The sequence below is a fragment of the Hordeum vulgare genome, chromosome 2H (genome assembly GCF_904849725.1).
Source record: "Hordeum vulgare subsp. vulgare chromosome 2H, MorexV3_pseudomolecules_assembly, whole genome shotgun sequence".
Lineage (NCBI taxonomy): Eukaryota > Viridiplantae > Streptophyta > Magnoliopsida > Poales > Poaceae > Hordeum > Hordeum vulgare.
This window is the reverse complement of record NC_058519.1, coordinates 391127529-391271707: the sequence shown is the minus strand read 5'-3', so window position 1 is coordinate 391271707 and position 144179 is coordinate 391127529. Positions and strand designations below refer to the sequence as shown.

General features: G+C 42.7%; 1 protein-coding gene across 9 annotated transcripts in view; it reads left to right on the top strand.

Annotated features, from left to right (window-relative positions):
* The first annotated feature begins 143906 nt into the window (after window positions 1-143906).
* Window positions 143907-144179, top strand: part of LOC123426391 (putative pentatricopeptide repeat-containing protein At1g74580) — a 4120-nt gene continuing 3847 nt past the window's right edge. For all 9 annotated transcript variants that reach the window (XM_045110221.1, XM_045110220.1, XM_045110217.1 and 6 more), the window contains exon 1: window positions 143907-144179. This exon is cut by the window's right edge and continues 2163 nt beyond it. In XM_045110221.1, the coding sequence (XP_044966156.1) occupies window positions 143966-144179 (214 nt within the window). In that variant the 5' untranslated portion in view covers window positions 143907-143965.

The window sequence follows — 144179 nt, the reverse complement described above, 5'->3', positions numbered from 1 at the left end:
CTTCCTACACCCTAGGTTGCTCCTCAAATCTGCTCCCGGGGTTTGAATTGCCATATGCCCACGAAGCCAGGTAGGTTCTAGACCACACTTTTCTGCAAACTTTTGTGTAACAAAGGAATGTGAGGCACCACAATCAAACAATACTATTGCTGGGGTAGAGTTGACAAGGAACGTACCCATAATGCAGTCCGGGTCTTCCTGTGCCTCTTCTGTGGAAATATGATTAATCCGCCCCTTGTTGTGATACTGCTGATTGCGAGGAGCCTGGTTCCTTCCTGGTTCTCCTTGGCCTGGATTTGGCGCATTGGGGCACGGAGCATCGGGTTTATTATTGGGGCACTGCCTGGAATAGTGCCCTGGTTGTCCACACCCGAAACAGGTAACTTGCGCTGGAAGGTTGGTCTTGCCCCCATCGTTGTTTGGCGGAGTGCTTGCTGGCTGGACGCTGACTTGCTGAGGTTGGTAATTCTGGCGAAACATTCAATGCCTGTACTACTGGTGCTGATAGTTGGGTCTTGCTGGGGCTGACTTCCACGGTCGTGGTTTTGGGCTAATCGGTCCACCACTACCCATTAGCTTGCACTTACGGGTGTCGTCCATTGCACGACGCTTGTCTTCCAACATAAGAGCCTTATTAACCAGGTCACTGAAGGTCCGACATTCACAAACAACCAACTGATATTGGAGTGACTGCTGCAGTCCTTCCATAAAGCGGTCCACTTTGGCAGCCTCAGTGCTAACGTCTTCAGGTGCATATCTTGATAGAAGGTTGAACTTCTGCAAATAATCCTTGACTGATCCACTACCTTGCCTTAAGGCTTGGACTTCCCGCTTATTAATGGTCATCATTCCCGGAGAAATGTGAGCGGCGCGGAATCCATCCTTTAACACGTCCCAAGTGATGACTTGCCCGGCTCAGATGATCTGAAATCCATCCCACCAGGCTCTGGCTGTGCCTCCGAGACAGTGGGTTGAATAGAAGACTTTCTCGTTGTCGTCAGTGCACTTGACCAGTGTGAGAAGGTCTTCAATAGTGCGGATCCAGTCAACGGCATCTAAGGGCTCAGTCGTCTCCGTGAATACGGGCGACGTAGTCCGCATAAACTCAGAGAGAGTTGAGCGACCGGTGCCATTCCCATTCTACGGTGGGTGGTTTACCAAAGTTTGAGCCAGCTGCCGGATAGCGGCATTGTTGGCTTGACGCTCCTCCCGAAGAGCTTGAAGGAACTGAGCCATGGTCAAGCTTTCAGGGGGAGGAGGCAGCGGTGGAACATCGTCTTGCTGCACATGGTGATCTCCAGCTTGAGCTTCCCCTCCGGCTCCCTGCTGCTGTCCTTAAGAGGCAGAGCCGGGGTTGCCGAAGGTGCTGTTCGAGTTGCATTCACCATCCTGCCAGGGGAGTAGACAGGTCAATTTTTTTTGCCACTGGTTGCATTCGAAAGGGATGATGTTCTAGTAAAGAGGGGGTCTGGTGTTGTGGTAGTGTGCAAGGTTTTTATGACAAAGGTTTTTAAAAGAACCACTGCATTAATTTAAAACAAGTGATGTAGTCGCTCACAAGCTGCTTAATGCAGAATGCGACTTGCATCCAATAGGTTCACGCAACATCCGGGTCATAAAATCGTGATACAAGAACTCCTACGTTCGGTACATCCTACGCTGCTAAGCGATCAACTGTTCGGTCTCATAAGCTGGCTCGGTGGGATCTTCGTCTTCATCTTCCTCTCTGTCTTCATCTTCATTAGTGCTTCCCTTCCTTGAGGGAGTAGGGGAAGGAAGCAGACCATCACGACGTCTCTTGGTTGGCGAGGTAGCGAAGAGCTCGGTGTACTCTTCTGTGGTTAAACGACGACTCTAAAGAGGAACAGCCTAAAGAGGGGGTATTCCTCCTCGGAAAGAAAAGCAGGTGATATTATGGGTGCTCCTTCTTTCGTCACCTTGCGGTTCTTCATCTTCTCCATACGAAGTAGGTCCTTAACTTGGTGCAACTCTTGGCGGATCCTAGTCGACTCCTTGATCAAAAGATGCGTCAAGGTGTGTGAGGAGAGGCTGAAGTAGGTCTGAAACCTTAATGGCATCCCGTCCTTAGATGAGGGGTTGACTGTCCAACTCCCGACTACCTTATCCTTAACAAAATGTAGGTGACGAGTAGCGGGCTCGTCCGCCATCTCAGGAAGGATGTCACGGAGTCGCACGAGTGCCACTCGTGCTGCAGTCTCCACGGCCAACATCAGATCCTCCATTTGTGGCCCTTCAAAGAACCAGCTAGTTGGGGAGTCATTAGCCTTCAGTATCACCTCCACGTGATACTCCTTGGTGTCGGCGTTGACCCAGTGTTCGTGGTCGAGACAGACGGGCGTGCGACGCACTTGACACTTCTCGAGGCTATCACTCAAAAGCAGAGGAAAGCCCGTTTCCACAAGCGTCTCGGGTACGGCGGCCATCTACAAGGTGTAGAGGAGAGGGTTAGAAATATATAGTGGGTGCGGTTCTCAGGTCATTCTTTGTGCATTAATTGTTTCGGCTATCGCCCATGCTACCTAAGGCTTCCTATAGTCAGGATGGCTTTGATACCAGCTCTGTGGGGACCCCGACTTACTAGTCGAGAATCGCCATGCTCAGTGATCCCAGAGATCAATTCTCACCAAACACAGATACTGAATAAAGAGCCTTACATCCAAGTACCGATTATTACATCACGTGACCGAAGGGTCAAGTTCACAAGACAAGGCCTAAGGCCAAATCACACGAGTACACTAATAGCAGAAAACAAAGGGGCTAAGTGGGTGCCCATGCCATCAAGCCTACACTGACAGGCATTCTGACTCGGAAGCGTCCTAGTTCGTAGGGGTGTCTCAGAAGACGTACTCATCTCCAAACTTCGGTTCTTCCATGTCTGGTCAATAACATAACCAGTGGCAAGACAATTAGTACTTTGAATGTACTCTCAAATAGCCCATGACATAATCAACGAAAGTGAAGGATAACAATACCATGCATCTCTATTGTAACTCCACTGGGTGGAATGATCATGAATATGCATCAAGTTAAAGAATTACTCTTGAAGAACAGGTTACAGATATCGATATATCTGTCGAGGGCTGAACCATCCGGGTTCACGCTATATGCCAAGTCACCAAACTTGGTCATATCATTGCTATCATAGCAACACCTTCTCATCACCATACACACACACACTCACGCACACTTGGTTTATGCGGAAATATCAGGACGTAGTTTAAGCAGGATTACCCAACTGTCCTTGACCGTGGACACGGCTATTCGAATAGTTTACACTCTGTAGAGGTAGTACGCTGGACCCACGAGATCCGGGAAACTTCCGTGTCATCCACGACTCGCGGTATATCACATACCTGAGGTAAGTACCCGATCAATGCCTTTCCCCTGACGATACTAGACAAAGAGGTCCACTCGATTGGTACCCAACCCACATGTTGTACGTCTTACGAGCACCAACTCTGGACAGTACCAAACATGTGGGGACCAACGGTGTGACTAGAACTCATAAAAATTGCATAGTCGTCCTACCCGGCACGACCTCATCACGAGAGTGACCACACATCACTCCCGCCACTAGTAATGTGGCTCTTTGCTAGCACCGACCAGAGTAATTAACATAGCCCCGTCCCATAAGGGGTAACGTGGTTGTACTGGTAAGGTTGGGACGGTCGACACATCATAAATCTAATCCCATTTCCGAAACCTTACTCACACAAATACCGGGTGCATCACTTCACCAAAAGTGACCACGTAACTCATCATCACCCTCGGGCATTAGTGGCACCCGACGGGGTTTACATAAACTCTTGCTTTATGACAACATCATTGTCATGATAATACTACTGCTATCTTTACTTATCAACATGGTATTAGCATGACCCTAAGGGGTAGAGTCAAGCTCAATGCATGTGCTCCGAGGGAGCCTTCGGTGAAATCATATCAAATGATTACCGGCACTTGTGATCATATGCAACGGGAATACTTGCTATTTAACATGCAAAGTAACATATGCTCAGTCATGGTCAAAGGGTTGCTTGCCTTGGTCAGCTAAGTATCCGGGGTCTTCGAGGTCTTCTGCTCCGATTCCCTCGTCACACATATTTTCTATCATCGATAAAACAATAAATAAGAAGTAGCTCACACATAAATAGTCCACAAAGTTATTTTAAAAATATTCCCTATCTTTGATTAATCTAAGATATCATTTTAAAAATATTTGCCTTAGTTTTCTTTGAAGAAATATTTTTGAAAACAACCAAGCAGAAGCAAAACTATTTCATTTTAGCCCTTTTTATTATTATAAAATAGAATAGTTGATGGAAAAATTCATCTAAGCATATGATTAAATACTACACATTTTTAGACAAATAACAGTGGAAGAATTATATTTTGACACTTGTTAAATGTTTTTATAAAAATCTTAGAAATCCAGGTTTAAAATAAAAAAAAATAGGCTAGCTCCGGCCTGGCTCGGCCCAGAGTTGGGCTGGCCCATGGCCAGCCGACGGCCTACCCAGGCGCACGCGCCGTCAGGTTTGAACCTGACGCACGGGGCCCTACGGTCAGTGGCCGAGGCCATCACGGGGGAGGAGGTTGGGCCACCGACAAGTGGGGCACACGTGTCGGGGTCATCTCCTACCTCCGGTCGGATAGGAAGAGGAGGACGCCGACGAGGTTGCCGACGCGCTCATGCCCCAATGATCACGGGAATGGGTTTTCCTGACCCGTCGCCTACCTGCTGGTGGTCGAAACAACGACGGGGAGGCAGGGGTTCGCTGGCGACGAGGAGGCCGTGGCGGAGGAGTTTCGGGAAGTGGTCGAGGGGGTGGCTAGATACACGGAAATGCTCGGACGAGTTGGGGGAAAGCTTCCTGGGATCAAGGGGGCAGTTTGGTGGCTCGAGGGGCGCAGGAGCCGTCGTGTAGCCGGAGATCGACCGGAGCTCCGAGGCGGAGGGGCCTCTGTCGATCTCGAGCACCGGGGCTCTGCGGGTTTGCTGGGGTGGCTAGGGAGGTACTAGTGATCGTGGCGAAGCTATCTGAGGGGTGCTGGAGCGAGGGGGGGCTATTTATAGGCCCGCGACGGTGAGCAGATTTGGGAGCGCCGGTGACTCACCGTGGCGCGCATGGGGGTGTAGAGAGAGGTTGGGGTTGAAATCATGGTCTCAGAACGTGGTATTGGACCGCCCGAACCATCTGCTGCAGAGAGAGAGAGAGAGAGGAGAGTCGTGCATACGTGGCCGCGCAACCTTGGCCGGTTTTGGAGCGCGCGGGCACGCGTCGTGCGAGCTCTAGCGCGAGAGAGGAGGGGTCCTGAGGCTTGCCCGATGCAGAGGGGTTGTCTGGGAAGAGGTTGGACATTTCGGGGGATGCTGGAACTGGCTGAGGGCATCGCGCCCACCTCGGTGACTCCCTGTAGCGCGCCCAGAGCACAGTTTTGGCATGCCACGGCATGCTGGTGCGCTCGGAGGTACTCTGGACGTGTCTAGCATGTCCTAGAACTTGCTGGGGGTGTGGCTAGCCGTTTGATTTTAGTGGGAGCTTCGGCTGGTCAAAGGAGGCAAGAATTACTGGTGCTGTCAGTCATGAACTGAGGTCTGAATTGGGGTTCTTGGCCTTTCCACTTTGAACCAGTGAGGGGCCAGTTGACTGGGGTTAGATACAGGTACTTGCCACTTAATCTAAGAGTTTGAAGCAAAGGAGTTTGGTTTAGCTATGGCTAAGGTGGCTTTTTCCTATCTGTGAGAAGGTGTTCGACAGTGGGTTTAGGGGGTTGCACCCCACCACTGGTGCTGAGACTTTACAGGTTTGGTTTTGGTGGTAAACCATGGAGTTCCACCAAATTTGAGCTCCAAAGGACAAGTTTAGCTTTCTAAACTTGAAATCACTCCAATATGACCAGATATGTTCCTTCCAAAGGGAGTGTGGGCAAACTAAGTCCCACAAATCCCTTTTTTGGTGTAGAACCCTCATTTGAGGTATTAGGCACTCTTGCAAAGTTTTAGCCTCATTGGAGAAACTTTGCTATGTAGAGTTGCTCTAACTTGATTCTGGACAGACATGGTTTTTGGGTTATTTGGGGTCCTTATCCACCTTTGTTCAAGGTGAAACTTTATGTGGACACCAAACAAGGCTTAGGGATACCACTGGAATTTTCTAGGAATTTATTGAGAATATTTCCTTTGGAAATATTTCAAAATTCCAAAACAGACAGAAATAGCTTTTATAGTTTTAATCAATAAATATAATATAAAATGGGGTTTAAAATCCTATGTATGGAAATATATGTATCATCTCTAAATTTAATCAGATTTTTCAAAGGCAGAAAAGTATTTTCCCATGTTGGAATACCAATTCTAACCTCAGAAATGGACAGGTTATTTAATTAGAAAAATAATCACAAAAATAATTATTTTTGTAGTTTTGAAATATAAAGATAGGTAAAAATCAGATTACCTAATATGAGTAGAAGCACTGCTTGCTATCAAGGACATGTAGTGCAACTCAAAGTGGTTTTACTATGGTCAGCAAAGGTTTTTGGAAATCAGTATAATACCAAAGGAATTTAGGGTTTTAAAACCTCACATGATCAAGCATACAAGCATTCAATGTCAATCATGGCACTCACAACATTTGTTTTGAAAAAGTTTTAACAAGCTCAAAATTTTACAACACAAACAGGTGATAGCAAAAACAGGGTGTGACATAATCCTTATGCGGGAGATGGAACACTACATCCTGATTTGCACCTAATCTATGTGGGTGAAGTTTGTGGATTATTTAAGCTTATAGATCTGCCCGAGGATTATGTCAAGAAGAAGGTCTTTCCTTTATCTTTGAAGGAAAAGGCGTTGACATGGTATAGGCTATGTGATGATATTGGATCATGGAACTACAACCAATTGAAATTGTAATTTCATCAGAAGTATTATCCTATGCATCTGGTTCATCGTGATCGGAATTATATTTATCATTTGTGGCCTCGCGAAGGAGAATGAATCGCTCAAGCTTGGGGGAGGCTTAAGTCAATGTTATATTCATGCCCCAATCATGAGCTTCCAAGAGAAATAATTATTCGAAATTTTTATGCTCGGCGCTTTGGTAATGATCAATCCATGCTCGACACTTCTTATGCTGGTTCCTTTATGAAGAAAGATATTGAATTCAAATGGGACTTATTGGAAAGAATTAAACGCAACTCTGAAGATTGGGAACTCGATGAAGGTAATGAGTCAGGTCTAAGCCTTAAGTTTAATTGTGTTAAATCCTTTATAGACAGTGATACTTTTCGTGATTTTAGCACTAAATATGGACTTGACTCTGAAGTAGTAGCTTCATTTTGCTACTCATGTTGATCCATTCAAGGAGAAGTGGTTTAAGTATCACCCTCCCATAATGTCGGTCCTGTTATTCCTACGGCTTATATTGAGAAACCACCCTTTCCTATTAGGATAAGGGAACATGCTAGAGCTTCAACTGTGGTTCGTAAGTGTTGTGCTAGAAAACCTATACCTCCTGAACAAATTAAACTAGAACCTAATATTGCTATGGTTAAAGATATCTTGGTTGATAAAATTGATGGGCATGTCATTCACTTCTGTGATGAAGCCGCTAGAATTGCTAGACCTGGTACTAAGGGTAAACATAGACCTATCGTTGGCGTGCGTGTAGTTTCTATTAAGATAGGAGATTTTGTCATCGTGGTTTATGTGATGTGGGTGATAGTGTGACTGAAATTCCCTTTCCCTTATACCAAGAAGTTATGAATGATAGTGCATGAGACGAATTAGAGGAAATTGATGTTACCATCCAGGTTGCTAATAGAGATACTATTTCACCAATTGGGGTTGTTAGAGATGTTGATGTCTTGTGTGGAAAAATAAAGTATCCTACTGATTTTCTTGTTCTTGGTTCCCCACAAGATGATTTTTGTCCCATTATATTCGGTAGACCCTTCTTGAATATTGTTAATGCTAATATTGATTGTGAAAAAGAAACGGTTACTGTAAGTTTTGGGGATGCATCTCATGAGTTCATTTTCTCTAAATTTCGCACACAACCTCATGACAAAGAACTTCCTAGTAAAGATGAAATTATTGGTCTCGCTTCTATTGTTGTGCCTCCTACCGATCCCTTAGAACAATGTTTTCTAGACCATGAAAATGATATGTAAATGAAATAGATAATATTTTCTTTGATTAGCAGCCTATTCTGAAACACAACCTACGTGTTGAAATACTCGGGGATCCTCCTCTACCTAAGGGTGATCCCGTGTTTGAGCTTAAACAATTATGTGATACTCTGATGTGTGCTTATCTTGATGAAAAGGAGATATATCCTGTTATTATTAGTGCTAACCTTTCAGAGCATGAAGAAAATAGATTATTGAAAACTCTGAGGAAGCATCGTGCCGCTATTGGATATACTCTTGATGATCTTAAGGGCATTAGTCCCACTCTATGTCAGCACAAAATCAAATATGGAGCCTGATGCTAAACCACTTGTAGATCACCAACAACGATTAAATCCTAAAATGAAGGAAGTGGTAAGAAATGAAAGACTAAAGCTTTTGGAGGCAGGTATAATTTATCCTATTGCTGATAGTAGATGGGTTACTCCTGTTCATTGTGTCCCTAAAATGAGACGCATTACCGTTGTTCCTAATGATAAAGATGAATTAATCCCGCATAGAATTATTACAGGATATAGAATGGTAATTGATTTCACGAAATTAAATAAGGCTACTAGGAAATAACATTATCCGCTACCTTTTATAGATCAAATTCTACAAAGACTATCCAAACATACACATTTTTGCTTTCTAGATGGTTACTCTTGTTTCTCTCAAATACCAGTATCAAAATAGGATCAAGAGAAGACCACTTTTACTTGCCCTTTCGGTACCTTAGCTTATAGACGTATGCCTTTTGGTTTATGCAATGCACCTTCTACCTTTCAATGATGTATGATGGCTATATTCTCTGACTTATGTGAAAAGATTGTTGAGGTTTTCATGGATGACTTTTCTGTTTATGGAACTTCTTTTGATGATTTCTTGAGCAACCTTGATCGAGTTTTGCAGAGATGTGAAGAAACTAATCATGTCTTGAATTGGGAGAAGTGCCACTTTATGGTTAATGAAGGCATCGTCTTGGGACACAAATATCAAAGGTATAAGAAGTTTCCTTGGTCATGCTAGTTTCTGTAGGAGATTTATTAAAGACTTCTCTAAAATTCTAAGCCTCTCACTAAGCTTTTGCAAAAGTATATTCCATTCGTTTTCGACGATTATTGTGTAGAAGCATTTGAAATTCTTAAGAAAGCCTTAATCACTGCACCTGTTGTTCAACCACCTGATTGGAACCTGCCCTTTAAAATATTTTATGATGCTAGTGATTATGTTGTTGGTGATATTTTAGAACAAAGAGACGGTAAGAAATTAAATGTCATCCATTACGCTAGTAAAACTCTAGGCAGTGCTCAAAGAAACTATGCTACCACTGAAAACGAATTTTTAGCGGTTCTATTTGCTTGTGATAAGTTTGGACCTTATATTGTTGATTCCAAAGTAACTGCTCACACTGATCATGCTTCTATTAAGTACCTTATGAAAAATAAAGATGTTAAGCCTAGACTTATTAGATGGGTCCTTCTGCTACAAGAATTTGATTTCCATATTATTGATAGAAAGGGCGCTGATTACCCTATAGCAGATAACTTGTCTAGACTAGAAAATGTTCTTGATGCCGCACTACCTATTGATGATAGCTTCCCTGATGAACAATTAGCCACCATAAATGCTTCACGCAATGCTCCTTAGTATGCTGCTTATGCTAACTACATTGTTGCTAAATTTATACCGCCTAGTTTCGCATACCAACAAAAGAAAAAGTTCTTCTTGATTTAAGACATTACTTTTGTGACGATCCACACCTTTATAAAGAAGGAGTAGATGGTATTATTAGACGTTGTGTACCTAAGCATGAATAGGGACATGTCCTATACAAGCGTCACTCCGAGGCCTACGGAGGACACCACGCAGGAGATAGAACTGCACACAAGGTATTACAATCTGGTTTTTATTGGCCTACTCTCTTCAAGGATTCTCATAAGTTTGTCTTGTCTTGTGATGAATGTCAAAGAATTGGAATATTAGTAGACATCACGAAATGACTATGAATTACTGTCTTGTTATAGAACCATTTGATGTTTGGGGTTTTTATTATATGGGACCTTTTCAAAAATCCAACGGGTATACTCATATTCTAGTTGTTGTTGATTATGTTACTAAGTGGGTAGAAGCTATTCCATCTAGTAGTGCTGATCATAACACTTCTATTAAAATTCTGAAAGAAGTTATTTTCCCTAGATTTGGAGTCCCTAGATATTTTATGACTGATGGTGGTTCACACTTTATTCATGGTGCTTTCCATAAATTGCTTGCTAGGGATGATGTTAGTCATAGAATCGCATCTTCTTATCATCCTCAGTCTAGTGGGCAAGTAGAATTGAGCAATAGAAAAATAAAATTTATCTTGTAAAAGACCATTAATAGATCTAGAAATAATTGGTCTAAGAAACTTGATGATGCTTTATGGGCTTATAGAACCGCTTACAAAAACCCTATGCGTATGTCTCCTTATAAAATGGTTTATGGTAAAGCATGTCACTTACCTCTAGAGTTAGAACATAAATCTTATTGGGCAATTAAAGAGATTAACTATGATTTCAAACTTGCCGGTGAGAAGAGGTTAATTGACATTAGCTAACTTGATGAATGGAGAACCCAGGCCTATGAGAATGCCAAGTTGTTTAAAGAAAAAGTTAAGTGATGGCATGATAGAAGGATACAAAAGCGTGAATTCAATGTAGGTGACCATGTCCTCCTATACAACTCTCGTTTAAGTTTTTTTGCAGGAAAACTTCTCTCTAAATGGGAAGGGCCTTACATTATCGAGGAAGTGTATCGTTCCGGTGCCATCAAGATCAACAACGCCGAAGGCACGAATCCAAAGGTGGTAAATGGGCAAAGAATCAAACATTCTATCTCAAGTACTCCCATAAATGTTGAAACTAATATTATCAATACCATAACTTCGGAACAGTACATTAGGGAGACCTATCAGAATGTCCCGGACTCCAAAAAGGAATAGGTATGTGCTACGGTAAGAAAACCGACTCCAAAACATTTTCAATGGCAATTTTTACCAGTTTTGGAATGTTTACATAATTAGGAAAATGAAAAGAAGTATGAAGCGTGCACGAGGAGGTGACAAGCCAGGGGCGCGGCCTACCTCCCCCCTGGTCGTGCCCTGCGGGCTTGTGGCCATCTCGTGCACCCTCCGTACTCCGTTTTCTTGCTGAATATCCCTTCAGGTGGGAAAAAATCATTATATAATCTTTCGAAGGTTTTGACTTCCGTATCTTGACAATATCTCTTGTTTGTGTTTCGAGGTTTTATGTAACAGATTTAGATCAACATGGCGTCTTCAAGTTCTATGAAGGACAAGTTCCTTGAGAGGGTCATCAACCCCTATCTTTTGGAGGTGCTGCAAAACCCTCAAAGCATTAAGATACATGAGGGGTGCTGCACCTCCGCGATGTTAAGGGGCCAAAGAACACCGGAAGCGTGGAGACAAGGCTCGAAGTAATGGAGCAACAAGTCTTCAAGTGCCATGGGATGGTGGAACGAGGACTGATACGTCTCCATCGTATCTACTTTTCCGAACTCTTTTGCCCTTATTTTGGACTCTAATTTGCATCATTTGAATGGAACTAACCCGGACTAACGCTGTTTTCAGCAGAATTGCCATGGTGTTGTTTTTGCGCAGAAATAAAAGTTCTCGGAATGACCTAAAAATTTACGGAGAATTTTTCTGGAATTTATGAAAAATACTGGCGCAAGAATGAGTGGAGGATGTGGAGCCTGGAGCCCACAAGCCCACCAGGCGCCCCCCTGGCCGCGCCTGGCAGGCTTGTGGAGCCCATGATACCCCACCGCCTCCAAATCCAGCTCTATTTAGTCCGTCTCGCCCAGAAAAAAATCAAGGAGAAGAGTTCATCGCATTTTATGATATGGAAGCGCCGCCACCTCATGTTCTTCATCTGGAGGGCAGATCTGGAGTCTGTTCTGGGCTCCGAAGAGGGGAGATCGTCGCCATCGTCATCATCAACCTTCCTTCATCACCAATTCCATGATGCTCTTCACCGTTAGTGAGTAATCTCATTGTAGGCTTGTTGGACGGTGATGGGTTGGATGAGATATATCATGTAATCTAGTTAGTTTTGACGGGGATTGATCCCTAGTATCCACTATGTTCTGAGATTGATGTTGCTACTACTTTGCCATGCTTAATGCTTGTTACTAGGGCCCGAGTGCCATGGTTTCAGATCTGAACCTATTATGTTGTCGCCAATATATGTGTGTTTTAGATCCTATCTTGCAAGTTGTAGTCACCTACTATGTGTTATGACCCGGCAACCCTGGAGTGACAATAGCTGGAACCACTCCCGGAGATGACATAGCATGAGGAGTTCATGTATTCACCACGTGTTAATGCGTTTGTCCGGTTCTTTATTAAAAGGAGAACCTTAATATCCCCTAGTTTCCATTAGGACCCCGCTGCCACGGGAGGGATGGACAATAGATGTCATGCAAGTTCTTTTCCCTAAGCACGTATGACTACATACGGAATACATGCCTACATTAGATTGGCGAACTGGAGCTAGTTACTTATCTCTCCGTGTTATAACTGTTGCATGATGAATAGCATCCGGCATAATCATCCATCACCGATCCAATGCCTACGAGTCTTTTCCTACTGGTCCTTGCTACGTTACTTTGCCGCTACTACAGTCGCTACTGCTGTTACTTTGCTGCTACTGGTTACTGTTGCTACTGCTGCTATCATACTACTTTGTTAGTGATACTTTGCTGCAGATACTAAATCTTTCAGGTGTGGTTGAATTGACAACTCAACTGCTAATACTTGAGAATATTCTTTCGCTTCCCCTTGAGTCGAATCAATAAATTTGGGTTGAATACTCTACCCTCAAAAACTATTGCGATCCCCTATACTTGTGGGTTATCAAGGACTTAATACCAATCACTTGGTGATCATGGAGTTTATCCATAAGCACAAGCTAGACGCCAAGGACCTTTGGGATCACATCTTCATGATTTACGATAAAATCGAGCACCTCCAAGCCCAGATCTATGACCTTCAAAATCAAATCTGTGAGTATGAATACATATTTAAGAAAATGAGTCTGGCTGCAGGATTGAGGATCCCAGAGACTAGTTCATCTTTTCATGATGGTGCACCCAAGCCTTGGAAGACGGAGGACAATCCTTGAACCTTGCCAACAACTCAAACATCACCACCTACGAAGGAAGACGACTGAACACATGGGTATGGGCACTCCCCTTGGCTTGTGCCAGGCTTGGGGGGGTGCCCCGGTATCGTATCACAATCACGCCTTTTTAAGTTTTCTTTTGTTTTTCTTTGTTTGATACTTTGGGTTATATATTGATCTAGTAGAATAAAGTTTTAGTGTAATCTAGTTTTAAGTTTTTATTTTTGTTCCTCCTATGTAAGAAAGTCCGAGATTTATATAATGAAGAGTAGTTTTGAGTTGAGGGCTTTGCTTGCTTGCTATGATCTAGAGAAAAAGAAATAGAAAGAAGTATAGAATAAAAGCAAAGAGCATACATAATGATCTTATGGGAGTGATGACTTCACATATAAGAAGTATGTTGATTGAAATTTGTTGTGAGTTGACAAACAAAGCTAGTGGTCATTGTTGCAATTAAAAGGAAGTAATAAAGAAAGAGAGGTTCACATATAAGTATATTATCTTAGACATCTTTTATGATTGTGAGCGCTCATTAAAATATTATATGCTAAAAAGTTGATGTTGGACAAGGAAGATAACATAATGAGTTATGTTTGCTTATTTCCGAATAGAAGTTATATGGTCGTAGATCCTTCGACATGTGTCGCTTGCTTCCACCTCAAATTAGCCAAAAGAAACCCATGTACCAAGTAGAGATACTACTTGTACATCGAAAAACTTTAACCCAGTTTTCCCTTGAGAGTCCACCATACCTACTTATGGATTGAGTAAGATCCTTCAAGTAAATTGTCATCTGTGCAAGCAATAAAAATTGCTCCTTAAATATGGGTGGTTTATTAGTGCGAGGAAAATAAACTTTATACGAAGTTGTGATATAAATGAAATAAAAGCTATGGACTGCATAATAAAGTTCTTTATCGAAAGGGACAATATAAAGTGACGTTCTTTAGCATTAAGAGATTGTGCATTCAACTATAAAAGCGCATGGCAACCTCTGCTTACCTCTGAAAGGGCCTATCTATTACTTTTACTTCCTATTACTTACCTTTATGTAAGAGTCGTAGTGATCATCACCACTTCATTTATTTCTCCTTTATCTTTTGGCAAGCGTCATGTGTTGGGGAATGATCTAGACAAATATATCCACTTGGATGTGGGTGATCATGATTTATTATTGTTGACATTACCCTTGAGGTAAATAGTTGGTTCGCAGTTATGAAAGACTATAAGATGATTGAGTATGTGGATTTGCTTTACAAGCTCTTATATTGACTGTTTCCTACGTTGCGATAAATTGGAATTGCCTGAGTGACTGAAATCATAGTTTGTTAGTTCTCAATAGAGTTCTTGATTCATATTTTACCTTGTGAGTAAATTTTTACTCCAGTATAAGATATTATATGTCAATATCCGTTGTTGTTCTAAAGATAATCATGATGCCTGCATGTCCGTATTTTATTTTATCGACACCTCTATCTCTAAACATGTGGGCATATTTATCAATTTCCGCTTTCGCTTGAGGACAAGCGAGGTCTAAGCTTGGGGGAGTTGATAGGTCCATTTTGCATCATGCTTTTATATCAATATTTATTGCATTATGGGATGTTATTACACATTATGGTACAAAACTTATACCTTTTCTCTCTTATTATATAAGATTTACATGAAGAGGGAGAATGCCGGCAGCTGGAATTCTGGATTGGAAAAGGAGCAAATCTGAGAGACCTATTCTGCACAGCTCCGAAAGTGCAGAAAAGTTACGGATAATTATTATGGAATATATAAAAAAATAATGGGTGAAAGAAGTCCTGAAAGTCCTGAAAAGTTACAAGGGGACCCACCAGGAAGCTATAGACCAGGGGGCGCGCCCTACCCCCCTAGCCGCGCCCTGGAGGCTTGTGGGCCCCCTTGCAGGCCTCCGGTGCCCATCTTCTGCTATATCAAGGGTTTTGACCTAGAAAAAATCATATCAAGGGTCTCGAGGCAGAACTTCGACAGAACCAATCTAGAGCTTCGGCGGAGCTATTCTGTCGGGGAAACTTCCCTCCCGAAGGGGGAAATCGAAGCCATCATCATCACCAACGATCCTCTCATCGGGATGGGGTCAATCTCCATCAACATCTTCATCAGCATCATATCCTGTCCAAACCCTAGTTCATCTCTTGTATCCTATCTTTGTCTCAAAAACTCAGATTGGTACCTGTGGGTTGCTAGTAGTGTTGCTTACTCCTTGTAGTTGATGCTAGTTGGTTTACTTGGTGGAAGATCATATGTTGAGATCCTTAATGATTATTAATACTCCTCTGATTATGAATATGAATATGCTTTGTGAGTAGTTACGTTTGTTCCTGAGGACATGGGATAAGTCTTCTTATAAGTAATCACGTGAATTTGATATTCGTTCAATATTTTGATAAATTATATGTTGTCTCTCCTCTAGTGGTGTCATGTGAACGTCGACTACATCACACTTCATCATTATTTGGGCTTAGAGGAAGGCATTGGGAAGTTATAAGTAGATGATGGGTTGCTAAAGTGACAGAAGCTTAAACCCTAGTTTATGCGTTGCTTCATAAGGGGCTGATTTGGATCCATAAGTTTAATGTTATGGTTAGATTTATCTTAATCCCTATTTCGTAGTTGCGGATCCTTGCGAGAGAGGTTAATCATAAGTGGGAGGTTTATCCATGTAAGGGCAGCACCCAAGTACCGGTCCACCCACATATCAAATTATCAAAGTAACGAACGTGAATCATATGAACATGATGAAAACTAGCTTGACATAAATTCCCATGTGTCCTCGGGAGCGCTTTTCTTTATATAAGAGTTTGTCCAGGCCTGTACTTTGCTACAAAAAGGATTGGGCCACCTTGCTGCACCTTTTTTACAATTGTTACTTGTCACTCGTTACAAATTACCTTATCACAAAACTATGTGTTTCCGATAATTTCAGTGCTTGCAGAGAATACCTTACTGAAAATCGCTTGTCATTTCCTTCTACTGATATATCTCCAATGTATCTATAATTTTTTATTTTTCCATGTTATTACATTATCTTTTTTGGATGTTTTATATGCATTTATACGTTGTTTTATATAATTTTTGGGACTAAACTATTAATCCAGAGCCTAGTGCCAGTTTCTGGTTTTCCACGTTTTTGAATATTGCAGATAAGGAATATTAAACGGAGTCCAAACAGAATGAAATCTCCGGAAAGATTTTTCTTGGACCAGAAGATATGCAACTGGCTTGGAGTAGGGATCAAGGAAGTTGCCGGGAGGCCACAAGCCTGCGAGGCGTGCCGTGGGGGTGGCCGCGCCATTAGCTTGTGGGCCCCCTACATGTCTCCTAACCCTAATTCTTGGCCTATAAATTCCCAAATATTGTCGTAATGCTAAAAAGAGCCACGAAAATACTTTTATGTCGCTAGGAGCCTCTGTTCCCGAGAGATCCAATCTGGGAGCCTTTTCCGGTAATCTGCCGAAGAGGGAATTGATCATGGAGGGCATCTACATCAACTCCATTTCCCCTCCGATGATGTGTGACTAGTTCACCAGAGACCTACGGATCCATAGCTAGTAGCTAGATGGCTTCTTCTCTCTCTTTGATCTTCAATACCATGTTCTTCATGAACTTCATGGAGATCTATCCGATGTAATACTCTTTTGCGGTGTGTTTGTCAAGATCTGATGAATTGTGAGTTTATGTTCAGATTATCCATGAATGTTATTTGAGTCTCTTCTGAATTCTTGTATGCATGATTGCATATCTTTGCAAGTCTCTTCGAATTATTTGTTTGGTTTGGCCAACTAGATTGGTAATTCTTGCAACGGGAGAAGTGGTTAGTTTTGGGTTCAATCTTGCGGTGACCTCACCCAGTTACATAGTAGGGGTAGCATGGCATGTATTGTATTCTTTCCATCGAGGATAAAAATATGGGGTTTTCATCATATTGCTTGAGTTTATCCCTCTACATCATATCATCTTACTTAATGTGTTACTCTGTTCTTTATGAACTTAATACTCTAGATGCAGGCAGGAGTCGGTCGATGTGTGGAGTAATAGTAGTAGATGCAGAATTTTTTCGGTCTACTTGATATAGACGTGATGCATATATGCATAAACATTGCCTTGGATATCTTCATAATTATTCGCTTTTCTATCAATTGCTCGACAGTAATTTGTTCGCCCACCGTATTATTTTCCTTTATGAGAGAAGCGTCTAGTGAAACCTATGGCCCCCGGGTCTATTTTCCATAATATATTTTCAGATCTATAAACGAAAAATACCAAAAATACCTTGCTGCAATTTATTTACTTTTGTTTTTCTTTCAGGTCTATCACTACTTTATACCTATCTCTATCAGATCTCATCCTTGCAAATAACTCTAAAGGGATTGACGACCCCTTTATAGCGTTGGGTGCAAGTGTTTGATTATTTCTGTAGGTACTACTATTGGAGCCTTTCTTGTTACTCCTACTGGATTGATACCTTGGTTCTCAACAAACAAAGGGAATTATTTATCTACTTCGCTGCATCACCCTTTCCTCTTCAAGGGAAAACCAATGCAAGCTCAAGAGGTAGCAAGAAGGATTTCTGGCGCCGTTGCCGGGGAGGATACATAGCAAGATCACGCTTACCAAGTACACATCACAAACTCATGTATTGCATTTACTTTATTTTCCATTTGCCTCTCGTTTTCCTCTACCCCACTTATAAAATGATTTTCGGAAAATACCAAAAAGATTTGCGTTTTTATTCGCCCTTTTTCCGTTCGTCTTTTTGTTTGCTTGCTTGTGTGCTAGATTGCTTGCGTTGTCACGATGACTCAAGAGGATACCAAGTTATGTGATTTTTCCACTACTAATAATAATGATTTTATTAGTACTCCGATTGCTCCTGCCACTAGTGTGGAATCTTGTGAAATTAATGCCGCTTTGCTCAATCTTGTTATGAAAGAACAATTTTCTGGCCTTCCTAGTGAAGATGTCGCATCCCACTAAATACTTCCGTTGAGCTGTGTGATATGCAAAAGAAGAAAGATGTGGATAATGAAATTGTTAAATTAAAGCTATTTCCTTTCTCATTACGAGATCGTGCCAAAACTTCATTTTCATCTTTACCTAAAAATAGTATTGATTCATGAAATAAGTGTAAAGATGCTTTTATTTCCAAGTACTTTCCGCCCGCTAAGATCATCTCCCTTAGAAACGACATAATGAATTCTAAGCAACTTGATCATGAACATGTTGCACAATCTTGGGAGAGGATGAAACTAATGATTAGGAATTGCACATCGCATGGTTTGAGCTTATGGATGATTATACAATTTTTTTATGTGGGGTTGAATTTTTCTTCTAGAAATCTTTTAGATTCAGCCGCGGGTGGTACCTTTATGGTTATCACATTAGGAGAAGCTACTAAACTCCTAGATAATATTATGGAAAATTACTCTCAATGGCATACAGAAAGATCTCCTACTAGTAAAAAAGTGAATGCTCTGGAAGAAATAAATACTTTGAGTGGAAAGATGGATGAATCAATGAAATTGTTTACTAGTAATAGTGCTCCTATTGATCCCAATGATATGCCTCTGACTTCTTTGATTGGAAATAATAATGAATCTATTGATGTGAATTTTGTTCGTAGGAACAATTTTGGCAATAACGCGTATAGAGGTAATTTCAATCCTAGGCCGTTTCCTAGTAATTCCTCTAATAATTATGGTAATTCCTACAACAATTCATTTGGAAATTATAATAATATGCCCTCTGGTCTTGAGAATAATATTAAAGATTTAATTAGCTCTCAAAAAGGTTTCAATGCTATGATTGAAGAAAAATTGCTCAAGATTGATGATTTGGTTAGGAACGTTGATAGAATTTCTCTTGAGATTGATTTTTTGAAAATTAGATATATTACACCCAAGCATGATATTAATGAGTCTTCAAAATCTATGAGAATTTATATTGATGAGTGCAAGGAAAGCCTTTACTAAACATAGTGTGGATGCCATGATGAAATATTTTGAAGAGAAACTTGAGTTGGAAGTCTCTATACCTAGAAAACTTCATGATGAGTGGGAACCTTCCATTAAGATTAAAATTAAAAATTATGAGTGCCATGCTTTCTGTGATTTGTGTGCTAGCGTTTCCACAATTCCAAAAACTTTATGTGATGTATTATGATTCCGTGAATTTGATTATTGTTCTTTAAATCTGCATCTAGCGGATTCTACAATTAAGAAACCTACGAGGAGGATTAATGATGGTCTTATTGTTGCTAATAGGAATTAGGTGCCCTTTTATTTCGTTGTTCTTGATATACAATGCAATCCTACATGTCCTATTATTCTTGGTAGACCCTTCCTTAGAATGAATGGTGCAATTATTGACATGAAAGAAGGTAATATTAGATTCCAATTTCCATTAAGGAAAGGTATGGAGCACTTTCCTAGAAACAAAATAAGATTACCTTATGAATCTATGATGATAGCTACCTATGGATTGCATACCAAAGATGATAATACCTAGATCTATTGCATTATGCCTAGCAAGGGGCGTTAAACAATAGCGCTTGTTGGGAGGCAACCCAATTTTATTTGTTTTGATTTTGTTTTTGTTTCTGATTTTGAGTGTTGCATGTATTATTAACTCTGTAATAATTTTGTTTTCTTGTTTTAGTTAGTGTTTGAGCCAAGTAAGACCTTTGAGATAGTCTATGGTGTTTGCAAGTTGATTTTGCTGAAAACCAGAAACTTTGGCTCTCAGTACAAGAATTTTATAAATTCACTGGAACGAGGTTTTGATCTGAATTTCTTACACAAGGTTGGTTTACAAATTTCCCAGATTTTCCTAATGTTTTAGAATTTTTGGAGTTACACAAGTATTCGAAGTAAACAGGTTGATACAGATTGTTCTGTTTTTGACAGATTTTGTTTTATTTGTGTTGTTTGCTTATTTTGATGAACCTATGGGTTGTATCGAGGGGTATGAACCATGGGTAAGTTTGAATATAGTAACTATTACATAAATATAAATAAATAATGAGTTCGCAATAGTACCTAAAGTGGTGATTAATTTTTCTTATACTAACGGATCTCATGAGTTTTCTGTTGAGTTTTGAGTTGTGAAGTTTTCAAGTTATGGGTAAAGATTTGATGGAATATGGAATAAAGAGTGGCAAAAGACTAATCTTGGGGATTACCAAGGCACCCCAAGTCATATTCAAGGATACCAAGGAGCCTAAGCTTAGGGATGCCCCGGAAGGCATCCCCTGTTTCCTCTTCAATCCATCGGTAAATTTACTTGAGGCTATATTTTTATTCACCACGTGATATGTGTTTGGCTTGGAGCGTCTTGTATGATATGCGTATTTAATTTTTAGTTTGCCACAATCATCCTTGCTATACACATATTCTAAGAGAGAGAAACACACTAAATCGTGAATTTATTAGAATACTCTTTATGCTTCACTTATATCTTTTGAGCTAGGCAATCTTGCTCTAGTGCTTCACTTATATCTTTTAGAGCACGGTGGTGTTGTGTTTTATAGAAAGTATTAAACTATCGTACTTGACTTATATTATTTTGAGATTTCTTTAAACAACATGATAATTGGTTTAGGTTATGAGTTTAGTCCTAATATAATAAGCATCCAAGAGGGATATAATAAAAACTTTCATATTAAGTGCACTGAATATGATGAGAAGTTTGATTCCTTGCATATGGTTTTGAGATGTTAAGATGGTAATATGAGAGTCATTCTAGTAAGTAATTATGAATTATAAAAAATAGTTGTGTTGAAGCTTGTGATTCTCGTGGCATGCACGTACGGTGAACCGTTATGTGATGAAGTCGGAGCATGACTTGTTTAATGATTGTCAACCTTTCTGTGGAGGTCGGATCACGCGATGCTTAACTCCTACCAACCCTTCCCCTAGGAGCATGCGTCTAATACTTTGCTTCGATAACTAATAGGCTTTTGCAACAAGTATGTGAGTTATTTATGACTAATGTTGAGTTCATGGATTATACGCTCTCTCACCCTTCCACCTTTGCTAGCCTCTCTAGTACCGTGCATCTTCCGCAGGAATATTAAACCCACCTTCCTCCAAACAGCCACCATATATTTTCCTCAAAACAGCCACCATACCTACCTATTATGGCATTTTCATAGCCATTCCGAGATATATTGCCATGCAACACCACCGTCCCGTTTTTGTGACACGCACCAACACTTCCATATTGCTTATAGAGTCATATTTTGCTCTAGCTATCGAGTTGTAATCTTTGAGTTGTAAGTAAATAAAAGTGTGATGATTTGCATTATTATAGTATTGTCCCATGTGAGAAAAGGATGATGGAAGCTATGATTCCCTCACAAGTTGGGATGAGTATCCGGACTTTACAAAAAAATAAAAGAGGCCAGCTAAGACCATAAAAAATAAAAGAGGCCAAAGAAGCCCACCAAAAAAGAAATGAAGAAGAACAAAAAAAGAAAGAAAAATGAGGGAAAGATAGAAGGGACAATGCTACTATATTTTTCCACACGTGTGCTTCAAAGTAACACCATGTTCTTCATAGAGAGTCTCCTATTTTGTCACTTTCATATAACTAGTGGAATTACATCTTTTGCAAGACAAATTAGTTATCTTTTTGAGCTTTCATACACTTATAGCTCTAGTGCATTTCTTGCATGGCAATCCCTACTCACTCACATTAATATGTATTGATGGGCATCTCCATAGCCCGCTGATATGCCTAGTTGATGTGAGGCTATCTTCTCCTATTTCTTTTGCAACCTCCACCACATTATATTTCACCTATAGTGATATATCCATGGCTCACGCTCATGTATTGCGCAAGAGTTGAAAAGGTTTGAGAACATAAAAAGTGTGAAACAATTGCTTGATTTTCATGGGGGTTGTGCATGATTTAGATACTTTGTGTGGTGAAGATAGAGCATAGCCAGACAAAATGATTTTGTAGCAAAGGACAAGCCTGGACAAACTCTTATATAAAGAAAAGCGCTCCTGAGGACACATGGGAATTAATGTCAAGCTAGTTTTCATCATGTTCATATGATTCACATTCGTTAGTTTGATAATTTGATATGTGAGTGGACTGGTGCTTGGGAGCTGCCCTTACTTGGACAAACCTCCCACTTATGATTAACCACTGTCACAAGCATCTGCAACTAATAAATAGGAATTAAGATAAATCTAACCATAGCATTAAACATATGGATCCAAATCAGCCCCTTACGAAGCAACGCATAAACTAGGGTTTAAGCTTTTGTCGCTCTAGCAACCCATCATCTACTTATTACTTACCAATGCCTTCCTCTATGGCCAAATAATGGCGAAGTGTCATGTAGTCGACGTTCACATCACACCACTAGAGGAGAGACAACATATAACATATCAAAATATCGAAATAATATCAAATTCACATGATTACTTATAACAAGACTTATCCCATGTCCTCGGGAACAAACATAACTACTCACAAAGCATATTCATATTCATAATCAGAGGAGTACTAATACTCATTAAGAATCTGAACATATGATCTTCCACCAAATAAACCACAGGTACCAAGTAAGGGCAACACTACTAGCAACCCACATGTACCAATCTGAGTTTTTGGGACAAAGATCGGATACAAGAGATGAACTAGGGTTTGGAGAGGAGATCATGCTGATAAATAGGTTGATGGAGATTGACTCCCTCTCGATGGGAGGATCGTAGGTAATGACGATGGCTTCGATTTCCCCCTCCGGAAGGGAAGTTTTCCCGGCGGAATAGCTCAACCGGAGCTCTAGATTGGTTATGTCGAAGTTCCGCCTCAAGACGGTGGCGGAGCGTCCCGAAAGCTCTGATGTGATTTTTCCAGGTCGAAACCCTTGATATAGCAGAAGATGGGCACCGGAGGCCTGCCCGGGGGCCCACAAGCCTGCAGGGCACGGCCAAGGGGGTAGGTCGCGCCCCCTGGCTTGTGGCTTTCTAGTGGGTCCCCTTCGAGACTTCTTTCGCCCATTATTTTTTATATATTCCATAATAATTTTCCGTAACTTTTGAGGACTTTTGGAGCTGTGCAGAATAGGTCTATTAGATTTGGTCCTTTTCCTGTCCAGAATTCCAGCTACCGGCATTCTCCTTCTTCATGTAAATCTTGTAAAATAAAATAGAAAAGGCATAAGTATTGTACCATAATGTGTAGTAACATCCCATGATGCAAAATGGACGTATCAACTCCCCAAGCTTAGGCCTCGCTTGTCCTCAAGCGAAAGCCGAGATCGATAAATATGCCCACATGTTTAGAGATAGAGGTGTCGATAAAATAAAATACGGACATGAGGCATCATGATTATCTTTAGAATGGCAACACATATTGACATAGAATATCTTATACTAGAGTAGCAATTCATTCACAAGGTAAAATTTGAATCAAGAACTCTATTGAGAACTAACAAACTATGATTTCAGTCATTCAGGCAATTCCAATTTATCGCAACGTAGGAAAGAGTCAATAGAAGAGCTGGTAAAGCAAATCCACATACTCAATCATCTTATAGTCTTTCATAATTGCTAACACTCATGCGGTACCTATGAGGTCAAAGCTTCAATCGGACACAAAGACATATAGGGGCTTATAGTTTTTCCTCCCAACTATTTACCTCAAGGGTAATGTAAACAATAATAACTCATGATCACCCACATCCTAGTGGATATATTTGTCTAGATCATTCCCCAACACGTGATGCTTGCAAAAAGAAAAAGACAAAATAAACGAAGTGGTGATGATCACCACGACTCTTACATAAAGATAAGTACTAGAAATTAAAAGTAACAGATAGGCCCTTCGTAGAGGGAAGCAGAGGTTTTCACACGCTTTTATTTCCCCTTGTGATAAAGAACTTTATTATGCAGTCTGTCGCTTTTATTTCTTCTATATCACAAGTTCGTATAAAGTTTATTTTCCTCGCACTAATAAACCACACATATCTAAGGAGAAATTTTTATTGCTTGAGCCAATGACAACTTACTTGAAGGATCTTACTCAACCCATAGGTAGGTATGGTGGACTCTCAAGGCAAAACTGGGTTAAAGGTTTTTTGATGCACAAGTAGTATCTCTACTTGGTGCAGGGGTTTCTTTTGGATAATATGAGGTGGAAGCAAGCGACACATGTTGAAGGATCGACGACCATATAACTTCTATTCGGAAATAAGAAAACATAATTCATTATGTTATCTTCCCTGTCCAACATCAACTTTTCAGCATATAATATTTTAGTGAGTGCTCACAATCATAAAAGATGTCTAAGATAATATATTTATACGTGAACCTCTCTTTATTTATTACGTCCTTTTAATTGCAACAATGACCACTAGCTTTGTTCGTCAACTCACAACAAATTTCAATCAACATACTTCTTATATGTGAAGTCATCACTCCCACAAGATCATTATGTATGCTCTTTGCTTTTATTCTATACTTTGTTCTATTTCTTTTTCTCTAGATCATAGCAAGCAAGCAAAGCCCTCAACTCAAAACTAGTCTTTATTATATAACTCTCGGACTTTCTTACATAAGAGGAACAAAAAGAAAAATTTAAAACTAGATCACACTAAAACTTTATTCTACTACATCAAGATATAGCCAAAAGGATCGAACAAAGAAAAACGAAAGAAAAAGTAAAAAGGTGTCATGTTGATACGATACCGGGGAACCTCACCCAAATTTGGCACAAGCCAAAGGGAGTGCCCATACCCATGTGATCAGTCATCTTCCTTTGGAGGTGGTTGATAACCAACAAGTATAGGGGATCGCAACAGTTTTCGAGGGTAGAGTATTCAACCCAAATTTATTGATTCGACTCAAGGGGAAGCGAAAGAATATTCTCAAGTATTAGCAGTTGAGTTGTCAATTCAACCACACCTGAAAGATGTAGCGACCCGACTCAAGACGAGTCAAGCCTCTAGTGTTTCCGTACCATCCCAAGATCATGCTGGTACACACTCAGTACATAATGTATATATTCAAGAGTTCAATCACACAGCTTTATTAATCGAAATCTCATAAAGAGTACTTTATTACAATAAAGGATTACAATAAAGTGGCTGAAGGCCATCTCATGAGATATCTAACGAAGACTAGCGGAAGCATCAGGTAGACGAGTCCATCCGACTCCAAGGGCATGTCGCTGAGCGTAGATCGTAGCCTCACTCCTGGTCGGAAAAGTACTCTGCAACATGATACGTTGCAGCCGTGTAGGTCAGCATATGGAATATGCCGGCAAGTCATCAAGAGAGGAGTAAAATAATAATCAACTATCTCTACATGCATATTTGGCCAGTGGGGCTATGAGTTTTGCATAAAGCCAGTTTTATCCTACAACAAGAGGTGTTGGAAGCAAAATATTACTACATTGTTTGTTGTTAACGAGATGGTTCCGCCAACCAATTCTCGTACCCGAATAGTTGTTAACACCCACATCATTATTAAGTTGTGTCGAGAGTTCAGGGGAACTTCAATGCCTTCGGCTCAAGTTGTCCATGACCGTGGACACGGCTAATCGATTAGGTTGGGCACTCTACAGAGTTTTGCACACGTTCCCCACAAGATTTGATCGCCTCCGTGTTTGTCCTCGCACTTCAGGGTGTTTGAAGACCGGATGATCAAAACATGGTCTTTCAACGGGTCCCTCTGAATCCCTGTCGGTGCCCATCCATTCCTGCCGTTCTTCTACATCTGCTAGCACCGCCTGTCCAGAGTCGCCGCGTTGTCCAACCAAGCCAGAGCCCATAATGACTTGTGGCTGTGCAGGTAAGCCTTGAGTCTTGAAGTCTCCGTCCGTCTCTTCGAGCGTGGGTGAAGCTTTCCGCAGGATGTCATGGCCGTCCCCAGCATCCCGGGTCATCCACTGGGTTCTCCAGGGAGCCGATCAACCGTCCTTCACCCAGAGTTGCATTGCGTCCGAGGTCTTGAAAATCTTGTCTTAACCGGTCTTGATTATTTTGTCAACCTCGCATCACTCGTGTTATGCACTCAACCGAAATCCCGTCTACTCAAGCATAGCAATATGAAATTTGTCGTCCCGGGGCCAAGTATCGGGGTTGTTGTGTGCCTACCACATGATACTACAACTTATACTAAAGTTTCCAAGTACCTAGGCAGCATGCAATTTGGGCAAAGAAAGGTGAACTACCATGCATCGAAAACATAGGAAAATAACATGATCAAAATGACTTGCCTTGATGATGGTTGTCTTGATCGAGCGCTTCTAAGTAACACGCTTCGCACTCCGGATGATCTACCGATACAAACACAAAACACACCATAAGCACTAAAATCAAGCCACAAGTGAAAATAACATCACAAGTAAGGATTTGCTAAAGCCTAAGTAAAAGAATTCAACACGCGTCACTATGGCAGAAACTTGTTTCTGTTAAAAACACCAGTAAAAATACTTTAAAAAAATTTAAACTTCTACCACAGTAAGATATAATCACTAGGAAGCAGTAGCAAAAAGAATCAACTCACAATCATTTTTTAAACTCCTGGAATAGGCAAAACAAGGTTTAAACTAAATCTGATCTAACTTATATTTTCAAATTTCAAACATAGACAAATTATATGTTTTTAAAAACTACAGAAAAATTGGAGTCTACTGGAACAAGAATCAATATCATTGGACTTCGGGATCAAAAGTTATGGCCAAAACAAAACAGAAACTTTTCTGTTTTTTCAACTAGACAAAAAAAGAAACTAACTAGCTAACTAACAGGGGGTATACGTGGCGCGCTGTGATAGGCTAAGGGGTGTTTGCTGCGAGGTTTATAAACAAACGGCCGAAACCTAACTAAAAGCTCCGGCTAACTGTTTAAGTGAACTAAAAACCGATGGTTTTCTGAGCTAAACGAACAGGTATTCTAAGAACTAATCTAACCCGTACATATTAGATCTAACGGTGCATAGGGGAGATGGTGGGGTTCTCACCGGCGGGACAACTCCGGCGAGCCCTTGGCAGTGGCCGAAGGTGGTGGAGGCGGCTGCAGGGGTCCTCCGGCGACGGCGATGGGACGGGGAGGCGGTGGCGAGGTCGGGGAACGTGCTGGTGGCGACGGCAAGGCGAGGGAGGCACTGGGGTGTGTTCCCCCAGGTGCGGCCGAAGTGGTGCAGCTCGGGCTCGCCGGCGAGGCTGCGGCAGGGGCTCGGGGCGGCGGCGGCTTGGCGAGGCGGTGGGAGGAACGGGGCTGCGGAGGCCGGGGCTGTTTATATAGGCCGGGAGGGGGCTTGGGAAAGGAAAGGAGAGGGGGTGCGGCAGGGGATCTCGGCGGTCTCGGGCTCGGGGTCGTGCAGGGATTAGGAAAGGGGAGAGGTAGGGGTGACCGGTGGGAGGGGCAGGTCGGGCGGGGGCCCCGCGTGGCTGTGAGAGGGGGCGGGGAAGGAAGGGTTAGGGCGGCCGAAAATTAGGGATTTCGGATCCCGGGCTGTGGGGTGGCGGCCCACTGCCTATCAAGCGCCCAGGCGGCGGCTCCAAAAAAAATACTTTCCTAACTAAATCTTTTCCGAAACAGAAAAACAAAAGTGAAATAAAAGGAAATAAATCCAATATTTAATATTGAGTATTATATACCAAAAAAATCAGAAAAATATCCTCTACCCGAATAACATTTTTCCAAAGCAAAAATAAAAACTTAAAAAAAATGTTTTTTTCAGAAATTCCTCAAAATGCTTTATTATCTTTTTGCAAATGATCTTTGGATTTCTTGGCTCCAATATTTCAGAAATTGCCCGCACTTTGGAGGGTCATTTTCCTCCGCTCTCTCTCTTGCGTGCACGAGAGTATTTCCCCGGGCATTTCTCGTGCGAGGAAAAAAAATGGAAATGCAAATCAAAAGACGAAAGAATTCAAGTGCCAATTTTATTTCAATCAATATGCATAGATGCTTAGCTACAATGTAAAACATTCCCAATTAGGAAAATTGGGATGTTACAAACCTACCCACCTTAAGATGAATCTCGCCCTCGAGATTCGGGTTGGTTAGAAAATAGGTGCGGGTGGTCTCGACGAAGATCCTCTTCTCGTTCCCAGGTGGCTTCTTCCTCGGTGTGGTGGCTCCACAACACCTTGCAGAACTTGATGATCTTGCTGCGGGTAACTCTGTTGGCAGTCTCGAGAATCCTGACGGGTTTCTCCTCATACGTCAGATCACTGTCCAGCTGTATGGCCTCTAGGGGCACTGTATCTCTCAACGGAACATCGGTCATCTCAGCGTGGCATTTCTTCAAGTGGGAAACATGGAAGACATCATGAACTCCGGACAATCCTTTCGGCAGTTCCAGTTTGTATGCAACTTCGCCTCTACCTTCAAGAATTTTGTAGGGGCCAATGAAAGGAGGTGCTAATTTTCCTTTCACACTGAATCTCTTGATTCCTCGAAGTGGAGACACCCGAAGATATGCTCGGTCTCCCACTTCATACGTTACTTCCTTGTGTTTGCTGTCACCATAACTCTTCTGCCTGGACTGAGCTATCTTGAGTCGGTCACGAATAAGCTTGACCTTCTCTTCAGAATCTCGGATAAGGTCGGGACCAAAAAGTTGTCGGTCTCCAACTCCATCCCACATCAACGGTGTTCTGCACCTCCTTCCGTATAGAGCTTCGAAAGGGGCCATCTTCAGACTGGTCTGGTAGCTGTTGTTGTATGAGAACTCGGCATAAGGTAAATTGTCATCCCAACTAAACCCATAGTCTAGTGCGCAAGCTCTCAACATGTCCTCCAAAATCTGATTGACTCTCTCGATCTGTCCATCTGTCTGCGGGTGAAAAGCTGTACTGAACTCCAATCTCATTCCCAAGGTTTCATGCAGTTGGTGCCAAAATTTGGATGTGAACTGAGTCCCTCTATTTGACACAATGCTCTTCGGTACTCCGTGCAGACTTACGATTCTGGTCATATATATCTTGGACAGCTTGGCACTCGTGTAAGTAGTCTTCACAGGAATAAAGTGAGCTACCTTGGTCAAACGATGGACCACAACCCAAATAGAATCATAGCCAGAATGGGTCCTGGGTAATCTGGTGATGAAATCCATACCAAGCTTTTCCCATTTCCACTCGGGTATCGGTAGAGGTTGGAGCAAACCTGCTGGCTTCTGATGCTCGGCTTTTACTCGCTGACAAACATCGCATATAGCTACGAACTCGGCAATGTCTTTCTTCAATCCTGTCCACCAGAAACTTTCTTTCAGATCCAGATACATCTTGGTGTTGCCGGGGTGTATCGAGTACGGGGAATCATGGCCCTCCTGAAGTATCAACTTCCTGAGTTCGGGATCATTGGGCACATAGATGCGATCCTCAAACCATAAAGTTCCGTGTTCATCCTCACGAAAACCTTTAGCGTTCCCGTCTTCCATTTTCTGCTTAATCTCAGCTATCTCCTTGTCTGATTTATGTGCTTCGCGGATCTTTTCTGTCAAAGTAGACTGAATTTCCAGAGTGGCAACAAATCCTCTTGGAACTATTTCCAATTTGAGCTCTCGGAGGTCATCGACTAACTCCTGGGGTAATCCTCCAGCTGTGAGTGTGTTCACATAACTCTTACGGCTCAACGCATCGGCTACAACATTTGCCTTGCCTGGGTGATAATGCAATCTCATGTCATAGTCCTTGATCAACTCTAGCCATCGCCTCTGTCTGAGGTTCAACTCCTTCTGCTTGAAGATATACTTCAGGCTCTTGTGATCAGTGTAAACATCACAACTATTTCCGATCAGGAAATGTCTCCAGGTCTTGAGAGCGTGCACTACGGCTGCTAGTTCCAAGTCATGTGTGGCATAATTCAACTCATGAGGTCTGAGTTGTCTGGATGCATAGGCTACAACTTTGCCTTCTTGCATGAGCACTCCTCCGAGTCCTTGACGAGAAGCGTCACAGTAAACCTGGAAATCCTTCCGAATGTTCGGCAATATCAGCACTAGAGCAGTAACAAGACATTTCTTCAGCTCTTGAAAACTGGTTTCACATTCCTCAGTCCAAATATACTTGGATTTCTTCTTCAACAACTCTGTCATGGGCTTGGCAATCTTTGAGAAATTCTCAATGAACCTCCGGTAATATCCGGCAAGTCCGAGGAAACTGCGGATCTCCTTGACTGAAGTGGGTGCTACCCATTCGGTGACTGCTGCGACCTTGGCAGGGTCCACTGCTATTCCTTCTCCTGAGATGACGTGGCCGTGGAATCCGACTTCCTTCAACCAAAACTCACATTTGCTATACTTTGCATATAGCTTATGCTCTCGAAGCTTCTCCAGAACTAGACGCAGGTGTTCCTTGTGTTCCTCTTCGTTCTTGGAGAATATCAGTATGTCATCGATGAACACCACGACAAACTTGTCCAAGTATTCCATAAATACCTTGTTCATCAGATTCATAAAATATGCCGGAGCATTAGTCAGTCCAAATGACATGATCGTGTACTCATACAAGCCGTACCGAGTGGTGAAGGCTGTCTTGGGTATATCCTGTTCACGAATCTTCAACTGATGATACCCGGATTGAAGATCGATCTTTGAGAATACGCGAGCTCCAACTAACTGATCAAACAGATCATTGATCATCGGCAAGGGGTACTTGTTCTTGATGGTCACATCGTTCAATGCACAATAATCGACAACCATTCTGAAGGACTTGTCCTTCTTTTCAACCAAGAGCACTGGGGCTCCCCAAGGTGAAGAACTTGGGCGAATATACCCTTTGTCCAACAACTCCTTAATTTTCTTCTTGATTTCTATCAAGTCATTTGCGGGCATCCGATAGGGTCTCTTGGATATCGGGGCTATTCCGGGTAATAGCTCAATCAAGAACTCAATCTCTCTATCAGGTGGCATGCCTGGCAATTCCTCCGGAAATACATCTGGGTACTCCTGTACAATCGGTACTTCCTCCTGGACTACTCCCGTGAGAGAGTTTACTCGCTTACTCCGGGTCGGGCGCTGAGACACGTACTTAATCCGCTTCTGCTCGGGGGTGGTGAGCAAAATAGACTTAAGGGCACAATCAATATTCCCTTCATACTTGGCCAACCAATCCATGCCTAGGATTACATCCAATCCCTGGGACTCTAATACGATGAGGTCGGTGGGAAAATTATGGTTCCGGATGTTGAGACTCAAAGCATGGCATCCTATCCCGGCTGTCATCATGCCTCCTGGGGAACTGACCTTAATAGGCTGGCTGAGGGTTCTAGTTGGCAAACTATACTTTTCCACAACTACCCTTGATATGAATGAATGTGGTGCACCAGAATCAAAAAGTACCAATACTGGACATGAATTTAGCAAAAACTTACCAACCACAGTATCGGGGTGATCATAGACCTCTTCAACATCAATGTGGTTCACTTGAGCTCGAGGAAAAGGATTGGGCTTCTTTGCTACAGAGTTGCCGTTGCCATTTCCATTTCCGTGCTTGTTCTGGGGACATTCAGTGGCATAGTGTCCCGTCTTCTGACACTTGAAGCAGGTGATGTGATTCAGATCCTTCTGAGCTGGAGCTAAATGTTGCTGAGTGCCAGTACCGCCATTCTTGAAGTTACTGTTGTTGCGGTGGTTCCCATTTCCTCCATGGTTGTGGCCTCCATGGTTGTGCACTGGGTGGTTATGCTGAACGTGTCCTCCAAACTTACCGGCTCCAGTCCCGGTATTCCTTGAATAGGGGGTGTAGCGAGGCTTCTGCTGAGTGTCGGAGTTGAACTTTCCAACCCCATACTTTCGCTTGCGGTTCTCCATCTGCTGGTGTTTCCCCTCCAAGATGAGGGCATTATCAACCAGCTCCTGGTAGTTGTTGAAGGTGGCTACAGTCAACTGAATGCTCAGCTCATCATTGAGTCCTTCCAAGAACTTTTCCTGCTTGGCCGCATCATCGGCCACATCTCCAGGTGCATAACGGGCGAGCATGCTGAATTCATCGACATACTGGGCCACAGAGCGATTCCCCTGGCATAAGTTGTGAAACTCACGCTTCTTCAGACTCATTGCACCAGCTGAGACATGTGCGGTGCGGAAGGCTTTCTTGAATTCCTCCCAAGTGACTCCAGCAATGGGATAAGTGGTGGTGTAGTTCTCCCACCAAGCAGCTACAGGGCCTTCAAGTTGATGTGCGGCAAAACGCACCTTCTCAGCTTCAGAACAACCAGCAGTGATAAGTTCACGCTCCATCTTGCGGAGCCAATCATCTGCCACAATGGGCTCAATGCTGCTGGAGAAAGTTGGAGGGTTCAACCTCAGGAAACGGGTGAGATTGTCGGCCTGGGGTGGATGACGGTTGTTGTTATTGTTCTAGGTCTGGATGATCAGTTGCATCAGGGTGTTTTGTTGCTGGATCAACTGGGTGAGTTCCGGCGGAAAGTTGGACTTAGGGGCGCGTCTCAGAGGCATCTGATGCATGTGGAGGGGTGAGATTAGCATAGAACAATGGTCTAAGAGTAATTACACTACCCATATGAAATGCAACAAACAAGTATCACACCACACATTTATTCAATACCATCACAAAGGTTCACACGAGGATACAAAATTCGATAATCCTAAACATCGGCCTAAAACGTATAACGATAAAGTAAATTTTGGTGGTCTAGTCTAAGTGTCCTCCTCAGAAAAGCATGGTGATGGGTCCTTCGGTGGAGCTTTCTTCATAGTCCTCGCCGTTGCTGATCAAGGGGGCTACGTCTCCTTCGGGATGAAGGTTCTCGCCCATGTCCAGTTCCTCCTCCAGGTATGCAACTCGAGTCTTCATCTTCTCGATCCGCTCCACAAAGTCCTTCACCTCCAGTTCATGTTCATAGTGGGCTTCCCGGGCCGCTTCTTCAAGTTCAAGCTCGTGGAGTGACAGTTTCTTGATCTTCGTGGCGTCCTTGATCACACGATGCTCCAGAGTCCCGCTGTGCTTCTCCAAGGTCTGAGCATAAGACAAGAGAGCGTCCTTGGTCTTGCTTGAGATAATTTCTCCGTCTTCGTTTCTCCGGGATACGGTGAATAGGTCTGGAGAAATAGGGCAGCCCTTGTACTCTTCCTTGATACGTCCGACTGCACAATGGATCGCCATGTCCCTTCCGAGAATCCAGTTGGGTGTGATGAACTTGAAATCCACCGGCTCAGTGCGCGGCTGGAATGTCCTTCCGGGAACGTGCACCTCGATCCTGTAGCGTGAATCCTCCGGGTAAGACGAAGTTGGCTTCCCTGTGATAGTCGGCAGAGCAATCCTCAAGTCCTTGGTGATCTGCACCAGCTCCTTTCCGAAAGGCATAGTGGCATCGGGCTGGCATAACTCCGTGAACTTAACAGGGATGAAGGTGGCCATCTAAAACATTGGAAAATCGGAGAGAAGTCAGAAATGATCAGAAGAGAAAATAGAGGGTTTATAGACATAAGAGAAAATAGTTTTCTTCCTAAGGCTTTTCCATTCCTAGAGGTTACGTCCTAAGGTCAGCGTGTGCTCTGAATACCATTTCTGTAGCGACCCGACTCAAGACAAGTCAAGCCTCTGGTGTTTCCGTACCATCCCAAGATCATGCTGGTACACACTCAGTACTTATATATTCAAGAGTTCAATCACACAACTTTATTAATCGAAATCTCATAAAGAGTACTTTATTACAATAAAGGATTACAATAAAGTGGCTGAAGGCCATCTCATGAGATATCTAACGAAGACTAGCGGAAGCATCAGGTAGACGAGTCCATCCGACTCCAAGGGCATGTCGCTGAGCGTAGATCGTAGCCTCACTCCAGGTCGGAAAAGTACTCTGCAACATGATACGTTGCAGCCGTGTAGGTCAGCATATGGAATATGCCGGCAAGTCATCAAGAGAGGAGTAAAGTAATAATCAACTATCTCTACATGCATATTTGGCCGGTGGGGCTATGAGTTTTGCATAAAGCCAGTTTTATCCTACAACAAGAGGTGTTGGAAGCAAAATATTACTACATTGTTTGTTGTTAACGAGATGGTTCCGCCAACCAATTCTCGTACCCGAATAGTTGTTAACACCCACATCATTATTAAGTTGTGTCAAGAGTTCAGGGGAATTTCAATGCCTTCGGCTCAAGTTGTCCATGACCGTGGACACGGCTAATCGATTAGGTTGGGCACTCTACAGAGTTTTGCACACGTTCCCCACAAGATTTGATCGCCTCCGTGTTTGTCCTCGCACTTCAGGGTGTTTGAAGACCGGATGATCAAAACATGGTCTTTCAACGGGTCCCTCTGAATCCCTGTCGGTGCCCATCCATTCCTGCCGTTCTTCTACATCTGCTAGCACCGCCTGTCCAGAGTCGCCGCGTTGTCCAACCAAGCCAGAGCCCATAATGACTTGTGGCTGTGCAGGTAAGCCTTGAGTCTTGAAGTCTCCGTCCGTCTCTTCGAGCGTGGGTGAAGCTTTCCGCAGGATGTCATGGCCGTCCCCAGCATCCCGGGTCATCCACTGGGTTCTCCAGGGAGCCGATCAACCGTCCTTCACCCAGAGTTGCATTGCGTCCGAGGTCTTGAAAATCTTGTCTTAACCGGTCTTGATTATTTTGTCAACCTCGCATCACTCGTGTTATGCACTCAACCGAAATCCCGTCTACTCAAGCATAGCAATATGAAATTTGTCGTCCCGGGGCCAAGTATCGGGGTTGTTGTGTGCCTACCACATGATACTACAACTTATACTAAAGTTTCCAAGTACCTAGGCAGCATGCAATTTGGGCAAAGAAAGGTGAACTACCATGCATCGAAAACATAGGAAAATAACATGATCAAAATGACTTGCCTTGATGATGGTTGTCTTGATCGAGCGCTTCTAAGTAACACGCTTCGCACTCCGGATGATCTACCGATACAAACACAAAACACACCATAAGCACTAAAATCAAGCCACAAGTGAAAATAACATCACAAGTAAGGATTTGCTAAAGCCTAAGTAAAAGAATTCAACACGCGTCACTATGGCAGAAACTTGTTTCTGTTAAAAACACCAGTAAAAATACTTTAAAAAATTTTAAACTTCTACCACAGTAAGATATAATCACTAGGAAGCAGTAGCAAAAAGAATCAACTCACAATCATTTTTTAAACTCCTGGAATAGGCAAAACAAGGTTTAAACTAAATCTGATCTAACTTATATTTTCAAATTTCAAACATAGACAAATTATATGTTTTTAAAAACTACAGAAAAATTGGAGTCTACTGGAACAAGAATCAATATCATTGGACTTCGGGATCAAAAGTTATGGCCAAAACAAAACAGAAACTTTTCTGTTTTTTCAACTAGACAAAAAAAGAAACTAACTAGCTAACTAACAGGGGGTATACGTGGCGTGCTGTGATAGGCTAAGGGGTGTTTGCTGCGAGGTTTATAAACAAACGGCCGAAACCTAACTAAAAGCTCCGGCTAACTGTTTAAGTGAACTAAAAACCGACGGTTTTCTGAGCTAAACCGAACAGGTATTCTAAGAACTAATCTAACCCGTACATATTAGATCTAACGATGCATAGGGGAGATGGTGGGGTTCTCACCGGCGGGACAACTCCGGCGAGCCCTTCGCAGTGGCCGAAGGTGGTGGAGGCGGCTGCAGGGGTCCTCCGGCGACGGCGACGGGACGGGGAGGCGGTGGCGAGGTCGGGGAACGTGCTGGTGGCGACGGCGAGGCGAGGGAGGCACTGGGGTGCGTTCCCCCAGGTGCGGCCGAAGTGGTGGAGCTCGGGCTCGCCGGCGAGGATGCGGCAGGGGCTCGGGGCGGCGGCGGCTTGGCGAGGCGGTGGGAGGAACGTGGCTGCGGAGGCCGGGGCTGTTTATATAGGCCGGGAGGGGGCTTGGGGAAGGAAAGGAGAGGGGGTGCGGCAGGGGATCTCGGCGGTCTCGGGCTCGGGGTCGGGCAGGGATTAGGAAAGGGGAGAGGTAGGGGTGACCGGTGGGAGGGGCAGGTCGGGCGGGGGCCCCGCGTGGCTGTGAGAGGGGGCGGGGAAGGAAGGGTTAGGGCGGCCGAAAATTAGGGATTTCGGATCCCGGGCTGTGGGGTGGCGGCCCACTGCCTATCAAGCGCCCAGGCGGCGGCTCCAAAAAAAATACTTTCCTAACTAAATCTTTTCCGAAACAGAAAAACAAAAGTGAAATAAAAGGAAATAAATCAAATATTTAATATTGAGTATTATATACCAAAAAAATCAGAAAAATATCCTCTACCCGAATAACATTTTTCCAAAGCAAAAATAAAAACTTAAAAAAAATGTTTTTTTCAGAAATTCCTCAAAATGCTTTATTATCTTTTTGCAAATGATCTTTGGATTTCTGGGCTCCAATATTTCAGAAATTGCCCGCACTTTGGAGGGTCATTTTCCTCCGCTCTCTCTCTCTTGCGTGCACGAGAGTATTTCCCCGGGCATTTCTCGTGCGAGGAAAAAAATGGAAATGCAAATCAAAAGACGAAAGAATTCAAGTGCCAATTTTATTTCAATCAATATGAATAGATGCTTAGCTACAATGTAAAACATTCCCAATTAGGAAAATTGGGATGTTACAAAAGATTTAGTATCTGCAGCAAAGTATCAGTAGCAAAGTAGGGTGATAGCAGCAGTAGCAACAGTAACCAGTAGCAGCAAAGTGACAGCAGTTGCAACAGAGTAACAGTAGCACAAGTGACAGAAGTAGCGGCAAAGTAACGTAGCAAGGATCAGTAGTAAAAGACTCGTAGGCATTGGATCGGTGATGGATGATTATGTCGGATGTGATTCATCATACAACAGTTATAACACGGAGAGATAAGTAACTAGCTCCAGTTCGTCAATCTAATGTAGGCATGTATTCCGTATGTAGCCATACGTGCTTAGAGAAAAGAACTTGCATGCCATCTATTGTCCATACCTCCCGTGGCAGCGGGGTCCTAATGGAAACTATGGGATATTAAGGTTCTCCTTTTAATAAAGAAATGGACCAACGCATTAACACTTGGTGAATACAATAACTCCTCATACTATGGTCATCTCCGGGAGTGGTTCCGGCTACTGTCACTCCGGGGTTGCCGGGTCATAACATATAGTAGGTGACTACAACTTGCAAGATAGGATCTAAAACACACATATATTGGCGACAACATAATAGGTTCAGATCTGAAATCATGGCACTCGGGCCCTAGTGACAAGCATTAAGCATGGCAAAGTAGTAGCAACATCAATCTCAGAACATAGTGGATACTAGGGATCAATCCCCGTCAAAACTAACTCGATTACATGATAGATCTCATCCAACCCATCACCGTCCAGCAAGCCTACGATGAGATTACTCACGAACGGTGGAGAGCATCATGGAATTGGCGATCTAGGAAGGTTGATGATGACGATGGCGACGATCTCCCCTCTCCGGAGCCCAGAACGGACTCCAGATCTGCCCTCCAAATGAAGAACAGGAGGTGGCGGCGCCTCCGTATCCTAAAACGCGATGAACTCTTCTCCTTGATTTTTTCCGGGCGAGACGGACTAAATAGAGCTGGATTTGGAGGCGGTGGAGCGTCGTGGGCTCCACAAGCCTACCAGGCGCTACCAAGGGGGGCCCGCGCGTGGTGGGCTTGTGGGCTCCATGCTCCACATCCTCTGCTAATTCTTGCGCCAATATTTTTCATCAATTCTAGAAAAATTCTACGTAAATTTTCATGTCATTCCGAGAACTTTTATTTCTGCGCAAAAACAACACCATGGTAATTCTGCTGAAAACAGCGTTAGTCCGAGTTAGTTCCATTCAAATCATGCAAATTAGAGTCCAAAACAAGGGCAAAGGAGTTCGGAAAAGTAGATACGACGGAGACGTATCTACTCTCGCAAGATTAAGGCCTTGCTTGTCCTCAAGCAATTCAGTTGACAAACTGAAAGAGACAAAAGAAAAAATTTGACGAACTCTGTTTGATCTTGTTGTTGCAACTATGTCTAACTCATAACCAGAATTTCAGCAAGATCACAAGCAAACCACATAAGCAAATGACATCTAGGTCTCACGGTAAACTCATAACAATGGCATAATCAACTAGCGACCAAATAATAATAAGTCTCAAACGTCAACACTTCAATCAAAACAATCATGAAGCGGTACGAACAGATGGTATCTCTCTAGCTCTTTGTGAGACCGCAAAACATAAATGCAGAGCACCTTCAAAGACCAAGGGCTGACTAAACATTGTAATTCATGGCAAATAAGATCCAGTCACAGTCATACTCAACACAGTTAAAAGCAAAGCATAAAAATGACAGAGGTGCTCTCTAATTGGTGCTTTTATAAGAAGAGGATGACTCAACAGGAACATAAATAGACAGGCCCTTCGCAGAGGGAAGCATTGATTTGCTGAGGTGCCAGAGCTCGAGCTTTGAAAACAGAGATAATAATTTTGGGTGGCATGCTTTCATTGTCAATGCAATGACTAAGAGTTCTCATCATCTTCCACGCTACACATGCTATAGGCAGTTCCCAAACAGAAAAGTAAATTTTTGACTCCCCCACCGCCAATCAATCACACTCCATGACTAGCCGAATACTCGGGTGCCGTCCATACCAACATCAATCCTGGGGGAGTTTTGTTTGCAATTATCTTTTTGATTTGAGGATGGAACTGGGAATTCCAATTACCAGTCCCTTTCTCGTGAATGATAGTGAATAAACACATATCGAGGATAACACGCCTAGCATGGAAGATACTGATAGCCCCCTGTCACCACATGAGCGGTTCAGGCAGGCAAAACAGATTATTTCTTGAAGGTTTAGAGAGTGGCACATGCAAATTTACTTGGAACGGCAGGTAGATACCGCATATAGGTAGGTATGGTGGACTCATATGGAACAACTTTGGGTTTATGGAAGTGGATGCACAAGCAGTATTCCCGCTTAGTACAAGTGAAGGCTAGCAAAAGACTCGGAAGCGACCAACTAGAGAGCGACAACAGTCATCAAATTTCATTGAGAATAACTAACATTGAGTGCAAGCATGAGTACGACATAAATCACCATGAACATGAATATCATAGAGGCTATGTTGATTTTGTTTCAACTACATGCGTGAACATGCGCTAAGTCAAGCCACTTGAATCATTCAGAGGAGGATACCATCCTATCATACTACAACATAGTTATCTCAAAATTCATGTTGGCATCCAAGGCAAACCATTATAAGCTCCTAGCTAATTAAGCATGGCATCAGAAACTATGATCTCTAAGTTGTCATTGTAAACATGTTTCTCTCACAACAAAGCTGAATCAGGAACGATGAGCTAGTCATATTTACAAAACAAAGTAGATCGAGTTCATACCAGCTTTTCCAGGCTCAGTCACTTCATCATATATCGTCATTATTGCCTTTCACTTGCACGACCGAATGATGTGAACAATAATAAGTGTGCTCGTGCATTGGACTAAAGCTGGAATCTGCAGGCAAACACAAAGGAGAAGAAAAGTAATATGGCTCTTTCACAGCTAAACAGGTATGCATGCGACAGCCACTAAACATTGTAACCATTATCTTCTACCTTGACCCAAAGAAAAAGAAAACTATTTACATAGGAAAGCTCCCAACAAGCAAAAGAAGAAAAAGAAAATATTTTTGGGATTTCTCTAACTAGACAGACACACGAAAAAGAACACGAGAAAAAGAAAATAAACTAGCATGGATGAAACAGTGGCAAAGTGTGAACACCGACGAACAAAGTGAAAGCATAAGCAAGAATGTAAAGTCGGTGACAAACACGTACTCCCCCAAGCTTAGGCTTTTTGCCTAAGTTGGTCTACTCCCAAGGAGGGAAATAACCAGCTCCAGGGTACTCCGGAGTGGACTGAGGATGCCACTACTGCGTGAGCTTCTCTGGCTCCCACTGATAAACTGGCGTCTGGTACTCGACTAGTGGCTCAGGCACGGACACCTGTGGTTGGGCTAAGCCCCAATATACGTAGATGTCCGAGGGCATAATAATGTACGTGCCTGGATGAAGATTGAACAAAGAAGGAGCACGCAAAGTAATAGCCTCACGAGTACCCTGACTAAATACCAGGTTATAAATCATTCTTCTATTTATATATCTATCAAAAAAGTCATGGCGAACCATGCTATCATAATCTAGATATCTATCGGGAAGAAGAATTTCTTCTTCCTCGTCCAGTCTAATAGGTATCTCAAAGTGTTTAGCAAGACGAGTAGCATAGATACCTCCATAGACAATACCTTTAGAACGGTTTGTGTTCAACCGTTGAGCTACTATAGCGCCCAAGCTATAAGTTTTATCATTATAAAGGGCTTCGCGCAAGACCGCAAGATCTGGGGAACTAAGTGACCCAGCTTTCCCACGGCCAATCAAACATTTTCCCACAAATAATGAGAAGTACCGAAGCACGGGAAAATGAATGCTAGCAGCTCTAGCGCAAGACATGCCTCTCTCCTCTCCTACATCAATAGTGTCCATGAAAGCTTCCAAGTCCTGTGGACGAGGTTCATGAATATCCCCAACGTAAGGTAATTTGCAAACATTGCCGAAATCCTGGAGTGTCATGCGCTGGGGGATATCATAAAGTTTGAACGCAACCATAGGAGGATTCTTCCTCGGATAGAAGTTAAAGCTTTGTATGAAGATATTAGTGAGGAGGAGGTATTGCGGACACTTATCTTCAACGAAGGCGGTAAGGCCTGCGTTCTCCACCAAGTAGTAAAAGTCCTCATAAAGTCCAGCGACGCGTAAGAACACATCGCTTGGCCACTCGCACGCTCGAACTTCTGCGACTCGAGGGACCGGATACTTGGGCTTCTTCTCACTTCCATCATCCTTGGGGTCAGGTCTTGAAGAACCTCTTAAGAACCTCCTCATCTTTTCCCTTTTCTATCTCTGAAAATTTCTGAAATTTTTATTGACTCTAAGGAAAAGTGAATAAGGCTCAACGAAACTCGTAGCAACTACTCCAACAAGTGCCTAGAGGACATATTAGGCATCAAAGCTACTTGGGACCAGCGAAATTAGCATGTAAAGCTCAAGAACATGGTCACCAAGGCAAAAAAAATACGCGAAGTATAAGGCACTAGAGAAAAAACTAATTGGACCAATGAAGGAGTCACTTACCAAGGAGTAAGTTCCCCAAAACAGTTCGGAGAATGGTGCTTTGAGCAAAGAGATCAAAAATCCCTGCTAGAGGAGCAAGAACACGGGTTTGAGCTGCGAAACGATTTTTTTCTGGAGATAGGAGAAGCAGATGGGAGCTAGAATGAGTGCAGGGGGTGCACGTGGGTCCCACAAGCCAGGTAGGCGCGGCCAGGGGGGTGCCCGCGCCTCCAGGGCTTGTGGCCCACTAGTGTAGACCCCATACTAGCTCTTCTTCTCAGTATTTTTCAAAAAATCCAGAACAAAGCATTCTTGATTTTCACGGCATTCGGAGAACTTTTATTTCGGGGTACTTTTCTACGGGACGCTAAGAGAGAAAACAGGGAAAACTAAACTAAACCTATCATTTTTCTTCTAAGCAACCGAAGGTGAAAGCTTGGAATAGAGGTTTGTGACTCCTCGATTCATCCATCTCATGGTCATCGAAAGAAATCCGTCAATGAGGTTGATCAAGTCTCCTCGACAAACCTTTTCGAATCGCAAAAGAGAACGAAGAATTTTTGAATAGTCACTAGGTCACCTCAATGGGGATGCGTATCTCCCCAACAAGCAAATCATACTTCATCTTAACACGAGGTATAGGGCATTCAAAGCTCCCAATAAGAATCGATGAAGTTTTTTCGATAGCATTGACGCAATGTACTCGATATTGTTTCTTCAAAAAGTGCACCGTATGCTCATTACCGTTGACATGGAAAGTGATATTGCCTTTGTTGCAATCTATAACAGCCCCTGCAGTGTTTAAAAAGGGTCTTCCGAGGATGACAGCCATGGCATCGTCCTCAGTAATATCCAGAATAACAAAGTCTGTTATTGGCAACCACAACAGGCACATCATCGCAAATGCCGATAGGGAAAGCAGTTGATTTGTCGGCCATTTGCAGAGAGATTTTAGTGGGTGTCAACTTTTCCAGGTCAAGTCTACGATAAAGAGAGAGAGACATAACACTAATACCGGCTCCAAGGTCACATAAAGCAGTTCTAACGTAGTTTCCTTTAATGGAGCAAGGTATAGTGGGCACTCCGGGATCACCTAGTTTCTTAGGAGTTCCACCCTCAAAGGTATAGTTAGCGAGCATGGTGGAAATCTCAACCTCAGGTATCCTCCTCTTATTAGTCACAATATCCTTCATGTACTTAGCGTACGGAGACATTTTGAGCATATCTGTCAAACGCATTTGCAGAAAGACAGGTCTGATCATTTCAATGAATTGCTCAAAATCCTCATCAACCTTTTTCTTGGATGGTTTGGGAGGAAAGGGCATGGGTTTCTGAGCCCATGGTTCCTTTCTTTACCATGCTTCCTAGAAGTGAAGTCATTCTTATCGTATCTTCTATTCTTAGGCTCATGTTCATCACTAGATTGTGTTTCAGCATTAGAGACAGAGGCATCGTTTGGACTCGCAGGTGTGGCAGCAAAAGGGTTGCTAGTGTGCAAGTTCCTACCATCTTCCTTCTTCTTCCTAGGATGACTAGGTGCATCAGTGCTAACTCCTTGAGAATCTTGTTAAATTCTCTTTGGATGACCCTCAGGATACAAAGGTTCCTAAGTCATTCTACCGCCTCTAGTAACGACTCTGACAGAATTGTTGTTCAACTCATTGAGCAAGTCATTTTGAGCCTTAAGTACTTGTTCTACCTGAGTAATAACCATAGAGGCATGTTTACTCAGAAGCTTAAGATCATTGACATTTTTGTCCACACGAGCACTTAAATGACTAAGCATACGAGCATTCTGTTCCAATTGTATGTTAACATAATCATTGAAGCTCTGTTGTTTGGCAACAACGTTCTCAAATTCATCCACGCATAAGCTAGCAGGTCTATCAAAAGGAATATCACTCTCATCAAACCTACGCAGAGAATTTACTTCTACTACCTGTATCGGGTTATCAAGACCGTGGATCTCTTTGATAGGTGGTAGATTTTTCACATCTTCAGATTTAATGCCTTTCTCTCGCATAGATTTCTTAGCTTCTTGCATATCTTCGGGACTGAGGAATAGAATACCTCTTTTCTTCGGAGTTGGCTTAGGAGGTGGTTCGGAAATAGTCCAAGCATTCTCATTGCACAAGATGTTATTCAATAGAATCTCAGCTTGTTCTACGGTTCGTTCCCTAAAAACACAACTAGCACAACTATCTAGGTGGTCTTTAGAAGCATCGGTAAGTCCATTATACAAGATATCAAGTATTTCATTCTTCTCAAGAGGGTGATCAGGCAAAGCATTCAGTAGCTGGACGAGCCTCCCCCAAGCTTGTGGGAGACTCGCTTCTTCAGCTTGAGCAAAGTTGTGTATTTCTTGCAAGGCAGCTTGCTTCTTATGGGCAGGGAAATGTTTTTCAGATAAATAGTAGACCATATCCTGGGGGCTACGCACACAACCAGGAGCAAGAGAAGTGAACCAAGTCTTAGCATCATCCTTTAGCGAGAAAGGAAACAGCTTGAGGATATAGTAGTGGCGGATCTTTTCCTCACTCATGAATAGGGTGGTTATATCGTGCAGTTTGGTAAGATGGGCTACGATCGTTTCAGACTCATAACCGTTAACGGATCATATTCGACCAGAGTGATTAACTTAGGGTCGACAGAGAATTCATAATCCTTATCGGTCACAAAGATAGGCGAATTAGCAAACTTCGGGTCGTATTTCATCCTAGCGTTCAAAGATTTTTCTTTCCACTTAAGCAGTAATTTCCCAACATCATAGCTATCCTTACACGCAAGAAAATCCTCAGCTATCTCTCCCTCCATAACATAATGCTCAAGCATATCAGGCAATTCAGGCATAATAGCAGGTTCTACTTCAATAGTATCAGCAGTTTCAGAAGTATCATCACATCTAGCAGCAACTCTAGCAATTTGTGCATCAAGGAATGCACCTAGTGGCAAAGCAGTATCAAGCATAGCATCATCAGGCAAAGTAGTATCAAGCATAGCATCATCAAGCACAGGCGACATATCAAGATTTCTAGCAGGAGGTGGTGTCGCAAACTTACTCATAACTGAAGGTGAATCAAGTGCAGAGCTAGATGGCAGTTCCTTACCTATCCTCGTAGTTGAGGGCAATACTTTAGTTCTTGGATCTATTGGATTCCTCATAGTGACCAGCAGACGTAAATCCCAAGTGACTTAGAGAATATAGTTGTGCTTCCCCGGCAACGGGCCAGAAAATAGTCTTGATAACCCACAAGTATAGGGGATCGCAACAGTTTTCGAGGGTAGAGTATTCAACCCAAATTTATTGATTCGACTCAAGGGGAAGCGAAAGAATATTCTCAAGTATTAGCAGTTGAGTTGTCAATTCAACCACACCTGAAAGATTTAGTATCTGCAGCAAAGTATCAGTAGCAAAGTAGGGTGATAGCAGCAGTAGCAACAGTAACCAGTAGCAGCAAAGTGACAGTAGTAGCAACAGAGTAACAGTAGCAGGAGTGATAGCAGTAGCGGCAAAGTAACGTAGCAAGGACCAGTAGTAGAAGACTCGTAGGTATTGGATCGATGATGGATGATTATGCCAGACGTGATTCATCATGCAACAGTTATAACATGGAGAGATAAGTAACTAGCTCCAGTTTGTCAATCTAATGTAGGCATGTATTCCGTATGTAGCCATACGTGCTTAGGGAAAAGAACTTGCATGACATCTATTGTCCATCCCTCCCGTGGCAGCGGGGTCCTAATGGAAACTACGGGATATTAAGGTTCTCCTTTTAATAAAGAACCGGACCAACGCATTAACACTTGGTGAATACAATAACTCCTCATACTATGGTCATCTCCGGGAGTGGTTCCGGCTACTGTCACTCCGGGGTTGCCGGGTCATAACATATAGTAGGTGACTACAACTTGCAAGATAGGATCTAAAACACACATATATTGGCGACAACATAATAGGTTCAGATCTGAAATCATGGCACTCGGGCCCTAGTGACAAGCATTAAGCATGGCAAAGTAGTAGCAACATCAATCTCAGAACATAGTGGATACTAGGGATCAATCCCCGTCAAAACTAACTCGATTACATGATAGATCTCATCCAACCCATCACCGTCCAACAAGCCTACGATGAGATTACTCACGAACGGTGAAGAGCATCATGGAATTGGCGATGAAGGAAGGTTGATGATGACGATGGCGACAATCTCCCCTCTCCGGAGCCCAGAACGGACTCCAGATCTGCCCTCCAGATGAAGAACAGGAGGTGGCGGCGCCTCCGTATCGTAAAACGCGATGAACTCTTCTCCTTGATCTTTTTTCTGGGCGAGGTGGACTAAATAGAGCTGGATTTGGAGGTAGTGGAGCGTCGTGGGCTCCACAAGCCTGCCAGGCGCGGCTAGAGGTAGCCTGCGCCTGGTGGGCTTGTGGGCTCCACGCTCCACATCCTCCGCTGATTCTTGCGCCAATATTTTTCATAAATTCCAGAAAAATTCTTCGTAAATTTTCAGGTCATTCCGGGAACTTTTCTTTCTGCGCAAAAACAACACCATGGCAATTCTGCTGAAAACAGCGTTAGTCCGGGTTAGTTCCATTCAAATCATGCAAATTAGAGTCCAAAACAAGGGCAAAAGAGTTCGGAAAAGTAGATAGAACGGAGGCGTATCAGTGGTGATGTTTGAGTTGTTGTTGAGGTTGAAGGTTTTTCCTCCATCTTCCAAGGCATGGGTGCACCATCATGAAAAGATGAACTAGTCTCCGGGATCCTCAAGCCTAAAGCCAAACTCATTTTCTTAAATATGTATTCATACTCACGGTTTTGGTTTTGCAGGTCATAGATCTTGGCTTGGAGGTTCTCGATTTTATCGTAAATCTTGAAGATATGATCTAGAGGTCCTTGGCGTCTAGCTTGTGCTTATGTGTAAACTCTATGATCATCATCTGATTGGCATTAAGTCCTCGTTCCACCATCCCTTGGCACTTGAAGACTTGTTGCTCCATTGCTTCGAGTCTTGTCTCCACGCTTGCGGTCTTCTTTGGCCCCTTAACATCGCGGATGTGCAGCACCCCCTCATGCATCTCAATGGTTTGTGGGTGTTGAAGCACCTCCGAAAGATAGGGGTTGATGACCCTCTCAAAGAACTTGTCCGTCGGAGAACTTGAAGACGCCATGTTAATCTAAATCTGTTACAGAAACAGATTAAAACGAAAATAGGAGATATTGTCAAGATACAAAAGTCAAAACCTTCGGAAGATTATATAATGATTTTTTGCCGACCCGAAGGAGTATTCAGCAAGAAAGCGGAGTCCAGAGGGTGCACAAGGTGGCACAAGCCTGCAGGGTGCGGCCAGGGGGTAGGTCGCGCCCCCTGGCTTGTCGCCTCCTCACGCACGCTTCAGACTGCTTTTAATTTTCCTAAATTTTTAAATATTCCAAAACTGGTAAAAATTGCCATTGAAAACGTTTTGGAGTCGGTTTGCTTACCGTAGCACATACCTATTCCTTTTTGGAGTATGGGACATTCTAATAAATCTCCCTAATGTACTCTTCCGGAGTTATGGTATTTATAATATTAGTTTCAACATTTATGGGAGTACCTGAGATATAATGTTTTATTATTTTCCCATTTACCACCTTCTGATTCTTGCCTTTGGCGTTGTTGATCTTGATGGCACCGGAATAATACACTTCCTCGATAATGTAAGGCACTTCCCATTTAGAGAGAGTTGTATAGCAGGACATGGTCACCTACATTGAATTCACGCTTTTATATCCTTCTATCATGCCATATCTTAACTTTTTCTTTAAACAATTTGGCATTCTCATAGGCCTGGGTTCTTCATTCATCAAGTGAGCTAATGTCAAATAACCTCTTCTCACCAGCAAGTTTGAAATCATAGTTAAGCTCTTTAATTGCCCAATAAGCTTAATGTTCTAGCTCTAGAGGTAAGTGACATGCTTTAGCATAAACCATTTTATAAGGAGACATACCCATAGGGTTTTTGTAAGCAGTTCTATAAGCCCATAATGTCTTATCAAGTTTTTTTAGACCAATTCTTTCTAGATCTATTAACGGTCTTTTGAAAGATCAATTTTATTTCTCTATTACTCAATTCTACTTGCCCACTAGACTGAGGATGATAAGGAGATGCGATTCTGTGATTAAAATCATACCTAGGAAGCAATTTACGGAAAGCACCATGAATTAAGTGTGATCCACCATCAGTCATTAAATATCTAGGGACTCCAAATCTAGGGAAATAACTTCTTTCAGCATTTTAATAGAAGTGTTATGATCAGCACTACTAGTTGGAATAGCTTCTACCCACTTAGTAACATAATCAACAGCAACGAGAATGTGAGTATACCCGTTGGATTTTGGAAAAGGTCATATATAATCAAAACCCCAAACATCAAATGGTTCTATAACAAGAGAGTAATTCAGAGGAATTTCCTGACGTCTACTAATATTACTAATTCTTTGACATTTGTCACAAGACAAGACAAACTTACGAGCATCCTTGAAGAGAGTAGGCCAATGCAAAACTAGATTGTAATACCTTGTGTGCAGTTCTATCTCCCGCGTGGTGTCCTCCGTACGCCTCGGAGTGACACTTGTATAGGACATGTCCCTATTCATGCTCAGGTACACAACGTCTAATAACACCATCTAGTCCTTCTTTATAAAGGTGTGGATCATCCCAAAAGTAATGTCTTAAATCATAGAAGAACTTTTTCTTTTGTTGGTATGTGAAACTAGGCGGTATAAATTAAGCATCAATGTAGTTAGCATAATGAGCATACGAAGGAGCATTGCGTGAAGCATTTATGACAGCTAATTGTTCATCAGGGAAGCTATCATCAATAGGTAGTGGGTCATCAAGAACATTTTCTAGTCTAGACAAGTTATCTGCTACGGGGTTATCAGCGCCCTTTCTATTAATAATATGCAAATCAAATTCTTGTAGCACAAGGACCCATCTAATAAGTCTAGGTTTAGCATCTTTCTTTTTCCATAAGGTACTTAATAGCAGTATGATCAGTGTGAACACTTACTTTGGAATTAACAATCTACGGTCTAAACTTATCGAAAGGAAACAGAAATGCTAAAAATTCCTTTTCAGTGGTAGCATAGTTTCTTTGAGCACTGCCTAGAGTTTTACTAGCGTAATGGATGGCCTTTAATTTCTTGTCATCTCTTTGTCCTAAAACAGCACCAACAGCATAATCACTAGCATCACACATAATTTCAGAGGGTAGGTTCCAATCAGGTGGTTGAACACCACGTGCAGTGATCAAGGCTTTCTTAAGAATTTCAAATGCTTCTACATAATCATCATCGAAAACGAATGGAATGTCCTTTTTCAAAAGATTAGTGAGAGGCTTAGAAATTTTAGAGAAGTCTTTAATGAATATCCTACAGAAACCAGCATGACCAAGGAAACTTCTTATACCTTTGATATCTGTTGGACACGACATTTTTTCAATAGCATCAACTTTAGCTTTATCAACTACAATACCTCTTTTGGATATTTTGTGTCCCAAGACGATGCCTTCATTAACCATAAAGTGGAACTTATCCCAATTCAAGACAAGATTAGTTTCTTCACATATCTGCAAAACTCGAATAAGGTTGCTCAATCAATCATCAAAAGAAGTTCCGTAAATGGAAAAGTCATCCATAAAAACCTCAACAATATTTTCATAAAAGTCATAGAATATAGCCATCATACATCTTTAAAAGATAGCAGGTGCATTGCATCAACCAAAAGGCATACGTCTATAAGCAAAGCTACCGAAAGGGCAAATAAAAGTGGTATTCTCTTGATCCTCTTTTGATACAGGTATTTGAGAGAAAGCAGAGTAACCATCTAGAAAGCAAAAATTGTGTATGTTTGGATTGTCTTTCCAGCATTTGATCTGTGGATAATGATCTTTCCTAGTAGCCTTATTTAATTTCCTGAAATCAATTACCATTCTATAACCTGTAACAATTCTTTGCGGGATTAATTCATCTTTATCATTACGAACAACGGTAATACCTCCCTTTTTAGGGACACAATAAACAGGACTAACCCATCTACTATCAGCAATAGGATAAATTATACCTGCCTCCAGAAGCTTTAGTATTTCATTTCTTACCACTTCCTTCATTTTAGGATTTAATAGTCGTTGGTGATCTACAAGTGGTTTAGCATCAGGAACCATATTGATTTTGTGCTCACATAGAGTGGGACTAATGCCCTTAAGATCATCAAGAGTATATCCAATAGCGGCACGGTGCTTCCTCGGAGTTTTCAATAATCTCTATTCTTCATGCTCTGAAAGGTTAGCACTAATAATAACAGGATATATCTCTTTTTCATCAAGATAAGCATACTTCAGAGTAACAAGTAATTGTTTAAGCTCAAACACGGTATCACCCTTAGGTGGAGGAGGATCCCCAAGTATTTCAATAGGTAGGTTGTGTTTCAGAATAGGCTGCTGATCAAAGAAAATCTTACCTATTTCGTTCCTTTCATTGATATACATATCATTTTCATGGTCTAGCAAATATTGTTCTAAGGGATCGGTAGGAGGCACAACAACAGAAGCAAGACCAATAATTTCATCTTTACTAGGCAATTCTTTATCATGGGGTTGTCTACGAAATTTAGAGAAATTGAACTCATGAGATGTTGATACGTCCCAAACGTATCTTTAATTTATGTTTGTTCCATGCTCTTCTGGGTTACATTGTTATATGTTTTGCTACACTTTCATACCATTTTACACATATTTGGACTAACTTACTAACTGAGTGCACCCAGTGCCAGTTTCCGTCTGCTGATGTCTTTTTTGCACGGACTTTTACCCCAATTTACACAGCCCCAAAAATCACAAGAAAATATATAAAAATCAGCATGACGAAAGCTTCTCGAGGCATCAATTGGGCCAGAGGGGAGCCACGGCTCGCCCAGGCGGCCACCCTGCGCCGGCCACCTCCTGGCCGCGCCACCAGGCCACCTGGGTGGGGCCCACCTCCTCTGGTGCCCTCCTTTGGCCTATATTTACCTCTCCGACCGAAAACCCTATCGTCATATCGAGAGTCACAAATTTCTCCATCATTCCGCCGCCGCGGCTCTTCCGAGATCGGGAGCGTCAGAAGACCTCTTCCCGGCACCCTGCCGGAGGGAGGCTTTACCTCCGGGAGCTTCTCCACCACCATGGACACTTCCTAGACGTGTCGTGAGTAGTCCTCCTTGGACCATGAGTCCATGACCAGTAGCTATGTGATGTCTTCTCTCCAATCTTGTGATTTAATACTTAGCCCTTGTGAGCTGCCCTACATGATCAAGACATCTAGGTAATTTTCCTGTTGTTGCTATGCTTGGTTTGCTGGGATCCGATGGACTATGAGATTACGTTTAGATTGTGATGAGTTATATATTTGGTTCTCCTTCTATATTATGTTCTTGAGTAATTCATGCATGTTCTCCGTAGCTTTTTATTGCTTTAGCCGAGTAGTAGATTGTAACTCCAAGAGGGAGCGTTATGCATGATTCTGGGTTCACGTCCCCTGATGTCTAGCTTGAGTGATAGAAACATGAGACTAGGGGATGTGTTGTTGCCACTCAGGAGAAAACAACGGTGCTTGTGACCACGGTTGCAAGGATTGTTTACCTTACGCAAAGTTCGTTAATGCAGTTGTCCGTTGCTTTGAGTTTACACTTTGGGTGGGGTTCACAACTTAATACCAGTGAGATGTTCTGGATAGATATCTCAAGGTGGATGATTAGAGAGTACATGCTGATGGATAAAAGGTCTACTTGTCTTGGCTGACTGCCCATTACTTTTGAGCCTCTAACTTTCTTGTAGCATGATTATCATTGCGGTGCGTTTATAATTCTGTCAATTGCACAGCTGTAATTTGTTTACCCATCATAGTTGTTTATCGTCTTTTGGGAGAGAGACATCACTAGTGAACATCATGGGACTCTGGTCAATATTACCACCATTATTTACACCTCCACCATTTGCTGCTTTTATTTACTTTCCCGTTGCAATCACTATCACTATTCCCGCTTGTGTTTTGATCCTTTGCAAACTACAAGGCCGGAGAGATTGACAACCTCTCTGAACTTGTTGGGAGAAATGTTATTTGCTGTGTGTGCAGGTCCATGTCTTCTGCTAGCGCCGGAGGAACGGACACCTACTTGTTGATCCTCGGAGTCCTCCTCGTTCGATAAACCTTACAGTCTCCGAAAACATGGACTTCATGAAGAGGATAAAACTTGGAGTAAAAGAGAGATATAAGATCTCGCCAATTTAGCAAATGAGAGTTATCAAGAAGCCTATACCAATCCAAAGCCTTATCTTTTAATGATAGAAAAATTAGCTTTCTCGTAACAAAATCCATCTATATACCTGCAGGCTTAAATAAGGAGCATAGTTGTGAAAGATATAGCAAGTGTTCGCCTGGATGTCTATCTCCTACATATCGATTAGCCAAGACACAATCAATAATACCAGTTGGTATTTTAAAGGGCACAATTTCCGCAGGTGGGGAGGCTTCTCCACAACAATAGCGGTGGAGCGCTTCCCCACAAGCAACAAACCAAGAGGAGAGTTGTCCATAAGACTAACTAGCTCATGGCAAATTAACAAGACTAAAAGCAAAGGTAAAAGATAGCGTGCAACTCCCCTATCTTGAAGACTGGAGTCCCCGGCAACGGCGCTAGAAAACTTTGCTTGATGACGAGATGATGTATATACTTCTCGCACGTTGTTGGTAACCCCAAGTGGAAGGTTGAGATGTAGTCAGCAGGAAGTTTTCCCTCACACGAAGATTGTAAGGTTTATTGAACCAGGAGGACTCCTAGGATCAACAAGTAGGTGTCTCCTGTCCTAGTCAGCAGAAGACGTGGACCTGCACACAAAACAAATAACTTTGCTCCCAACGAGTACAGAGAGGTTGTCAATCTCTCTGGCCTTGTAGTTTGCAAAGGATCAAAACACAAGCGGGAAAGTAATAGTGATTGCAACGGAAAAGTAAATGAAGCAGTAAATAGTGGAGGTGTAAACAATGAGGGTGATATGAACCGGAGTCACATGATGTTCACTAGTGATGTCTCTCCCCCAAAAGACGATAAACAACTATGCTTGGGAAACAAATTATAGTTGGGCAATTGACAGAATTATGAACGCACTGCAATGATAATTATGCTACTTGATAGTTAGAGGTTCAATAGTAATGGGCAGTACGCCAAGACAAGTAGATCATTTATTTATCAGCATCTACTTACTAATCATCCACCTTGAGATATCTATCCAAAACATCTCGCCGGTATTAAGTTGCGAGCCCCACCCAAAGTGTAAATTCAAATCAACGGACAACTGCATTAACGAACTATGCATAAGGTAAACAATCCTTGCAACCGTGGTCACAAGCACTGTTGTTTTCTCCCTGGTGGTAACAACACATCCCCTAGTCTCATGTTTCTATCACTCAAGCTAGACATCGAGGGGCATGAACCCACAATCATGCATAATGCTACCTCTTGGAGTTACAATTTACTACTCGGCCAAAGCAAAAAATAGCAACGGAGAGCATGCATGAATCACTAAGGAACATAATATAAAAGGATAATCAAATATATAACTCATAACAATTTGAACATAATCTCATAATCCATCAGATCCCAACAAACCTAGCCTAGCAATAGCAAGAGAATTACATAGATGCCTTGATCATGTAGGGCAGCTCACAAGGACTAACCATTGAAGCACAAGATTGGAGAGAAGACATCACATAGCTACTGGTCATGGACCCATGGTCCAAGGAGGATGATACGTCTCAAACGTATCTATAATTTTTGATGGTTTCACGTTGTTATCTTTGGTTGTTTCATGTACCTTCCATATCTTTTTTGCGACTAACTTATAAATTCAGTGCCAACTGCCAGTTCCTGTTTTTCCGTGTTTTTGACTCTTTTCAGATCTGATTTTGGAACGGAGTCCAAACGGAAGAAAAACCCCGAAATGATTTTTTCCTGAACGGAAGAAGATCAGGGGGCCTTTGGGCCAAGCCAGGTGGGCTCCAGGGAGCCCACAAGCCTCCACTCGTCCACCAGGGGGAGGCGGCGGGGGGCAGGCTTGTGGCCTCCCTGGTCGCCCCCTGACCTAGATCTTTGTCCTATAAATTCCCAAATATTCCGCAAAAAATCAGGGGAGCCTTGAAAATACTTTTTCGCCGCCGCAAGCTTCCGTTTCTGCGAGATCTCATCTGGAGACCCTTCCCGGCGCCCTGCCGGAGGGGACTTTGGAGTTGGAGGGCTTCTTCATCATCATCATCGCCCCTCCAATGACTCATGAGTAGTTCACTTCATACCTACGGGTCCGTAGTTAGTAGCTAGATGGCTTCTTCTCTCTCTTGGATCTTCAATACAAAGTTCTCCATGATCTTCATCGAGATCTATCCGGTGTAATCTTCTTTGGCGGTGTGTTTGTCGAGATCCGATGAATTGTGGATTTGTGATCAGATTATCTATGATATATATTTGAGTCTTTGGTGATTTCTTATATGCATGATTTGATATCCTTGTAAGTCTCTCCGAGTCTTGGGTTTTGTTTGGCCAACTAGATCTATGATTCTTGCAATGGGAGATGTGCTTGGTTTTGGGTTCTTCCATGTGGTGACCTTTCCCAGTGACAGTAGGGGCAGCAAGGCACACATCAAGTAGTTGGCATCAAGGGTAAAAAGATGGGGGGGTTTATCATTGGTTTGAGATTATCCCTCTACATCATGTCATCTTGCTTAAGGCGTTACTCTGTTCTTATGGACTTAATACACTAGATGCATGATGGATAGCGGTCGACGTGTGGAGTAATAGTAGTAGATGCAGACAGTATCGGTCTACTTGTTTTGGACGTGATGCCTATAGAAATAATCATTGCATAGATATCTTCACGACTTTGCGTGGTTCTATCAATTGCTCGACAGTAATTTGTTCACCCACCGTCTACTTGCTTTCATGAGAGAAGCCACTAGTAAACACTACGGCCCCCGGGTCTATTCACATCCATCGTTTACATCTCCGCTTTTACTTTGCTTTGTTACTTTGTTTCTTTCAGATCTCACTTGCCAAACAATCTATAAGGGATTGACAACCCCTTCATAGCGTTGGGAGCAAGTTTTTGTGTTTGTACAGGATCTTGAGATACTCCTCCACTGGATTGATACCTTGGTTCTCAAACTGAGGGAAATACTTACCACCGCTACACTACATCACCCTTTCCGCTTCGAGGGAACATTAACGCAAGGCTCCAAGGCCACAGGGGAAATCGTTTGCATACTTTCCTAGGAAGTCCCTTAAGGCGTAGCCGCAACAGAAAGATCAAGCCAAGTATTCTCCCGTTGACGTGCCTATTTCTGGCACCGTTGGAAGGTCTTTTGTTGCAGTTGCAGAAGTATTCCTCGCGCCGTTGCCGGGGATGCACAACAGACATCAGAAGTATTTCTGGCGCCGTTGCCAGGGAGGAGAAATCAAGATCTATCCAAGTAGGTCTCATAAACTCTTCTCTTGCATTTACTTTTGTTGCCAGTTGCCTCTCGTTTTCCTCTTCCCCACTTCACATTTGCCGTTTTCATTCGCCTTTCGCCTTCGCCGTTTTCTTTTGCCTTTGCCGGTTTTCTTGCTTGCTTGTGTGCTTGTTTGTTTGTTGAAGTCATCATGGCTGAAAACAGCAAACTTTTCGACTTCTCGAGCACTAATAATAATGATTTTATTAGTACTCTGATTGCTCCCGCCACTAGTGCGGAATCGTATGAAATCAACGCAGCTTTGCTGAATCTTGTTATGGAAGAGCAATTCTCTGGCTTTCCTAGTGAAGATGTCGCATCCCATCTCAATACGTTCATTGAGCTTTGTGAAATGCAAAAGAAAAGATATGTGGATAATGACGTGATTAAGTTGGAACTTTTTCCTTTCTCGTTGCGAGATCTCGCAAAAACTTGGTTTTCTTCTTTGCCTAAAAATAGTACCGATTCTTGGAATAAGTGCAAAGATGCTTACATATGCAAGTATTTTCCGCCGGCTAAGATCATCTCCTTACGTAACGATATCATGAATTTCAAGCAACTTGATCATGAACACATTGCACAATCTTGGGAGAGGATGAAGCTTATGATTAGAAATTGTTCCGCTCATGGCTTGAGTTTGTGGATGATTATACAAATCATTTATGCTGGCTTGAATTTCGCTTCTCGCAATATCTTGGACTCCGCCTCAGGTGGAACGTTCATGGAAATCACATTAGGAGACGCTACAAAATTCCTAGACAATATCATGACCAACTACTCTCAGTGGCACACTGAAAGGTCGCCAGCTAGCAAAAAGGTGCACGCTATAGAAGAGATTAACTCGCTTAGTGCTAAGATGGACGAGTTGATGAATTTGGTTGCGAGTATAAATGCTACCGTAGATCCTAATGACATGCCACTATCTTCTTTGATTGAGAGTAGCAACGCTAGTTTGGACGTGAATTTTGTTGGTAGGAACAATTTTGGCAACAATAATGCTTTTAGAGGAAACTATGTTCCTAGGCCTTTTCCTAGTAACTCCTCTAACAATTATGGCAATTCCTACAACAACACTTATGGAAATCACAACAAATTACCCTCTGATTTAGAGAGTAATATCAAAGAGTTCATCAACTCTCAAAAGATTTTCAATGCGTCCATAGAGGAAAAACTACTCAAAATAGACGATTTGGCTAAGAGCGTTGATAGGATGTCTTGTGGTATTGATGCTTTGAAAGTTAGATGCGCTCCTCCCAAGGTCAACTTGGATGAAACTTTGAAAGCTATGTGTATCTCCATAAATGAGAGCAAAGAAAGAACCGCCCAAATTCGCGCTAGACATGAATGGTTTAAAAGGGTGCGTTCTAGTGATGCAAATCACGAAGATCTTAAAGTGATTGGTGTGTCTCCTTTTGAGTCTTTGTTTTCGCGTGTCAAACCTACTTATGGAGGGGTCGGATATGAATCCACTTTGGTTGAAAAACGGCCCAATGATTCGGAGTCCACCTATCTTGATGATAAAGGTGTGGAGAGTGGAGTAGAAGAAGTCAAAAATTTGGGTAGTAATGAAACTCCCACTTTGGATTTCAAGGAATTCAATTATGATAATTGCTCCTTGTTTGAATGCATTTCTTTGATGCAATCCATTGCAAACTCTCCACATGCTTATAGCCAAAGCAAAGCCTTTACCGCACATATCGTAGATGCTATGACGAAATCTCTTGAAGAGAAGCTCGAACTAGAAGTCTTTATACCTAGAAAACTTCATGATGAGTGGGAACCTACTATCAAAATCAAGATCAAAAACTATGAGTGCAATGCTTTCTGTGATTTGGGTGCTAGTGTTTCCGCGATTCCAAAGTCTTTATGTGATTTTCTTGGTTTTCATGAGAATGAAGAGTGTTCTCTTAATTTGCATCTTGTGGATTCTACTGTCAAGAAACCCATGGGGAGGATCGATGATGTTCTTATTGTTGCAAATAAGAACTATGTACCCGTGGATTTCATTGTACTTGACATAGATTGCAATCCTTCATGTCCCATTATTCTTGGTAGAACTTTCCTAAGGACTATTGGTGCTATCATCGATATGAAGGAAGGGAATATTAGATTTCAATTTCCTTTAAAGAAGGGCATGGACCACTTTCCTAGAAATAAAATAAGATTGCCTTATGAATCTATGATGAGGGCTACCTATGGTTTGAGCACCAAAGATGACTATATGTGATTCCATCACTTTCGCCTAGCTAAGGGCGTTAAACAAAAGCGCGTATTGGGAGGCAACCCAACGAATCTATCTTTTTTCTTTCTATTTTGTGTTTTCCACACTTTCATAATTCTGTTATGATTGTGTTTTTGTGTTTCTTTTTGCGTTTGTGCCAAGCAAAACCGTTATGATTAGTCTTGGGGATGATCGTTTGGTCATGCTAGAAAAGACAGAAACTTTCTGCTCACAAAAAGAATTTTCATTTTTTTCTGTAAGAGCTTTTGAGTTGATTTTTTTTCTGCTGATTTCTACACAAATTCTTTAGACTGTCGAAATTTTTCAGAATTTTTGAAGTAACAGAGGTATACGAAATATACAAATTGCTACAGACTGGTCTGCTGTTAACAGATTCTGTTTTTGTTGTGTTGGTTGCTTATTTTGATGAAACTATGGATAGTATCAGGGGTATTTGCCATGGAAGATTGAAAGTACAGTAACCCAACATCAGAACAAGTAGAATTTAAGTTTGCTACGGTACCTAAGGAAGTGGTGGTTTGCTTTCTTGTACTAATGTTATCATGAGTTTCTGTTTAAGTTCTGTGTTGTGAAGTTTTCAAGTTTTGGGTGAAGTTCTTATGGACAAAGAGATAAAGAGTGGCAAGAGCTCAAGCTTGGGGATTCCCAAGGCACCCCAAGAGATTCAAGGATGCCGTAAAAGCCTAAGCTTGGGGATGCTCCGGGAAGGCATCCCCTCTCTCGTCTTCAATCCATCGGTAACGTTACTTGGGGCTATATTGTTATTCACCACATGTTATGTGTTTTTGCTTGGAGCGTCTTGTATCGTAGGAGTATTTTTTTTGTCACAATCATCCTTTCTGCACACCTAGAGAGAGAGACATGCACACACCGTGATTTTGTCGAGCTTCACTTATATCTTTTGGTAGACAATTCAGCTCACATGTGCTTCACTTATATCTTTTGAGCTAGATACTTTTGCTCTATGTGCTTCACTTATATCTGTTAGAGCACAGCGGTGCGTGGCTTGGTAGTTGACCTATTCTTTGAAAGTAGTCTCAAAAGGGGTAGTTATCCAAAGGGATACAAAAACTTCCACCTTCACGTGCATTGAATAGTTAGAGAAGTTTGACTTCTCTCAATTAGTTTTGAGTTGTGGTTATGGTAATATTAAAGTCATGCTAGTATGGTGTTGTGGATCTAGAAATACTTGTGTTGAAGTTAGTGATTCCCGTAGCATGCACGTATGGATAACCGCTATGTGATGAAATCTGAGCATGATTAGTCTATTGATTGTCATCATTTGCGTGGCGGTCGGGATCGCGCGATGGTTTATACCTACCAACCCTTCCCCTAGGAGTGTGCGTTAAATGCTTTGTTTCGATTACTAATAAAACTTTTGCAACAAGTATATGAGTTCTTCATGACTAATGTTGAGTCCATGGTTTAGATGCACTTTCACCTTCCATCATCACTATCTTCTTAGTGTCGTGCAACTTTCGCCGGTGCACAAAATCCACCATTAGCCTCCCTCAAAACACCCACCATATCTACCTACTATGGCTTTTTCAAAGTCATTCCGATATATATTGCCATGCAACTACCACCATGACATGTGCCACCACGTCTACATTGTCATTGCATGATCGTAAGATGGCTAGCATGATGTTTCCATTGATGTCTATGCCATGCTAGATCATTGCCACGGTACACTACCGAAGGCATTCCATATAGAGCCATCGTTACTCTAAGTTTTGAGTTGAAAGTGTGATGATCATCATTAATGGAGCATTGTTCCATGTGAGGAAATAAAAGAGGCCAAAGAAGCCCGCCAAAAAAAAGAGGCCAAAGAGCCCACCAAAATAAAAATAATGAGAGAAAAAGAGAGAAGGGACAATGCTACCACTTTTTTCCACACTTGTGCATATTAAGCACCATGATCTTCATGATTGAGAGTCTCTCGTTTTGTCACCACCATATAGCTAGTGGGAAATTTTCATTATATAACTTGGCTTGTATATTCCCATGATAGGCTTCCTCAAAATTTCCTTAGGTCTTCGTGAGCAAGCAAGTTGGATGCACACCCACTAGTTTTCTTTAAGAGCTTTCACATACTCATAGCTCTAGGGCATCAATTGTATGGCAATCCCTACTCATTCACATTGATATCTATTGATGAGCATCTCCACAGCTCATTGATATGCCTAGTTAATGTGACTATCTTCTCCTTTTTGTCTTGAAACCTCCACTACAGTCCACACCATCTATAGTGCTATAACCATGGCTCACGCTCATGTATTGCATGAGAGTTAAAAAGGTTTGAGAAAGTAAAGGTGTGAAACAATTACTTGGCCAATACCGGGGTTGTGCATGATTTAAATTCATTGTGCAATGATGATAGAGCATAGCCAGACTATATGCTTTTGTAGGGATAACTTTCTTTTGGCCTTGTTAATTTGCAAGTTCATGATTACTTTGCTAGTTTGCTTGAATTATTATTGTTTCCACGTCAAATAGCAAACTATTGTTTTGAATCTAATGGATATGAACATTCACGTCACATAAGAGGAATTACAATGGACACCTATGCTAGGTAGCATGAAAGCATCAAAAATTCATTCTTGTCACTTCCCTACTCGAGGACGAGGAGGAGTTAAGCTTGGGGATGCTTGATACGTCTCAAACGTATCTATAATTTTTGATGATTTCACGTTGTTACCTTGTCTTCTTTGGTTGTTGTATGTACCTTTTATATCTTTTTGGGACTAACTTATTAATTCAGTGCCAAGTGTCGGTTCCTGTTTTTTCCGTGATTTTTACTCTTTTCAGATCTGATTTTGGAACGGAGTCCAAACGGAAGAAAAACCCCGAAATGATTTTTTCCCGAACGGAAGAAGATCAGCGGGCCTTTGGGCCAAGCCAGGTGGGCTCCAGGGAGCCCACAAGCCGCCACTCCGCCACCAGGGGGAGGCGGCGGTGGGCAGGCTTGTGGCCTCCCTGGCCGCCCCCTGACCTAGATCTTTGGCCAATAAATTCCCAAATATTCCCAAAAAATGAGGGGAGCCTCGAAAATACTTTTTCGTCGCCGCAAGCTTCCGTTTCTGCGAGATCTCATCTGGAGACCCATCCCGACGCCCTGCCGGAGGGGAGTTTGGAGTTGGAGGGCTTCTTCATCATCATCATCGCCCCTCCAATGACTCGTGAGTAGTTCACTTCAGACCTACGGGTCTGTAGTTAGTAGCTGGATGACTTCTTCTCTCTCTTGGATCTTCAATACAAAGTTCTCCATGATCTTCATGGAGATCTATCCGATGTAATCTTCTTTGGCGGTGTGTTTGTCGAGATCCGATGAATTGTGGATTTGTGATCAGATTATCTATGATATATATTTGAGTCTTTGCTGATTTCTTATATGCATGATTTGATATCCTTGCAAGTCTCTCCGAGTCTTGGGTTTTGTTTGGCCAACTAGATCTATGATTCTTTCAATGGGAGAAGTGCTTGGCTTTGGGTTCTGCCATCTGGTGACCTTTCCCAGTGACAGTAGGGGCAGCAAGGCACACATCAAGTAGTTGCCATCAAGGGTAAAAAGATGGGGTTTTTATCATTGGTTTGAGATTATCCCTCTACATCATGTCATCTTGCTTAAGGCGTTACTCTGTTCTTATGGACTTAATACACTAGATGCATGCTGGATAGCGGTCGACGTGTGGAGTAATAGTAGTAGATGCAGACAGTATCGGTCTACTTGTTTTGGAAGTGATGCCTATAGAAGTAATCATTGCATAGATATCGTCACGACTTTGCGCGGTTCTATCAATTGCTCGACAGTAATTTGTTCACCCACCGTCTACTTGCTTTCATGAGAGAAGCCACTAGTAAACACTACGGCCCCCGGGTCTATTCACATCCATCTTTTACATCTCCGCTTTTACTTTGCTTTGTTACTTTGTTGCTTTCAGTTCTCACTTGGCAAACAATCTATAAGGGTTTGACAACCCCTTCAAAGCGTTGGGAGCAAGTTTTTGTGTTTGTGCAGGATCTTGAGATACTCCTCCACTGGATTGGTACCTTGGTTCTCAAACTGAGGGAAATACTTACCACCCTTTCCGCTTCGAGGGAACACCAACGCAAGGCTCCAAGGCCACGGGGGAAATCCTTTGCATACTTGCCTAGGAAGTCCCTTAAGGCGTAGCCGTAGCAGAAAGATCAAGCCAAGTATTCTCTATTCGACGTGCCTATTTCTGGCGCCGTTGGAAGGTCTTTTGTTGTAGTAGCCGAAGTATTCCTGACGCCGTTGCCGGGGATACACAGCAGACATCAGAGGATACTCACGGCAGGTCCGGGAAGCGTCTGTGGTACTGGAGAAGCTCCCGGAGGTCAATCCTTCCTCCGGCAGTGTGCCGGGAAGAGGTCTCCTGACGCTCCGGATCTCGGAAGCACTGTGGCGGTGGAATGATGGACAAATTCGTGATTCTGGATGTGATGGAAGGTATTTCTCATGGACGAGTAAATATAGGCCAAAGGAAGACATCAATGTAAAAATCCCGAGAAAAATATATGAAAATTAGTGTGACGGAAGCTTCTCGAAGTATCAAGTGGGGCCAGAGGGCACCAGGGCTCCCCCAGGTGGCCACCCTGCGCGGGCCACCTCCTCTCCCTGCCACCAGTCTGCCTGGGTGGGGCCCACCTCCTCTCGTGCCCTCCTTCGGCCTATATTTACCTCTCCGACCGAAAACCCTATCATCATATCCAGAATCGTGAATTTCTCCACCGTTCCGCCGCCGCAACGCTTCCGAGATCGGGAGCGTCGGAAGACCTCATCCCGGCACCTTGCCGGAGGGAGGATTGACCTCCGAGAGCTTCTCCACCACCATGGACGCTTCCCGGACGTGCCGTGAGTAGTCCTCCTTGGACCATGAGTCCATGACCAGTAGCTATGTGATGTCTTCTATCCAATCTTATGCTTCAATGCTTAGCCCTTGTGAGCTGCCCTACATGATCAAGGAATCTATGTAATTTTCCTGATGTTGCTATGCTTGGTTTGCTGGGATCCGATGGATTATGAGATTATGTTCAGATTGTGATGAGTTATATATTTGGTTCTCCTTTTATATTATGTTCTTAAGTAATTCATGCATGTTCTCCGTTGCTTTTTATTGCTTTGGCCGAGTAGTAGATTGTAACTCCAAGAGGGAGCGTTATGCATGATTGTGGATTCATGCCCCTGATGTCTAGCTTGAGTGACAGAAACATGAGACTAGGGGATGTGATGTTGCCACCAGGGAGAAAACAACGGTGCTTGTGACCATGGTTGCAAGGATTGTTTACCTTACGCAAAGTTCGTTAATGCAGTTGTCTGTTGCTTTGAGTTTACATTTTGGGTGGAGCTCGCAACTTAATACCAGCGAGATGTTCTCGATAGATATCTCAAGGTGGACGATTAGAGAGTAGATACTGATGGATAAATGGTCTACTTGTCTTGGCGTACTGCCCATTACTTTTGAAGCTCTAACTTTCTTGTAGCGTAATTAGCATTGCGGTACGTTTATAATTCTCTCAATTGCCCAGCTATAATTTGTTTACCCAGCATAGTTGTTTATCATCTTTTGGGAGAGAGACATCACTAGTGAACATCATGGGACTCTGGTCCATATTACCACCATTGTTTACGACTCCAACATTTACTTCTTTTATTTACTTTTCTGTTGCAATCACTATCACTATTCCCGCTTGTGTTTTGATCCTTTGCAAACTACAAGGCCGGAGAGATTGCCAACCTCTCTGAACTCGTTGGGAGCAATTGTTTTGTGTGCAGGTCCACGTCTTGTGCTAGCGCTAGAGCAGCGGACACCTACTTGTTGATCTTCGGAGTCCTCCTGGTTCGATAAACTTTACAGTCCCCGAGTAAGGGAAATCTGCTGCTGACTACATCTCCACCTTCCACTTGGGGTAACCAACGAGGGGCGAGAAGTATATCCATCAACTCTTCATCAGATGCATCCCCAAAACTTACAGTAACCATTTCTTTTTCACAATCAGTCTTAGCATTAACAGTATTCAAGAAGGGTCTACCGAATATAATGGGACAAAAATCATCTTGTGGGGAACCAAGAACAAGAAAATCAGTAGGATACTTTATTTTTTCACACAAGACTTCAACATCTCTAACAATCCCAATTGGTGAAATAGTATCTCTATTAGCAAGCTTGATGGTAACATAAATTTCATCTAATTCGGGTGGTGCAATATCATTCATATTTTCTTGGTATAAGTTAAAGGGAATTGCACTCAAACTAGCACCCTCATCACATAAGCCATGATAACAATGATCTCCTATCTTAACATTCACAACTCGCAAGCCAACGATAGGTATATTTTTACCCTTAGTATCAGGTCAAGCAATTCTAGCAGCTTCATCACAGAAGTGAATGACATGCCCATCAATATTATCAAGCAAGAGATCTTTAACCCATAGCAATATTAGGTTCAACTTTAATTTGTTCAGGAGGTATGGCTGTTCTAGGACAACTCTTACGAACCATAGCTTAAGCTTTAGCATGTTCCTTTATCCTAACAAGAAAGGTTGGTTTCTCAATATAAGCAGTAGGAATAACAGGATCGGCATTATAAATAAAAGTTTCTTCTTCAACTTTAATAGGTTCTACCACTTTAACTTCAATGGGAGGATGATATTTAAACCACTTCTCCTTGGGGAGATCAACATGAGTAGCAAAAGATTCACAAAATGAATCTACTAATTCAGAGTCAAGTCCATATTTAGTGCTAAAATCACGAAAAGTATCGGTGTCTATAAAGGATTTAACACAATCAAACTAAAGTCTTATACCTGACTCATTACCTTCGTCGAGTTCCCAATCTTCAGAGTTGCATTTAATTCTTTCCAATAAGTCCCATTTGAATCCAATATCTTTCTTCATAAAGGAACCGGCAAAAGAAGTGTCGAGCATGGATTGGTCATTACGAGAGAGCCGAGCATAAAAATTATGAATAATAATTTCTCTCGGAAGCTCATGATTTGGGCATGAATATAACATTGACTTAAGCATCCCCCAAGCTTGAGAGATTATTTATCCTTCACGAGGCCAAAAATTATAAATATAATTCCGATCACGATGAACCAGATGCATAGGATAAAACTTGTGATGAAATTCCAATTTCAGTCGGTTGTAGTTCCATGATCTAATATCATCACATAGCCTATACCATGTCAACGCCTTTTCCTTCAAAGTTAAAGGAAAGACCTTCTTCTTGACATCATCCTCGGGCAGACCTGCAAGCTTAAATAATCCACAAACTACGTCCACATAGATTAGGTCCAAATCAGGATGTAGTGTTCCATCTCCTACATAAGGATTAGCTAGCAGTTTTTCTATCATACCCGGAGTAATTTCATAATAAATATTTTCAATAAGTGCAGAAGGTTGAGGATCATCTCTTTGTGCTTCCGGTCGGGGTGAAGATACCCCGAACAAGCTCCTCAAAGGGTTATTTTCCATAGTGACAAGTGGCAGTAAATTTCAGCACATTATATAAATGTTTCCTTACCGAGTTCCACTTACCAGAGGTGCTTCACTCCCCGACAACGACGCCAGAAAAGATTATTCATGACCCACAAGTATAGGGGGTCTATCATAGTCCTTTCGATAAGTAAGAGTGTCGAACCCAACGAGGAGCAGAAGGAAATGATAAGCGGTTTTCAGTAAGGTATTCTCTGCAAGCACTGAAATTATCGGTAACAGATAGTTTTGTGATAAGGTAATTTGTAACGACTAACAAGTAACAATTTTAAGAAAGATGCAGCAAGGTGGCTCGATACTTTTTGTAGCAAAGGGCAAGCCTGGACAAACTCTTATATAAAGAAAAGTGCTCCCTGGGACACATGGGAATTTATGTCAAGCTAGTTTTCATCATGTTCATCTGATTCGCGTTCATTACTTTGATAATTTGATATGTGGGTGGACCGGTGCTTGGGTGTTGCCCTTACTTGGAAAAACCTCCCACTTATGATCAACCCCTCTCAAAAGCATCCGAACTACGAAATAGGAATTAAGATAAATCTAACCATAGAATTAAACATATGGATCCAAATCAGTCCCTTACGAAGCAACGCATAAATTGGGTTTAAGCTTATGTCACTCTTGAAACACATCATCTACTTATTACTTTCCAATGCCTTCCTCTAGGCCCAAATAATGGTGAAGTGTCATGTAGTCGACATTCACATGACACCATTACAGGAGAGACAACATATAACATATCAAAATATCAAACGAATTTCAAATTCACATGATTACTTATAACAAGACTTATCCCATGTCCTCAGGAACAAATGTAACTACCCACAAAGCATATTCATATTCATAATCAGAGGAGTATTAATAATCATTAAGGATCTGAATATATGATCTTCCACCAAATAAACCAACTAGCATCAACTACAAGGAGTAATCAACACTACTAGCAACCCACACGTACCAATCTGAGTTTTTGGGACAAAGATCGGATACAAGAGATGAACTAGGGTTTGGGGGGAGATGGTGCTGATGAAGATGTTGATGGAGATTGACCCCCTCTCAATGAGAGGATCGTTGGTGATGACGATGGCTTCAATTTCCCCTTCCGGGAGGGAAGTTTCCCCGGCAGAATAGCTCCCCGAGAGCTCTAGATTGGTTTTGTCGAAGTTCCACCTCGAGACGGCGGCGCCCACGTCAGAACCCTTGATATAGCAGAAGATGGGTACCGGAGGCCTGCCAGGGGGCCCACAATCCTGCAGGGCGCCGCCAACGGGGTAGGTCGCGCCCCCTGGCTTGTGGCTTCCAGGTGGGTTCCCTCCGAATTTTTTTTCGCCCATTATTTTTTGTATATTCCATAATAATACTCTGTAAGTTTTCAGGACTTTTGGAGTTGTGCGGAATAGGTCTCTCAGATTTTCTCCTTTTCTAGTCCAGAATTCTAGCTGTCGGCATTCTCCCTCTTCATATAAATCTTGTAAAATAGGAGAGAAAAGGCAGAAGTATTGTACCATAATTGTAATAACAGCCCATAATGCAATAAATATTGATATAAAAGCATGTTGCAAAATGGACGTATTAACGTAGCATGTCATCCCTTGCGATCCAATTATCATTCTAAATACTTGTAGTAAGCCCGTTGCCAATTCTTCGAATAAGACCCTGCTTTAAAACAGAGGTGTGCCCTCGCATACCGCCCTTCAAATCTGAGATGAATGACTTCCAACCTCTGCTTCAAGCAAATTAGAGTGAGGGAAATACACCGCCTTTAGTATTCTTACGCTGAGAGACTCTAGGTCTTGCAACAATCTCCATGATTGTTTAGCTAACATTGCAAGATTAAAAACATGAGTGTCCCGAAAACCCAAACCTCCCAAATACTTAGGCATGGTTAGGGTCTCCCACAACACCAAAGCAATCTTCCTCTCTCTGTTCCTGCTGCCCCCAAGAAAATTCCATAGCATCATGTCAATGTGTTGGCACAAACCTCTGAGAAGCAAGAAGCAGGACATAGAGAAATACGGTATAGCTTGCGCCACTGATTTTATGAGCACTTATCTTCCAATAGACGCCATGCACTTCTCAATCCACCCTTGTACCTTGGCCAAAACTCTATCTTTGAGGTACTTAAAAACTCCATTCTTAGATTTCCCAACATCAGACGGTAATCCAAGATACCATTCAGCTAGGGACTCATTTGGGACGTCTGGAATGGTTTTTATACTCATCCTCGTACTGTTTGGACATCCTTTTCATAAGAAAATGCTAGACTTTAACAAGTTCACCTTCTGGCCCCAAGCATCACAATAGGTGCTAATGGCATCTCTGATAATTATTGCCCCTTCCTCATTAGCCTTGAACATCAACAAACAATCATCAGCAAATAATAGGTGGTTCACAGGGGGGTTGTAGGGGCCACCACCACCCCTTTGACATTCACATTTTCACCTCTGGCTCTCACCAAGCAAGACAACCCTTCCGCTACCAATAGAAATAAGTATGGAGGTATTGGGTCTCCTTGTCGAATGCCTCTAGATGGTGTGAATTCATCCATCTTCACACCATTAATGAGTACTAAAAAAGTGATAGTGGACATATAAGACATAACTTTGTTTACCCAGTTAGCACGAAAACCGAGCTTCAACATTACAGCCTCCAGATAGCTCCATTCAACATGGTCATACGCTTTCATCATGTCCAATTTCAAAGCACAATGAGAGTTAGTTTTGCTTCTGGACCTTTTCATAAAATGCAGGCACTCATAAGCAGCTATGATGTTATCCTTGATCAATCTACCAGGTACAAATGCGGATTGCTCATGTGAAATAATCTCCGGTAAAACTCTTTTCAGCCGGTTGGCATGTACTTTGGAGATAATCTTAAAGATTACATTGCACAAGCTTATTGGTCGAAATTAAGAGAGAGAGAGAGAGGTCAGATTTGATACCTTAGGAATCAAAATGATGAACGTACTATTGACAACCCCCGGAGAGTCTTCCCCATTTAAAACACGCAAGACCACCTTAGTAACTTCCTCTCCACACATGTCCCAATTCTTCTAAAAGAAATGTGCGGGAAAACCATCAGGACCTGGAGACTTTGTGGAAAACATACGAAATAGTGCCTATTTGACTTCCTTCTCCGTATATATTGCCAGAAGCAACTTATTCATTTCAGGAGTAACCCTACAAGGTATGTGTGAGAGCACCTCTTCCATCCCAACAATAGGCTCAGAGGCATACAATTTTTTATAGAACTCTATGGCCATGGAACCGATCTCCTCCTCATCTGTATAGGTTGTACCATCATCTCTAATGAGTTGTGAGATATGATTCCGTATTCACCTAATTGTAGCTTTTTGATGGAAGAACTTAGTATTACCATCACCCTCGGCAAGCCACTTTATGCGAGAGCGTTGCCGCCACATGACTTCCTCTCTATAATTCAGCTCAACAATGCGGCTTTCAATCTTTTTCTCTTCAAAGTTCGGCCCTACACGTCCAATAAATGTCCTTAACTCTTTTAATATAGCTTTGAGCATTCTTAATTCATTCTGAACATGGCCAAATTCCCACGATCCCCAATCAGCAAGGGACTCAGCCAGTTGCTTCAACTTCACATGCATGTCTGAAACTGAAGTGCACTTTCCATCAGCTTTCCAAAGCCTCTCAAACAAGGGAAAAAATATCATGCTTCTCCCACATTTTCTAATATCGGAAGATCTTCCCAAGGCCCAAACGACGGTTCCCACTATCGGCATCATTCATTAGCATGATTGGGTTGTCATTTGATTTAGCAGCTACAAGGTGTCTCACCAAAGCGAAAGGAAACATTGCGCTCCACTTCGTGGTAGCAAGAGCTCTATCAAGACTCACCCTGCAATACTGATCATTAGCAATCTTCTTGTTGATAGTCCAGTCAAGCCCAATATAACTCAGATCGCTTAGTCCACAAAGGTCTGCAGCTTCATGAAAACTCGCCATCTGTGCAACATCTCTTTCATTAGGACCCATCTGCTCCTCTCCCCGCAAAACTTCATTGAAGTCACCGATACAAACCCAAGGGAGTGTTGATTCCCCTCTGAGCCTTGTCATTGTGTCCCAGGTATTCTATCTCAAGATTCTGTTTGCCTCACCATACACACACGTCAGCCGCCAGTCCTCCTTACCTGGCTCCGCCACCCACGTATCATTGTGGTAACGTGAGAAGTTTTTTACCCGCACGTCCAGACCATCCTTCAAGAAAATTCCTAATCCTCCACTTCTACCAGAGCTAGCTACAGCAAACCGTCCTTCAGAGGCTAACGTTGATGTCACACCCTCCACCCTCTGTTTCGATAATTGTGACTCCACAATAGAGACCATCGATGACGCACGCCCCCGAATGAGCTCATGGAGCTCTCTAACCGTCGGGAGATCGCCGATTCCACGACAGTTCCAGCACAAAGTTCTCATTGGGTCGGGCGGTCCTCCTCAAAGGAGGTCGCCCCACTCATTGGATCATCAAATGAACTTGCATCTTCTTCCCTCTGTCTTCTTCTTTTCACGATCGGCACCTTGCCCGGAGTTGATAGGACATTGCCATCTGTCGGTAGTAAGGCACCCTCTCTTTGTAACACTTTACCAGCAACAATCCCTTGCCCAGGTTCCCTCGGACTTCCATTGACAGTGTCATTCTGGCTTACTAATATCTTCCTGACTCCCAACAGTGCCAGCTCCCTCTCCGAGCTAACATCCTGTGTGGCGTACTCCATATCAACATGTTCAGCCACCACACATTCGGAATTACCTCGCCCCACTCCTCGGCCCAACCTCCTGTACCTCTAGGATCACGCCCTCCTCTCTCCCCAAAGCCAGCACCTCGTCCTCCTCCTCAACCTATGGTTTGTCGTGGTATTGAGTTGTCAAAATTCCACAACAGCCAGTCGGCCCATTCACAGTCTGCTGGATCGTGCACTCCATCCCCGCACACCTCAACATCGTGTCCCATTAGGCCACATAAATAACAGAAATCTGGCAGTTTCTCATAGTACAACGATACTTTTTCCTCTCTTTCAGAGTAATTGGCACAAACTTGACCAAAGGCACTTGAACATCCACGAACACTCTTGACCGAAGGTACTTTGATGTGTTTATAAAACCCTAGTTCACCACCACCGTTATCGGCGGTTCCCCAACCTTGCAGGCAACCTTTTTTGCTAGCTCATTTTTCCTCATCAAACCATCTGGCACACCTTCTATTCTTTCCCACACTGGAATTTTGTCCAGCTTGTACTCATTAATATTGCTAAAGAAATCATATTCCTGAATTACCACCGCCGTGTTACGGAAGAGCCACGGTTCCCCATCCATGACTCTTCCAATCACCAAGGGAGCTGAACTGAGCAATGAACAAGTTGGCACCCTTTGGCTTGAAGAAGACTTTTTGAGCAAGGGACCATGTCGTGTGCATCGAGTTGAACAGCACGGAGTGACTAAATTGACGAGTTGTATGCACCATGAAAATTACAAGCCACCTGACCTCATTAACCAGATCATCAAGTTCCTCACTAAAGTCCAGATCGGCCTCCTCTTCCACGTGGAGATGTAGCCCTTCAAATCTATCCCCAAGGTTTGGAATCGGTCCCCAAACATTCGGTTCACCAGTATCTTCATGGCTCCCCCACCACTACCTCCTTCCTCCATATTCCTAGCTTCTCCTGAGCTCTCCACTTCTTCACCGACCTGGGCCCCCGGCGCCGCCATCTTCCATGCATCTACCTTCTCTCCCCAGGCGCCGCCCCCGCCTGGGGTGGTTCCGCCATGTCAGCACTTCTCGTAGATCCGCAGAAAACTCTGGACTCTCGATCCGCCGACGAAGCATCGGCCGAAAGTGAGGATTGGTAGGACTCCGGCAGCAGGTCGCCTGAGTATTTGGGGCCTCTGCTCGGTAGAAGAGCAAAGCAATTTCAATGTATAATTACTAGTTTAATGCTCGTGCGTTGCTACAGATGAACATAAGACATAGCAAAGCACGATTGTTTCAATTACTATAATAAAAATTTAATTAATTTCTTCTTCTTCTTTCTTCATAGACATGGTTGTATTTCTTTAACCACTCCCTCCTCACATTATATCTTTCTCTTTACCCTTCCTTTCCCGTTACATTTTTCTCACAATCGTGTTTGAACCCTCATATATATGTACGTATTATGTTTTTATCGATTCAAAATATTATTTTAATCTCTTTTTTTGCGACCAATTAGTTGAAATAAAACTTAAGCAGTGCCTCTCACAACAAACTGAAAGGAAATGTGAACTATGGTGAGTACGGAAATGGAAGAACAAAATCTTATTTTCTGAAATATAGACCCTCTGAAACAACAATTAATACTCCCAATCATAAAGGAAAAAAAACAGAAGAGATATGGTTACTACCAAACACATCTGACCTGCAGGTTATTTTTCATAAACTCCTATTGCTATATCTTCAAATGACTCGGGGGGAGCATCGTGCGTTCAAGCACTTCTCTGCGAAGAAGCAACTTGACTTCAAGGTTGTCCTCTTGGTACTGAGGAGGAGCCCTTTAACATCCTTCAGAACAAAAAAAAGCTTAACAAATCAAGCATGTGCGTTGTGCCTTCATCATGGACAAATAAAAACTGAAAATTGAGAGCCAAGATGAATACAATAGATAGTCTAAGCTCTTACAATCCAAAAAACATAAATTTTGTCTGAAAGGTTCTTATGTTATGCACGAGTTCGACGTCTTCCTCTCCCATGCGCTTCCGGTTCCTTTTCTCCTACCCACGTGCCTCCTTGCCAATATGTCAAAAAAAGTAGCAGCTTAGTGACGTGCCAAGAGCGGACATCAACCTTGAGTATGTACTCATCAAGCTCAATAGTGACTGATGCCCACCTGGATTGATGACGCAAGCTGTGAGAACATGTGACACACCCCGGCTCATCAAATGTTGTTTCACCGCGGAAGTAGTTTCGCACACATCAAGACTTCAAAGACAAGAATGAATGTCATCAAAAATCTAAGAAGAGCGTACGCATATAAAAGTGTAAAAAGGCATAAGTGGGGAAAGAATTGTGCAATAGCTCTACTGCTTTGATGAGTACTTATGGCAGTACACTATCAAAATAAAATACTATATGTGCAATTTGTTTGTCAGAGAAGTTTATGTGCGCATAATGTACCCTTCAAAAGAACTGGAAATTGAGAGCTTACATTATTAAGGAATTAAACTATCACCCATATAGATACATAGGCCTCACAGCGCAGATAGCATAATTAAATCCCCCAAAAAATAAAATTATTGTCGCCATAGGCAACATACAAAATGTCTAGAAAGAACATAGCAATGGTCATTTTGATAGAAATCAAAATATGACACATTATTCAGAAACAATTATAAGCTCAATGCGGAGGCGAGATGATACTAATTTATACATGCCCTTGATATGCGCACAGCAACCTCCATTTGAAAATAAAGTACCCATTTTTACAATCAAGTTTCATCTACCAGATGGCAGAAAGCATCTGTGTTTGACACTCTACTAATGATTTGCAATTTTTTAATGATACCTTCGGGGCCTTGTAATAAAAAAGAGATGTTGAACGATTGGCATAGGTTCAACCAGGCAAGAGCTTATCTAATTAGCATTGTGATTCTACAACAAAATGATCGAATTTTTCATACCGCCTCAATAAGTATTGCTTCGTCCCCAGAAAGAACCTCACATTTACAAAAAGCATATCCCTATGCGGAACTCTCTAGTGAAGCTTTGTCTGCTGTCGTGCAAATTATGTTGTCTCACCAGATTGTAGTCCTTCTGAATATGCAAATTCTTTCTCAGACTGTAGATTTACTTCAACCACATGCTTCAGAGTTCCGTAGGAAAAAACCCTCCAGAATTCATAAGTTTGCATCATAGAAGTGTAAAGATATACGAAGCATCATTGTAGTTTATACTCACTTCGAGAAAATTAACATCCATCGTAATTCTCTCATGTTTCTCTAATGATATTCATCCACGTAGTTCTCTTAGAATATACATAGTACGTCAGCAGTCCGACAGTTAGTATTAAGGTTCTATATATCATCTAAGAAAATGCAAGTATGTTTTTTTTCCTGTTGGTACTTGGTAGCGTGTTCAATTGACTGTTCAAAATATATATCTGATGATGTTTGATTATATTTAGATAATAATGCATCATCCCAGATTGAGATTAATCATGTTGTTACATTGGCAAATACAGTGTGTGCATTGGGATTTTTTTCTAATAATAGCGACATTAAAAGATATTGTCGTGCAGCAATAGCTAAAGGATGAAGATTACCTTAATGGATAAACAAATCCAATTGATCTCCTTGGCATCCTCATATGAGTTGACGTTGTTCATAACCTGCTTTACCCCGATGATACTCACCTCATGGGAGTCTACCTATCTTCCTAAGCCTTCTTGAGGACTGGATTCAGCGCCCAACACCTCTTTGCCGATGTACAGGTTGCCTTATATGCCAATTGAGCACCATACGGATGAAAATCCTGTAATAGCAAATACTTAATCCACATATGATGGATCCCTCATGATAACTACCAATATGGAATTGTATAAACACAATTAAGGTAGAAGAGAAGACCAAACCTAAGGCTATAGCCTGTAGCGCACGTCTAGAGACTCCTCGCACACTCCACTGTTGGTCAATGATTGGTCGGTAAGGTGCCCGAGCGATGGGGAGAGAGGCCGTCGGCAGAGCGCTCTAGCACAGAGAAGCCCTTGCTGAGGATCGACTTTGCTGACGGGAAGATCCGAAGATGGGCTTCACATAGTCGGTCGCCAGCGTCTCCTTGGATATGTCACAGCCGATCGCCGATGGAACAGGGGATTGGAAGCGCCGCCTCCTTCGATTCGTGATGACAGTCAACACCGAGACGATCGTTGCCCGGGAGCATGGGCTATGACCAACTGAAAGAGGGAGGGCGTCAAGTATCGAGATGCTACTATTATAAGGCAATGCAAAAAAACACTGTCAAATACTATTTTATTGACAACGTACAAATCCCAAACCATTTTGTTTTGTTTTCTACTACTCTTTCTGGCATGTACACTATAGAAACAAAAAAGGTACTGAGAAACTGAAAGGAGAAAAATGTCAGAAATACTTTGAAGAGTACAAACTTCATTGATTAAACAAGGGACATCACAATTAGTTTCCTCATCTAGAACGAAACTCACCTCATGACATGCCGACTTTTGAGATTATTTCCGAAACGGTACCTTAAACTCATCTCTATCAGGAAACATCATTCTTGACTTATTTGCTACACATAACTAATATATATGTGGCCCTATGCCAAATTAAAAATAGTCAAAAATATTACTCGCTCCATCCGGAATTACTTGTCGCAGAAATGGATGTATCTAGATGTATTTTTTGTTTTAGATACATTCATTTCTATCCATTTATACGACGAGTAATTCGGGACGGAAGGAGTACTACATACTATATGTATATATGCATGAATCAACCAGTGTTGTCGTGGCTTTGCATTATAAGAACTGAATCAGTACTAATTATCAACCAATTGCCAAGTTAGTTATGCGCTTAGCCAGTCGGAGCTATCTAGGAAACACAACAATGTAACTAATTAAAGGAATAATGCATCATTAAGCGCCTTCCAAAGTACAAAAATTCCCGGGATCCCTACCCGCAGCCCTACATAGATAGCCTAATAGTCCATTTCCTAACAAGGATTTCTCTTAAATACCATATTCTTTGAAATACCTGATTCCACTTTGGAGAGACCAAGGATGCCATAGATCGATTGTAACACAGCATTTCCAGAGGATAACATAAGCTCTAGCAACTGATGTTGTTGTTGATCCAGTTTGGTAGTTGCAAGAAGCTCGGCTATCCTAAGGACTTCTGAAAGGGGAGATCCGATCTAATGTGACATTGTGGCTAACATTTGTTTTGCTTGCGGTGTGTCCTCTGCATTGTTGACAAGTGGAAGTACTCAGTGTAATTCTGAATCAAAATGCAATAAATGAATGCTAGAGTAAAATGTACACCATGCAAACCTGTAATATTAGGTGATCTGCTATGCTCTGTTTCCTTGGCTTTTTGAACAGCTTCCCTCACCCTTATGTCTGCCATTTTCTCTCTTATTTTGACCTGAAGTTCAAGGAAGTAGATGCAGTTCAGAAGCGTGGAATAAAATGTAATTCAATGTAGAACGACATGAAATGAGATTCAGTTCGAAGAAATTTATTTTCAAATGAAAATGGTATCTTAGCTCATGCGGAAAATACCCTCAAACTCAAATAACAGTTTGTGAGATCACTGCACAATACTTTTCATGCGCACTATCAAAGAAGAAATCATGGAGACCAACAAGGATTGGGATGCTATTTTATTCATGGAGACCAACATGGATGGCGATGCTATTTTATTCATGAAGACCAGCAAGGATGACGATGCTATTTATTAACGGAAACCAACAAGGATGACGATGATATTTTCACTAAAGAAAAACGTGTACAATTGTGCACAAGAAACAAGGGAAACAAAAAACACATAATCAGTCTCGAAATAATACTGAGACCATAATAATATCTTATTATCTCTAGATTTTGAAAGAATGTAAATTGAAGAAACATGAATATGATAAAAATGAATATAACAAATAACCTGGTCTGTTATGTCCAGTGCAACATAATTCACACCGATTGTTTCCCCTATTTTACTGAAAATCGGTTCGATGTATACCACACAGGTCTTTGGTCCGAACAATGGAGTGCTAAATAAAAACTCTCTCTTAATCGGTATACCCTTGGCCATAACCTCTCTCTTGACCTTATTCTTCTCATCTATACCCTCTCCTGACAATATCTCATGGTCTGTTTTACCAATAACATCCTGAAAACAAATTGTGAACCAGACAAAAATACAACTTAATTTCAGGATTAAAGAGCAGTGCACTATATGGAGCGGAAAAATCAATGGCAAAGGAATTCACCTCATCCGCAAGTGTCGGAAAGTGATTAAAAATGTAGCGGTACCGTAACTCGACATCCTGAAAAGAAGAAATAAATTGTTATTATTATTACCATATATCACCAAATTTAAAGATAAGTTGGAAAAGGTGTGGAAAAGCACTAACGGCAGACCTCATGAGCAATCACAATGGGGGCACTTTGGAGAATCAGGTGCAAGAAATAATCGGCCCGTTTTAACATGGCAGAAAATTCCCCCGCTAGTGTTTCTGGCTGAAATTTCTTGAGATATTCCCCCAGCTTCTCCTCCAACGAACGCTCCCTTTGCAAGCTTGCACCATGCGCTTTCTCCGACCACAGCACTCGCCGTTTCCAGTAGGGGGTACTGTCATGCTCTGCATCTTCTTCAAGATCCTCGTCATGAGAAGGGTCATTAATCTCTTGTCTCGAACACTTGAGGGCATTGTGACGTTGGTCCTCCTCCATGATCTGTTGCTTCTTTTGCTCAATATCTTCTCGCTGTTGGGAGAGACGACCGAGCTCTTCATTCAGGAGCCGGGCATTGTTGGCCCTCCTGTATGCCCAGTGCTTCACGAAGTATTGCATTTGATAAGCAGCTTTCTCCGTATCTGCGGTTTCCGCTAGCTCGCTGAGATCCACACGAGCTGGCTGCTCTCTGAATTCAACATCCTTGAGCGCATCTTCATGGTCCTTCCCGTGATTCTCCATTTTGTACTGTCTTCTTTCTCGATAGTTAGCACTATCGTTACCTGGTCCAAACAGGATAAAATATGTTTAATCAAATGACGTCAGTGATTGTTGCAAAGGATATTGAAGAAACAATAGATACCTAATAAGCTGCTAACTACTGTGGACACAATTCATTATACTGAATTGATTCACAAGTTGGAATTTGGGGGAAACAAGTGTTACATGTCGAGTGAGCAGTGCAAAATAAACCAACAGTAGAAATCAACTTAACACATTGAAACTTTGTGGTTAGCAAGCACGATAACATTGAATCAATTTAACCACTGAAGTGCATTTATTCTACTGGAGTATCCAATGAAATACCCCATAATCAGGAGCACCATGAAAATGGCTAAAGACCTACTATTGGAAGTAACATGTAGAGTTTCAAGAATCAGCTATAACCATACCCACTGGCTGCCACCGTTCCTGGCTTCCTGCTAAGGTGTGGCATCAGGTGAACAATTTAAGCAGATACACATGATTTAGGTCCTAATGTCCTATGATTAATTACGCTGAACTACCATGGCGATATTTCACCAAATTCCGTCCCTAAGAACACAATGTTTCATGAAATTATTCTTAGAAGTAGATGAACGAACCTATTTTTTTACCAGGATTTATGGATGGGAATCGATGGATGTTACGCCGGGAAAATGTGCTGAGTATACTTAACACCAAACTAATCATACAGTTGAGTCTCCCCTTGGTCTCCACCATGGAGGGGGTGGTCGAGGCATCAGATTCCTTCTTCTTATGCTGCTCGCCAACGCGCGGGTGGAAAACAAATCAGCTCCTCCCCATCGCCGGCAAAAGCAACAATTCAAACAAAAAATCCATGGCCAATCAGGAGCCACCGCACCATGACTCGGGAATCACCTGCGGGTAGAGCAGGAGGACGGCAAGGACTGGCTGGCGCACCATGGCGAGCATCTCGTCGTCGAGCCCGTACACATCGTAGAACCCCACGTCCTCCGGGACCCCCAGCCCCCACACGAACTGTGCACCGTAGCGTGAGGGGCCGTCAGCGAGGGAGGAAGAGGGGAGGCTGGGGCGAGACACCGGTGAATACAAGAAGTGGAGAGGAGGCGTGGGTACCTGGTTCATGACGTCGGGGTTGGCCTCCAGGGGGAGCCACCGCTTCACCATGGCGGTCGGCGTGCCGGGGGAGGAGGGGATGGAGAGTGGCGGTGGCGCGGGAGGCACGGCGGCACCGAGCGGCGTGGGAGACGGGGGCGAGCGGCGTGGGGGCATGTGCGGCGGCTAGCGGCTGCACGAGAGGAGCGGTTCCCAGTTGAGGATGTGGGTGCGCGGTAGGGTTTTTCATGTGAACCAGTTGTTTTTGTATTTAATCGTTTGGTTTATGAAGGGATGAAAAAAATTGGTGAAACTACTAGCGGTGGAAGTGCTAGCGTTAGGAGGGGATCTGTCGTGGTCGAACCATCATGACAGCAGATCCCCCTTTAATAGTAGAGATACGTGGAGCAATGGTTAGCTGACGTGGAGCGATGGTTAGCTACATCCTCTTCTCTCTCAAGACGAGCGAGCGAGCGCCCGTGCAAACTGCTGTCAGGCCAGGCCCAGCGCAAGTCGTGGCCGAGGAGCTTGCCTAAATCGTCGGCCCAGTCAAGCCAGCGTGGTAGGCCCTCCGGTGAGAAGCCCATCCCAATCCAACTATCTATCACCACATGCAATGTATTGCTATTTGCGCCCTCCATTTTGTCCTGACCATGTTTTTTAGCCACTAAATTTGTCTAATTATCCAATGGATTACAGATTTGCAAAAAAAACCTCGATCTTCATGCATATAATAACTCGCCATCCGTGAATCATATGTAAAACTTTGTATATGTAAAATGATTGAACTTTCATCCATGATAAAAATGTGTAAAATTAATGTTTGATAAATTTTGCATAATTGCCAAGCTAAACCGGTTTATTGCATGACTAATTAACCGTAGCTTCGAATTAAGTAAACTATATATGTAACTTGATTACAATAACATGCAGAATAACATGGTGATCTTTATTTTACTATTCATTAAATATAAAATTGTGTTTAGGGCAGAACAGTACCAATTTCAAAAATTGCATATGAGGTCGATTCGGAAACTCAATATGTTTTTTCCGGCCTTATTTAAAATGCCTAGATAGGGTATTTTACTTTCTTTCACCTCTTTCCATGTTAACCAACATTTAAACTTGTTGAGTAAATTAACGAGAGTGGAGTAAATAATTTTTGAACTTGGAGTTTTGTCTATATGCAAGTTGTTGCATATTGAACTTCACTTAATGTGTAGTATTGGATTGTTGTGATTTTCCATGCCATGCATAATTAAATGGACATGCATCATACTTGTTTGCGCATCATGTCATGAATATGTTATGGTGTTCACCGTATCATTTGTTTGTTTCAGGATTGGCTTCTCGTCGCTGTAGTTCCGAAAGTGTTTCAAAGTGTGAGGATTCGTTCAATTACGTTGGTTCGTCTTCTTCATGGATTTGTTCTTCTTCCAAGCGGGATTTCAAGCAAGATGACCATTACCTTGGATAAACTATTGTATTTGCTATGTTGGTTGTCTCATTTCTGTTGCTATGTGTCGCTACCTACCACTTGTTTGTCAAGCCTCCCAAAATTCCATGATAAGCCACTAACCCTCCACATCCTATAAAACCATTGTTTGGCTATGTTACCGCTTGCTCAGCCCCTCTTATAGCGTTACTAGTTGCAAGTGCAGGTGGATCCATGTGATAGCATGGATATCTTTGGGATATCACATTATTCTTGCTATTTACCTAATGCATCTATATGCTTGGTGAAAGGTGAAAGGCTTGGATTTTTGCTCGGTGTTTTGTTGCACCTTTGCCGCCCTAGTTTTACATTTACCGGCGTTATGTTCCATATTAAGCGCTCCTAACATGCTCGGGGTTTTTATGGGACCCCCTTGATTATTCATTTCGGGATAAAACTCTTCCGGCAAGGCCCAACATTGGTTTTAAAAATTGCCAACATAATAATATATATATTTTATTAATTGCATAGAAGGTCGCCCCCTCATGGATTTTAATTCAACATAATACAGGGTGGGCCAGTGTTGATGGTGCTGGTCCAAACTAAAGCCACTTGCAGGGCCACCATGGGTCAACTCGGGGCATTTCTCTCACGCCACCGTACCCGTTGCTTATCTGGTAGTACCCGGAGAAAGAGATATATGGGGATCCCATTGGGATATGTCCTATCGGGCGGTCTTAATAGATTTGTTTACCTTTAACGGATGTCTTCTGCACAGGGATTCCAAGGATACTTTAGGCTATCTCAAGGTTGAGGTTTTCCAACGCAGCTTGTGGTTAGTTTGTGATGGATGAGTTGGAGCATTCATTTAGGGTTAAATCTTTTGGGAATCCATGCCCATGGTTATGTGGCAACTTGGAAACTTTATAATACCCGGTTATAGAAAACATGAAATAAAATCAATGAAAATACACCAACCATGTGCGTAACCATGATCGTCCCTTTTTGAGAGGTTTGAACCAAGAAGAGAACATGATGGGGTTATGAATGACTCGTAAGTAGATGTTTAGGATCACTTCTTGATCCTTACTAATTAGCGTCTACTTTTGCGTAATCACTCCTCTTATTCTTGTACTTGTAAGTTAGCCAGATATCAAACGCTTAGTGCTTGCTGCAACCTCACTACTTAACCATAACTCACTGTTTAAGCTTTGCTAGTCTTGATACCCTCTGTAATGTGATTCCCAAGTCCACGTGGCTCACGGGTTACTACAACAATAGTTGCATGTATAGGTAATGCCATGCTTTGACGTGACAGTGATGCTTGTTTGGTTTGGAGTTCTTCCTCTTCTTCAATGATCATAGAATGGGTCCAGGTCGGTGGCCTAGGATTAGCAAGATGGATGCCACTTTTATCGTTTGACTTTGTCCATAGTCGTACCCTCTTTTATAGATGATGATTGTTACGGATCATTGTATTTGAGATGATCCTGATTTAGCTTGTGGCAAGTGTAAGCCAACTCCATATACTCATCTCCTCTTTACATGTACTTGTAATGATACCCATTCTTGCGAAACAACAAGATGTGCTTCTATCACTATCGAGGCCCTCAGGCCAGAATGAGGATAGTACCACATCTTAGGCGTTACAGCTTGAGGATGCTAGGCATCCCACCTCTCCTTGTCAACGACAATCGATTAGCCTATGTTGATCCTAAGTTTGTATTTGTTCACATGATATGTGCTATTTTTGGAGTGTATTTTTGTATTATTTCTTGTTTGAAATAAAATCTTTATTGAGAGAGAGTCTTCACATAGCTATTTAAGTGTTTTACTACTCATTGTTCTTCACTTATATCTTTTGAGAGTAGTTTGATCTTTACTCTTGTGTTTCGCTTTATCCTAAGTGTAAATTGTGAATGAATTGAATATCATATATCTTAAATAAAACATGTGCTTTATGGTTAATGGTAGTTTCACATTTGGTTTCTAAAGTAAAATCTATTGAAGCTTGACAATCACAACATTGGTCATACAAGCAATTCATGAAAGATTAGTATAAGGAAGAGAACTTCCATATACAAATATATTATCGTGGATGTATTTTATGATTGTGAATAAAAATTAATTAATTTCAAACTTGATCAAATTAGTTGACATTGGACAACAAAGACAACGTAATGAGTTATGTTATTGTATATTTGCATAGAAGTTATGTTGTTATGAATCCTCTAACATGTGGTTCTTGTTTAGAACCTTTTGTTAGACAACACTTCATACTAAGTAGAAATACTACTTGTTCATCCACCATACCTACCTATATATCGTATTTCACTACCAATCCAAGTAAATTTTCATGTGACATCTCTAAAACCTTCAAATAAGGTTCTGTTTTGTGTGGTTGTACCGCTCATGGAGTGATCGGGGCGGTTAGTATATTCCATGCTAAGAGGGTTATTCTCATGATGAGTGTAAATTCACTTGTCATTGCACAAGAGTCTCATAAAAAGGATGCCTAGTATTGTATAATATTAAAATAAATAAATAAAACCCCCTAGAAAGTTGATTGTTTGGAGGGCACCCGTGAATTCAACTAGCCTTGGAATGTGTTTGAATTGTTGAGGGGGAGTAAAAATTTCAATTCTATTTGCGAACCACCAATAATGTGATTAGCATTGAAGATATTGAAATCCTTTATCGTAACATTGACAGAAAAGGCACACCACCCAACATATATTCATCACTATTTTAAGCAATGTGCTCTAGCACATAAGAAAATCCTTGCTTCCCTCTGCGAAGGGACATTCTATTTACTTTTATGCTATTTACTTTCAAGTTATTTAGTTTTCATGTTGATTCAACTTCTTGTTCCAACCTTAGTCTCTTAGTTAACAAGCATCATGTGGTGGGGAAATATCCAAACACATATATCCAGTCAAATATATTTGATCATAAGTTATTACTTTTGACAATTATATTTATGATAAGTACATTGGGAGGCAAAACATTAAGCCCCTATCTTTCTCTGTGTTCAATGGATTCTGGTTGTTCTAAAAATGCTTTGAGTATTAGCAATCATAGAAGACTATATGATAATTGAGTATGTGGAGCTCCTACTTAGATTTTATAGAAAATAATATGAATTGTAATTGTTTGTTGACTATGAACATAGGTTGTTAAGTTTCAAGAGAATGCATTATCTGAACCATGACTTGTGAATTGATTGCTACTTTATCATGATGAGTATTATGAGAAATAATTATTGGTTATTATGCTAGGAGAAGTTATTTAAATTATCATTGATCAAACTTATACTCTATGCTAGCATTCACAATTCACAATTTGTTTCTTTTATCATTTACCTACTCGAGGACGAGCGGGAATTAAGCTTGGGGATTATGATACGTCTCTAAAGTATATATAATTATGAAGTATTCTTAATATATTTACAAAAGTTTTATATGGTTTTTGCACACTTTTATATGATGTTTATGGACTAACTTATTAATCCAGTGCCTAGTGTCAGTTCCTGTTTTTGCGTGTTTTTTGTTTCGCAGAAAGACTATACCAAACGAAGTCCAAACGCGATAAAATTTTACGGAGATTTATTTTGGAATATATGTGATTTTTGGGAGGAAGAATCAATGCTAGACGGTGCTAGAGAGCCCCACAAGGCATGATGGCGCGACCTACCCCCTGGCCACGCCCCTTGCCTTGTAGGCAACTCGTAGGTCGGTTGGAGACATTCTTTTGTCGCAATAAATATAATTTCCCTATAAAAATCCCCTCAAAATGTCAGCCCAATCAGAGTTACACATCTCCGGGAATATAAGAAACAATGAAAGGCAAGAAAAAACACGTGAACCAAAGAAGAAAAAACACAAATAGAGAGATCCAATCTCGGAGGGGCTCTACCCCTCCGCGCACCATGGAGGACAATATACACAGGGGACAACCTCTCCCCATCTAGGGAGAGGCCATGAAGGAGAAGCCCGAGGCGGAGGCTCTCACCCCCTCTCTCGGTTGCACCAGAGTGCCGCTGGGGGAACCATCACTGCGGTGATCGTCTTAATAAACATCACCATCTTCATCACCTCCCTCATATCTTTTAAGCGGTCCACTCTCCCGCATCCCGTTACAATCCCCTACTTGAACATGGTGCTTTATGCCACATATTATTATCTAATGATGTGTTGAAATCCTATGATGTTTGAGTAGATTTCTTTTGTCCTTTGGGTTGATTGATGATCTTGATTGGTTTGAGTTGTATGTTTTATTTTTGTGTTGTTCTATGGTGCCTTCCGTGCCGTGCACACGTGGGGAATTCCCGTTGTAGATTTTTCCAATACGTTCATGATTCACTTATAGTGGGTGGCTAGAGTGACACAAGCTTACACCTGAGTAAGGAGGTTGTTGAGTATGGGAGTAAAGGGGACTTGATACTTAATGCTATAGTTCAGTTTACCTTAATGATTTCTAGTAGTTGCGGAAGCTTGCTAGAGGTCCAATCATAAGTTCATATGATCCGAGTACGGAAAGTATGTCAACTCACTCCTCTTCCTCATAGAAAATTGCAGTAATGATTACCGATCCTATTATCAATTGCCTAGGATAATTTCGCACACCATACCATCATTATTCCACACTCGCTATTTGAAATATATTCTAACTTTATTTAGTCAGCATCTAATTTATGTTTTAGTTCTCCGATATCATGCAAAGCTATCCTGATTGTACCCACAACATAGTTTTATTTTTCGTTTCTAAATAAAAGCAAACACTTGGTATACATAGAGTCGTATCACTAGCAGATAGGATTTGAGAGAATATTGATCTTACCTTTAGCTCCTTGTGGGTTCAACACTCCATACTTAACACTTCCATCCTTGGAATTTCTATGATGATTCATTGCACTTAATGATTATCAACCATCAATGTGGAGGAGCTTGCCCTCCATGTCGCCATTAGGAGGTCGCTGCTCTAGCAAGGGGGGCCCGAGCAAGGCGGCCTTGATGGATCTTTGATATGTACCCCATGTATCGATAATTTATGAAGTATTCATGCCATCTTTGCCTATGTTTACAATACTTTTATATGGTTTTGATGCACTTTATATGATTTATGTAGAACTAACCCGGACTAACGATGTTTTCAGTAGAATTACCATGGTGTTGCTTTTGTACAAAAAATGAAAGTTCTCGGAATCGTCTGAAACTATTCTATAATTTTTTATGGAGGAAATAAGCAATATCGGAGTGAAGAAACACTGGAGGGGAGCCACATGTGGGCTACAAGCCAACAGTGCGCCCCCTAGGCCGCGGCCTCATGTATTGTAGGCCCACGTGGATACATTTGGCGTGATTCCAATGCTGAAAAATCCTATATATACTAGAAATCCCAGAAATAAAGAGAGAACTTCTGCTCTGCCGCTGCAACTCTCTGTACCGACAAAAAACCCATTTGGAGCCTTTCCAGTACCCTATCGGTGAGGGGAAATCATCTCAAGTGGCCATCTTCATCATCCCGGCAGAGGCCATGATAAGGAGGGAGTAGTTCACCCTTGGGCTGAGGGTATGTACCAGTAGCTACGTGTTCAATCTCTCTCTCTCTCTCTCTGGTGTTCTTGAGATGGCACAATCTTGATGTATCATGGGCCTTGTTAATCTAGTTGGATCATATTATTGTATTCCCTTTCTACCTTATTGTTATGAATTGAATCTTTCCCATTAAGATCTTGTTATGTTGGATTGATTATTTTGATTTCAGAACACGTGATGTATGTCTTGCATGCGGATACCCCTCGTGATATTGGGGTATTCAAGTGATTCACTAGATATATGTTATGGCGTCAACTTGCGGATTCCGGTGATCTTGGGGATCTATGCATAGGGGTTGATTGCGCGTTTTCATACTTTGTTCTCTGATATAAATCTTGGGGTGCTCCTTGAAGTCCTTTGTGTTGGATTGAATATGATAGATCTAAAATTGTTTGATGCATATCGCATAATTTACCCACGAATACTTGAGGTGACATTGGGGTATCTAGGTGACATTAGGGTTGATTGATATGTATCATGGGTGTTATTCTAGTATGAACTTTAGGGCTGTTTGTGACACTTATAGGAATAGCTCAAAATATTGATCAGAAAGAATAACTTTGAGGTTGCTCTACTACGTACACCAATTTCATCTTGTTGTTCTATGCTAGATAGGAACTTTGGAGTCATTCTTTGTTGCACGTTGAGGGATGATCATGTGATTCTACTATGTTAGCATTGTTGAGAGATCGCACTAGTGAAAGTATGAACTGTAGGCCTTATTACCAAGCATTTATACAACATCGCCATCTCTTCATATTACAAAAACCAATATCTACTATCCCTACTACACTTGTATCATGATACGTCTCCAACGTATCTATAATTTTTGATGGTTTCATGCTATTATCTTGTCAAACTTTGGATGTTTTGCATGCCTTTTATATATTTTTGGGGACTAACTTATTAACTCAGTGCCAAGTGTCAGTTCCTGTTTTTTCCACATTTTTGACCCCTTTCAGAGGAGATTTTGAAACGGAGTCCAAACGGAATAAAATCCCCGAAAAGATTTTTTCCGTAACGGAAGAAGATGAGGAGACTTGAGAGCCAAGGCAGGGGGCCCCAGGGGCCCCACAAGCCCTCACCCCGCGGCCAGGGGGAGGCCGTGGCCCACAGGATTCTGGGCCCCCTAGACGCCCTCTGCCCTAGGTTTTGCGCATATATATCCCCAAAAATTCAACAAAAAATCAGGAGATCATCGAAAGTACTTTTCCGCCGCCGCAAGCTTCTGTCTCCGCAAGATCCCATCTGGGGCACGTTCTGGTGCCCTGCCGGAGGGGGGATTCGGATACGGAGGGCTTTTTCATCAACACCATGACCTCTCCGATGATGCGTGAGTAGTTCATCATAGACCTACGGGTCCATAGCTAGTAACTAGATGGCTTCTTCTCTCTCTTGGATCTTCAATACAAATTTCTCCATGAATTTCATGGAGATCTATCCGATGTAATCTTCTTTTGCGGTGTGTTTGTCGAGATCCGATGAATTGTGGATTTATGATCAGATTATCTATGAATCTTATTTGAGTTTCTTCTGATCTCTCTTATGCATGATTTCATATCCTTGTAATTCTCTTCGAGTTGTGGGTTTTGTTTGGCCAACTAGATCTATGATTCCTGCAATGGGAGAAGTGTTTGGTTTTGGGTTCATACCGTGTGGTGACCTCACCCAGTGACAGAAGGGGTAGCGAGGCACGCATCGTGTTGTTGCCATCAAGGGTAAAAAGATGGGGTTTTCATCATTGGTTTGAGATTATCCCTCTACATCATGTCATCTTGCTTAAGGAGTTACTTTGTTCGTCATGAACTCAATACACTAGATGCATGCTGGATAGCGGTCGATGTGTGGAGTAATAGTAGTAGATGCAGAAAGTATCGGTCTACTTCTCTTGAACGTGATGCCTATATGTAAGATCATTGCCTTAGATATCGTCATGACTTTGCGCGGTTATATCAATTGCTTGACAGTAATTTGTTTACCCACCATGATATTTTCTATTTTAGACAAGCCTCTAGTGAACACTATGGCCCCGGGGTCTACTCCACACCATATTTTCAGCCTTAGATCCTCATCCACTTGCTAATCTCTTTAAGAGATCCAATTATGTTGATCCAGTTGCCAGTGAGTTGAGTGCACTTGACTATCTTTATGGAGTTTCGCTTGAGATACGTGAATCTGAAAATTGTGAGGAAGAAATTTATGAAGTGATTCACGAGGGCTCCTTGGATGAAAAGCATGATTGCAATGGTTTCACTATAAATTCCATTAGTGACAATCATGCTAAAAATATGCAAAACCCTAAGCTTGGGGATGCTAGTTTTGTAATGTCCACTACTTGTTGCAATGATCATGAGTGGGGCAATGATTTTTCTTATGGTCTTGAAAATTTGTTTAAGCCTCATGATGAATATAATATTTGCAATATTATTGAAAGTGGGTTTGGAGAAGTCATGACATTCGTTGATGATAATCCCACTATTTTTGAAGAGCGTCAACTTTGCATGCATGTGGATCATGAAAAGAATATACTATGTGATAGTTACATTGTTGAATTCGAATATGATCCCACATGTAATTATTATGAGAGAGGAAAATATGGTGGTAGAAACTTTCATATCACTAAATCACCTCTTGTTATGTTGAGATTGCTATTGTCCCTTTCTTCTTCCTTGCATATGGTAACTATTGGTTGTCTTGACAATTTTTTTTCCTATAAAACGCCTATGCATAGGAAGTATGTTAGACTTAGATGTCATTTTCACATGCCTTATGATGCTCTCGTTGTGCTTCAATTCTTGTCTTTTGTGTGAGCATCATTGAATTATCAATGCCTAGCTAAGGGCGTTAAACAATAGCGCTTGTTGGGAGGCAACCCAATGAATTTATCTTTTTCTTTCTGTTCTGTTGCATCCACACCATCATAATTCTGTTGTGATTGTGTTTTTTGTGTTTCTTTTGTTTTTGAGCCAAGCAAAGCCTTTATGACTAGTCTTGGTAATGGTTGTTTGATCCTGCTGGAAAAAGACATAAAATGTTCGCTCACAAGATGATTTTTAATTTTTATTCAGAAAGAGCTTTTGAGTTTATTCTTTTTTTTGCTGATTGACATGCTTTTTAACCACGCCTTCGTAATTTTTCATATTTTTTGAGATACCAAAAGTATACGAAGTATACAGATTGCTACAGACTGGTCTGTTTTTGACAGATTCTGTTTTTGTTGAGTTGGTTGTTTGTTTTGATGAAACTATGGTTAGTATCGGGGGGTACTAGCCATGGAAAAGTAAGAATACAGTAGCCCATCATAATTATAGATAGAATTCAAGTTTGCTATACTACCAAAAGAAGTGGTAGTTTGTTTTCTTGTACTAATGTTATCACAAGTTTCTGTTTAAGTTTTGTGTTGTGAAGTTTTCAAGTTTTGGGTGATGTTCTCATGGACAAAGAGATAAGGAGTGGAAAGAGCTCAAGCTTGGCGATGCCCAAGGCATCCTGATACGTCTCAAACGTATCTATAATTTTTGATGGTTTCACGTTGTTATCTTGCCTTCTTTGTATGTTTTATGTACCTTTTTATATCTTTTTGGGACTAACTTATTAATTCGGTGCCAAGTGCTAGTTCCTGTTTTTTCCGTGTTTTTGACTCTTTTCAGGTCTGATTTTGGAACGTAGTCCAAACGGAATAAAAACCCCGAAATGATTTTTTTCCTGAACGAAAGAAGACCAGGGAGCCTTTGGGCCAAGCCAGGTGGAGCCCAGGGAGCCCACAAGCTCCCACCACGCCACCAGGGGGAGGCGGCGGTGGGCAAGCTTGTGGCCACCCTGGCTGCCCCCTGACCTAGATCTTGCGCCTATATATTCCCAAATATTCCGCAAAAAATCAGGGGAGCCTCGAAAATACTTTTCTGCCGCCGCAAGCTTCCGTTTCCGCGAGATCTCATCTGGAGACCCTTCCCAACACCCTGCCAGAGGGGACTTTGGAGGTGGAGGGCTTCTTCATCATCATCATCGCCCCTCCAATGACTCGTGAGTAGTTCACTTCAGACCTACGGGTCCGTAGTTAGTACCTAGATGGCTTCTTCTCTCTCTTGGATCTTCAAAACAAAGTTCTCCATGAACTTCATGGAGATCTATCCGATGTAATCTTCTTTGGCGGTGTGTTTATCGAGATCCGATGAATTGTGGACTTGTGATCAGATTATCTATGATATATGTTTGAGTCTTTGCTGATTTCTTATATGCATGATTTGATATCCTTGTAAGTCTCTCCGAGTCTTGGGTTTTGTTTGGCCAACTAGATCTATGATTCTTGCAATGGGAGAAGTGCTTGGTTTTGGGTTTTGCCATGTGGTGACCTTCCCAGTGACAGTAGGGGCAGCAAGGCACACATCAAGCAGTTGCCATCAAGGGTAAAAAGATGGGGTTTTTATCATTGGTTTGAGATTATCCCTCTACATCATGTCATCTTGCTTAAGGCGTTACTCTGTTCTCATGGACTTAATACACTAGATGCATGTTGGATAGCGGTCGACGTGTGGAGTAATAGTAGTAGATGCAGAAAGTATCGGTCAAATTGTTTCGGACGTGATGCCTATAGAAATAATCATTGCATAGATATCGTCACGACTCTGCACAGTTCTGTCAATTGCTCGACAGTAATTTGTTCACCCACCGTCTACTTGCCTTCATGAGAGAAGCCACTAGTAAACACTACGGCCCCCGGGTCTATTCACATCCATCGTTTACATCTCCGCTTTTACTTTGATTTTTTACTTTGTTGCTTTCAGTTCTCACTTGGCAAACAATCTATAAGGGATTCACAACTCCTTCATAGCGTTGGGTGCAAGCTTTTGTGTTTGTGCAGGATCTTGAGATACTCTTCCGCCGGATTGATACCTTGGTTCTCAAACTGAGGGAAATACTTACCGTCGTTGTGCTACATCACCCTTTCCGCTTAGAGGGATCACCAACGCAAGGCTCCAAGGCCACGTGGGAAAACCTTTGCATACTTGCCTAGGAAGTCCCTTAAGGCGTAGCCGCAGCTGAAGGATTCCTGGTGCCGTTGATACAACTATTTCTGGCGCTGTTGCAAGGGATACACAGCAGAACAATCAGAAGTATTTCCGGCGCCGTTGTCGGGGATCTTTTTGAGGTAGCACATCCCAAGCCAAATTCAAGGACACAAAAAAGCCTAAGCTTGGGGATTCCCCGGGAAGGCATCCCCTCTTTCGTCTTCAATCCATCGGTAACATTACTTGGAGCTATATTTTTATTCACCACATGATATGTGTTTTGCTTGGAGCGTCTTCTATCTTAGGAGTCTTTTATTTTTATTGTGTCACAATCATCCTTGCTGCACACCTTTTTGAGAGAGAGATACATGCACTCATCGTGATTTTGCTAGAATGCTCATAGTGCTTCACTTATATCTTTTGAGCTAGATACTTTTGCTCTTGTGCTTTACTTATATCTTTAGTGCACGGTGGTGCGTGATTTGGTAGTTGGCTTATGCTATGGAAGTAGTCCCAAATGTGCTAGGTACTCAAAGAGGATGCAAAAACCTCCATCTTCATGTGCATTGAGTAGTAAGAGAAGTTTCGATTCCTCTCAATTAGTTTTGAGACGTGGATTCGGTAATATTGAGAGTTATGTTAGTAGGGTATTGTGAATGTAGAGATACTTGTGTTGGAGTTAGTGATTCCCGTAGCATGCACGTATGGTGAACCGCTATGTTAGGAAGTCGGGGCATAATTGATCTATTGATTGTCATCCTTTGTGTTGAGGTCGGGATCGCGCGATGGTTTACACCTACCAACCCTTCCCCTCGGAGTATGCGTTTAGCACTTTGTTTCGATTACTAATAAAAAATTTGGCAACAAGTATGTGAGTTCTTTATGACTAATGTTGAGTCCATGGATTATACGCACTTTGACCCTTCCACCATTCCTAGCTTCTCTAGTACCGTGCAACTCACAAAACCACCATATGCCTCCCTCAAAACAGCCACCATACCTACCTACTATGGCATTTTCATAGCCATTCCGAGATATATTTCCATGCAACTCCCACCGTTCCGTCTCATGACTTGTGCCGTCACTCTCATATTGCCATTGCATGATCATAAGACAGCTAGCGAGATGTTTCAACGTCATACGCCATGCTAGATCGTTGCACATCCCGGTACACTTCCGGAGGCATTTCCTTTGGATTCATCATCATTGTAATCTTTGAGCTATGAGTAAATAAAAGTGTGATGATCATCATTATTAGAGCATTGTCCCATGTGAGGAATAAAAAAAGAGGCCAAAGAGCCCAAAAAAAAGAGGCCTAAGAGCCCAAATGAAAAAAAAAAAGAAAAGAGAGAAAAAGGGAGAAGGGACAATGCTACTATATTTTTCCACACTTGTGCTTTGTGTTAGCACCATGTTCTTCATGATTGAGAGCTTCTTGCTTTGTCACTACCATATGCTAGTGGGAATCTTTGTTATATAACTTGGCTTGTATATTCCAATGATGGGCTTCCTCAAAATTACCCTAGGTCTTCGTGAGCAAGCAATTTGGATGCACACCCACTAGTTCTCCGCTTGAGCTTTCACATACTTATAGCTCTAGTGCATCTCTTGTATGGCAATCCCTACTGATTCACATTGATATCTATTAATGGGCATCTCCATAGCCTATTGATACGCCAAGTCAATGTGACCATCTCCTCCTTTTTGTCTCACAACCACCACCACACTCTATTCCACCTATAGTGCTATATCCATGGCTCGCGCTCATGTATTGCGTGATAGTTATAAAAAGTTTGAGAAAGTAAGAGTGCGAAAACAATTACGTGGCCAATTCCGGGGTTGTGCATGATTTACATTAGTTGTGTGAGGATGATGGAGCATAACCAGACTATATGATTTTGTAGGGATAACTTCCTTTGGCCTTGTTATTTTGAAAGTTCATGATTACTTTGCTAGTTTGCTGGAAGTATTACCATTTTCATGTCTATAGCAAACTATTGTTTTGAATCTTACGGATCTGAACATTCATGTCACGTGAAAGAAGTTGCAAAGGACAACTATGCTAGGTAGCATTCCACATCAAAAATTCATTCTTTATCACTTCCCTACTCGAGGACGAGCGGGAGTTAAGCTTGGTTATGCTTGATACGTCTCCAACATGTCTATAATTTTTTATGGTTTCATGCTATTATCTTGTCAAACTTTGGATGTTTTGTATGCCTTTTATATATTTTTGGCACTAACTTATTAACTCAGTGCCAAGTGCCAGTTCCTGTTTTTTCCATGTTTTTGACCCCTTTTAGAGGAGATTTTGAAACGGAGTCCAAACGGAAGAAAATCCCCGAAAAGATTTTTTTCGGAACAGAAGAAGATCGGGGAACTTGGGAGCCAAACCAGAGGAGCTCCAGGGGCCCCACAATACCCCACCCCGCGGCCAGGGGGTCGCACCATCAAGGCTTGTGGGCACCCTGGAGGTCCCTTGACCTAGATCTTTCCCCTATATAATCCCATAAATTCCAGAAAAAATCACGAGATCATTGCAATCACTTTTCCGCCGCCGCAAGCTTCTGTCTCTGCAAGATCCCATCTGGGGCACGTCCTGGTGCCCTGTCGGAGGGGGGATTCGGACGCGGAGGGATTCTCCATCAACACCATGACCTCTCCGATGATGCGTGAGTAGTTCACCATAGACCTACGGGTCCATAGCTAGTAACTAGATGGCTTCTTCTCTCTCTTGGATCTTCAATACAAAGTTCTCCATGATCTTCATGGAGATCTATCCAATGTAATCTTCCTTTGCGGTGTGTTTGTCGAGATCCGATGAATTGTGGATTTATGATCAGATTATCTATGAATCTTATTTGAGTTTCTTCTGATCTCTCTTATGCATGATTTCATATCCTTGTAATTCTCTTCGAGTTGTGGGTTTAGTCTGGCCAACTAGATCTATGATTCTTGCAATGGGAGAAGTGCTTGGTTTTGGGTTCATACCGTGTGGTAACCTCACCCAGTGACAGAAGGGGTAGCGAGGCACGTATCGTGTTGTTGCCATCAAGGCTAAAAAGATGGGCTTTTCATCATTGGTTTGAGATTATCCCTCTACATCATGTCATCTTGCTTAAAGCGTTACTCTGTTCGTCATGAACTCAATACACTAGATGCATGCTGGATAGCGGTCGATGTGTGGAGTAATAGTAGTAGATGCAGAAAGTATTGGTCTACTTGTCTCGGACGTTATGCCTATATGCATGATCATTGCCTTAGATATCGTCATTACTTTGCGCGGTTCTATCAATTGGTCGACAGTAATTTGTTCACCCACCGTGATACTTGCTATTTTGAGAGAAGCCTCTAGTGAACACTATGGCCCCCAGGGTCTACTCCACACCATATTTTCAGCCTTACACTTTTTACTTCGTTGCACTTTCCGCCTTCAGAACTCACTTTGCAAATAATCTTGAAGGGATTGACAACCCCTTTGAAGCGTTGGGTGCAAGCTTGTTTGTGTTTGCGCAGGTACTCTAGACTTGACGAGACCCTCTTTCTGGATCGATACCTTGGTTCTCAAACTGAGGGAAATACTTACTGCTCCTGTGCTGCATCACCCTTTGCTCTTCAAGGGAAGAACCAACGCAAGCTCAGCCTCTGTCAACGTGTCAACTTCTGGCGCTGTTGTCTGTGGGATAGCAATCACCTACATTGAACTCACGCTTTTGTATCCTATTATCATGTGACCTCTTAACCTTTTCTTTGAACAACTTGGCATTCTCATATGCCAGAATTCTCCATTCATCAAGTGAGCTAATATCAAATAACCTCTTCTCACCGGCAAGTTTGAAATCAATGTTGAGCTCTTTGATTGCCCAATAAGCTTTATGTTCTAGCTCAAGAGGTAAATGACATGCCTTACCGTACACCATTTTGTACGGAGATATGCCCATGGGATTCTTATAGGCAGTTCTATAAGCCCATAGTGCATCATCGAGCTTCTTAGACCAATTCTTTCTAGACCTGTTGACGGTCTTTTGCAGAATCAGTTTAATCTCTCTATTGCTTAGCTCTACTTGACCACTGGACTGAGGGTGATAGGGAGACACAATTCTGTGGTTGACATCGTACTTAGTAAGCGTTTTACGGAAAGCGCCATGAATGAAGTATGAACCATCGTCGGTCATTAGATATCTAGGGACTCCAAATCTAGGGAAAATAACTTCTTTAAGCATCTTGATAGTGGTGTTGTAATCAGCACTACTAGTGGGGATAGCTTCTACCCACTTAGTGACGTAATCAACAGCAAGTAAGATATGAGTATACCCGTTGGAGTTTGGAAAAGGTCCCATATAATCAAAGCCCCAGATATCAAATGGTTCAATGACAAGTGAATAGTTCATAGGCATTTCCTGATGTTTGCTAATATTACCTATTCTTTGACATTCGTCACAAGACAAGACAAACTTACGGGCATCCTTGAAGAGAGTGGGCTAATAGAAACCTAATTGCAATACCTTGTGTGCAGTTCTATCTCCCGCATGGTGTCCACCGTAGGCCTCGGAGTGACACTTCTGTAGGATTTGTCCCTGTTCATGTTCAGGTACACAACGTCTAATAACTCCATCTACTCCTTCCTTATAAAGGTGAGGATCATCCCAAAAGTAATGTCTCAAGTTAAAGAAGAATTTCTTCTTTTGCTGGTATGTGAAACTAGGTGGTATATATTTGGCAACGATATAGTTTGCATAATCAGCATACCATGGTGCACTACGTGAAGCATTGATGACATTCAGTTGCTCATCAGGGAAGCTATAATCAATAGGTTGTGGGTCATCAAGAACGTTCTCCAACCTAGACCAGTTATCTGCTACGGGGTTATCAGCACCATTTCTGTCGACAACATGCAAATCAAATTCTTGTAGCAAGAGAACCCATCTGATAAGTCTAGGTTTAGCGTCTTTCTTCTCCATGAGGTACTTAATAGCAGCATGATCAGTGTGAATAGTGACTTTGGAATCAACTATGTAAGACCTGAACTTTTCACATGCAAACACGACTGCTAAAAATTCCTTTGCCGTGGTGGCATAGTTTCTTTGGGCACTGTCTAGAGTTTTACTAGCATAGTGAATAACATTCAACTTCTTGTCAACTCTTTGCCCTAGGACAGCACCAACAGCATAATCACTAGTGTCACACATGATCTCAAAAGGCAAGTTCCAATCAGGTGGTTAAACAATAGGTGCAGTTATCAAAGCCCTCTTAAGTATTTCGAAGGCTTCCTCACAATCATCGTCAAAAACAAAAGGAATATCCTTTTGCAAGAGATTGGTAAGAGTCCTAAAAATCTTAGATAAGTCTTTAATGAACCTTCTATAGAAACCAGCATGACCAAGGAAACTTCTTATACCTTTGATATCTGTGGGGTATGGAATTTTCTTGATTGCATCAACCTTAGCCTTATCGACTTCAATACCTCTTTCAGAAATTTTATGTCCTAAGACGATGCCTTCATTAACCATAAAGTGGCACTTCTCCCAATTCAAGACAAGATTGGTGTCTTTACATCTCTGGAAGACTCGATCAAGGTTGCTGAGGCAATCATCAAAAGAAGACCCATAAACGGTGAAGTCATCCATGAAAACCTCAACAATCTTTTCACAAAAGTCAGAGAATATAGCCATCATGCATCTTTGAAAGGTGGCAGGTGCATTACATAAGCCAAAAGGCATACGTCTATAAGCAAAGGTACCGAAAGGGCATGTGAAAGTGGTTTTCTCCTGATCAGATTGTGCAGCTGGTATTTGGGAGAAACCAGAATAACCGTCTAGAAAGCAGAAGTGTGTGTGTTTAGACAGCCTTTCTAGCATTTGATCGATAAAAGGCAGAGGGTAATGATCTTTCCTAGTGGCTTTATTCAATTTCCTAAAATCGATCACCATCCTATAGCCAGTAATAATCTTCTGTGGGATCAATTCATCCTTATCATTAGGGACAACGGTAATGCCTCCCTTCTTAGGGACGCAATGCACCGGACTCACCCAATCGCTATGAGCAACATGATAGATAATACCCGCTTCCAGGAGCTTTAGTATTTCTTTTCTTACTACCTCTTTCATCTTAGGATTTAATCTCCTTTGATGATCAGCAACTGGTTTGAAATCGGGATCAGTTTTGATCTTGTGCTGGCATAGAGTGGGACTAATGCCCTCGAGATCATCAAGAGTATATCCAATAGCAGCACGGTGCTTTCTTAGAGTTATTAGTAACTTTTTTTCTTCATGCTCTGAGAGGCTAGCACTAATTATGACAGGATATATCTGTTTTTCATCAAGATAAGCATACTTAAGAGTATCAGGCAACTGTTTAAGCTCGAACACATGATCACCCTTTGGTGGGGGTGGATCCCCAAGCAGTTCAACAGGCAAGTTATTCTTAAGGATAGGATATTGTTCTAAGACAACTCTATATATTTCATTCCTTTCATCCATATGCATATCATTTTCATGCTCAAGCAAGTATTTCTCTAAGGGATCAGTAGGAGGTACGGCAATAGAAGCTAAGGCAATAGTTTCATCCCTACTAGGCAACTCTTTTTCATGAGGTTGTCTACCAAACTTGGAGAAAATGAACTCATGTGACACACCTTCAAAGCCAACAGTTATAGTTTGCTTCTCACAGTCAATATGAGCATTGATGGTATTGAGAAAAGGTCTGCCAAATATGATGGGACAAAGGCTATCTTGTGCGGTAGCAAGAACGAGGAAATCAGCAGGATACTTCATTTTACCACACAAGACTTCAACATCCCTAACAATTCCCACAGGGCAGATGGTATCTCTATTGGCAAGCTGAATAGCGACATCAATAGGCTCTATCTCAACAGGTGCAATCTCGTCTTTAATTTCATCATATAAGGATTTAGGTATTGCACTAACACTAGCACCCACGTCACATAAACCATGATAACAATGATCTCCTATCTTAACAGAAACAACAGGCGTGCCAACAACAGGCCTATGTTTGTCTCTAGCGTGAGGTTTAGCAATTCTAGCAGCATCTTCATAGAAGTGAATATTATGTCCCTCAACATCGTCTGACAGGAGATCTTTGATGATAGCAACGCTAGGTTCAACTCTAATTTGAACAGGGGGTGTAGGTATTCTAATGTAGCCTCTACGTATCATAGTTGAAGCTTTAGAATGATCCTTTATCCTAACAGGGAAAGGTGGTTTCTCAATGTAAGCACTGGGAACAACAGGATCATTATAGGCAATGACTCTCTCTTCAACTGGATTGGGTTTAACTACATTGACTTCTAAAGGAGGATGATATTTAAACCACTTATGTTTGGGGAGATCAATATGAGCAGCAAAGGATTCATACAGTGAAGCTACTATCTCAGAGTCAAGTCCATACTTAGCGCTAAAGTCACAAAAAGTATTTGTCTCAACAAAGGATTTGACGCAATCAAATGTGAACTTCATACCTGACTCCTTACCTTCTTCAAGCTCCCAATCTTCAGAGTTGTGTTTAATTCTCTCCAATAAATTCCATTTGAAGTCAATATCTCTCTTCATAAAAGAACCGATACAAGAAGTGTCAAGCATGGTGCGATCATCATGAGAAAGCCGAGCATAGAAGTTCTGAATGATAATTTCTCTCGAGGGCTCATGATTGGGGCATGAATATAGCATTGATTTAAGCCTCCCCCAAGCTAGAGCGATGCTTTCTCTGTCACGAGGCCAAAAATTATAAATATAATTCCGATCACGATATACTAAATGCATAGGATAAAACTTTTGATGAAATTCCAATTTCAACCGATTGTAGTCCCATGATCTAGTATCATCACATAGCCTATACCATGTGAACGTATTATCCTTCAAAGATAAAGGAAAGACCTTCTTCTTGACCTCATCCTCGGGCAAACCTGCGAGCTTAAATAAACGACAAACTTCATCTACAAAGATTAGATGCAAGTCTGGATGTGATGTTCCATCTCGTGTAAAAGGATTAGCCAGCAGTTTCTCAAGCATACCCGAAGGAAATTCAAAACAAATATTTTCAGTAGGTGGAGCAGGTTGAGGAGCAACTCTTTGTGCTTCCGTTCGAGGTGAATATACCCCGAACAAGCCCCTCAAAGGATTAGTATCCATAGTGACAAGTGACAATAAATTTCAGCACACTATATGAATGTTTCCTTACCAAGTTCCACTTACCAAAGGCGCTTCACTCCGGGCAACGGCGCCAGAAAAGAGTCTTGATGGCCCACAAGTATAGGGGATCAATCGTAGTCCTTTCGATAAGTAAGAGTGTCGAACCCAACGAGGAGCAGAAGGATTTGACAAGTGGTTTTCAGCAAGGTAATTCTGCAAGCACTGAAATTGTCGGTAACAAGTGACTGTGTGGTGCGATGATTCGTAGCAAGCAAAAAGTAAAAAAAGTAGAAACGGTGCAGCAAAGTGGCCCAATCCATTTTGTAGCAAGGGACAAGCCTGGACAAAGTCTTATAGGAGGAAAAATGCTCCCGGGGACACACGGGAATTTCTGTCATGCTAGTTTTCATCATGTTCATATGATTCGCGTTCGTTACTTTGATAGTTTGATATGTGGGTGGACTGGCGCTTGGGTACTGCCCATACTTGGACAAGCATCCCACTTATGATTAACCCCTCTCGCAAGCATCCGCAACTACCAAAGAAGAATTAAGACAAAGTCTAACCATAGCATTAAACTAGTGGATCCAAATCAGCCCCTTACGAAGCAACCCATAAACTAGGGTTTAAGCTTTTGTCACTCTAGCAACCCATCATCTACTTACTGCTTCCCAATGCCTTCCTCTAGGCCCAAATAATGGTGAAGTGTTATGTAGTTGATGTTCACATAACACCACTAGAGGAAAAACAACATACAACACATCAAAATATCGAACGAATACCAAATTCACATGACTACTATTAGCATGACTTATCCCATGTCCTCAGGAACAAAAGTAACTACTCACAAAGCATAATCATATTCATGACCAGAGAGGTAATGAGTAGCATCAAGGATCTGAACATAAACTCTTCCACCAAACAATCCAACTAGCATCAACTACAAGGAGTAATTAACACTACTAGCAACCTTACAAGTACCAATCGGAGTCGCGAGATGGAGATTGGTTACAAGTGATGAACTAGGGTTTGGAGATGAGATGGTGCTGATGAAGATGTTGATGGTGATGAGTCCCCTCCGATGAGAGGAGTGTTGGTGATGACGATGGCGACAATTTCCCCCTCCGGGAGGGAAGTTTCCCCGGCAGGATCGTCCTGCCGGAGCTCTAGATTGGTTCTGCTCATGTTCCGCCTCGTGGCGGCGGCGAATCCATGAAAAAGCTCCACCTCGATTTTTTTTCTCGGAAGAAACCCTTCATATAGTAGAAGAGGGGGGCCAGTGGGCCAGCAGGCTGCCCACAAGTCCCCTAGGCGCGGCCAGGGGGTGGCCACGCCTAGCAGGCTTGTATCCACCTGCTGGCGCCCCTCTGGCGCTTCTTCGGCCCAGTATTTTTTATAAATCCAGAAAAAATCATCGTTGATTTTTACGGCGTTTGGAGTTGCGCGGAATAGGTATCTCAAACTTGCTCCACTTTCAGACTAGAATTCCAGCTGCCGGCATTCTCCCTCTTCATGTAAACCTTGGAAAATTAGAGAGAAAAGGCATAAGTATTGTACCGTGAGGTGAAATAATAGCCCAAGAAGCGATAAATATCAACATGAAAACATGATGCAAAATGGACGTATCACACAATGATGGAGATCATGATGATGGAGATCATGGTGTCATGCCGGTGACAATGATGATCATGGTGCCCCGAAGATGGAGATCAAAAGGAGCAAGACAATATTGGCCATATCATGTCACTATATGATTGCATGTGATGTTTATCATGTTTTTCATCTTATTGCTTAGTACGACGGTAGCAAAGATACGATGACCCCTCATTAAAATTTCGAGATATGTATTCCCCTAAGTGTGCATCGTTGCGAAGGATCGTTGTCTCGAAGCACCTCGTGATGATCGGGTGTGATAGATTCTAACGTTCGCATACAACGGGTATAAGTCAGTTTACACACGCAAAACACTTAGGTTGACTCGACGAGCCTAGCATGTACAGACATGGCCTCGAATACGGGAGACCGAAAGGTCGAACATGAGTCGTATGGTTGATACGATCAGGATAGAGATGCTCACCATTGATGACTAGTTCGTCTCACGTGATGATCGGATACGGGATAGTCGACGTGGATCATGTAACGCCTGGATGACTAGAAGCATGATGATCTAAGTGGAAGTTCAATAAATAATTTGATTAAATGAACTTAATTATCATGAACATGGTCAAAAAAAAGTCTTTGCAAATTATGTTATAACTTGTGCTAGCTCTACTGTTTTAGATATGTTCCTAGAGAAAACTTAGTTGAAAGTGTTGGGGAACGTTGCATGGGAAACAAAAAAAATCCTACGCACACGAAGACCTATCATGGTGATGTCCATCTACGAGAGGAGATTTGGATCTACATACCCTTGTAGATCGCACAATAGGAAGTGTTACGAAACGCGGTTGATGTAGTGGAACGTCTTCACGTCCCTCAAACCGCCCCATAAACCGTCCCACGAACCATCCCGCGATCCGTCCCATGATCCGTTCCGATCTAGTGTCGAACGGACGGCACCTCCACGTTCAGAACACGTACAACTAGACGATGATCTCGGCCTTCTTGATCCAGCAAGCAAGACGGAGAAGTAGATGAGTTCTCTGTCAGCGTGACGACGCTCCGATGGTGGTGATGATCTACTCCTGCAGGGCTCCGCCCGAGCTCCGCAGAAATCCGATCTAGAGGTAAAACTATGTGGTCTAGGGTTCAGTTGCACGTGGCAAAAATTGTCTCAAATCAGCCCTAAAACACCACTATATATAGGAGGGAGGGTGAGGGGCTTGCCTTGAGGGCCAAGCCCTCAAGCGGTGCGCCTGCGCTAGGGAGGAGGAGGACTCCTCCTCCAATTTGGTTTGGGAAGGAGGAGTCCTACTCTTCCTTCCCACCTCCCAATTTCCCTTTTTCTTTTTCTTTTGTTTTGGTATTTCTTTAAGTGGCGCCATGGGCCCCTTGGGCTGACTCCACCAGCCCACTAGGGACTTGTGGCGCCACCCTATGGCCTTGGGCTCACTCCCGGGTGGATGGGCTCCTCCCGGTGAACTCCCGGAACCCATTCGTCACTCCCGGTACACTGTCGGAATTGCCCGAAACTTTCCCGTAACCAAATGAAATCATCCTATATATCAATCTTCGTTTCCGGACCATTCCGGAAACCCTCATGACGTCCGTGATCTCATCCGGGACTCCGAACAACATTCGGTAACCACACATATAACTCAACTATACTAAAACATCATCGAACCTTAAGTGTGCAGACCCTGCGAGTTCAAGAACTATGTAGACATGCCCCGAGGTACTCCTCGGTCAATATCCAATAGCGGGACCTGGATGCCCATATTGGATCCTACATATTCTCTGAATATCTTATCGGTTGAACCTCAGTGCCAAGGATTCATATAATCCCGTATATTATTCCCTTTGTCCTTCGGTATGTTACTTGCCCGAGATTCGATCATCAGTATCCGCACACCTATTTTAATCTCGTTACCGACAAGTCTCTTTACTCGTTCCGAAATACAATATCCCATGACTTACACTTAGTCACATTGCTTGCAAGGCTTGTGTGTGATGTGGTATTACCAAGTGGGCCCCGAGATACCTCTCCGTCACACGGAGTGACAAATCCCAGTCTTGATCCGTACTAACTCAACGGACACCTTCGGAGACACCTGTAGAGCACCTTTATAGCCACCCAGTTACGTTGTGACGTTTGATGCACACAAGTTATTCCTCCGGTGCCAGTGAGTTATATGATCTCATGGTCATAGGAATAAATACTTGACACGCAGAAAACAATAGCAATAAAATGACACGATCAATATGCTATGTTCATAGTTTGGGTCTAGTCCATCAAATGATTCTCCTAATGATGTGATCCAGTTATCAAGTGATAGCACTTGCATATAGCCAGAAAACCTTGACTATCATTGATCAACTGGCTAGCCAACTAGAGGCTTGCTAGGGACACTGTTTTGTCCATGTATCCACACATGTATCTATGTTTTCATACAATACAATTATAGCATGAATAATAAACGATTATATTTAAACAGGAAATATAATAATAACTATTTATCATTGCCTCTAGGGCATATTTCCAACAGAAAGATGATAGTAGCAATTATCATTGCCTCTAAGTCAATGGCACCAGTGTTGTCACATAACAGAGTTAATGGATTTAGTGCGCTTGGCACAACTCCAAGATCTGTCATGAACTGCTTCATCCAGACTCCCTCCTTTGGTGCCTCCGAGGCAGCCAAGCACTCCGCTTCACATGTAGAATCTGCTACAACGCTTTGCTTGGAACTGCACCAGCTTACCGCACACCCATGAAGAATAAATATGTATCTGGTTTGCGACTTAGATTCATACGGATCGATGTCAAAACTTGCATTGGCGTAACCTTTTACGACGAGCTCTTTGTCACCTCCATAAATGAGAAACATTTCCTTAGTCCTTTTCAGGTACTTCAGAATATTATTGACCGCCGTCCATTGATCCACTCGTGGATTACTCTGAAACCTGCCTGCCATACTTATGGCCAAGCTGACGCCTAGTCTAGTGCACAGCATTGCATACATGATAGAACCAACGGCTGAAGCGTAGGGGACGGAACTCATTTGTTCTCTATCTTCCGCAGTTGCTGGGCACTGAGTCTTACTCAATTTTATACCTTCTAACACTGGCAAGAACCCTTTCTTGGACTGATCCATTTTGAACTTCTTCAAAACTTTATCAAGGTATGTGCTTTGTGAAAGTCCTATCAGGCGTCTCGATCTATCCCTATAGATCTTAATGCCTAGAATGTAAGCAGCTTCTCCTAGGTCCTTCATACAGAAACTTTTATTCAAGTAATCCTTTATGCTCTCCAAAAGCTCCACATTGTTTCCAATCAGCAATATGTCATCCACATATAATATTAGAAACGCCACAGAGCTCCCACTCACTTTCTTGTAAATACAAGATTCTCCAACCACTTGTATAAACCAAAATGCTTTGATCACCTCATCAAAGCGTTTATTCCAACTCCAAGATGCTTGCACGAGTCCATAAATGGATCGCTGGAGCTTGCATACTTTGTTAGCATTCTTTGGATCGAAAAAACCTTCGGGTTTCATCATATACAACTCTTCCTTAAGAAAACCGTTAAGGAACGCCGTTTTGACATCCATCTGCCAGATTTCATAATTGAAAAATGCAGCTGTTGCTAACATGATTCGGATGGACTTAAGCATCGCTACCGGTGAGAACGTCTCATCGTAGTCAACTCCTTGAACTTGTGAAAAACCCTTTGCCACAAGTCGAGCATTATAAACGGTCACATTACCGTCTGCGTCTGTCTTCTTCTTAAAGATCCATTTGTTCTGAATAGCCTTGCGGCCTTCATGTAGTACTTCCAAAGTCCACACTTTGTTCTCGTACATAGATACTATCTCAGACTTCATGGCCACCACCATTTGTCGGAATCCGGGCCCACCATTGCTTCTTCATAATTCGCAGGTTCATTGTTGTCTAACAACGTAATTGATAAGACAGGATTACCGTACCACTCACGAGCAGTACATGATCTTGTCGACCTACGAGGTCCGATAGGAACTTGATCTGAAGTTTCGTGGTCATCATCATCAACTTCCTCCTCAACCGGCGCCGCAGCAACATGGGTTTCCCCTTGCCCTGCGCCACCATCTAGAGGGACTAGAGGTTCGACAACCTCATCAAGTTATATCTTCTTCCCACTCAATTCTTTCGAGGGAAACTCGTTCTCATGAAAAGCTCCATTTTTAGCAACAATCACTTTGCCCTCGAATTTGAGATAGAAGGTATACCCAACTGTCTCTTTTGGGTAACCTATGAAGACGCACTTTTCCGCTTTGGGTTCCAACTTTTCAGGCTGAAGCTTTTGTTGGAAATATGCCCTAGAGGCAATAATAAATTGGTTATTATTATATTTCTTTATTCATGATAATCGTTTATTATCCATGCTGGAATTGTATTGATTGGAAACTCAAATACATGTGTGGATACATAGACAACACACTTCCCCTAGTGAGCCTCTAGTTGACTAGCTCATTGATCAAAGATGGTCAAGGTTCCCTGACCATAGACACGTGTTGTCACTTGGTAACGGGATCACATCATTGGGAGAATGATGTGATGGACAAGACCCAAAACTATGAACGTAGCATATGATCGTGTCAGTTTATTGTTAGTGATTTCTGCATGTCAATGTATCTGTTCCTATAACCTTGAGATCATGCAACTCCCGGACACCGGAGGAATACCTTGTGGGTTATCAAACGTCGCAACATAACTGGGTGACTATAAAGGTGCTCTAGAGGTGTGTCCAAAGGTGTCTGTTGGATTGACATGGATCAAGACTAGTATTTGTCACTCCGTGTGACGGAGAGGTATCTCGGGGCCCACTCGGTAATACAACATCACAACATGCCTTGCAAGAAATGTGACTAAGGAGTTAGTTACGGGATCTTGTATTACGGAACGAGTAAAGAGACTTGCTGGTAACGAGATTGAACTAGGTATGGAGATACCGACGATCGAATCTTGGGCAAGTAACATACCGAAGGACAAAGGAAACATCATACGGGATTAACTGAATCCTTGACATAGAGGTTCAACTGATAGAGATCTTTGTAGAATATGTGGGATCCAATATGGACATCCAGGTCCCGCTATTGGTTATTGAGTGAAGAGTGTATCAGGTCATGTCTGCATAGTTCTCGAACCCGCGGGGTCTGCACACTTAAGGTTTGGTGACATTCCGGTATAGTTGAGTTATAGGTGTTGGTGACCGAAGGTTGTTCGGAGTCCCGGATGAGATCCCGGACGTCACGAGGAACTCCGGAATGTTCTGGAGGTAAAGATTGATATATAGGAAGTCCTTTTTGGTCACCGAAAAAGTTTCGGGCTCATCAGTAGTGTACCGGGAGTGCCGGGAGGGGTGTCGGAGACCATAGGGAGGGGTGTCACGCCCGAAGGGGCCTCATGGGCTGTGAGAAGAGATAAACTAGCCCCTAGTGGGCTGGAATAAGTTCCCACTAAGGCCCATAAGGTTTGAGAAGGAAAAAACACAAGGTGGAAAGAGTTTCCAAGTGGAAGGAGGAATCCTACTCCAAATAGAATTGGAGGAGGACTCCTCCTCTCCTCCTTGCGAAAGGGAAAAAAGGCAGCCCTAGGGTGCAGCCCTCTCCCTCCTCTCCTCCTATATATACTAATGGTTTTGAGGGTTTTTAGACAACAGAAAACAGCCACGTGATGCCCTCTCTCTCTAGATCTGTTTCTCCTGTAGTTTCAGCGGTGCTTAGGCGAAGCCCTGCTGGAATAGCACCACCACCACCACCCGTGCTGGAGAACTCATATGTCTCTCCGCCCCCTCTTGCTGGATCAAGAAGGTGGAGATTGTCATTGAGCTATACGTGTGCTGAACGCGGAGGTGACGTCCGTTCGGCACTAGATCGGGAAGGATCGTGATGGGATTGCGGGACGGATCGTGATGAGATCGCGGGACGGGTTGCGATGTGGATCGCGAAGATGTTCCACTACATCAACCGCGTTATATACGCTTCCACTTAGCGATCTACAAGGGTATGTAGATTCACTCTCCCCTCTCGTAGGTGATCATCACCATGGATAGGTGTTACGTGTGCGTAGGAAATTTTTTGTTTCCCATGCTACGTTACCCAACAGTGGTATCAGAGCTGGGTTCATGCTTAGATGTAATCTCGAGTAGAACACAAAAGTTTTTGTGGAAGTTGATGTTTGATTTACTGTCCTCCTTAGTCTTTTCTCGATTTGGCGGTATTGTTGGATTGAAGCAGCCCGGACCAACCTTACTCGTACGACGAGAGACCGGTTTCATCGACTAACATGCAACGTGTTGCATAAAGATGACTGGCGGGTGTCTGTTTGTTCAACTTTAGTTGAATCGGATTTTACCGAGGCGGTCCTTGGAGAGAGGTTAAATAGCAATTTGCACATCACCGTTGTGGTTTTGCGTAACTAAGATGCGATCATACTAGATACCCATAGGAGCCACGTAAAACATGCAACAACAAATTAGAGGACGTCTAACTTGTTTTTGCAGGGTATGCATGTGATGTGATATGGCCAAAGACATGATGTGATATATTGGATGTATGAGATGATCATGTTGTAATAGTTAAATATCGACTTGCACGTCGATGCTACGGCAACCGGCAGGAGCCATAGGGTTGTCTTTAAACTAACGTTTGTGCTTGCAGATGTGTTTACTATATTGCTAGGTTGTAGCCTTAGTAGTGATAGCATAGATAGCATGACAACCTCGATGGCGGCACGATGATGGAGATCATGGTGTGGCGCCGGTGAAGATGAAGATCATGTCGGTGCTTTGGTGATGGAGATCATGAAGCACAAGATCATGGCCATATCATGTCACTTATGAATTGCATGTGATATTATGCACCTTATCTTTCTTAGAATGACGGTAGCATTATAAGGTGATCCCTCACTAAAATTTCAAGATAAAATTGTGTTCTCCCCGACTGTGCACCGTTGCAACAGTTCATCGTTTCGCGACACCACGTGATGATCGGGTGTGATAGGCTCAACGTTCACATACAACGGGTGCAAAACAGTTGCACACGTGGAACATTCGGGTTAAACTTGACGAGCCTAGCATGTACAGACATGGCCTCGGAACACAAGAGACCGAAAGTTCGAGCATGAATCATATGGTTGATATGAATAGCATAGAGATGTTTACCACTGAAACTACACTCAACTCACGTGATAATCGGACTTGAGTTCGTGAATTTGGATCATGCGCCACTCAAGTGACCAGAGGGATGTCTATTTTGAGTGGAAGTTATTAGTAATATGATTAGCTAAACTCAATTATCATGAACATAGTCAAAAAGGTCTTTGCAAATCATGTTGTAGCTTGCGATGTAGCTCTACTGTTTTAGATATGTTCCTAGAGAAAATTTAGTTGAAAATTGATAGTAGCAATTATGTAGACTGGGTCCGTAAACTGAGGATTGTCCTCATTGCTGCACAGAAGGCTTATGTCCTTAATGCACCGCTCGGTCTATTGAACCTCGAGCGTCGTCTGTGGATGTTGCGAACATCTAACATACACGTTCTTTGATGACTGCGTGATAGTTCAGTGCATAATTCTTAAACGGCTTAGAATTAAGGCATCAAAGACGTTTTGAACATCACGGAACATATGAGATGTTCCCACATATGAAATTGGGATTTCATGCTCGTGCCCTTCTTGAGAGGTATGACACCTCCGACAAGATTCTTTGTCTACAAAGTAAGGGCGAAAAGCTCAATCATTAAGCATGTGCTCAGATTGTCTGAGTGCTATAATCGCTTGAATCGAGTGGGAGTTAATCTTCCAGATGAGATACTGATGGTTCTTCAAAGTCACTACCACCAAGCTACTAGAGCTTCGTGATGAACTATAACATATCAAGGATTGATATGATGATCCTTAAGCTATTCACGATGTTTGACATCGCGAAAGTAGAAATCAAATAGGAGCATCAATTGTTGATGGTTAGTAAAACCACTAGTTTCAAGAAGGGTAAGGGCAAGAAGGGATACTTCATGAAACGGCAAACTAGTTGCTGCTCTAGTGAAGAAACCCAAGGTTGAACCCAGACCCGAGACTAAGTGCTTCTGTTATGAGGGGAAGGGTCACTGAGGCGGAACTACCCTAGATACTTGGTAGATGAGAAGGCTGGCAAAGTCAACAAACGTATATTGGATATACCTGATATTGATGTGTACCTTACTAGTACTCCTAGTAGCACTAGGGTATTAGATACTGGTTCAGTTGCTAAGTGTTAGTAACTCGAAATTATAGCTAAGGATTAAATAGATACTAGCAAGGGTGGGGTGACGATGTGTGTTGGAAGTAATTCTAAGGTTGATGTGATCAAACATCGCACGCTCCCTCTACCATCGGGATTAGTGTTAAACCTAAATAATTGTTACTTGGTGTTTGCGTTGAGCATGAACATGATTAGATCGTATTTATTGCAATATGATTATTCATTTAAAGAGAATAATGGTTATTCTATTTGCTTGAATAAATATACCTTCAATGGTTTATTGAATCTTGATCATAGTGCTACACATAATATTGATGCCAAAAGATACAAAGTAGTAATGATAGTACCACTTACTTGTGGCACTGCCGCTTGAGTCATGTTGGTATAAAATGTATGAAGAAGCTCCATGCTAATGGATCTTTGTACTCACTCATTTTTGAAACTTTTGAGACATGCAAACCATACCTATTGGTATAAACGCATGAAGAAACTCCATGCAGATGGATCGTTTGGAGTCACTTGATTTTGAATCACTTGAGACATGAAAATCATACCACATGGGCAAGATGACTGAACTCCTCGTTTTCCAGTGAGATGGAACTAGAAAGTAACTTATTGGAAGTAATACATTTGGATGTATGCAGTCCAATGAGTGCTGAGGCACGCAGTGGATATCGTTATGTTCTTATTTCACAGATGATTTGGGTAGATACTAGTGTATTTGCTTGATGAAACACACGTGCGAATTATTGAAAGGTTCAAGTAGTTTCAGAGTGAAGTTGAAGATCGTCGTGACAAGAGGGTAACATGTCTACGATATGATCATAAAGATGAATATCTAAGTTGCGAGTTTGGTACACAATTAACACAAATGTGAAAATTGTTTCACATCTCATGCCACCTAGAACACCATAGTGTGATGGTGTGTCCGAAGGTCATAGCCGCACCCTATTCGATATGGTGCATACTATGATGTCTCTTATCGAATTATCACTATTGTTTATGGGTTATGCATTAGAGACAACCGCATTCACTTTAAATAGGGCACCACGTACTTCCGTTGAGATGACACAGTATGAACTATGGTTTGGAGAAACCTAAGCTGTCGTTTCTGATACGTCTCCAACGTATCTATAATTTTTTATGGTTTCATGCTATTATCTTGTCAAACTTTGGATGTTTTGTATGCCTTTTATATATTTTTTGGGACTAAATTAGTAACTCGGTGCCAAGTGTCAGTTCCTGTTTTTTCCATGTTTTTTACCACTTTCAGAGGAGGATTTTGAATGGAGTCCAAACGGAATGAAACTGCGAAAAAGATTTTTTTCTGAAACAGAAAAAGATCGGGAAGCCGGAGAATCAGGGCAGGGGGCCTGCAGGGACCCCACAAGCCCTCATGGCCCGGCTAGGGGGTCCGCGCCTCCCTGGCTTGTGGGCTCCCTGGGCCACCTCTGCCCTAGGTTTTGCGCCTATATATTCCCTAAAATCCTAGAAAAAATCAGGAGATCATCGAAAGTACTTTTCCGCCGCCACAAGCTTCTGTCTCTGCAAGATCCCATCTCGGGCACGTTCTGGTGCCCTGCCGGAGGGGGGATTCGGATACAGAGGGCTTCTTCATCAACACCATGACCTCTCCGATGATGCGTGAGTAGTTCAACATAGACCTACGGGTCCATAGCTAGTAGCTAGATGGCTTCTTGTCTCTCTTGGATCTTCAATACAAACTTCTCCATGGTCTTCATGGAGATCTATCCGATGTAATCTTCTTCTGCAGTGTGTTTGTCGAGATCTGATGAATTGGGATTTACGATCAGATTATCTATGAATCTTATTTGAGTTTCTTCTGATCTCTTTTATGCATGATTTCCTATCCTTGTAATTCTCTTCGAGTTGTGGGTTTTGTTTGGCCAACTTGATCTATGATTCTTGCAATGGGAGAAGTGCTTGGTTTTGGGTTCATACCGTGCGGTGACCTCACCAAGTGACATAAGGGGTAGCGAGGCATGCATTGTGTTGTTGCCATCAAGGGTAAAAAGATGGGGTTTTCATCATTGGTTTGATTTTATCCCTCTACATCATGTCATCTTGCTTAAGGCGTTACTATGTTCGTCATGAACTCAATACACTAGATGCATGCTGGATAGCGGTCGATGTGTGGAGTAATAGTAGTAGATGCAGAAAGTATCGGTCTACTTGTCTCGGACGTGATGCCTATATGTATGATCATTGCCTTAGATATCGTCATGACTTTGCGCGGTTCTATCAATTGCTCGATAGTAATTTGTTCACACACCGTGATATTTGCTATTTTGAGAGAAGCCTCTAGTAAACACTATGGCCCCCGGGTCTACTCCACACCATATTTTCATCCTTACACTTTTACTTCGTTGCACTTTCCGCCTTCAGATCTCACTTTGCAATCAATCTTGAAGGGATTGACAACCCCTTTAAAGCGTTGGGTGCAAGCCCTTTTGTGTTTGTGCAGGTACTCTGGACTTGACGAGATTCTCCTACTGGATTGATACCTTGGTTCTCAAACTGACGGAAATAGTTATTGCTCCTGTGCTGCATCACCCTTTCCTCTTCAAGGGAAAAACCAACGCAAGCCCAGTCTTTGTCAACGTGCCAATTTCTGGCGTTGTTGACTGTCGCCGTAGCAGAAGAAGTTTTGGCGCCGTTTCCGGGGAGGATCAAGTCAAGTACTCATCCAAGTAGGTGTCGCAAACTCATCTCTTGCATTTACTTTGTTTGCCAGTTGCCCTTCGTTTTCCTCTCCCCCACTTCACAATTTTCCTTTTTCGTTTGCCTTTTCCGTTTGCCTTTTCGTTCGCCCTTTTTCTCGCTTGCTCTTTGTTCGCTTGTGTGCTTGCTTGCTTGCTGAAGTCATCATGAATGAAAACACCAAACTTTTTGACTTCTCGAATACTAATAATAATGATTTTATTAGTACTCCGATTGCTCCCGCCACTAGTGCAGAGTCATACGAAATCAATGCCGCTTTGCTGAATCTTGTTATGAAAGAGCAATTCTCTGGCCTTCCTAGTGAAGATGCCACATCCCATCTTAATACCTTGAATGAGCTTTGTGATATGCAAAAGAAGAAAGATGTGGATAATTATGTGATTAAATTGAAGCTTTTTTCCTTTCTCGTTGCGAGATCACGCAAAAACTCTGTTTTCGTCTTTGCCCAAAAATAGTATCGATTCTTGGGATAAGTGCAAAGATGCTTATATATCCAAGTATTTTCCGCCAACTAAGATTATCTCTCTCCGTAATGATATCATGAATTTCAAGCAACTTGATCATGAACATGTTGCACAATCTTGGGAGAGAATGAAAGTGATGATTAGAAATTGTCCCGCTCATGGCTTGAGTCTTTGGATGATTATTCAAATCTTCTACGCTGGCTTGAATTTTGCTTCTAGAAATATCTTGGACTCCGCCTCAGGTGGAACATTCATGGAAATCACGTTAGGGGAAGCCACAAAACTCCTAGACAATATCATGACGAACTACTCTCAGTGGCACACTGAAAGGTCACCTACTAGTAAGAAGGTACACGCTATAGAAGAAATTAACTCGTTGACTACTAAGATGCATGAGTTAATGAATTTGGTTGCTATTAGAAGTGCTCCTTTAGATCCTAATTATATGCCCTTGTCTTCTTTGATTGAGAGTAGCAACGCTAGCTTGGACGTTAATTTTGTTGGTAGGAATAATTTTGGCAACAACAATGCTTTTAGAGGAAACTATGTTCCTAGGCCTTTTCCTAGTAACTCCTCTAATAACTTTGGCAACTCCTACAACAATACTCATGGAAATTACAATATATTACCCTCTGATCTAGAGAGTAATATCAAAGAGTTTATCAACTCACAAAAGATTTTCAATGCGTCCATGGAGGAAAAACTACTCAAAATTGATGATTTGGCTAAGAGCGTTGATAAAATGTCTAGTGATGTTGATGCTTTGAAAGTTAGATGTGCTCCTCCCAAGATCAATATGGATGAAACTTTTAAAGCTATGCGTGTTTCCAGGATTGAGAGCAAAGAAAGAACCGCCCAAATTCGTGCTAGACATGAATGGCTTAAAAAGGCGTGTTCTCGTGATAAGAATCACGAAAATCTTAAAGTGCTTGGTGTGACTCCCATTGAATATTTGTTTTCTTGTGTCAAACCTAATGATGATGGGGCTGTATATGAATCCACTTTGGTTGAAAAGTGCCCCAATGATTCGGAGTCCATCTATCTTGATGCTAAAAGCATTGAAAGTGGAGTAGAAGATATTAAAAACTTTGAGTAGTAATGAAATTACTACTATGGATTTCAAGGAATTGAATTATGATAGTTTCTCCTTGATTGAATGCATTTCCTTGATGCAATCCATGTTAAACTCTCCACACGCTTATAGCCAAAACAAGGCCCTTACCGATCATATCGTTGAAGCTATGATAAAATCCCTTCAACAGAAACTTGAATTGGAAGTCTCTATCCCTAGAAAGCTTCATGATGAGTGGGAACCTACCATCAAAATCAAAATCAAAAACTATGAATTCAATGCCTTGTGTGATTTGGGTGCTAGTGTTTCCGCGATTCCAAAGTCTTTATGTGATGTTCTGGGTTTTAACGAGATTGAAGAGTGTTCTCTTAATTTGCATCTTGCGGATTCTACTGTCAAGAAACCCATGGGAAGGATCAATGATGTTCTTATTATTGCAAATAGGAACTATGTACCCATGGATTTCATTGTGCTTGACATTGATTGCAATCCTACATGCCCTATTATTCTTGGTAGACCTTTCCTAAGGACTATCGGTGCTATCATCGATATGAAGGAAGGGAATATTAGATTTCAATTTCCTTTAAAGAAGGGCATGGAACACTTTCCTTGAAATAAAATAAGATTGACTTATGAAACCATGATGAGGGCCACTTATGGTTTGAGCACCAAAAACGACGATACGTGATTCTATCGCTTTTATGCCTAGCTAAGGGCGTTAACAAATAGCGCTTGTTGGGAGGAAACCCAATGAACTTACCTTTTTTATTTCTGTTTTGTTGCATCCACACCATCATAATTCTGTTGTGATTGTGTTTTTTGTGTTTCTTTTTGTGGTTGAGCCAAGCAAAACCTTTATGACTAGTCTTGGTAATGGTTGTTTGATCCTGCTGGAAAAAGACAAAAACTTTGTGCTCACTAGATGATTTTTCATTTTTATTCAGAAAGGGCTTTTGAGTTGATTCTTTTTGCTGCTGGTTGATATTCCTTTTTCCCAGGCAGTCATAAGTTTTCAGAATTTTGAGGTACCAGAAGTATACAAAGTATACAGATTGCTACAGACTGGTCTGTTTTTGATAGATTCTGTTTTTGTTGAGTTGGTTGCTCGTTTAATGAAACTATGGTTAGTATCGGAGGGTACTAGCCATGGAAAAGTGAGAATACAGTATCCCAACACCAATATAGATAGAATTCAAGTTTGCTACGATACCAAAAGAGGTGGTAGTTTGTTTTCTTGTGCTAATGATATCACGAGTTTCTGTTTAAGTTTTTTGTTGTGAAGTTTTCAAGTTTTGGGTGATGTTCTCATGGACAAAGAGATAAGGAGTGGAAAGAGCTCAAGCTTGGGGATGCCCAAGGCATCCCAAGACAAATTCAAGGACACCAAAAAGCCTAATCTTGGGGATGCCCCGGGAAGGCATCCCCTCTTTTGTCTTCAATCCATCGGTAACATTACTTGGAGCTATATTTTTATTCACCACATGATATGTGTTTTGCTTGGAGAGTCTTGTATCATAGGAGTATTTTCTTTTTGTTGTGTCACAATCATCCTTGCTGCACATATTTTTGAGAGAGAGAGAGACATGCACTCATCGTGATTTTGCTAGAATGCTCATAGTGCTTCACTTATATCTTTTGAGCTGGATAATTTTGCTCTATGTGCTTCACTTATATCTTTTAGAGCACGGCGGTGCGTGACTTGGTAGTTGTCTTATGCTATGAAAGTAGTCCCAAAGGTGATAGGTACCCAAATAGGATACAAAAACCTCCATCTTCATGTGCATTGAGTAGAAAGAGAAGTCTTGATTCCTCTCAATTAGTTTTGAGACGTGGATTTGGTAATATTAAGAGCTATGTTAGTAGGGTGTTGTGAATCTAGAAATACTTGTGTTGAAGTTAGTGATTCCCGTAGCATGCACGTATGGTGAACCACTATGTTAGGAAGTCGGAGCATAATTGATCTATTGATTGTCATCCTTTGTGTTGAGGTCGGGATCGCGCGATGGTTAACACCTACCAACCCTTCCCCTAGGAGTATGCGTTTAGCACTTTGTTTCGATTACTAATAAAAACTTTCGCAAAAAGTATGTGAGTTATTCATGACTAATGTGAGTCCATAGTATATATGCACTTTCACCTTCCACCTTTGCTAGCCTCTCTAGTGCCGCGCAACTTTCGCCGGTACACAAACCCACCATATGCCTTCCTCAAAACAGCCACCATACCTACCTACTATGGCATTTTCATAGCCATTCCGAGATATATTGCCATGCAAACTCCCACCGTTCCGTCTCATGACTTGTGTCGTCACTCTCATATTGCCATTGCATGATCGTAAGATAGCTAGCGAGATGTTTCAACGTCATACGCCAAGCTAGATCGTTGCACATCCCGGTACACTGCCGGAGGCATTTCCTATAGAGTCATCATCGTTCTAAGCTTTGAGCTGTGAGTAAATAAAAGTGTGATGATCATCATTAGAGCATTGTTCCATGTGAGGAAATAAAAAAAAGAGGCCAAAGAGCCCAAATTAAAAAAAAGGCCCAAAGCCCAAAAAAAAGAGAGAGAGAAAAAGAGAGAAGGGACAATGCTACTATCTTTTTCCACACTTGTGCTTCATAATAGCACCATGTTCTTCATGATTGAGAGCTTCTTGCTTTGTCACTACCATATGCTAGTGGGAATCTTCATTATATAACTTGGCTTGTATATTCCAATGATGGGCTTCCTCAAAAATTGCCCTAGGTCTTCGTGAGCAAGCAAGTTGGATGCACACCCACTAGTTCTCCTTTTGAGCTTTCACATACTTATAGCTCTAGTGCATCCCTTGTATGGCAATCCCTACTCATTCGCATTCATATATATTAATGGGCATCTCCATAGCCCTTTGATACGCCGAGTCAATGTGACCATCTCCTCCTTTTTGTCTCACAACCACCACCACACTCTATTCCACCTATAGTGCTATATCCATGGCTCACGCTCATGTATTGCGTGATAGTTATAAAAGGTTTGAGAAAGTAAGAGTGCGAAAATAATTACTTGGCCAATACTGGGGTTGTGCATGATTTACATTAGTTGTGTGAGGATGATGGAGCATAGCCAGACTATATGATTTTGTAGGGATAACTTTCCTTGGCCTTGTTATTTTGAAAGTTCATGATTACCTTGCTAGTTTGCTTGAAGTATTATTGTTTTCATGTCAATAGCAAACTATTGTTTTGAATCTGACAGATCTGAACCTTCATGTCACATGAAAGAAGTTGCAAAGGACAACTATGCTAGGTAGCATTCCACATCAAAAATTCAGTCTTTATCACTTCCCTACTCGAGGACGAGCAGGAGTTAATCTTGAGGATGCTTGATACGTCTCCAACGTATCTATAATTTTTGATGGTTTCATGCTATTATCTTGTCAAACTTTGGATGTTTTGTATGCCTTTTATATATTTTTTGGGACTAACTTATTAACTCAGTGCCAAGTGTCAGTTCTTGTTTTTCCATGTTTTTACCCCTTTCAGAGGAGGATTTTGAACGGAGTCCAAACGAAATGAAACTGCCAAAAATATTTTTTTCCAAAACAGAAAAAGATCGGGAAGCCGGAGAATCAGGGCAGGGGGCCTGCAGGGACCCCACAAGCCCTCATGGCTCGGCCAGGGGGCCCGCGCCTCCCTGGCTTGTGGGCTCCCTGGGCCACCTCTGCCCTAGGTTTTGCGCCTTTATATTCCCTGAAATTCCAGAGAAAATGAGGAGATCACCGAAAGTACTTTTCCGCCGCCGCAAGCTTCTGTCTCCGCAAGATCCCATCTGGGGCACGTTCTGGTGCCCTGCCGGAGGGGGGATTTGGATACGGAGGGCTTCTTTATCAACACCATGACCTCTCCGATGATGCGTGAGTAGTTCACCATAGACCTACGGGTCCATAGCTAGTAGCTAGATGGCTTTTTCTCCATCTTCGATCTTCAATACAAAGTTCTCCATGATCTTCATGGAGATCTATCCGATGTAATCTTCTTTTGCGGTGTGTTTGTCGAGATCCGATGAATTGTGGATTTATGATCAGATTATCTATGAATCTTATTTGAGTTTCTTCTGATCTCTTTTATGCATGATTTCATATCCTTGTAATTCTCTTCGAGTTGTGGGTTTTGTTTGGCCAACTTGATCTATTATTCTTGCAATGGGAGAAGTGCTTGGTTTTGGGTTGATACCGTGCAGTGACCTCACCCAGTGACAGATGGGGTAGCGAGGCACGCATCGTGTTGTTGCCATCAAGGGTAAAAAGATGGTGTTTTCATCATTGGTTTGAGTTTATCCCTCTACATCATGTCATCTTTCTTAAGGCGTTACTCTGTTCGTCATGAACTCAATACACTAGATGCATGCTGGATAGCGGTCGATGTGTGGATTAATAGTAGTAGATGCAGAAAGTATCGGACGTGATGCCTATATGTATGATCATTGCCTTAGATATCGTAATGACTTTGCACGGTTCTATAAATTGCTCGACAGTAATTTGTTCACCCACCGTGATATTTGCTATTTCGAGAGAAGCCTCTAGTGAACACTATGGCCCCCGGGTCTACTCCACACCATATTTTCAGCCTTACACTTTTACTGTGTTGCACTTTCCGCCTTCAGATCTCACTCTGCAATCAATCTTGAAGGGATTGACAACCCCTTTAAAACGTTGGGTGCAAGCTCTTTTGTGTTTGCGCAGGTACTCTGGACTTGACGAGATTCTCCTACTGGATTGATACCTTGGTTCTCAAACTGAGGAAAATACTTACTGCTCCTGTGCTGCATCACCCTTTCCTCTTCAAGGGAAAAACCAATGCAAGCCCAGTCTCCGTCAACGTGCCAATTTCTGGTGCTGTTGTCTGTTGCCGTAGCAGTTTCTTAAAAGTTTGGGGTTGCGATGCTTACGTGGAAAAGTTTCAGCATGATAAGCTCGAACCCAAAGCGGATAAATGCATCTTCATAGGACACCCAAAACAGTTGGGAATACCTCCTATATCAGATCCGGAAGGAAAGTGTTTGTTTCTAGAGACGGGTCCTTTCTTGTGGAAAAGTTCCTCTCGAAAGAATTGAGTGGGAGGGTGGTGGAACTTGATGAGGTTATTGAACTGTCACTTCAACCAGTGTGTAGCAGGGCGTAGGAAGATGTTCCTGTGGCGCCTACGCCAATTGAAGTGGAAACTGATGATAGTGATCATTAAGCATATGATCAAGTTACTACAAACCTCGTAGGTCAACAAGTTCGCGTACTGCTACAGAGTGGTACGGTAACCCTGTCTTGGAGGTCATGTTATTGAACAACAATGAACCTATGAACTATGGAGAAGCGATGGTGTGCCCGGATTTTGGCAAATGGCTGGAGGCCATGAAATCCGAGAGAGGATTCATGTATAAAAACAAAGTGTAGACTTTGGAAGAACTACTGGATGGTCGTAAGACTATTAAGTACATATGGATCTTTAAAAGGAAGACAGACGATGATGGTGAAAAGTCACCATTAAGAAAAGCTTGACTTGTCGCAAAGATGTTTCCGACAAGTTCAAAGAGTTGACTATGACGGGACTTTCTCACTCGTAGCGGTGCTAAAAGTCTGTTGGAATTATGTTAGCAGTTGCTGCATTATTTATGAAATATTGCACATAGGATGTCAAAACATTGTTTCCTCGATGGTTTCCTTGAGGAAAGGTTGTATGTGATACAACCAGAAGGTTTTATGGATCCTAAGGATGCTAACAAGTATGCAAGCTCTAGCGATCCTTCTATGGTCTGGAGCAAGCATCTCGGAGTTGGAATATACGCTTTGATGAGAAGATTAAAGTTTTTGGGTTTATACAAGGTTTGTGAGAAAATTGTATTTCCAAAGAAGTGAGTGGGAGCACAATAGGATTTCTGATGAGTATATGTGGTAGATATATTGTTGATCGGACATAATGTAGAATTTCTAGAAAGCATAAAGGTGAAAGGACGTGGATGTCGCCTAGAGGGGGGTGAATAGGCGCTTTAAAATAATTAAGGTTTAGGCTTGAACAAATGCGGAATAAAACTAACGTTTAATTTGTCAAGCACAAAACCTACAAACAACTAGGCTCACCTATGTGCACCAACAACTTATGCTAAGCAAGATAAACAACTAAGTGATAGCAAGATATATTACAATAAACAATATGTCTATCACAAAGTAAAGTGCATAAGTAAAAGGTTCGGGTAAGAGATGACCGAGGCACGGGGAGACGATGATGTATCCCGAAGTTCACACCCTTGCGGATGCTAATCTCCGTTGAGGCACAATGCTCCCCAAGATGCCACTAAGGCCACCGTAATCTCCTCATGCCCTCGCACAATGCAAGATGTCGTGATTCCACTAAGGGACCTTTGAGGGCGGTCACCGAACCCGTACAAATGGCAAACCTTGGGGGCGGTCACCGAACCCGTACACGTGGCAACCCTTGGGGGCGGTTACTGGTACCCGTACAAATTGCTCGGGGCAATCTCCACAACCTAATTGGAAACCCCGACGCTTTCCCGGAGCTTCACACCACAATGATTGAGCTCCGAGACACCACCAAGCTTCTAGGACGCCAAAGCATCCACAAAGAACAATATCTAGGGTACTAAGTACCAAAGGTAATAAGCTTCTCAACTTCTCACTTCCACGTATCACCGTGGAGAACTCAAACCGATGCAACTAATGCAATGGCAAGAACAGGCGAAGTGGTCAAGTCCCTCACACTCAAATCCCTCCACAACAACGAAAGCTATGGAGAAATATCAGAGGAAGAACAAGGAGCTCACAAAGAACTCCAAGATCTAGATCCAAGGGGTTCCCCTCACACAGAGGAGAAAGTGATTGGTGGAGATGTGGATCTAGATCTCCTCTCTCTTTTCCCTCAAGAACAAGCAAGAATCATTGGAGGGATTGAGAGTTAGCAAGCTCTAAGAATGTCAACAATGGAGGTAGAACAAGAGCTCAACGGATAAATTAGACCAAGGGGGAAGAAGACCCCCTTTATATAGTGGGGGAAGGAATCAGACCGTTACCCCCACTTACAGCCCGAGCCCAGCGGTACTACCGCTGGCTCCAGCAGTACTACCCCTCACCCTCTGGCAATACTATCGCTGGCTGCAGCGGTACTACCGCTAACCCTCCAGCGGTACTACCACTGGCTGCAGCGCTAAGCCCATGGTAGCGCAATGATACTACCGGGCCAACCACCGCCAAGAAAGTCTTCGCAAAAAGTCCGACGAAGTACAGCCGCTAGGAAGGCGGTACTAAGCTCCTGGAGCGGTACTACCGCTGACCAGGGGCGGTACTATCGCCAGCACAACGGTACTACCGCCAGCTCTCGGTACTACCGCTAGGGCCAACGGTACTACCTCCAGCTCTAGCGGTACTACTGCTAGGTCCAGCAGTACTACCGCTCGCCACTGAAACAGCCATAACTTTCGCATCCGAGCTCCAAATCGAGCAAACCCAAGCTTGTTGGATTCAGGACGACAAGGGCTATCCAAACAGCCCCCCTTTGACAGTACATCATTCTATCCTAAACAGAAAACCTATCAAGGGCAAACCTATACCTTACACCTCGACCTCTTGAGCTAGATGATGATGATCTTGGCTTCCTCAAGATGGACCACCTTTCTTGATTGCGTTGGCTTTATGAAGACTAGTTGATTGCTCCCCCATACTCACTATGGATGAGCCACTCTTCAGCATACCTTCACAAGTCCATTGCCACCACAATGGACGGCAAGCTTTAAGCACGATATATTCGTGTTGATCCTCTTGAACTTGCACACCGCAATCTTGATGACGATCACCACTTGACGTCATCCTTCATGGGTTGTATGAGATCTTCCTTTTGATGCAAGCCCATGGAAACACACCTAACCCACACATAGAACTCTCACGAAGACCATGGGTTAGTACACAAACACGTAATGGACAATGATTACCATACCATGGGATCACTTGATCCCTCTCGGTACATCTTGTACGCTTTGTGTGTTGATCATCTTGATTTACTCTTTGTCTGAGATCTTGATCAACCTTGTGTCTCTATGACCATTATTTGGATAATACCTTGAATACCACCTTGGTCATCATATAAACTCCTTGAACCCAACAGATGGACTTCAAGAAGTGCCTATGGACAAATCTTATAAATATAACTTAAGGCAACCATTAGTCCATAGGAATTGTCATCAATTACCAAAACCACATATGGAGATATATGCTCTAACAAAAGGGATGTTTGAAATGTGTTTTTAAGGAAAACCTGGATTAAGCTACTTGAACATTGTGCATCAATATCTATGGAGATAGATCAAGATGCTTGATAATAACTTTCATTGAAATGCATACCTTGAAAAGTTTTGAAGGAGTTCATAATAGATCAGCAAAGGAGTTCTTGGTTGTGTTGTAAGGTGTGAATTTGAGTAAGACTCAAAGCCCGACCACGACAGAAGAAAGAGAAAGGATGAAGGTCGTCCCCTATGCTTTAGCCGTAGGCTCTAAAGTATGACATGTTGTGTACCGCACCTGATGTGTGCCTTGCCATGAGTCTGTCAAGGGGTACAAAGAGTGATCCTGGATTGAATCACTAAACAATGGTCAAAGTTATCCTTAGTAACTAGTGGACTCAGGAATTTTTCTCGATTATGGAGGTGATTAAAGAGTTCGTCGTAAAGAGTTACGTCGATGCAAGCTTTGACACTAATCTGAATAACTATGAGTAGTAAACCGGATTCGTATAGTGGAGCAGTCATTTGGAATAGTTCCAAATGGTGCGTGGTAGCAACATCTATAGGATGACATAGAGATTTGTAAAGCACACACGAATTTGAAAGGTTCAGACCCATTGACTAAAAACCTCTCTCACAAGCAAGATATGATCAAACCCCATAACTGTATGGGTGTTAGGTTCATTAACATCACATAGTGATGTGAACTAGATTATTGACTCTAGTGCAAGTGGGAGACTGTTGGAAATATGCCCTAGAGGCAATAATAAATTGGTTATTATTATATTTCTTTATTCATGAAAATCGTTTATTATCCATGCTGGAATTGTATTGATTGGAAACTCAAATACATGTGTGGATACATAGACAACACAATGCCCCTAGTGAGCCTCTAGTTGACTAGCTCGTTGATCAAAGATGGTCAAGGTTTCCTCACCATAGACAAGTGTTGCCACATGGTAATAGGATCACATCATTGGGAGAATGATGTGATGGACAAGACCCAAAACTATGAACATAGCATATGATCGTATCAATTTATTGCTAGTGTTTTCTGCATGTCAATGTATCTGTTCCTATGACCATGAGATCATGCAACTCCCGGACACCGGAGGAATACCTTGTGGGTTATCAAACGTCGCAATGTAACTGGGTAACTATAAAGGTGCTCTAGAGGTGTCTCCAAAGGTGTCTGTTGGGTTGACATGGATCAAGACTGGGATTTGTCACTTCGTGTGACAGAGAGGTATCTCGGGGCCCACTCGATAATACAACATCACAACAAGCCTTGCTAGCAATGTGACGAAGGAGTTAGTTACGGGATCTTGTATTACGGAACGAGTAAAGAGACTTGCCGGTAATGAGATTGAACTAGGTATGGAGATACCGACGATCGAATCTCGGGAAAGTAACATACCGAAGGACAAAGGGAATAGCATACGAGATTAACTGAATCCTTGACATAGAGGTTCAATCGATAGAGATCTTCGTAGAATATATGGGAGCCAATATGGACATCCAGGTCCCGCTATTGGTTATTGACTGAAGAGTGTCTCAGTTCATGTCTACATAGTTCTCAAACCCGCAGGGTCTGCACACTTAAGGTTCGGTGACGTTTCGATATAGTTGAGTTATAGGTGTTGGTGACCGAAGGTTGTTCTGAGTCCCGGATGAGATACCGGACGTCACGAGGAACTCCGAAATGGTCCGGAGGTAAAGATTGATATATAGGAAGTCCTGTTTTGGTCACCGGAAAAGTTTTGGGCTCATCAGTAGTGTACCGGGAGTGCCGGGATGGGTGCCGGGGACCATCGGGAGGGGTCTCACGCCCCAAGGGGCCTCATGGGTTGTGAGAAGAGATAAACCATCCCCTAGTGGGCTGCAATAAGTTCCCACTAAGTCCCATAAGGTTTGAGAAGGAAAAAACACAAGGTGGAAAGAGTTTCCAAGTGGGAAGGAGGAATCCTACTCCAAATAGGATTGGAGGAGGACTCCTCTCCTCCTTGCGCTAGGGGAAAAAGGCAGCCCTAGGACGCAGCCCTCTCCCTCCTCTCCTCCTATATATACTAAGGGTTTTGAGGGTTTTTGAGACAATAGAAAACAACCACGTGCTGCCCTCTCTCTCTCTCTCTTTCTCTAAATCTGTTTCTCCTCTAGTTTCAGCGGTGCTTAGGCGAAGCCCTGCTGGAATAGCACCACCACCACCAGCACCACATTGCCGTGCTGGAGAACTCATCTACCTCTCCACCCCCTCTTGCTGGATCAAGAAGGTGGAGATCGTCATTGAGCTGTACGTGTGCTGAACGCGGAGATGTCGTCCGTTCGGCTCTAGATCGCGAAGGATCATGATGGGATCGCGGGACGGGTCGTGATGAGATCGCAGGACGGGTTGCGATTTGGATCGCGTAGATGTTCCACTACATCAACCGCATTATATACGCTTCCGCTTAGCGATCTACAAGGGTATGTAGATTCACTCTCCCCTCTCGTAGATGATCATCACCATGGATAGGTATTGCGTGTGCGTAGGAATTTTTTTTGTTTCCCATGCTACGTTACCCAACAACTTTTTGACATAAGCATCACATCCCCAAACTTTAAGAAACGAAAAATTTGGCATTTATCCATACCACTGTTAATATGGTGTCGTCTCAACGGATTTTGATGGTGCCCTATTTAAAGTGAATGCAACTATCTCTAATGCATGACCCCAAAACAATAACGCCAAATCGGTAAGAGACATCATAGATTGCACCATCTCTAATAAAGTACGATTACGACATTTAGACACACCATTACGCTGTGGTGTTCTAGGCGGTGTCAACTGTGAAACAATTCCACATTGTCTTAAGTGAGCACCAAACTCGAAACTCACATATTCACCCCCACGATCAGACTGTAGGAACTTGATCTTCTTGTTATGATGATTTTCAACTTCATTGTGAAATTGCTTGAACTTCTCAAATGTTTCATACTTGTGTTTCATCAAGTAGACATAACCATATCTACTCAAATCGTTAGTGAAGGTGAGAAAATAACGATATCCGCCGCACGCCTCCACACTCATCGGACCGCACACATCGGTATGTATGATTTCCAACAAGTCACTTGCACGCTCCATTGTTCCGGAGAACGGAGTCTTAGTCATCTTGCCCATGAGGCATGGTTCGCACGTGTCAAGTGAATCAAAGTCAAGTGACTCCAAAAGTCCATCGGAATGGAGTTTCTTCATGCGCTTTACACCAATATGACCTAAGCGGAAGTGCCACAAAAACATGGCGCTATCATTGTTAACTCTAACTCTTTTGGTCTCAATGTTATGTATATGTGTATCATTGCTATCAAGATTCAATATAAACAATCCTCTCACACTGGGTGCATGACCATAAAAGATATTACTCATAGAAATAGAACAACCATTATTCTCTGACTTAAACGAGCAACCGTCTCGCAATAAACAAGATCCAGATATAATGTTCATTCTTAGCGCAGGCATTAAATAACAATTATTTAACTTCATAACTAATCCTGATGGTAACTGAAGTGAAACTATGCCGACGGCGATTGCATCAACCTTGGAACCATTTCCCACGCGCATCGTCACTTCATCTTTCGCCAGCCTTCGCTTATTCTGCAGTTCCTGTTTCGAGTTGCAAATATGAGCAACAGAACCGGTATCGAATACCCACGCACTACTATGAGAGTTGGTTAAGTACACATCAATAACATGTATATCGAATATACCTGATTTTTCCTTGGCCGCCTTCTTATCAGCCAGATACTTGAGGCAGTTGCGCTTCCAGTGACCCAGACCGTTGCAATAATAACACTCCGTTTCAGGCTTAGGTCCAGCTTTGGGTTTCTTCTTCGGATTGGCAACTGGCTTGCCGCTCTTCTTGGAATTACCCTTCTTTCCTTTTTTGTTTCTCTTGAAATAGTGGTCTTATTCACCATCAACACTTGATGCTCTTTACGGAGTTCTGACTCTCCGACTTTCAGCATCGCGAATAACTCGCCGGGTGACTTGTTCATCCCTTGAATGTTATAGTTCAACACAAAGATCTTGTAGCTTGGTGGTAGTGATTGAATAATTTTGTCAGTGATAGCCTCTTGCGGGAGTTTAATCCCCAGCTCAAATAGACGGTTTGCGTACCCAGACATTTTGAGCACATGTTCACTGACAGACGAATTCTCCTCCATCTTGCAAGCATAGAATTTATCAGAGGTCTCATACCTCTCGATCTGGGCGTTCTTCTGAAAGATAAACTTCAACTCCTGGAACATCTCAAATGCTCCATGACTCTCAAAGCGACGTTGAAGTCCTGGCTCTAAGCCATACCAAACTGCACATTGAACTACTAAGTAGTCCTCCTTGCGTGTCAACCAAGCGTTCTTAACATCTTGGTCAGCCGCGGCAGGTGGTTCATCTCCTAGCGCAGCATTAAGGACATAATCCTTATTCCCAGCTTGCAGGAGCAACTTAAGATTACGAGCCCAGTCTACAAAGTTGCTTCTATCATCTTTCAACTTAGCTTTATCTAGGAACGTATTAAAATTCAGGGTGACTGTCGTGTGAGCCATTGATCTACAACACAAATATTTCAAAGTGGACTTAGACTATGTTCAAGATAATTAGAGTTTAACTAATCAAATTACTTGCTAAACTCCCACTCAAAAAGTACATCTCTCTAGTCATTTGAGTGGTTCATGATCCAAATTCACTAACTCAAGTCCGATCATCATGTGAGTTGAGAATAGTTTCAGTGGTAAGCATCTCTATGCTAATCATATCAACTATACGATTCATGCTCGACCTTTCGGTCTCATGTGTTCTGAGTCCATGTCTGCACATGCTAGTCTCGTCAAGCTTAACCCGAGTGTTCCGCGTGTGCAACTGTTTTGCACCCGTTGTATGTGAATGTTGATTCTATCACACCCAATCATCACGTGGTGTCTCGAAAGGACGAACTGTAGCAACGATGCACAGTCGGGGAGAACACAATTTCGTCTTGAAATTTTAGTGAGATATCACCTCATAATGCTACCGTCGTTCTAAGAAAAATAAGGTGCATAAAAGTATTAACATCACATGCAATTCATAAGTGACATGATATGGCCATCATCTTGTGCTTCTTGATCTCCATCACTAAAGCACCGACACGATCTTCTTGTCACCGGCGCCACACCATGATCTCCATCATCATGATCTCCATCAACGTGTCGCCATCGAGGTTGTTGTGCTACTTATGCTATTACTACTAAAGCTACGTCCTAGCAATATAGTAAACGCATCTGCAAACACAAATGTTAGTTTAAAGACAACCCTATGGCTCCTGCTGGTTGCCGTAGCATCAACGTGCAAGTCGATATTAACTATTACAACATGATCATCTCATACATCCAATATATCACATCACGTCATTGGCCATATCATATCACAAGCATACCCTGCAAAAACAAGTTAGACGTCCTCTAATTTGTTGTTGCATGTTTTACGTGGCTGCTATGGGTATTTAGTATGATCACATCTTACTTACGCAAAAAGCACAATGGAGATGTGCAAATTGCTATTTAACCTCTCCAAGGACCGCCTCGATCAAAACCAATTCAACTGAAGTTGAAGAAACCGACACCCGCCAGTCATCTTTATGCAACGAGGTTGCATGTTAGTCGATGATACCACTCTCTCGTAAGCGTACGAGTAATGTCGGTCCGGGCCGCTTCAATCCAACAATACCGCCGAATCGAGAAAAGACTAAGGAGGGTAGAAAATCAAACATCACCGTCCACAAAACCTTTTGTGTTCTACTCGATATAACATCTACGCATGAACCTAGCTCATGATGCCGCTATTGGGGAACATTGCATGGGAAACAAAAAAAATTCCTCCGCACACGAAGACCTATCATAGTGATGTCCATCTACGAGAGGAGATTTGGATCTACGTACCCTTGTAGATCGCACAGCGGGAAGCGTTAAGAAACGCGGTTGATGTAGTGGAACGTCTTCACGTCCCTCGAACCGCCCCACAAACCATCCCACGAACCGTCCCGCGATCCGTCCCACGATCCGTTCCGATCTAGTGCCGAACGGACGACACCTCCGCGTTCAGCACACGAACAGCTCGATGATGCTCTCGGCCTTCTTGATCCAGCAAGCAAGATGAAGAAGTAGATGAGTTCTCCGGTAGCATGACGGTGCTCCGGTGGTGGTGATGATCTACTCCTGCAGGGCTCCGCCCGAGATCCGCTGAAATCCGATCTAGAGGTAAAACTATGTGGTCTAGGGTTGAGTTGCACGTGGCAAAAGTTGTCTCAAATCAGCCATGAAACACCACTATATATAGGAGGGAGGAGAGGGGCTTGCCTTGAGGGCCAAGCCCTCATGGGGTGCGTCGGCGCTAGGGAGGAGGAGGACTCCTCCTCCAATTCGATTTGGGAAGGAGGAGTCCTCCTCTTCCTTCCCACCTCCCAATTTCCCTTTTTCTTTTTCTTTTGTTTTGGTATTTCTTTAAGTGGCGCCATGGGCCCCTTGGGCTGACTCCACCAGCCCATTAGGGACTTTTGGCGCCACCCTATGGCCTTGAGCTCACTCCCGGGTCGGTGGGCCCCTCCCGGTGAACTCCCGGAACCCATTCGTCACTCCCGGTATACTGCCGGAATTGCCCGAAACTTTTCGGTAACCAAATGAAACCATCCTATATATCATTCTTCATTTCTGGACCATTCCAGAAACCCTCGTGATGTCCGTGATCTCATTCGGGACTCCGAACAACATTCGGTAACCACACATATAACTCAACAATACTAAAACATCATCGAACCTTAAGTGTGCAGACCCTGCGGGTTCAAGAACTATGTAGACATGCCCCGAGGTACTCCTCGGTCAATATCTAATAGCGGGACCTGGATGCCCATATTGGATCCTACATATTCTCCGAAGATCTTATCGGTTGAACCTTAGTGCCAAGGATTCATATAATCCCGTATATTATTCCCTTTGTCCTTCGGCATGTTACTTGCCTGAGATTCGATCGTCGGTATCCGCATACCTATTTTAATCTCGTTACCGGCAAGTCTCTTTACTCGTTCCGTAATACAAGATCCTGTGACTTACACTTAGTCACATTGCTTGCAAGTCTTGTGTGTGATGTTGTATTACCGAGTGGGCCCCGAGATACCTCTCCGTCACACGGAGTGACAAATCCCAGTCTTGATCCATACTAACTCAACGGACACCTTCGGAGACACTTGTAGAGCGCCTTTATAGTCACCCAGTTACGTTGTGACGTTAGATGCACACAAGGTATTCCTCCGGTGCCAGTGAGTTATATGATCTCATGGTCATAGGAACAAATACTTTACACGCAGAAAACAATAGCAATAAAACGACATGATCAATATGCTACGTTCATAGTTTGGGTCTAGTCCATCACATGATTCTCCTAATGATGTCATCCTGTTATCAAGTGACAACACTTGCATATAGCCAGAAAACCTTGACTATCATTGATCAACTGGTTAGCCAACTAGAGGCTTGCTAGGGACATTGTTTTGTCTATGTATCCACACATGTATCTATGTTTTCATTCAATACAATTATAGCATGGATAATAAACGATTATCTTTAAACAGGAAATATAATAATTATTCTTTATCATTTCCTCTAGGGCATATTTCCAACAAAAATATGATAGTTGCAATTATGCGGACTGCGTCCGTTAACTGAGGATGGTCCTCATTGCTGCACAGAAGGCTTATGTCCTTAATGCACCGCTCGGTGTGCTGAACCCCAAGTGTCGTCTGTGGAAGTTGCGAACATCTGACATACACGTTTTGATAACTACATGATAGTTCAGTGCATAATGCTTAAACGGCTTAGAATTGAGACGCTAAAGACGTTTCAATGTTTCAGGACATACGAGATGTTCCAAGAGATGAAATTGGGATTTCATGCTCGTGTCCTTGTTGAGAGGTATGAGACCTCCGACAAGATTCTTTGTCTACAAAGTAAAGGAGAAAAGCTCAATCGTTGAGCATGTGCTCAGATTGTGTGAGTACTACAATCGCTTGAATCAACTGGGAGTTGATCTTCCAGATGAGACAGTGATAGTTCTCGAGAGTCACTACCACCAAACTGCTAGAGCTTCGTGATGAACTATAAACATACCAGGGATAGATATGATGATCCTTGAGCTATTCGCGATGTTTGACACTGCGAAAGTAGAAATCAAAAGGGAGCATCAATTGTTGATGGTTAGTAAAACCGCTAGTTTCAAAGAAGGGCAAAGGGCAAGAAGGGATACTTCATGAAATGGCAAACCAGTTGCTGCTCTAGTGAAGAGACCCGAGGTTGAACCCAAACCCGAGACTAAGTGCTCCTGTAATGAGGGGAACATTCACTGAACTACCCTAGATACTTGGTAGATAAGAAGGCCGGCAAAGTCGACAAAAGTATATTAGATATACATGATATTGATGTGTACTTTACTAGTACTCCTAGTAGCGCCAGGGTATTGGATACCAGTTGAGTTGCTAAGTGTTAGTAACTCGAAATAGAAGCTACGGAATAAGCGGAGACTAATTAAAAGCAAGGTGACGATGTGTGTTGGAAGTGTTTCCAAGGTTGATGTGATCAAACATTGCACGCTCCCTCTACCATCGAGATTAGTGTTAAACCTAAATAATTGTTATTTGGTGTTTGCGTCGAGCATAGACATGATTGGATTATGTTTATTGCAATGCGGTTATTCATTTAAAAGAATAATGGTTATTTTGTTTACTTGAATAACACCTTCAATGGTCTTGCACCTAAAATGAACGGTTTATTGAATCTCGATTGTAGTGATACACATGTCCATAATATTGTTGCCAAAAGATACAAAGTAGTAATGATAGTACCACTCACTTGTGGCAGTGCTGCTTGAGTCATATTGGTATAAAATGCATGAAGAAGCTCCATGCTGATGGATCTTTGCACTCACTCATTTTTTGAAATGTTTGAGACATGCCTGCATGGTTCCCGAACCAGTGGGGTCTACACACTTAAGGTTCGATGATGCTAGGGTTATATGGGAATAGTGTACGTGGTTACCGAAGGTTGTTCAGAGTCCCGGATGAGATCTCGGACGTCACGAGGAGTTCCAGAATGGTCCGAAGGTAAATATTCATATATAGGAAGTGAGGATTTGATCATCGGAAATGTTTTGGGCGTCACCGGTAATGTACCGGGACCACCGGAAGGGTTCCGGGGGTCCACCGGGAAGGGCCACCAGCCCCAAATTGCTACATGGGCAAATAGGTGCATGGGAACCAGCCCCTAAGTGGGCTGGTGCGCCACCACCATCAGCCCAAGGCGCAACAAAGGGGTAAGGGGGGCAAACCCTAGGAGTGGAGGGGCTTCCTTGGGCCCGAAGCCCACCTTGGTGCACCACCTCTCCACCATCTAGGCCTGCCACACCCTTTGGGGTGGAAACCCTAAAGGGCGGGCACCCTCCTCCCTCTCCTCCTATATATATGCAGGGTTTTGGGGCTCTTTGGGACACAAGTTTGATCTCTCCTCGGTGCAGCCTCATCTCTCCTCCTCCTCGTCCTCCGTAGTGCTTGGTGAATCCTTGTAGGAATACCACGCACCTCCACCATCACCACGCCGTCGTGCTGCCAGAGCTCTCCCTCAATCTCTCCTCCCTCCTTGCTGGATCAAGGCATTGGAGACGTCACCGGGCTGCACGTGTGTTGAACGTGGAGGCACCGTCGTTCAGTGCATAGATCGGAATCCACCGCGATCTGAATCGCTGCGAGCACGACTCCATCAACCGCGTTCTAGCAACGCTTCCGCTTAGTGAGCTTCAAAGGTTTGAAGATGCTCTACCCATTTGCTCGTTGCTGGTTTCTTCATAGATAGATCCTTGCATGACGTAGGAAATTTTTGAAATTACTACGTTCCCCAACACAACCACCATTGTGTTCGGGAACGTCGCATGGGAAACAAAAATTTTACTACGCGCACGAAGTCCTATCATGGTGATGTCCATCTACGAGAGGGGATTTCCGATCTACGTACCCTTGTAGATCGCACAGCAGAAGCATTAAGAAACGCGGTTGATGTAGTGGAACGTCCTCATGTCCCTCGATCCGCCGCGCGAACCGTCCCACGAACCGTCCCGCGATCCATCCCATGATCCGCTCCGATCTAGTGCCGAATGGACGGCACCTCCGCGTTCAGCACACGTACAGCTCGACGATGATCTCGGCCTTCTTGATCCAGCAAGAGAGACGGAGAGGTAGATGAGTTCTCCGGCAGTGTGACAGCGCTCCGGAGGTTGGTTATGATCTTATCTCGGTAGGGCTCCGCCCGAGCTCCGCAAAAACGCGATCTAGAGGTAAAACCGGGGAGATATGTGGTCGGGCTGCCGTGGCAAAGTTGTCTCAAATCAGCCCTAAAACCTCCGTATATATAGGGGGGAGAGGGGGAGCCTTGCCTTGGGGCTCAAGAGGCCCCAAGGGGGTCGGCCGAGCCAAGGGGGGAGTCCTCCCCTTCCAAACCGAATCCAACTAGATTTGGAAGGAGGAGTCCTTCCCCTTTTTCCCACCTCCTCTTTTTTTCCTTTTCTCTTTGATTTTCTTCCTATGGTGCATAGGGCCTTCTTGGGCTGTCCCACCAGCCCACTAAGGGCTGGTGCGCCACCCCCAAGGCCTATGGGCTTCCCCGGGGTGGGTTGCCCCCCCCCCCTCCGGTGAACACCCGGAACCCATTCGTCATTCCCGGTACATTCCCGGTAACTCTGAAAACCTTCCGGTAATCAAATGAGGTCATCCTATATATCAATCTTCATTTCCGGACCATTCCGGAAATCCTCGTGATGTTCGTGATCTCATCCGGGACTCCGAACAACATTCGGTAACCAACCATATAACTCAAATGCGCATAAAACAACGTCGAACCTTAAGTGTGCACACCGTGCGGGTTCGAGAACTATGTAGACATGACCCGAGTGACTCCTCGGTCAATATCCAATAGCGGGACCTGGATGCCCATATTGGATCCTACATATTCTACGAAGGTCTTATCATTTGAACCTCAGTGCCAAGGATTCATATAATCCCGTATGCCATTCCCTTTGTCCTTCGGTATGTTACTTGCCCGAGATTCGATCGTCAGTATCCGCATACCTATTTCAATCTCGTTTATCGGCAAGTCTCTTTACTCGTTCCGTAATACAAGATCCCGCAACTTACACTAAGTCACATTGCTTGCAAGGCTTGTGTGTGATGTTGTATTACCGAGTGGGCCCCGAGATACCTCTCCGTCACACGGAGTGACAAATCCTAGTCTCGATCCATACTAACTCAACGAACACCTTCGGAGATACCTCTAGAGCATCTTTATAGTCACCCAGTTACGTTGCGACGTTTGATACACACAAAGCATTCCTCCGGTGTCAGTGAGTTATATGATCTCATGGTCATAGGAACAAATACTTGACACGCAGAAAACAGTAGCAACAAAATGACACGATCAACATGCTACGTCTATTAGTTTGGGTCTAGTCCATCACATGATTCTCCTAATGATGTGATCCCGTTATCAAGTGACAACACTTGCCTATGGTCAGGAAACCTTGACCATCTTTGATCAACGAGCTAGTCAACTAGAGGCTTGCTAGGGACAGTGTTTTGTCTATGTATCCACACATGCACTGTGTTTCCAATCAATACAATTATAGCATGGATAATAAACGATTATCATGAACTAAGAAATATAATAATAACTAATTTATTATTGCCTCTAGGGCATATTTCCAACAGTCTCCCACTTGCAGTAGAGTCAATAATCTAGTTCACATCACCATGTGATTCCAACGAATCCTACACCCATATAGTTATGGGGTCTGATCACGTCTTGCTCATGAGAGAGGTTTTAGTCAACGGTTCTGAAACTTTCAGATCCGTGTGTTCTTTACAAATCTTTATGTCATCTTATAGATGCTGCTACTATGTGCTATTCGGAAGTACTCCAAATATCTACTCTACTATACGAATCCGTTTCACTACTCATAGTTATTCGGATTAGTGTCAAAGCTTGCATCGACGTAACCCTTTACGACGAACTCTTAAACCACCTCCATAATCGAGAAAAATTCCTTAGTCCATCAGTTACTAAGGATAAATTTTGACCGTTGCTAGTGATTCAATCATGGATCACTCTCTGTACCTCTCAACAGACTTGCTGCAAGGCACACATTAGGTGCGGTACTCAGCATGGCATACTTTAGAGTCTATGGCTAAGGCATAGAAGACGACCTTCGTCTATTCTCTTTATTCTGTCGTGGTCGGGTTTTGAGTCTTACTCAAATTCACACCTCACAACGCAACCAAGAACTCCTTCTTTGCTGATCTATTTTGAACTCCTTCAAAACTTGTCAAGGCATGCATTTTGTTGAAACTTCTATTAAGCGTTTTGATCTATCTCCATAGATCTTGATGCTCAACGTTCAAGTAGCTCAATCCAGGTATTCCTTTGAAAAACTCCTTTCAAACAACCTTGTATGCTTTACAGAAATTCTACATTACTTCTGATCCACAATATGTCAACCACATATACTTATCAAAAATTCTATAGTGCTCCCACTCACTTCTTTGGAAATACCAGTTTCTCATAAACTTTGTACAAACCCAAAATCTTTGATCATCTTATCAAAGTGTATATTCCAACTCCGAGATGCTTGCACCAGTCCATCGAAGGATTGCTCGAGCTTGCATACTTGCTAGTATCTTTAGGATCGACAAAACCTCCTGGTTGTATCACATACAATGTTTGCTCAAGGAAACCGTCGAGGAAACAATATTTTGACATCCTACGTGCAATATTTCATAAATAATGCAGCAACTACTAACATAATTCTAACAGACTTTCAGCATCGCTACGAGTGAGAAAGCCTCATCATAGTCAACTGTTTGATCTTGTCGGAAACATCTTTGCGACAAGTCGAGCTTTTCTTAATAGTGACTTATCACCATCATCGTCTGTCTTCCTTTTAAAGATCCATCTTTACTCAATAGTCCTATGACCATCAAGTAGTTCTTTCCAAAGTCTACACTTTATTTTCATACATGGATCCTCTCTCGGATTTCATGGCCTCCAGCCATTTGTCGGAATCCGGGCCCACCATCGCTTCTCCACAGCTCGTAGGTTCATTATTGTGCAACAACATGACCTCCAAGACAGGATTACCATACCACTCTGTAGTAGTACGCGACCTTGTCGACCTACGAGGTTTGTAGTAACTTGATCCGAAGCTCAATGATCACCATCATCAGCTTCCACTTCAATTGGTGTAGGCGCCACAGGAACAACTTCCTGCGCCCTGCTACACACTGGTCGAAGTGATGGTTCAATAACCTCATCAAGTTCTACCACCCTCCCACTCATTTCTTTCGAGAGAAACCTTTCCTCGAGAAAGGATACGTTTCTAGAAACAAACACTTTGCTTTCGGATCTGAGATAGGAGATGTACCCAACTGTTTTGGATATCCTATGAAGATGCATTTATCCGCTTTGGGTTCGAGCTTATCAGACTGAAACTTTTTCACATAAGTGTCGAAGCCCCAAACTTTCAAGAAACGACAGTTTAGATTTCTCTAAACCTCAGTCTATAATGTGTCATCTCAATGGAAATACGCGGTGCCCTATTTTAAAGTGAATGCGGTTGTCTCTAATGCATAACCCATAAACGATAGTGGTATTTCGATAAGAGACATCATAGCATGCACCATACCAAATAGTGTGTGGCTATGACGTTCAGACACATCATCACACTATGATGTTCCAGGTGGCATGAACTCCGAAACAATTTCCACATTGTCTTAACTGCGTACCAAAACTCGTAACTCAGATATTCATTTCTATGATCATATCGTAGACAGTTTATCCTTTTGTTACGACGAACTTCATTCTGAAACAGAATTGAAATTTTCAATATTTCAGACTTGTGATTCATTAAGCAAATACTCTTGTATCTGCTCAAATCGTCATTGAAGTAAGAACATAATGATATCCACTGCGTGCCTCAGCACCCATTGGACTGCATACATCAAAATGTATCACTTCCAACAAGATACTATCTTGTTTCATCTCAATGAAAAACAAGGCCTTGCTCATGTGGTATGATTTGCATGTCACTAGTGATTCAAAATCAAGTGAGTATAAAGATCCATCAGCATGGAGCCTCTTCATGCAATTTATACCAACATGACTCAAGCGGCAGTACCACAAGTAAGTGGTACTATCATCATTACCTCGTGTCTTTTGGCACCAATATCATGAATATGTGTAACACTACGATCGAGATTCAATAAACCATTGAAGGTGATTATTCAAGCAAATAGAGTAACCATTATTCTCTTTAAATGAATAATCGTATTGCAATAAACACGATCCAATCATGTTCATGCTTAACGCAAGCACCAAATAACAATTATTTAGGTTTAACACCAATCCCGATGGTAGAGGGAGCGTGCGACGTTTTGATCATATCAATCTTGGAAACACTTCCAACACGTATCGTCACCTAGCCTTTAGCTAGTCTCCGTTTATGCTGTAGCTATCATTTCGTGTTACTAATCACTTAGCAACCGAACCGGTATCCAATACCCTCATGCTACTAGGAGTACTAGTAAAGTACACATCATGTATATCAAATATACTTCTTTTGACTTTTGCCAGCCTACTTATCTACCAAGTATCTAGAGTTGCTCCGCCTCAGTGACTGTTCCCCTCATTACAGAAGCACTTAGTCTCAGGTTTGGGTTTAATCTTGGGTCTCTTCATTAGTGCAGCAACTGTTTTGCCGTTTCACGAAGTATCCCTTCTAGCCCTTGCCTTTCTCGAAACTTAGTGGTTTTACTAACCATCAACTATTTACGCTCCTTCTTGATTTCTACTTTCGCAGTGTCAAACATCGCGAATCACTCAAAGATCATTGTATCTATCCTTGATATGTTATAGTTCATCACGAAGCTCTCACAGCTTGGTGGCGGTGACTTTGGAGAACTATCACTATCTCATCTGGAAGATTAACTCCCACTTGATTCAAGCGATTGTCGTACTCAGACAATCTGAGCACACGCTCAAAGATTGAGCTTTTCTCCTTTACTTTGTGGACAAAGAATCTTGTCGGAGGTCTCGTACCTCTTAAGAAGGGCACGAGCATGAAATCACAATTTCATCTCTTTAGAACATAACTTATGTTCCGTGACGTTTCAATATGTCTTCGACGCCTTGCTTCTAAGCCATTAAGTATTTTGCACTGAACTATCGTGTAGTCATCAGAAACGTGTATGTCGGATGTTCACAGCATCCACAGACGACGCTCGAGGTGCAGCACACTGAGTGGTGCATTAAGGACATAAGCCTTCTGCGCAGCAACGAGGACAATCCTCTTCAAAGTTTGCTACTATCAACTTTCAACTAAATTTTCTCTAGGAACATATAAAAACAGTAGAGCTATAGCGCAAGCTACATCGTAATTCGTAAAGACTATTAGACTATGTTCATGACAATTAGTTCAATTAATCATATTACTTAAGAACTCCCACTCAAAAAGTACATCTCTCTAGTCATTTGAGTGGTACATGATCCAAATCCACTATCTCAAGTCCGATCATCACGTGAGTCGAGAATAGTTTCAGTGGTAACCATCTCTATGCTAATCATATCAACTATACGATTCATGCTCGACCTTTCGGTCTCATGTGTTCCGAGGCCATGTCTGCACATGCTAGGCTCGTCAAGCTTAACCCAAGTGTTCCGCGTGTGCAACTGTTTTGCACCCGTTGTATGTGAACGTTGAGTCTATCACACCCGATCATCACGTGGTGTCTCGAAACGAAGAACTGTCGCAACGGTGCACAGTCGGGGAGAACACAATTTCGTCTTGAAATTTTAATGAGAGATCACCTCATAATGCTACCGTCGTTCTAAGCAAGATAAGGTGCATAAAGGATTAACATCACATGCATTTCATAAGTGACATGATATGGCCATCATCATGCGCTTCTTGATCTCCATCACCAAAGCACCGGCACGATCTTCTTGTCGCCGGCGTCACACCATGATCTCCATCATCATGATCTCCATCAACGTGTCGCCATCGGGGTTGTCGTGCTACTCATACTATTACTACTAAAGCTACGTCCTAGTAATATAGTAAACGCATCTGCAAGCACAAACGTTAGTTTAAAGACAACCCTATGGCTCCTGCTGGTTGCCGTACCATCGACGTGCAAGTCGATATTAACTATTACAACATGATCATCTCATACATCCAAGATATCACATCACATCGTTGGCCATATCACATCACAAGCATACCCTGCAAAAACAAGTTAGACGTCCTCTAATTTTGTTGTTGCATGTTTTACGTGGTGACCATGGGTATCTAGTAGGATCGCATCTTACTTACGCAAACACCACAACGGAGATATATGAATTGCTATTTAACCTCATCCAAGGACCTCCTTGGTCAAATCCGATTCAACTAAAGTTGGAGAAACTGACACTTGCCAGTCATCTTTGAGCAACGGGTTTACTCGTAGCGATGAAACCAGTCTCTCGTAAGCGTACGAGTAATGTCGGTCCAAGCCGCTTCAATCCAACAATACCGCGGAATCAAGAAAAGACTAAGGAGGGCAGCAAAACGCACATCACCGCCCACAAAAACTTTTGTGTTCTACTCGAGAAGACATCTACGCATGAACCTAGCTCATGATGCCACTGTTGGGGAACGTCGCATGGGAAACAAAAATTTTCCTACGCGCACGAAGTCCTATCATGGTGATGTCCATCTACGAGAGGGGATTTCCGATCTACGTACCCTTGTAGATCGCACAACAGAAGCGTTAAGAAACGCGGTTGATGTAGTGGAACGTCCTCACGTCCCTCGATCCGCCCCGCGAACCGTCCCACGAACCGTCCCGCGATCCGTCCCATGATCCGCTCTGATCTAGTGCTGAACGGACGGCACCTCCGCGTTCAGCACACGTACAGCTCGACGATGATCTCGGCCTTCTTGATCCAGCAAGAGAGACGGAGAGGTAGATGAGTTCTCCGGTAGCGTGATGGCGCTTCGGAGGTTGGTGATGATCTTATCTCGGCAGGGCTCCGCCCGAGCTCCGCAGAAACGCGATCTAGAGGTAAAACCGTGGAGATATGTGGTCGGGCTGCCGTGGCAAAGTTGTCTCAAATCAGCCCTAAGACCTCCGTATATATAGGAGGAAGAGGGGGAGCCTTGCCTTGGGGCTCAAGAGGCCCCAAGGGGGTCGGCCGAGCCAAGGGGGGGAGTCCTCCCCTTCCAAACCGAATCCAACTAGGTTTGGAAGGAGGAGTCCTTCCCCTTTTTCCCACCTCCTCTTTTTTTCCTTTTCTCTTTGATTTTCTTCCTATGGCGCATAGGGCCTTCTTGGGCTGTCCCACCAGCCCACTAAGGGCTGGTGCGCCACCCCCAAGGCCTATGGGCTTCCCCGGGGTGGGTTGCCCCCCCCCCCCCCCCCCGGTGAACACCCGGAACCCATTCGTCATTCCCGGTACATTCCCGGTAACTCCGAAAACCTTCCGGTAATCAAATGAGGTCATCCTATATATCAATCTTCGTTTTCGGACCATTCCGGAAATCCTCGTGACGTCTGTGATCTCATTCGGGACTCCGAACAACATTCGGTAACCAACCATATAACTCAAATACGCATAAAACAACGTCGAACCTTAAGTGTGCAGACCCTGCGGGTTCGAGAACTATGTAGACATGACCCGAGTGACTCCTCGGTCAATATCCAATAGCGGGACCTGGATGCCCATATTGGATCCTACATATTCTATGAAGATCTTATCGTTTGAACCTCAGTGCCAAGGATTCATATAATCCCGTATGCCATTCCCTTTGTCCTTCGGTATGTTACTTGCCCGAGATTCGATCGTCAGTATCCACATACCTATTTCAATCTCGTTTACCGGCAAGTCTCTTTACTCGTTCCGTAATACAAGATCCCGCAACTTACACTAAGTCCCTTGTGTGTGATGTTGTATTACCGAGTGGGCCCCGAGATACCTCTCCGTCACACGGAGTGACAAATCCCAGTCTCGATCCATACTAACTCAACGAACACCTTCGGAGATACCTGTAGAGCATCTTTATAGTCACCCAGTTACGTTGTGACGTTTGATACACACAAAGCATTCCTCCGGTGTCAGTGAGTTAGATGATCTCATGGTCATAGGAACAAATACTTGACACGCAGAAAACAGTAGCAACAAAATGACACGATCAACATGCTACGTCTATTAGTTTGGGTCTAGTCCATCACATGATTCTCCTAATGATGTGATCCCGTTATCAAGTGACAACACTTGCCTATGGTCAGGAAACCTTGACTATCTTTGATCAACGAGCTTGTCAACTAGAGGCTTGCTAGGGACAGTGTTTTGTCTATGTATGCACACATGCACTGTGTTTCCAATCAATACAATTATAGCATGGATAATAAACGATTATCATGAACTAAGAAATATAATAATAACTAATTTATTATTGCCTCTATGGCATATTTCCAGCACATTGGGTCCTCGTGATTGCGTCGGGGCCGGGGCGCACGAGGACGCCCGGGTCTGAGGCCTGTGCAGCCCGACGCGAGCGGCAGCTGGCAAGGGAGTGGGGGATGCGACGTCGGACATCGTTCACGCGTGAGCGCGCTGGTCGAGCTCGAGTATGCGCTCGTCGCATCGTTCCTCCGTCGCTCTCTCATGATGACACAGACGGTTGCACGACGCCTCCGCTGAAGAATGGCAAAGCGCTCCGAGTGGCCATCGAGTTGTCGGAGCACGAGGAAAACAAGGAGGTGGCGAAAAAGGCGAAGGCCGGCTCGCCATGCAAAGGAGCGGGACTGCCTACTGTGTAGGGTGTCGGGCATGAGGTGCATCTTCGACTCTGATTTGACAAACGGCTCCACCTCCAGCTTCGACAACAATTCACCTCCGCACGCCGAAGCCTACACGAAGGTGGGGCACAACCGCATCGACGCCCGGAACGGGAAGGGGCAGGGGAGGAAATGTTGATTTCCTCCGCCCTTCGCCGTTATGTTTATATTTTAAGTATGTTTAAGTAGTTTATAGCATGGATTTGCGGTTGAACTCCAATGAACTATGCCCCTTTTATTCGACGATGCAATGTGATCTAGTGAACCGCGTGTTGATCTAGTTTTACGTAGGGTTGCATGGATTGTATGGTTTTGAGGGTTCCGATATGAAGGACGCATGTGTAAAAGCCAACAAATAAGGCATGTCTGGTCAGTGCCAGTGGTGCGCCCGAGCACGTCCGCGAGCGTTTGAGGGCGTAGATTTGCTATGTTCGGCTATAGATGCTCCAAGAGGGGAGATAATATAATGCCTAGCGAATAAGAAGGAAAGAGCATCTTGACTCCCCTAAGGCCATTCCTTGTGACCGGCTAACCCTCTCACTCAGGGCGCCTACAAATCTGTTGTTCCGGCATACCCAACAACAGATGTGTTTAGCAGGTATGATAACTAAGACAATGAGATTTTTCATTGTAGCTATCATTTGCATAAATTTCTTCCTCTTAATTTAAGTCCCTCAAGCACATACTTTGTTTTCAAATACATGGCATTTTAATATATGTATATTGTCCCTACAGTGCAAACCATAATTGTTAATTTGTAGCTCAATACGTTCTTTAATATAAAATGCAATTAAATAAGTATTTTCTTTAGTAATTTTAATTTTAATGGTATATTTGTTATTGGTGGTTAAAGTTCGTCACTTTCTGACCATCGGTACGACGGTACCTCAAATCACTAAGTTATGGATTAAAAAACAAGGCATTCCGAAATTGCATTGTGGGAAGAGTTCTTGTATCGGGACTCCTTATTCTTCACTCAGAGAATGACACTCTTTTGATGCAAATCGCATCTTTTCACCATTAAGTTTGGCCCATTTCGGCTTCTGTATCGTTCTTTCCCTTGTCTTATTGTATCAAACCGCATGGTTTTTTTGGGTACAAGTTGACTGTTTATCCATTGCGTTTCTTTTTCCCATTTATAGATCAATTTATTTTTATTCTTATATATTTCTATGATTTTACTTGTTATATGGTTTTTGGTTTGATTTTATGTTTTTATTTTTCTTTTGCTTCTTATTTTTGTCCCCCTCCCCAATTTTTATCATTTATAATAATTCATGAATACTTTTAGATTCATTAAAAAATAATCGACCTTTATTTTTACAAGTTCATGGTTATATAAAAAAATCATGAATTGTTTCTATAATTTATGATTTTTTATGAAAACAACCAACATTTCCCTAAATTCGTGATTTATTTGTACAAAAATATATATCCATGATTTTTAACAAAATCTGTGAACATTTTTTGAACTCGTCATTTATAAACCCTGCTAAAAATGGTAACCGTTATCTTTCTAACCCAGAACTTGTTGGGCTTTTCAATTGTTTTTTTCTTAGAAATGTGAGCGGCAAAAAAAGCGAGTTGAGTGAGCAGAGCGTTGGGCCTGGCCCGCCACGCAGCTTCGCAACGCTCTATCACTTAAAGCCGAGAACATGAGGTCCCTCTTATACATTGGACCAGACATGTAGAGTTTACATTAAGATTTCTCAGGCAATCTAGAATATAAGATGAGTAGAGAGGTGTTTAGTAAAATAAATCAATTTTTAGGCACTAATGCTTACCGCTGTAGTGCCTAATTAAGCATGTGATTTTTAGGTCATATACAATGCAAAATGCTTAATAAGGTGCCTAGTAAACTAAAATCGTGTTTTTTTTAATATTAGCGCTTATCTTTAGAGGACGGTTGACTAATTAAATGTCTATCCTCTACAGATAAGCACCCATGCTTAAGGAAAAAGGGCATGTTACATGTTCGTCGGGTGATGTTTAGAAAACATCCGACACCTTGATAGTCGTAGGACCGTAAGCTCGACAACTGTTCAATCTTTTTTCAGTGAGCGCGCACCAATCTTTGCAACAAGGCTTGTATTGTGCTCGACGTTTTGCAACACGAGCCTTGTTGCGTTCTTGCCAAATATTTTTGTCTGAAACAAGACCTATGCTTCACAAACAAGATCTTTGTTGTAGAAAAAAAAACTTTGCTCTTGTCCCATTGCAACAAACGTAGTGTTGTGCGCTCGTTTCCCTTGGCAACAAGAGGCTTGTTGCAGAAAACAAAAAATCCCCCTGTGATCAGTGATCGTTCACCGTGGTCAGTATCATCCTTTATTTTTGCAACAAAAGTCTTGTTGCGGAACTCTTTGCTAGAGATATCTTGCTGTAGAAATATTTGCAATAATGGTTGTGTTGTAGAAAAATATAATTTTTGCAGCATAGGTAATACTGCAGATTTTTTTTCGCAACATAGATGTTGCGGAAGGAATTTTTGCAACACACGTGATGTTGCGATTTTTTTTGCAACGAAGATGAAGTTGTAGAAACGAAGATGAAGATGTGTTGCACAAACCTTTGTAGCAAAGGTGATGTTGTATAAATGGCACGCCCTTCAGGGATTAGCAGCGCCACCATCAGTCGGTGTGCTCGCCGAAGGAGCACGCCGCCATGTCCAGTCCGTGAGCGGAAAAACGATGGTGGTCTTCACTCTTCAGTGCTAATGGGTGCTTCTTGTGCCTGGGATGTGATACAGAGAGAAAGACAAGCAAGAAAAAAGGAGATAAGCCCCCATAAAATTTCTTGAGAAGGGGCATGTGATGAGTGGGACCATGGATACAAGTGTTTACCGTTCATGGAGGTCGATGCATTAGCACGATCCGCCGGATGATGTAAATTATTTTCCTAAGAAAAGACTAGTTTATTTTTGCCAACATCTTTCGAAGCATCTTATATTGTATAAGGTCTTGGGGGCTGCTACGCGTCCACTGACGGATGTTTAGTAAACATCTGCCACCTCGACGGCCGCTCGATATATGCGTGCAACCATTCGACCTATGCGGCTCCGTCGCCTCCTCCACCCAAATAATTCTTGAAACAACGGTCGAGTTGTAGAAACAATCGCTTTGTTGCAAAAGTAACTTTGGATCCATTAATTCCTGAAACAACGGTCAAGTTGCAGAAATAATCGCTTTGTTGGAGATTTTTTTCTGTCTTGAAAGAAATTTTTGCAACATAGGTCAGGTTACATATTTTTTTGTCTTCGCCTTTATGCAACATAGGTACTGTTGTGTCGTATTCCTGCAACAAGACATTTGTTGCAAAAAAAAATGCAACAAACAACATGTTGCAAAAACTGGTCGCTGCGCACCCGGTCGGAACCACCCGCCGCCGCCCTCGCCGCCCTCGCGGTGAGCTCCTTGACCCAGCTCCACTACGCCGTCCTCCCCGCGCCGTGGCTGGCCGTCCCCTTGCGCCGCCACACGTACACGGACGCTCCAGCGCCATGGACGCGTCCAGCTCTTGCAGGAGCCAGATCCAACGCCTGCAGTCTCCCTCGTCCTGATCCAACCAGCGCCCGGTTGCTCCTCCCGCAACGCGCGGACGAACCCATCCAACCAGATGCCTAGCCGCTCCAACAGTCGTGGTCATGGCGCCCGAGCGTCCGTGCCTTCCTACGCTATGCACTCGCGAGAGGAAATGAGAGATATGGATGAGAGCGTGGGCTCATAGAAGGAAGACTGGGGAGATAAGAACGAGTTGGTCCCGCAGGGACACGCGTCGCAGGCATGAGGAAGCGGATGGGCGGTGAAAAATCGATCGGTTGAACCAGATCTTTTCCGTAAAAATAAGGGCACTGCTACGCGTCTTCCAGCAGACGTCTAGTAAACATCCGCCACCTCGATAGCCGACAGATCTCCGCGCGCGCAGCCGTCCGATCTAACTCGTGGCACGCGGTTCGGTCGCCTCCCCGACACATTAATTCCTGTAACAACAAACCAGTTGCAGAAACAATCATCGATAGATCTCCAGGCACGCCTTGCTTGTCCCTTCCCTCACTCATTAATTCCCGAAACAACGATTGCGTTACAGAAACAATGACCTAATTACAGAAACAACGACCGTGTTGCAGGAACAATTCACGAAACAACGGATGCATTACAAAAACAATTTCTGCAACTCCTAAATAACGACCGCATTGCAGAAAGAACGACCACATTGCAGAGATTGGAGAGGGGTAGATGGTTGCGAGGTTAAAGGAGAGGGAGAAGGAGGAGAGGGAAAGAGCGATCTAAAGAGGAATAGATGTCTGCGAGGTTAGAGGAAAGGGAGAGGGAGGAGAGGGGAGTCGCAAGGCCCTGGAGCGGAGGTCGCCAGTGTCGGCAACGAGAAGGCAGGAGTCGCTGCGATGGAGGAGGAGCTGGGGGCAGCGTGCGAGCCTGGTCTCGTATGCAACCTCATGCCCTCACCTTGTAGCTTTATCCAGTCGTGTGAAGAAGATTGAATAGGAAAAATAAACAAGATGCTTAACAAAAAAAAAAGTTTATTTTTGTAAGCATCTTTTCATGCTCCAAACCGATTTATTTTTCTAAGCATTTTTGTCTGGGCACGTGGCCTTAGAGGTGGGCTGTAAGTCGTGCAACGTCTGAATGGATTAGAATTGTGAACGTAGAGGCTTTCAAATCCAGCCCAGTAGACATTGAGATGCAGCAGCATCAGAAGAGCACTCTGTCAGCCGTTGCCGTGCGCGCGCGCGAATTCCATACCGGCGAATGTCAGGCGAAGCCGCCGCTTTGACGGCCCCGGCGTACGGCGCTCTGATCCACCGCCTCGCCTCCACCGGCCGCGTCGATGCTGTCCACGCTGCCCTCGCCTCCGCGCGCTCGGCCCTCGCCCCCGCCTCCCTCCACCCGCTCTACGTCGCCTCCATACGCGCGTTCGCCCGGGCCGGCCGCCTCCAGGCCGCCGTCGACGCCTTCGAGCGCA